This window comes from Myotis myotis, unplaced genomic scaffold, assembly GCF_014108235.1.
Source record: "Myotis myotis isolate mMyoMyo1 unplaced genomic scaffold, mMyoMyo1.p scaffold_m19_p_33, whole genome shotgun sequence".
Taxonomy (NCBI): domain Eukaryota; kingdom Metazoa; phylum Chordata; class Mammalia; order Chiroptera; family Vespertilionidae; genus Myotis; species Myotis myotis.
The window spans coordinates 1871012-2008709 of record NW_023416339.1 but is presented as its reverse complement, the minus strand read 5'-3'; the positions used below and the strand labels follow the sequence as shown (position 1 = coordinate 2008709).

The 137698-nt window shown below is 53.5% G+C and overlaps 7 protein-coding genes and 2 long non-coding RNA genes across 20 annotated transcripts in view; 6 read left to right on the top strand and 3 right to left on the bottom strand.

The window, feature by feature from the left end:
* The window catches only part of LOC118652687 (translation initiation factor IF-2-like), a 9826-nt gene extending 7121 nt beyond the window's left edge, over window positions 1-2705 (top strand). Inside the window, exons 3-5 of the mRNA XM_036302740.1 lie at window positions 552-745; window positions 2060-2215; window positions 2653-2705. Coding sequence (XP_036158633.1) covers window positions 552-745; window positions 2060-2215; window positions 2653-2705 — 403 coding nt within the window. The remainder of the gene's footprint in view (window positions 1-551; window positions 746-2059; window positions 2216-2652) is intronic.
* Window positions 2706-10615: 7910 nt separating this feature from the next.
* On the top strand, window positions 10616-12287 carry LOC118652719. Its single transcript, XR_004966684.1, has 2 exons — window positions 10616-10900; window positions 11232-12287. It is a non-coding gene; the product is annotated as an uncharacterized LOC118652719 (long non-coding RNA).
* An 8076-nt stretch (window positions 12288-20363) lies between these two features.
* NANOS3 (nanos C2HC-type zinc finger 3) lies at window positions 20364-24552 on the top strand. Its single transcript, XM_036302838.1, has 2 exons — window positions 20364-21210; window positions 23351-24552. Exons 1-2 carry the CDS (start codon window positions 20754-20756, stop codon window positions 23416-23418), a joined length of 525 nt encoding a protein of 174 aa, XP_036158731.1. The 5' UTR covers window positions 20364-20753; the 3' UTR covers window positions 23419-24552.
* An 892-nt stretch (window positions 24553-25444) lies between these two features.
* On the bottom strand, window positions 25445-45632 carry BRME1 (break repair meiotic recombinase recruitment factor 1). Its single transcript, XM_036302807.1, has 9 exons — window positions 45418-45632; window positions 44602-44652; window positions 39375-39549; window positions 37021-37102; window positions 36685-36789; window positions 31751-33019; window positions 28542-28627; window positions 26517-26609; window positions 25445-26186 (listed from the first exon to the last, which is right to left on the bottom strand). Exons 2-9 carry the CDS (start codon window positions 44630-44632, stop codon window positions 26036-26038), a joined length of 1992 nt encoding a protein of 663 aa, XP_036158700.1. The 5' UTR covers window positions 44633-44652; window positions 45418-45632; the 3' UTR covers window positions 25445-26035.
* A 274-nt stretch (window positions 45633-45906) lies between these two features.
* On the top strand, window positions 45907-63527 carry CC2D1A (coiled-coil and C2 domain containing 1A). Of its 6 annotated transcripts, none has more exons than XM_036302803.1 (29): window positions 45907-46212; window positions 48025-48160; window positions 49108-49223; window positions 49315-49380; window positions 49656-49790; window positions 49885-50119; window positions 54852-54976; window positions 55307-55379; window positions 55548-55619; window positions 55723-55853; window positions 55937-56009; window positions 56723-56856; window positions 57758-57869; window positions 57947-58119; window positions 58810-58932; window positions 59019-59077; window positions 59168-59284; window positions 60532-60605; window positions 60680-60738; window positions 60857-60908; window positions 60993-61092; window positions 61180-61270; window positions 61545-61682; window positions 61774-61835; window positions 62417-62480; window positions 62577-62703; window positions 62778-62854; window positions 62936-62983; window positions 63059-63527. In XM_036302803.1, exons 1-29 carry the CDS (start codon window positions 46153-46155, stop codon window positions 63077-63079), a joined length of 2853 nt encoding a protein of 950 aa, XP_036158696.1. In that variant the 5' UTR covers window positions 45907-46152; the 3' UTR covers window positions 63080-63527. The 6 variants fall into 6 exon arrangements, with proteins under 6 accessions (XP_036158696.1, XP_036158697.1, XP_036158695.1 ...); XM_036302804.1 differs by having other exon boundaries at window positions 62552-62703; XM_036302802.1 differs by having other exon boundaries at window positions 61771-61835; window positions 62552-62703.
* Window positions 63528-63974: 447 nt separating this feature from the next.
* PODNL1 (podocan like 1) lies at window positions 63975-70242 on the bottom strand. The gene is given in 12 exon segments (XM_036302739.1): window positions 63975-64358; window positions 64497-64645; window positions 65351-66008; window positions 66472-66587; window positions 66854-67010; window positions 67276-67385; window positions 67499-67563; window positions 67868-67961; window positions 68408-68714; window positions 68716-68755; window positions 69783-69864; window positions 70234-70242. Coding segments are annotated over 12 exon segments (1938 nt in total). The 3' UTR covers window positions 63975-64207.
* A 9481-nt stretch (window positions 70243-79723) lies between these two features.
* On the top strand, window positions 79724-88200 carry DCAF15 (DDB1 and CUL4 associated factor 15). Of its 2 annotated transcripts, none has more exons than XM_036302796.1 (13): window positions 79724-79893; window positions 81563-81660; window positions 81745-81880; window positions 82562-82668; window positions 82750-82889; window positions 82977-83147; window positions 85782-86216; window positions 86296-86414; window positions 86515-86643; window positions 86736-86821; window positions 87018-87122; window positions 87195-87310; window positions 87699-88200. In XM_036302796.1, exons 1-13 carry the CDS (start codon window positions 79756-79758, stop codon window positions 87752-87754), a joined length of 1836 nt encoding a protein of 611 aa, XP_036158689.1. In that variant the 5' UTR covers window positions 79724-79755; the 3' UTR covers window positions 87755-88200. The 2 variants fall into 2 exon arrangements, with proteins under 2 accessions (XP_036158689.1, XP_036158690.1); XM_036302797.1 differs by having other exon boundaries at window positions 79756-79893; window positions 86323-86414.
* A 103-nt stretch (window positions 88201-88303) lies between these two features.
* On the bottom strand, window positions 88304-122679 carry RFX1 (regulatory factor X1). 6 transcript variants are annotated; one of them, XM_036302790.1, is made up of 21 exons: window positions 122543-122679; window positions 113188-113533; window positions 105947-106056; window positions 105644-105727; window positions 104875-104982; window positions 103768-103884; window positions 102599-102694; window positions 101095-101189; window positions 97545-97914; window positions 94752-94933; window positions 93818-93937; window positions 93609-93724; window positions 93273-93391; window positions 93082-93191; window positions 92233-92384; window positions 92057-92154; window positions 90642-90791; window positions 90341-90549; window positions 89927-90080; window positions 89802-89847; window positions 88304-89665 (listed from the first exon to the last, which is right to left on the bottom strand). In XM_036302790.1, the coding sequence occupies exons 2-21, from the start codon at window positions 113486-113488 to the stop codon at window positions 89490-89492; spliced, it is 2913 nt and encodes a 970-aa protein (XP_036158683.1). In that variant the 5' UTR covers window positions 113489-113533; window positions 122543-122679; the 3' UTR covers window positions 88304-89489. The 6 variants fall into 6 exon arrangements, with proteins under 6 accessions (XP_036158683.1, XP_036158682.1, XP_036158684.1 ...); XM_036302789.1 differs by having other exon boundaries at window positions 113188-113529; XM_036302791.1 differs by lacking the exon at window positions 104875-104982 and having other exon boundaries at window positions 113188-113529.
* A 495-nt stretch (window positions 122680-123174) lies between these two features.
* On the top strand, window positions 123175-125644 carry LOC118652712. The gene is made up of 2 exons (XR_004966683.1): window positions 123175-123787; window positions 125226-125644. It is a non-coding gene; the product is annotated as an uncharacterized LOC118652712 (long non-coding RNA).
* Window positions 125645-137698: the final 12054 nt, after the last annotated feature.

Here is a 137698-nt window from a genome sequence, read left to right as displayed (position 1 = left end):
CATCCCATCCCCCTTTTGCCCGGGGATTTCGGGCCTCAGCCCCTCTGACGTCACTGGGGTTACTATGGCAACTGGCCGAAGTTCCCAAATAAAATTACCGCGGGCGGGTTAAGTTTCCTAGGAGGCAGCCGACGGGTAAACAATGGCGGTGGCAGGCGGGGCGGCGAGGGGCCGTCTCACTCGGCTAGGACCCAGGGGTGCCCCAGGGCAAGGAGCAGGGTCCGGCTGCCCGCCCGAGACCTGAGGGCCCGCGAGCACCCAGGGGACTGGGGCACAGCTGGGGGACAGCGAGGCCGCCGACTAGATGGGCGGGAGATGGGGGGAGGGGGGCCTGGGAGGGGAGGCTGGGGCGGCAGGGAACAAAGCGGGGACCCGAGGCCGGGGATCCGCCCTGCGCGCGCGCCGCCTCCCCCAGCCCACCGCCGGCCTCCAGTCCAGCTGTGGCTGCTCCCAGCTGCCTGACTCCCACATCTGGCGGGCCGCGCGCTCACTTCCTGTCGCCCGGGCCGCCAGGAGGGAGGTAAAAATAACCCTCACCCCCCCTCCCCCAGCGGCGGGCGCCTTCGGCGGAGACTTCGGCCCAGAGGAGGGCGAGGCCGAGCCGCCGCCGGGGACCGGAGCCCCCCTGGGGGCCGCCTCCCGTTCCTCCCACTGCCCCTGGAGGAGGGGCGCCAGGGGTGGCACAGATCCCAGGCTGCGCGAGGGGCCTGGGGAGCCGACTGCATTGGGAAGCCAGGCCCCGAACGTGGGCCACCAGAAACCTAGGGACTCAGAGCGCCCCAGCCCCAGTCCCCACACCGCGCTGACCCACATGCCGGGGGCCAGTCAGGGGTCACTCACTCACTGTACAGACAACCCCCCCCCAAAAAAAAACCTCACCTCTCCGGGCCTGGGCTCACCCATCTGTAAAATGGGGATGGCAGTATCCCCTTCCAGGTGCTTTTGCTCAATCCTATTGAGCTATCATTCCCCCCCATCCCTGGGGAGCTCCTGAGGCCCCCGAGTACTATTGCCAGGTAAAATACAGGCACCCAGTTAAATTTGATTTTCAGATAACGAATTATTTTTAGTACAAGTATCCATGCAGTATTTGGGACATACTTACACTAAATATTTTTTCACTTGTTCTATATCCGAAAATCAAATTTCACTGGGTGCCCTGTATTTTTATTTGCTAAATCTGGCAACCATATCCCTACCCCACCATCAGCTCCGGCCTGGAAATGCTCGGACAGACAGCTCCCTGGTCCCCTTCCTTCAGGCTTTACCCCTTCCCCCCATTCTCCAGAGCAAGCCAGTTACATTCATGCACATCCTCCATCCAGCGTGCACTGTGGAAAGCCACCTCGTGGGCCACAAGGCCCTTCTTGTCAGGTCTCTACTTCCTCTCCAACCTGTCTTTCACACCCACCTGAGCATCCTTCAGGTCCTGGGGCACCACCTCCTCCAGGAAGCCTTCCTTACCTGCCACCATGACCCTCTGATTTTAGACTCTCCAGGAGAGTCTGTCCTCTTCTGTCTCCCTATTCAGCCATTTGGGTGAATTACTCAATCATTTGAATAAAATGAACATTTCTTTTTTTGGTTAATCCTCACCTGAGGATATTTTTTCCATTGACTTTTAGAAAGTGGAAGGGAGGGGTAGAAACGAGAGAAACACCGATGTGAGGCATTAGTTGCCTCTCGCAGGCACCGAGGTACGTGCCCTTGTCCACAATCAAACCTGAGACCCTTCCGTCCGCAGGCTGATGCTCTATCCACTGAGCCGAGCCGGCTAGAGCTGAACATTTCTTAAATGACACAATTCTGGCAACTTCCTTGATGGAGGCCAGGTGAAGGGGGACACATCTTCTGGCCCACCAAGCCCTGGTGCTGGTCCCCACTCTTTTCCCCACCCCACAGGGTCTGAGGCCCTGGGCTGGCCCTCCTGTGGCCCCCTTAAGAGGGGTCCTGTGGGTGGGCAGCTCGGAGGTGACTATTATGGGGTCCTGGGGGGCCTAGAGTGAAGGGGGGCCTTACAGTCTGACAAAGGGCCTGTCATCGCCTCTGGAGGCCACAGGCTTCAGCTCCTTTGTCAACAGCCAAAGGCGCCCACTGGGTCCGTACCCTTATGTGTCCCCGCCAAGCTCCCTCATGGACTTGCCATTCAGACCCACACGGGGCACGCCCATGGATATGACCATCACCAAGGTGGGACCTGCACATGGCCCGACGGGTATGGGAGCCCAGCCCGTCGCCCTGCCTGGTTTTAAGTGTGGTGCTCCGCCTCCTTTGGCAAAGGAGTTTGCCTCTCCCTTACGCAGTTTCTCCATCTGTAAACCAGGAATAATAGCCGTGAGAGGTCAGGGGGCTGGTGTGAACGTGAACACCCATAGGCACACACGTGTAGAACAGGCTGGGACAGAAGGCGCTCCTTGTTGGCTCCTCTGAAGGTGAAAAGCCAAAATCCCCATCACAGCCCTGCGATCGCCTCACCTCAGCAGGTCGCTCCCCCACATCCATCTAGGAGAGTTGGCCCAGCTTCTCAGGGTTCCTCTCACCCCACAGCGAGGACCCTATGCTGCTGTCCCCTCGCCCTGCACTGGCCTCCGGACAGCCAGGAGGGGATCTGGCTTGGCAGCGACACCCTGTGTTCTCCCCATTGCACCACAGCTGTCTCCTTCACCCACATCTCTGTGCCCACCGAAGCGACAGGCCTGGTCTGAGTCCCTACTCTGGGGAAGGCCACCGGGTCCCGGAGCCTCTTGCCGCTCCCATCCGGCTGGAGGCTCGAACCTGGGTCCTTTCGCGCCGCCGAGAGGCCCTGCCCGGCGGCGGTTGCCAGGCAACGCGCTGTTTGTTGGCGTGGGGGGCGGGGCCGGCGCGCGGTGACTCACAGCTGCGTGATGCGGGTGGGCGCCGCGCCCGGCAGCCTGGCGGGCGTCCCGAATCCAGCCGGCCCGGCGGCTGGAGGGGCCCGGTGGCGGGGGCGCTCCAGCTCCCAAGTGGGCGTCCGAGGCCCGTGGGGAAGCGGCGGACAAAGCCCGGGCTCCCGGGTTCCGGGGCTCCGTTTGAACCCCCGCCCGGCCTCTCCCTCTGGTTCTGAGACTTAGCCTCAGGGCGCTGGCTGCTCCTCAGGGAGATGGGCGCGCATTGCGTGCTGCAGGAGCCCTTCCCTGGGGCGCCGGGCAGTTGGCATTGCGATCCAGGTACACGCCGGCAGCAACTCCGGCTTGCCCCGACTCTGAGTTTGATCTCCAGTGTCTTTGGGCAAACGCCATAGCCTCGCCGAGCGTCAGTTTCCCTGTCTGCTGGAAGGAGGCAGCAACGGCGCCCTGCCTCTCAGGTGGTTTGAAGATTCTGTGAATCAATAGTGAGGCAAGCAATGCCTGTCACAGCTGAGTACCAGGGCTCTGCCCCCCACCCAGGAGGGGGGGCGTGTGGGAAGTTTTATCCTGGGTCCGAACCCGATAGAGCAGGGAGGTCAGGGCAGGGCGGTCGCCCCTGGAAATGGGTGCGGGTCATAGGACCATGGAAGGGTGGCATGCACGTGGCTTCGGAGGCCTTGTCCTGAAGCTGGGGCTGGCAGCACCTGCTGCGGGCCAGCGGCGGGAGGGGGAGGGAGGCCTGGCCGTGAGTCACCACCCAGCAATGAGGCCTGAGTCACGCAGGGCGGGGTCCCCCCGCAGCCCCCCCAGCCATTCCCACAAAGGTCCTTTGAGAAGAGTTCTGAACTGCCCATCCCAGCCCTTAGGCCCTCTGCGGGGTGGGCTGTGGGTCCAAGGTCCCGCTGGGCTGCTTCCGCCATGTCTGTGAAAAGTCACCATGAGCAGCCCAGCGTCCCCAGGGAGGGGGCTTCCAGGCAGCCTGAGTCACTGGGGGCCAGCAGAGGGTCACACGCATGCAGTGGGCAAATTGAGTCAGGCAGCCCGGGAAGCCAGGCAGGCGGGGGCCCCTGGAATCAGGCTTTGGAGACGCCCCAGAAAGAGCCACCATTCTTCCCATCGGGAGCCTGCCACTCCTGCAGCGACTGCTGACAAGAAAAACAGCCGGAATGGGGCGGGCGCTCAACTGGCCACCTCGCCCTGGCTCTCCCACCCCTCCTCCCTACCCCCGGGCCTTCTCCCCATCTTAGCTGTCCCTCTCTTTTTTCTTGTTTTGTTAATCCTCACTGGAGGATATTTTTTCCATTGATTTTAGACAGAATGGAAGGGAGGGGGAGAGAGAGAGAGAGAGAGAGAGAGAGAGAGAGAGAGAGAGAAAGAGAGAAACATTGATGTGAGAGAGCCACAACAATTGGTTGCCTCCCCCACGAGTGGTGCAACCCAGGTAGTGCTCTTGACCTGAATCAATCCCGAGACCCTTGGGTTGGAGGAGCAACGCTCCAACCATTGAGTCACACAGGCCAGGGCTTAGCTGTCCCTCTTGAGCTTGGTGTGGAAGGGACAGCGGGGGCACTAGGGTGAGGAGAGTAAGGCTGGGCCGCAAAACTTACGTGTGCACCAAAATGGTAATCAAGATTAAGTATTTTTTTATATATATTTTATTGAATTTTTTTATAAATATATTTTATTGATTTTTTACAGAGAGGAAGGAGAGAGATAGAGAGTTAGAAACATCGATGAGAGAGAAACATCGATCAGCCGCCTCCTGCACATCTCCCACTGGGGATGTGCCCGCAACCCAGGTACATGCCCTTGGCCGGAATCGAACCTGGGACCTTTCATTCCGCAGGCCGACGCTCTATCCACTGAGCCAAACCGGTTTCGGCAAGATTAAGTATTTTATAACAGCTTTATTGAGATAAAATTTACATACCATATAACTGACCTATTTAAAATATAGAATTCAGGGTCAGCTTTAGCTCAAGCGGTTACTTCGGTTTCTGCTCGTTGCGGACACATAACCCTGCCTTAAAATACAGAATTCAATGTTTTTAGTATATTCAGAGTTGTGCAACCATCCCCACAATCAATTTTTTGAATATATATATTTTATTGATTACAGAGAGGAAGGGAGAGGGAGAGAGATAGATACATCAATAATGAAAGAGAGCCCTGGCCGGTTTGGCTCAGTGGATAGAGCGTCGGCCTGCGGACTCAGGGGTCCCGGGTTCGATTCTGCCAGGGGCATGTGCCTTGGTTGCGGGCACATCCCCAGTAGGGGAGTGTGCAGGAGGCAGCTGATTGATGTTTCTCTCTCATTGATGTTTCTGGCTCTCTATCCCTCTCCCTTCCTCTCTGTGGAAAATCAATAAAATATATATAAAAAAAAAAATGATGAAAGAGAATCATCAATCGGTTGCCTCCTGCATGCCCCCTACTGGAGATCGCAACCCAGGCATGTGCCCTTGACCGGAATTGAACATGGCACCCTTCAGTCCACAGGCTGATGCTCTATCCACTGAGCCAAACCGGCCAGGGCTCCACAATCAATTTTAAAAGCGTTTTCATCACTCCCCCAAAAAAACCCCTGGTATCCACTGATGATCACTCCCCATATTCCCCATTGTCCCCCAACCCCTGGCACCCCTAATCTACTTTGTCTCTATGTATGAATAGACTCGTACAATGTGCCTTATGACTAGCTTCATTTACTTTTCAAGGTTCATTCACGTGGTGGCATGTCTCATTATTTCATTCCTTTTTATTGCCAAATAATATACACCCCACATTTTAAAAAATCCATTCATTAGTTAATAGACATTTGGGTTGTTTCCTCTTTGGGGCTAATATGAATAATGCTGCTGTGAACATTCATGTACAAGTTTCTGTAGGGGAGATTCCATATTATTTGAGTGCAATGTCTTCGAAAATCAAAATTATTGCGAAAAATCCAGATTGAACAAAATAGCAAGTTTTTAAATAAAGGCAGGATCTGCGAGGGCTGGGATTAGGGAGAGGTGGATGAGGTGAGTCATACAAAAGCAAAATCAGGTTCTGTCTAGACCTGCACATTCCAGTGAGCTTGTCACATGGCTACCGAGCACTCAAAATGTGGCTTGTCCAAATGGAGAGATGTTGTAAGTATACATTCTTTTAAAAGAATGTGAAATCTCTCATTGATACTTTTTATCTTGATTGCATGTTGAAAGGAGGCTATTTTGGATACAGCGGGGGTAAATATTAATATTTGTTTTATCTCTTACTTTCTACTTTTTTAAAAAAAATGCATTTATTTGAGCCAAAAGGAGCTGGAGCTTGGGAAACAGATTTGGGTAGCAACCTAAATTGTGTTTCCTACTTTTCACTTTTTTAAAAAATATATTTTTGATTTTAGAGAGGAAGGGAGAGGGAGAGAGAGAAATATCAATGATGAGAGACAATCATTGTTTGGCTCCCTCCTGCACGCCCCCTACTGGGGCTCCAGCCCACAACCCGGGCATGTGCCCCTGACTGGAATCAAATTCGGGACCCTTAGTCCGCAGGCCAATGCTCTATCCACTAAGCCAAACCAGCAAGGGCTCTACTTTTTACTTTAAAAAATTTATTTATTTTTTAATATATTTTTATTGATTTCAGAGAGGAAGGAAGAGGGAGAGAGAACTAGAAATATCAATGATGAGAGAGAATCATTGATCGGCTGCCCCCTGCACGCCCCCCACTGGGGATCGAGCCCGCAACCCGGGCATGTGCCCTTGACTGGAATCAAACCTGGGACCCTTCAGTCCACAAGCCGACGCTCTATCTACGGAGCCAAACCAGCTAGGGCTAAAAATTTATTATTATTGATTTGAGAGAGAGAGAGAGAGAGAGAGAGAGAGAGAGAGAGAGAAACATTGATTTATTGTTCCACTTATTTATGCATTCATTGGTTGCTTCTTTTATGTGCCCTGACTGGAGATAGAACCCTAGAACCCACAACCGGGCACATCAGGATGGCACTCTAACTCAGTGATCGGCAAACTCATTAGTCAACAGAGCCAAATATCAACAGTACAACAACTGAAATTTCTTTTGAGAGCCAAATTTTTTAAACTTACACTATATAGGTAGGTACATTGTTATTAACTTAATTAGGGTACTCCTAAGGCTTAGGAAGAGTCACACTCAAGGGGCCAAGGAGCCACATGTGGCTCGCGAGCCGCAGTTTGCCGACCACAGCTCTAACCAATTGAGCTACCTGCCCAGGGCCATCTATCTTTTATTTTTTAAAATGTGGCTACTTCCCTGACTGGTTTGGCTCAGTGGATAGAGCGTCAGCCTGCAGACTGAAGGGTCCCAGGTTCGATTCCGGTCAAGGGCATGTACCTTGGTTGGGGGCATATCCCCAGCTGGGGGTGTGCAGGAGGTAGCTGATCGATGTTCCTCTCTCATCGGTGTTTTCAACTCTCTATCTCCCTTCCTCTCTATAAAAAAATCAATAAAGTATATTTTTAAAAATGTGGCTACTAAAATTTTTTTAAAAATGATTTTATTGATTTTAGAGAGAGAGGAAGGGGGAGAGAGAGAGAAGCATGATGAGAAAGAAACATGGATCAGTTGCCTCCTGCACACACCCTACTGGGGATTAAGCCCCAAACCCGGGCATGTGCCCTGACTGGGAATCCAACTAGTGACCTCTTGGTGCATGGGATGGCACTCAACCACTGAGTCACACCAGCCAGGGCTCTTTTTACTACTTCTTCTCCTCCTCCTCCTCCTCCTCCTCCTCCTCCTCCTCCTCCTCCTCCTCCCTCCTCCTCCTCCTCCCCCTCCTCCTCCTCCTCCTCCTCCTCCTCCTCCTCCTCCTCCTCCTCCTCCTTCTTCTTCTTCTTCTTTTAAAATACATTTCACTGATTTCCACAGAGAGGACAGAGGGAGAGGGACAGAGAGCTAGAAACATCAATGAGAGAGAAACATCAATCAGCTGCCTCCAGCACACCCCCCACTGGGGGTGTGCCCACAACCAAGGTACATGCCCCTGACTGGAATCGAACCCGGGACCCTTCAGTCCGCAGGCCGACGCTCTATCCCTGAGCCAAACCGGTTAGAGCTACTTTTTTTTTTTATGTGTGGTTTTTATTTTTCTTTCTTGATTAAGGTATTACATATGTGTCCTTATTCCCCCATTGCTCCCACCACCCCCCCCTCCCCCCGCTCATGCCCTCACCCCCCTGGTGTCTGTATCCATTGGTTATGCTTATATGCATGCATATAAGAACTTTGGTTGATCTCTCCCCCTTACCCCTACCCTCCCTACTAAAAGATTTTTAAATGACACACATGGCGGCTGGCATTTCTGGTTCATGGTAACTTCTTCTGGAGAGTGCTGTGCTGGGCTCGCTGCCTCTGTTCCCTTCTTTCCCATGTTCTCCTCAGGTGGTCACGTGCTCCCACCACTGACACCAAGCTGTCAAGTCAGACCCCCTTTCTCAATCATTGCTGCCTTCAGCCTTCGTGGTAGCATCTGTCGCCTCTGCCCGCTTCCTCCTCGGCCTTGGGACACTGTGTCCTCCTGATGGCCCTCCCCCTCCTCAGTCTTTTTTTTTTAATCAAATGCCTCTCAAATGCTATTCTCTGGGGGCGCAGCTTTGGCCACCGCATTCTGATGACCCCCCTCTCCAGACATCTACTCCCTGATGTCCCACAGGTGCCTCCAAGTCAGCCTGCCCCAGGAGATCCCCACCTTTCCTCCTTGGTTCCTCAGCCCCCACATGTGGTCCGTCTCTGAGACCTGTAAGCCCTGCTTCCTGAAGCTGTTCATTCCGACCTGTCCCCCAAGTTCCTGCCCTTCTCTTCTGGACAGCCACACTGGTCTCCCCACTCGCCCTCAGTGGCTGCCAAGACCCTCACCTCCTCCAGAAGCCTTCTCTGATTACACCCCATCCCCCAGACTGTTCCCCATGCCTCCCTGTACACTCTCCTGCTCCTGGCTCTCAGCCCTGAATGCTCTTCATGGCACTCAACAAGCTATGTGACCGCCCCCACCAGACAGTGACGGGCAGGTGCCACGCCTATTTTGTTCCCCAGCGTGCCAGGAACATGGTCCTTATCAATAGGTTGATGCCACGAATATTGTCCGAGGCTCTGTTCTCGGTGAATAATAGTGATCAGGACAAAGCCTCCTGCTCTTGCCCTGGCCAGTTTGGCTCGGTGAATAGAGTGTCGGCCTGTGGACTAAGGAGTCCCAGGTTTGATTCCAGTCAGGGGCACATGCCTGGGTTGCAGGCTAGGTCCCTGGTGGGGTGTGTGCAGGAGGCAGCCGATCAAAGACTCTCATCATTAATGTTTCTATCTCTCCCGTTCCCTTCCTCTCTGAAAGCAATAAAAATATATTTTTATAAAAACAAAAAAGCTTCCTGCTCTGGAGGAATTGACATGTCAGTAGAGGAGACAGACAAGAAACAGGGTATGCAATCAAATATATATAGTGTGGTCAAAGGCAATAGGGCAATGGAAAAAAATAAAGCAAGAAGGTACACCTTTAAATGGGGGGTGGGCCTCACTGAGGAGGTGAAGGAAGTGAGGGAGGCAGCCATGTGGGTATCTGAGGGAAGAGAGCCCCTGGTCGAGAGAACAGCTAGTGCAAACGCGCTGAGGTTAGGCTGCGAACGCCTGGTGTGTCTGAGGGACAACGAGCAAGTCCATGTGGTTGGAACAGAGTGAGTGAGAGAGGAGGTGAGGGCAGGGGGCGAATGGGGTAGAGGGCAGGGTTGTGGGGAGTGAGTGGCGTTGGAGCCGGGGAAGGTTCTGAGCAGAGGAAGGACGCCTCGCATTCGCTGTGGGGAGCAGGCTGTGTGAGGCTGAGGCCGGAGGGGCATGGAGGTGATGGCTGCACTGGTCCAGGAAAGCTGAGGGGGGCTTGAAGCAGGTGGAGGCCCAGAGAGGGCACCGTTTAGATTCCTTCGGAGAGACAGTAACTGAATGTGTTCATGGACTGCATTTGTTAAGAAAGGTTTGGGGCCTGGCACGTGTGGCTCAGTGGTTGAGCATTGTCCCATGCACCAAGAGGTCGCTGGTTCGATTCCGGGTCAGGGCACCTGCCCGGGTTGGGGTTGTGGTCTTGATCCCCAGTTGAGGGGGTGCAGGAGGCAGCTGATTGATGTTTCTATCTATCCCTCCCTCCCTCCCTCTCCCTTCCTCTTTCTGTAAAAATCAATAAAAACCTTTTTTTGTTTTAAAAAAAGGAGTCATATGTAGTACTTTTTGTAATACTTTAAGCAATAAAATAAATAAATAAATAAACATTAAAAAAGAAAAAGAAAAAGAAAAAAGGTTTTGGCTCCGGCAGCTGGAAGGCTGGAGCTGCCATTTCCGGAGCCAGGAAGATGGCTGGAGAAGCTGGTTTGTGGTTGAAGGAATGAGCTTTCAGCCCAGAGCCTCACATTGCCCTGAAGTGTCCCTGCCCAGACTCCAGTGGGCTGCGGAGGAAGGTGGCCCTCACAGCCTGGGCCCTGCCTTCCGGAGGTTTCTCTGAGTGTGCAAACTACAAACACATCTGGACACGCACAGGCCCCATGACCCAGCACACCCACCCGTGGTCACCTTCTTGGGGGCTTCGGAGGCTGAGGCTCTGGTTGACAGAACTGAGAAGGCCCTTTGGTTCACACAGCCGCAGGGCCACCATCTGGGTCCCTAAGGGGACCCCAGAGGGGACTGGAGGTGACACAGGGCTGGAGCTCGCTAGGGGAGAGGTTCAGGAAGAGCCGCTGCTGAGTCACAGCGGTGGGTCCCCTATGAGTCAGCACTGGCAGGGGCCCCAGGAGCTGGGGGCTGGGGCGAGCAGTTCCCACGCCCAAAGGAACCAGGCTGCTGGGGCAGCGGGGGAAGCCCTCCCATCCCGGGCTAGGCTCAGAGGGGATAGTCCGAGGACTCGGGTTTGGAGCACTGACCACCGGGCGGGGCTCCAGAAATCCTCTCTCCTAGTCTGACCCGGTTCAGGAATGCAGAGGCTGCCCACCCAGCCGATGTGTTGCAGCAATAAGGAGCTGAGCTAGACGGTACGAGGCACCACGTGCGAGTGAGGCGTTTGTGGGGACATTCGTTCTAGGGGATTCTATTTAAGAAGAGCTCCTTCCTTCTGGGCCGGTGCATTTGGGCAGTGGACATTCCAGCCTGGGGGTCCAGGCAGCGTCCTCAGCTTCTGTGCTGTGGTGGGGGTCGCGGGAGGAAGAGGGAGCGGCGCGGCTGTCCGCCCCCACAGCGGGGAGGAAAGACTCTGGCGTTTGCTGCCCCCTGCTGGTAGCCGTGGGAAGCTCAGTGGACAGAAGAGAAGGCGGAGTGTTTTTTTTTGTTTGTTTGTTTGTTTGTTTGTTTGTTTGTTTGTTTCAGGCCCATCCAAGAGCGAAGATGCGGAAAGGCCTCGCACAGAATCCCAGCTTTCAGGCTGTGCCACCTTGGGCAAGGGTGTGCCACCCTCTGGGCCTCACTTGTCCACTTCGTTGGGCTGCTGGGCAAGAGTCCAAGGTGACTGGCAATTAATGAACGTAGTATATTCCAGAGCAACCCCCTTTCCCTTTTCAGTTTGAAGGGAGAAGGCACAGGAGGAACAATAACCCTGACCCCACCCAAGGAGGCTCAATTACTATTTACCCCCATCCTCTTCCTTGCAGCTAACCCCCCCCCCTCCGGAAATTATACTCCATTTTTGTGTGTGTGTGTGTGGGGGGGGGGGGTGTTAGGTACAGAGTAAGGCTGGACCCTAGTCTGGGGTCCTGGACCCATCATTCTCCTAGGCTTTCTGGGCTGGCTTTCTGGGCTGAGACCTGAAGGAAGAGGGCAGTGCAAAGGGAACAGGAGCTTTTCAAGGAGAAACTGAGGCAGGACTGTGGTGAGGGGGTAGAACGGAAGAGACACAGCCAGGTGGAGCATGACCAGGTTCCCCACAAAGGTTTAAAGCTGGGTTTAGGGGGAGGGGCTCAAAAGCTTCTTTGATCCCCCCCCACCCCCCCACCCCCCCCAGCTGGGGGAAGGAGATGAACAGAATGAGAAATCCTGTAACTCAGCCCTAGCCAATGGGAGGCCCTGCCTGGCACCACGTCTGCTCTGAGGTGACCTCCCTTCACCAGCCTGTGGTGTAGGCAGGGCCTGTGTGTGTGTGTGTGTGTGTTGGGAAGTATGTGGGAGAATCTGTATGTGGTTCCCTGAATGGAATGTCTGCCAGTGTAGGAACCCTGCTGTGTTTCTGTGCACCTTGTGTATGTGAATGTGGGCTCAGAATAAGCGTCTCTGATTGATCAGGAGAGCCCCAAGTCATGGACAAGTTTCTAGTGCGCCTCCTGTGTGTGGCCTGGGCACCGGGCCAGTGCGTGCCTACTCGAGATGGTCCCAGGTACATGTCCCCAAGCGTCCTTTTGTGTGTATTAGTAAAGACCCCTGTGGACCTGAGGTTTTGTGGGTGTGGGTATTGTTTCTTTGAATTCTAGGTGCTTCTGCCCTTGTACATGCATGAGTGGTTGTGCATATGTTTGTGTGTCTGTGAACTTTGTGGGTCTGCGTGTGCCCCTGAGACTGTGCCTGGCATGTCTCTATGGGTGTGTTCCTGTTCTGTGTACTAGTATACTAGTATATCCATATGTTGTGTCTATGTATGTTGGGGTATGGTATGTCCAAGTGTTCCCACAACTGTGCACCTGGTGGGTGGGGAGGTATGTGGATTCAATGTATATCCCTCTGTGTCTATGTATCTCGTGTGTGCTGTGTGGGCTTCTCCGTGTCTGTGACCATTCCTGAGAGTCTGTGTATGTGTGCATCAGTGTTTTCTGCACATGCCCCTGGATCCCTCTCTGTATATTTCAGTTCTGAGGTCCTTCCTCCTGCCCCTTGGATGTAGTGTCTGTATCTTGCACGTGTATGTTTGCCCTGACGTGTGTGGCTTGGTTTTATGGACATTCCCGTGTAATCAGTGCCTCAGTGCCCCTGCATGTCCCGCCACGCCCTCCCGTGAGTGTGCGTCTCATAGCCCCTTGCACGCCCTTCCGTGTGTTTGAGGTCTGCGTGCCTTTGTGCGCCTGTGCTCCCCATTCGCTTTAGAGGCCCGTGTGCGTCCCGGTCCTTGCCTGTGCCCGTTGCGCCCCCGTGTCCCCTGCGCGGGCCCCAGGAGCTGCGTCCTGGCGCCCCGTGGGCATCCCCGCGTGCGTCCCGGTGCGCCTGGCGGGAAGACTCGGAGCGCACACGGCCGCGGCTGGAGGACCCACCGCCCGACGCGGTGCAGGGAGGAGGGCGGGGGCGGCGGCGGCGGGGAGCGCGGGCACGTCACCGAGACAGACTGGCGGGCGGGCCGGCGGGAGGCGGTGGCCGCGGGTTCGAGCCGGCGCCGGAGCCCCGCGAACGCCTCCTCCTGCCCGCGGCCTGGGAAGCCCCCGCCCAGCCCCGGAGCCGCCGACAGGCAATTTCCCGTGCCGGAGTCTTGGCTGGGGGGGCTTTTCCGGGCGGGTTTTGGAAACAAGAGGGGACACGCGGCGGCGGCCCAAAGCGAGGTGAGCGCGGGCGCCGGGCGGGCCGGGGGCTGCCGGCGGGTTCGGGGCGCGGCGGGGCGGGGAGGAGGTGGGACCGGGTCGCAGCCCCCTCGCGCACCTGCTGCCGGCCCGGGGCGGGGGTCCCGGCCTCTGCGGCCCGGCCCTCCATTGTTGCGGCGGCTGGGGAAGGGGGGCGGGGAGGCCCCAGCGGCATCCCTTCTTGCCTTCCCCTAGCGGGGGCTCGGAGAGGACTGGACCCCCCAGGGGGAGAGGCCCTCAGGTCCCCGCGCCGGGGTCGCCCGCGGTGGGGGGAGGGCCGGCGAGGTGCCCCCGAGGGGCGGGGACGCACGATGAGGGGCGTAGGGACCTCGGGCCGCCTGACACCTGACCGCCCGGAGGCCCGGAGACAGGGCGGGGGCGAGCTTTGTTCTTGGGGCCGCGGAGCGCGTGGGGATCTCGCCAATGCGGGGCTGGTAGAGGCTCCGTCCCAGCGCGCGCGTTGGCTCGGGAGGGCGCCCGGGCCAAGTTCATGGGCGCGCGGGCCTTCGCGGACCCTGCGGAGACCGACCCCCGCGGGGGCCCTGCTCGGGCCTGGCTGCGACCACGGCGGGGCTGCGGCGGCCTCCTGCTCCCCGCCAGTCTGTCAGTACCGGCGGTGGCTGCAGGGTGTTTACTGGGGCCAAGGTTGGCTAACAGGAACACGCCCTCCAAAACTGGCCCTAAAAAGGAAAAATGGCCCCGAATCCCCTGCCGGGGAGTCCTTTTAAAGCGACAGGGACCCTTTCCCAGGGAACGGCCCTAGAAGGCATGCTGGGGGTGGAGGATGGGAAGACCTCTCTCTTATGGGCTGATGGGAGCTGTGAAGTACCCCCACACCCCTGGACAGCCCACAGATGCATTTACAGGGCCACAGTTATAGTCCCACATCACTGATGAAGAATCCCAAATTCACACACTCCACACAGACATACAGCATCCTCATTACTCACATCACCTGCAGGAACGCCGATGTCCACATGCACACACACATCACCCACAGTCACACTGCCACATGGGCGCACACATCACCCAGCGATGGGACATCCTGTGAAAACACTGCCACATAGGAAAATGCAGCCACCCCTGACGGTGGCCGTGGCATAGACACGGCCTTGCATATAACACAATTCTCTACCACACACACAGACACTGGGATGGGCATCCACCGCTGTCACCCAGGATGTGCAGACATACAGCATCCCCATCCTCAGATCAACCGCAGATATGTTAAACACCCTGACAGAAGTACAGACAGACACATAGACAGGGACATGCATGTGCCTGCCCAAGCAAAGACACACCCACAGCCACCCAGTCATCCAGGCAACCTGACACACACACACACACACACACACACACACACACACACACACAGATGATACTAGGCCTGTACAGATGCTGATATCAGGTTATATTAATCTAGACAGACACACATATAACACAGCAACACATGCTGATACATGGTTGCCCATGGTAAAACGATCCTCCTAGACACCCATTATGACACCGTCACCCACAAACAGATATGAACCTTCCAATAATACCTACACCCATAGTCACCTACCCTAACACTTGGTCATACACCTGGACACCTGCAATAATACACACAGAGACAGTAACATATGCACCATGACACACACAGATCTACAGGGAAAATGGCACAGGGACACTCAGAAATCCAGTCACCTGGATGGCCATAATTCCAATGCCTGTTTATTGAGCATCTGTTATGTACCAGGCACCATTCTAGTGCTGGCGTACAAGAGATCAAAATCCCTGCCTCTTAGAGCTGACATTTCAGTAAGAGAGGTAGGGGCCCCAACAGTTGGATGACACACAAACTACAGTCACCCTCAGTGACACTAACATATGCCAGACACCCATGTACACTGGCTCACACATCGACCTGCAATTACCCACAATTAGCCTGACACGCACTCAGTCACACAGACATCCATACACAAATAAGCCCACAGGACACCAGCACAGGCCTGATATACACACAACAGGCACAAGAGACAGCTGCTCATTATCACACACACACACACACACCTGGATTTACCGACACCCATAGACATCCAAAATTGCCCACCTGAATAGCTTGGACCCCAAAACCAGGGCAGCTCCCCAGTAACAGGCCCATAGGCAGCTGCTGCCTGTGTTTTCAGATTGAACCCATCTGCCCTAGACACAGGGTTGCCCCACACCCCGAGTCACAGAAGCGCCTAAATTTCCCATCAACCAGCCCCAGGCCCTAACCCTGGAGAAGAGGCTTCTTGCTTACCCCAGCCCTGGGGGGTTTGGGAAAGAAGTTGGGCTCCTGGCCCTCTGGCCACCCCAGGCCTGGGTGAGACAGACGAGCCCTTTGTCTGAGGACCCCGCATGGAAAGGCCTGAGCAGCCAGAGGAAGCCAGGAGCTAGCCTGGCGATGGCGGAGTGGGAACCTGAGAGACCATGCAGCTACGAGGGAAAAGAGGAGCCCCCTGCCCGCCGTCTAGACAGTCTGGGCCATCAGCCGGACCCCACTTGGGAACCCCCATGTGTGCTGTCACCGTACCCTCATAAGGGGCTCTTTGTCTGTCAGGCCCTGACTACCTCCTCCCCCATGTTCCCCACAGGTCCATGCACACACACAAGGACATACGCACACTGGGACACACACAGGGACACATATGCACGACATACATACAGAGACACTCCCCCTTCTCCAACTTGATGGCAGAGCTGCCTCCATCCATCACCCTCTCACCTCAGACCCTGACCCCCAGACCTGCACCAGCTGCCCTGCCTTCCCAGAGCTCAGAGTGGGGGTGGGGGCAGGCCTTGGGCCAGTGTGGCTTCTGGAAGGCTCCCCTCACCCCACTCATTCCCAGCCCCCCGCCAGGTGTGGCAGGGCTGGGGGTCCCAGCAAGAAGAGGAATGAGGGTCAAAATGGCCCTGAAGGGCACCCCTGCCTTGCACCAGGGCCTATGGTTGGGAGTGGGAGGAGGCAGCTCCACCCACCCTGCTGGGCTTCAAAGTCAGATGGAGGCCCGGTGAGCCCTCCAAAAGGTCTCAGGACACTCGGCAGAGGGACAGTCGGCCCCCACCCCCAAGGTCCAAGTCCAGACAGTGAGACGCAGATGTTGAGGGGGGCAGGCGGACACACAGATCAGGTGTAAAGGGCCAGACAACCACAGGCGGACCCAGGCGGCCAGGAACAGGAGCGCTCGCAGAGCGGGAGACCCGGTCAGATACAGGCCGGCCAGGGGCACAGGCGGACCCAGACGGGCAGACCCAGACGGGCACGGAGGGCGAGGGCGGGAAGCTTCGCAGACCACCGCAGACAAAGGGAGACCGACCGGGGCAGGCCCCAGATAACTCCTCCCCACAGGACGGGGCGCGGCTGAGCTCCTCCCGCCCCGCCCCTCGGCCCGGAGCCACGCCCACCCACCCAGCCCCGCCTTCCTGATGGCCGGGACCAGCCTGTCCCAGCCGATTTGGGGGAAACCCCTTGCAGGGACCTCCCTCTTTGGTAGGTCAAGATCAGTGAGTGCCCCTAAGCGTCCTTCCGATAAGCCAAGGCTGTGGGTCCCATCTCCCATCGGGGCACATACAAGAAGCTACCAGTGAATGCATAAGTGGAGCAATAAATCGATGTTGCTCTTGCTCTCGCTCAAATCAATTTAAAAACCAACAATTTTACTTAAAAAATAAAAGACCAGTGCCTTCAGGGAAGCCAGGGGAGAGAAGGCACAGGGTGTCTCAGGGGGACCCTCAGTGTGGTCAGACCTCTGTGTGTGGTCTTATGACCTCGCATTCTAGCTTTATGGTCACCAAGAACAAAGCTTTTGAGGAACCTCAACAGTTGTTACCAGACTCTCAGAGCATCACCTTCCTCATCGGTAAAATGAGTATCCTAATAATAGGGTGATGTATGTAAACAATTATTATTATTAATACTACCTGCCCTCCCAACCCCCCTCCATTCCCCCTCTCCCCCCAGAGTTCTAGGCATTCCCTCGTTAGGACTACCATCCCCAAGGCAGGAGAAAAGGGGAGGAGCCCGGGCCGCCGCCCACCCACCCCTGAATGGGGCCCTGATGGCTGGGCGGATGGGCCCCTGGGAGGCCCCCCACCTAGCGCTCCCGACAGGGGTGCGAACTTGACTGGACCCCGGCCTGGACGACAGGCCCGGCTTAGGAAAAAGGGCTTCATGCGTTGGGGAAATTTCATGGGCGAGTCTTGCGGGGGGGGGGGGGGGGGGCGGGCTCCGAGGGGCTCCAGTTTGGGGGCAGGTCCTGTTGGGGCGGAACTTAAGGGGGTTGGGCTCCAAGGGGGCGGCCTTGGCGATTCCTAGGGTCACAGTCCATGGGCGTCTAGGCAGGAGGGTTCCAGAGGATGGTCCTAGGGGCGGGCCTCTGTGACCTTGGCCCCCCCCCCCCCCCCCCGCCCTCCCGGGGCCGACAAAATGTGGGGTGCCACAAGGGTTAGGCTCAAAGGGCGGGGCCTGAGAAGAGGCCTTTAGGGGAGCTGGGCTCTTTGAGGACCTGCTTAGGGGGCAGGTTTTATGGGGTTGAGTTTAGGGGGGTCTCCATGGGAATCTATATGGGCGGGCTTTAGAAAGAGGGACCTAGGGACTGGCAATATGTGGGACCTTAAGAGGGCGGGTCTCCTGGGGAAGGATCTGGGTGGGGTCTCGAGGGAGGGGTTTGAGGGGCTGTGCTGGCTCAGGTCAACTACATCAGGGACATTTCAGGGTTTATTCAAATTTGGCATATTCGGGGTCCCTGGACCTGCTTAGGGTATGTCAAGGGGTTCCTTGGGGCGCCACCTTCCCCTGAGTGGAATGGGAGGGGACAGAAAATTTGAAGAAACCTCTCCAGGGCGTCCTCACAGTCTGTGGACCCAGGTGGCGGCCAGCTCCCTAAAGACTACACTTGGGGGCACCCGAGGGGATGGGCACCCAACTGTGCGCAGCCCCTGGAGGGAAGGACTGGAAGCCCTTTCTACCGGGAGGAAATGAGGAGGGGGCAGCATCTTGCTGCAGTTGGAGTCCAAGTAGCTGTTTGCCCGCAGTGTATTTTGAGGTTTGAGGGTGAGCGACCTTGCACGGTTACATCACCAAGGGCCTGAGTTCAGATGCCTTGAGACCTTGCAGAAGGGCACCAGGCGTCCCCTGACATCCTCTGCTTCTCCCCTGTCCAGTGGGCAAGTGGGCCAAAGGGTGGGCCTGGCAGCCACCCCATTGTGGGCCCTGCATTTGCAAAGTGAAGGATGATGACCCCCAGGGGTTGTTGTGATTCATAAACAATTGTGCTCAGGAACACAGTGAGGCTTGTGGAAGGTATACATTGTATTAAAATGACTTGTTTATCTCTCTGTTGAATGATGCTCCTTCCCCCCTTCCCATGCAAGGCAGCCAGACACATCTTGGGGCCACTAGGAGTAGTGCCCCCTGACCTCAGTCTTCCACACTGACAAATGGGCCACATCTGCACCTTCCTAGCGCCCTTTTGAGGATGATGTGAGTACATGCATGGAGCAAGGAGCCCAGCACCTAGTACTGCTACATCCGTGTAGCAAAACTACATAAACATCTACTGTTACAACTAGTTACATTAATGTCATGCTTTTCCAGGTCATGGAACAGACAGTTGGCACCTACTGTTTGCTTACTTAATGAGTCAATAGGTCCCGCCCTCCCTCACCTCTCTGGTTCCTTGCACCCCACCCTCTAACTCTGGGACACCCCACTACCACCACCACCACCAAGAAGTTGCCAAGGGCTTGGGGGAACATTCAACCTGTCGGTGAGTTTGGGCAGCTCAGGCAAACCATCGACCGTTGAGTGGACCCCGAGGCCTGGAAGTGCCATCCAGCCATCGTGACCCCCACCTTCCAGATCTGGGGGGCTGGGTCCTACCTGATCACATCCCCTCCTTTAAGCCACAGAGAAAGTCACAATTAACATTCATTGTTGTCGGTGGGTTGTGAGGAGGAGGCCAGACCCACCGAGGGATGAATGTCACTGTGGCTGGGCCACACACAGCCTGAGGGGAGTGGGCTGGGGGACAAGACCCACCATGGGTTCCCCCCAAATTGCTCAGCCTGTACCTTGCCCTGACCCCAGCCTCTCACCACTTGGGAGGGCTGGGGTCTGGGGTCCTAATGGACACGAGCTGGATTTGGGGAGGAAATCCTGGAGGGTTGGAGGGGCTGGACAGCTAAAAATCCTTCTGGAAGCGGGTGGTGAGCTCTGCTCCCTGAGGCTCCACAAACGCTTCTTGAAAGAATAAGTGAATGGGTCCTCTTCTCTGTGTCCAAATCCTGGGCTCAGCTTTCTCACCCTCCTTGCCCACACCCTCCATCGCCCACCTAGCACCTTGGTGCTGCTGATCACTCCCCCTGCATGTCTGTGCCCCACTCCTGGGCACACTCCATCCTCCTGAGGCTGACTGAGCTCTCACTTGAGGGAGGGAAGATCAAGACTCTGGTGAGTGCCGGGGGTCCTCCCATTAGCCCAGCCTGGCCTCTGCTCTCCCCAGCCTCCCCATTTCACCCCCTCACCACCCCAGGGACAGAACAGGCTGCCTGGCCAGCACCTAGCCTTGGGGGCTCCAATAAGTAGATGGGGGAAGGCAGACTTTTGTGTTAGTCTTTGTGAATAGCCTTAGGGGCAGGTGGCTTCATACCTCAGTTTGTTCATCCATTAAGTGGGGGACAATAGGTGTGAAAACACCTCAAGGCAGACCAGAGCTGGGGGCTGAGGGCCAGATACCATCCTCCTTCCAGGGACATCTGGAGAATCTGCAGGTGTCCCCCATCCAGTCTCCCCCCACCCTCATTCCCCAAAGGCCCAGGGGCACCCGCCCCCCCCCTCCCCCCCCCCCAGGGAAGGAAGAAAGCAATTACTAAGTTACAGGTTAAGTCAATGCTTGTCTTGAGGGCGGGGCTTCCAACACTACCCACCCACCCACCCCAAACCCTGTGGGGCAGGGTGGCAGGCCTCCTCAAAGGAGAGGTTGGGGGTAGCCCTCCAAACACCCTCTGGGTGGGGGATGTGGCTCTAAATTGCAGGTGCCCCTTGCAGACTGTGTCCTGTATCCCCCTTGCCCCACTCAGAGACCAAACATCTCCTTGGCAGGTGCATTTACAGGGAGCAGCAGCTAGCCCCCCTGTGACAATAAGAAGTCTCCCACAGGCTATTCCTCCCCCTTCACAATCCCTTGGAGGTATAAGGAGGGAACTGACAGCCCAGACTCCTAGGCTCCAGAGAGGGGAAGGGAGGGGCAGGGAGGAAGTGGAGAAGGACGAGCTTGGGGCAGGCAGGGTTTCTCCTCTCTCTGCCCCAACGCCTGGCACATATTGCCCAGCCATGGGGACCTTCGACCTGTGGACAGATTACCTGGGTTTGGCACGTCTGGTGGGGGCTCTGCGTGGGGAAGAAGAGCCTGAGACCAGGCTGGACCCCCAGCCAGAACCAGTGCCAGGACCAGGGGATCCGAGGTCCAGCCCGGAACCCTCACCAGCTCCAGAACGCTTGTGCTCTTTCTGCAAACACAACGGCGAGTCCCGGGCCATCTACCAGTCCCACGTGCTCAAGGACGAGGCGGGCCGGGTGCTGTGCCCCATCCTTCGAGACTACGTGTGCCCCCAGTGCGGTGCCACTAGAGATCGAGCCCACACCCGCCGCTTCTGCCCGCTCACCGGCCAAGGCTACACCTCTGTCTACAGCTACACCACCCGCAACTCTGCAGGCAAGAAGTTGGCTCGGTCTGACAAGGCGAGGACACAGGACTCCAGTCACCGTAGAGGAGGAGGAGCCAGTGCAGGTGGCTGGGGGAAGTCCACTGTGAAGGGGGGGATGCCTTTGTTAAGTGGGATTAACCCCAGTACCCACCTCATAGGGTTGGGGTAGAGAATCTGCATAGGAACCTTAGTATTCTAGAAGTGTTGCCCAGGTGGGTCAGCTGGGGCTTGACTTTGCTCTGCAGTCTTGGGAAAGGGACTCTCCCTCTCTGGGCCCTTGGGGAAAATGCCATCCTTTCCCAGGCACAGGCGACCTGCCATGGAAGCCATGGGGATTAGCAAGCAATGGGATCTGGGGATGGGCACAGCAAGGGCTTGACAGTGGGTGGCTCTGAGGAGCTGTGTGCTCTGAGAGAAGTTGCTCAGACTCTCTGAACCCTAGCTTCCTTATTTCTTACTCATTTGCTAATAGTTTGTGTGCCTGTTCTATGCCAAGTGCTGGGCTGGGCTAGTGGTGAACAAGATAGATGGAAGAGCAGCAGTTAAAACACAGGGTGATAGGTGCTGAATGGGGGAGTCTAGAGAAGTACCTGATCCAGATAAGGGGACTCAGGAGGGCTTCCTGGAGGAAGGGACCTCAGGAAGCCTGATTCAGTTTGGGGGAGAGCTGGAAGTGTGGCCAGGCATTGGGGCTTGTTCAGGAACTTAGGGATGGGGAGTGTGTGACTGTGTGTGTGTGGGGGGGGTGTGTGTGTGTCAGAGACTTGGGGACAAGCCGAAGGGCCTGTAGGGCCTTGTGGGTCACATTAAAGAGCTTGGACTTGGGCAGCAGGGACCCACAGAAGTGGCAAGACCAGGTGTGCGTGTTAAGAGCGTGGCTAAGCGGGTGGACCTAGGGGTGGATTTGAGAGTGGTGAAAGCGGCTGGTTCTCCAGGCAGAGGTGTCTGAGGCAGGCCAGAGGGAATAGCCCAGGGCCCAGGGCAAGGTCAGGCTGGAGGGGAGTTTGCTATGTGGGGGGCAGCCCCGTAGAGCACCGGGGACTGTAGCTTAGACGCGAGCTGCCCTGGAGCCCCCCCGAGGTCCAAGCCCAGTCTCCTCACCTGCATGGCCCCCCACTCTGATCTTGCTCATCTAATGTGGGTCTCACTTCACAAGTTTGTTTGGGTGAGGCCTGAGCAGCTGCATTTCTAAGCAGCTCCCCAGGAGGCGGCCATGCTGCCAGGCCACAGACCATGCAGGCTTTGAGTAGCTTGGGCTTCAATGACAGCAGTTATCAGAAGAGATGCAGAGGACCTCAGCTCCAGTGGGGTTTTAAGGACAGATCCATTTCAGCGACTTTTTGGGGGTAGTCAGCCAACACAGGGGTTTCTTTTTTTAAATTATTGATTTTAGAGAGAGGAAGGCAGAGTGAGAGAGACAAAAAGAAACATCAATGTGAGAGAGAAACATCGACTGGTTGCCTCACGCACACACCCCGACTGGGGGGTGAAACCCACAATGTGGCTGGACCCCCAGCCAGGAATGGAACCCACCACCCTTTGGTGTATGTGAGGACCCTCCAACCAACTGAGCCACACTGGCCAGGGCACGGGAAGGGGTTCTGATGGGCAGTGTCGCTATGTGGGGACTGTGGGTGGGGACTGCCTCCCATCAGACTGAGCTCCGTGAGCATGTTGAGCGGGAAGGAGGATCCCAGCCTGTCCCCGCAGCTGCAAAGCGAACATTTTGAAAGAGCACGCTTGCCTCCAGGAGAAGATAGTATCCCTGTGCGGTTCAGTGAGGTCCAACTTGGAGGCGCAGGAAGCTGAGGGGACACATGAGATGATGGTCTCAGAATCTTCCTTTTCCCCCTTAATTCTGAGGAAGCAGGAACACTCACCTCCCAGGGTATGGAGTGAAGGGTGAGGGAGACATCCCTGGCGCAAAAGGGCTGCGGGACGCCGGACTCCCTGGTAACACTCTAGGTATCACAAATACGGGGTCCCCAGGCCCTACGGCCACGAGGGGGCAGCACCACAGGACGGAGCCGGGGGTTTTTGCGCTGTTTCTGGGTCTCATCTGGGCTTGACTTGGTCCAGTAATGTGATTTGGGTGCTGTTCCACAACCAGCCTCTGGGTGGCGCCAGAGCCCTGACAGCCCTGTAGGTTGAACTGGTACTTTGGCCACATGAATCATCGCCTATTATTGTTTTTCTCCTCCCCCTTCCGCTTTTGAAACTCAGGTTCCAAAGGTGCCAGGAAGTCGTCGGGACCTTCGCCCTCTTCCTGCTACCCCTCCAATTCTGCCTAGAGGGCAGGTGCGGGGAGGACGCCCGAGATGCCGTCTTCCCCAAGCCTGGGGACCCCTTGAAGGCTGGATTTCAGGGAAGATGCATCAGGCAAGGACCCTCCCCTGCACCCCTCCCCCAGCCTGGGCCTTGAATGAGGGAGCAGCGCCAGGAAACACGACCCAAAGAGCCCTGTGAGGAAGGAGGTGGCCCCGGGATAACCTGCCCTCCCTCCCCAACCCTGGGCGCCCAGTCAGCTCTCAATAAATGCTATGAATGTATCAGTGGTCAGATGAGGCTGGTCTTGAGACAGGTTAGTGGGAACAGCTTCAGAGGGGCTGGGGCACCTCTTTTCTCTCCTGGCTGTTAGCCTGCACATGTTCCCGTGATTCCCATTTTCCCCGACTGCTATTTGGATTTCAGTTCACCCTGAGGCTCTGGGGGAGCAGAGAAATGGGAGGGGGCACCATAGGGTGGCTGTGGGGCTTTGAGAGGTGGCTCCTTTCCTGGCACTTCTGGGCATGACTTCTGCTGCTGGCATATTTGGGACTTTTTCTGATGTTTTAAAACCCCCTTTCAGCCACTCATAACATATTGACATGCTAATAGGTGGAATCTCACACGCTGGGGGTGAGGGCCTGATATGGGGGGAGAAATGGAGAGACAATTAGACCAAGCCTCCCTCACCCCCATTGTCCTGCCAAGGAGGCCCTCAGGGAATGTTTTCCATCGCACCACAATGCCCCCGTGACTTGGGCCATGGAGTCAATATACCAAGCCCTTCTGGGTGGGGGCAAGAATGGGACTATGCTGACTATGCCCTGGGGGGTCAGCCAGTTGAGGCCTTGCCCAGGGGTACTAGGAGGTCATCTGGATCTGCTTGGGCAAGAGAAGGAGATACAGAGCCCTCCCCACCCAGGGACTGTGATCCAGCTCTCCTGGGAAGGGGCTGTGCTCAGAGGAACACCTACCCCTGACTGTCTCCTCCATCACTGGAGGTTGTTTCCCTGGCAGGTGGCAAGTGTCCATCCACATTCCCCTAAGTCAGGATGCTGGCCCCCACCCCCAACACACACGGTCTTTCTCCCAGGGGTGGGTGGAGGCAGGATTTGGACTTTGCAGGTCCCCTCTGCCCTTGAACTGGGACCTGGGGCCACCCAGAAGGAGAGTCTGGGGTGGGAGCCTGCCCTTGAAGACAGCCTGCTGCCTAGGCTTGGAGGGGGAGAATGGAGGCCAAAAACACCACAGAGAGCAGTCCAAAGGGTCTTCAAATTGAATTAGGGACACAACATCCCAGGCACTGCCAGCTGCTGCGTACTGCCAAGGGCAGAGCTCCTAGGGTTTGGACACACTGGACAAACTGGCATGTCCTGGCGGGGTCAAGGAAGGAGAGGTGAAAGGGGACCCTGATCTGACTTGCTCCCCTCCTGAATAGTCTCCGAGGGTGTAGGCAGTGGGAGGGGTGCTCTGCCATGGCCCTAGGAGTCTGGGTGAGGGAGTCACTGGCAGAGCCACTAATAAAGGGACAGGTCTGGTCCACCTGGTGGTGACCAATTTAATAGAAATAGCTTTTTTTTCTGAGAAATGGGTTTGATGGCAGTGTCTGGGGCTGCTTCTGATGCTACCTTGGGGGCTGTGGTCAGGCTTGTGGGGGATGAGGTGTGCAGTGACCCCTCCTTGACATCCTGTCTTAATAACAACCCCCCAGGACTGCCTCCTTCCGGTCTGGGGCTTCAAAGCAGCTTGTCTCATGGAGAACAGACAGGGCCACTGAGCACGGGAAAAAAAACACCTCTCCAGGTGAGTCCTGTGGGCTCACTGCCTCACAGGTGCTGGCGTGGGTGCCTCAATGGGCCCACACAGCCACCCGCTCCCAGGGAATCCCACACACTTGGGAGCTCGTGCGGACACCCTGACCTATGTCCCAGCAATAGCCCTACTTGCCCTCCTAGGGAGGATGAGAAGCAAAAGGGGAAAGAGGTAGTTAGGTTTGTGGGCCGAATATCAAGGAACCCAAAGGCTTTAACCTTCAAACAGCAGGTCCGGGGCCTTGCTAGGGAATCATTTATTAGTGCTCTTTCCAAAATAAATAAAATGGAAATCCAGAGAGAGACAAACGCACAACCAACAAAGGGGGCCCTTTTTCCTCCAGGAAAGAAACAAATTCTGAACCTGCCATAACCTCAGCTAAGGAGCCAAAATTTGCAAACCCAGATAAACATCTGGGTGGCTCTGGGCCCTGCCCTGCTCCTGGGGCCCCAGCCCGCCTCCACTTCCCCCTGCAGCCTCAGCCTCTTGGGGAGCAGGTTCCCTCCCCATACAGACTCCAGAGGGCTGCTGTGGACTCCAGTGGGGCCTCCAGGGTTTCCCAGGGAGGCTGACTTCCAGGTCGGCTAAAGGGCAGTTTCTGGGGCCCACTAGGACCCGCTGGAGCATCTTGGGGATAACAAAGTACCAGGGGTAACAAAGTACCAGGGGCAACATCAGGGACTGAAGGCTTCCCGGGGTCTGCAGGGGGATTGTTGACAGCTCTGTGGCAGGAACATCAGGCACTTCTGGGGCCAGGGTTTGAACAAAACATACACCCATGGGAGGGGTAAGCCCTGCACACAGTCCCCCAGCTTCCCCATTCGGAAGCATCTACAAATCCCGCCAGGGTTGCTCCCCTCGAGGGAGAGCCCCAGCCCCCTTTGATGTGTAGGGCATGGGGGCTTTCCCTGCAGGCTTTGCCTTCCGGTAGTTGAGGCGCTTGAATGCTTCCAGGTCCCGGTGGGCATTCATGATCAGCCGGCTGCAGGAATATGCTGGCTTGACTATGAGGCAGAGCAGGACACACCCACACTCCTGCTTGCACATTCTCACAGAGGCTCACACACTCTCAGACACACATGCACAATCAGAATCAACCTCTTACAGAGTGGACCACTGACTGTCCCAGGCCCTCTCTAGAACCTAACAAGTCTGTAAAGGATGAATCTATGACGTAATAGGTGAGAGCCCAGGAGGAGTGACACTTTTTGGAGGCCCTTTGATGGGAGGTCTGGGCGGCTATAGGGTGCCTCCTTCTTGCTGCCACACTGGTTTTCCCATCCCACTGCCTGTCCTATCCATCCCCTCTTACTTCAGGTTGGAGAGTTCAATAATGAGGCCGCGCATGGTACCGGTTGCGTCCTCCATCCTGGTGGCTTCACGGGGCTTGATCCCCTTGTGGGTACTGTAGGGAAAGGAAGATAAGAGGCCTGACCTCAGCAGGCAGCTCCACCAAACACCATTCTGGGGGGCTTTCGCTGGGCCTTCAGCTGTCTGCTTTCCCAGATATTAAGCTACTGCGGGCAGAGCTCTGATGGCCAACCCAGCTGGATCGATTGCCAAAAGCACACCCAGAATCCAGCCACCTCTCCCCACCAGTCTCCCCAGACCCCCAGCTCCTGCGCCTACAGCTTGTCTCCCATGCAGTATGGGGTGAAGGGCTGTGAAAATGGTCACTGCACCATCTGCTGGCCCCTCCAGCCCCCATCCCCTCCCTCTCGTTCCTGCCTTCCCTCCAGCCACAAGATGAATTCCTGGCCTTTCCCTGAGTACCTCTTAGGGCTCTGGAATGTTCTCTCCCAAATGTCTCCTTCTTGAGGGGAATTGGGGAAATACTTTTCTGATCACTGAGTTAAAATTTTAACCTCTTCCCCACTGACTTTTTCTCCCTAACACTCTGCCATCTGCTTATCTAATTTGCTTGTCTCTCTCTCACCCTGCCTGCCCCATCCAATGTGCAGTAGATGGTGGCTTCATGTTTTGTCCTGTCCCACGCTGCCCAGTGCCCAGTGCCCAGAACAGCCGGCACTTGATGGTGTTAACCTCTATGGGGGCGGTGGATGTGCCACAGCACCCACTGTATCTAACATGTGGCCTGCGGGTGCTGGCAGAGGGTCGTCCTCCTGACCTCCAGTCAGCAGCTTTCCCCAAATCACACCAGACCCTGGCATGGCAGCACCTCCTGGTCTTTCACTACAGGATCTCTGTTCTGCTCCACCTGCTGCTGTCACCCAAGATGGCTGGCTGACCTTGGCCTTAGCTTCTTTTGTGTCTTACTCACCATGGGCCATGACTGCAGGCCCTGCCCTGGGGGCCTTCCAGATGTCCATGTGGGGTCACGTTGCCCAGCAAGGACATCAGACTCAGACGCGATTCCCCCTCCTCTTTGCTCAAACAATGGTGGGGCCATTTTGACTGAATGGCCTCTGGTACTTGTGCAGGGTGTGTGTGTGTGTGTGTGTGTGTGTGTGTCACTAGTACAACAGGTACTAGTGACAAAGCTTATGCAAGGGAAGAAGGCAAAAACATGCTACCTTATCCCTGGAGGAGGAGGAGGCGGGAAAGAAAAACTCACCCAGGGTTGCACCCCTAGTCCCTCCTCCACACTTGCTAGACAGAAACAGAAGCTTGGCCATAAATAATTGAGAAGGCACCGCCTCTGCAGAGAGGCCTGTAACAGGAGAGGCTGGCCACCCAGTGCTCGCCCCGGCAGGCAGGGCGGGAGAAAGGACTGGAGGGAGGTGACGGACTGTGAGAGCCTCTGGAGTAGGGGAGAGGACACCCTCGTCCCACACGCACACTCCTCAGGTGGAGGGACAGTGCACCCAGTGGCCTGCCTGGGGCACAGAGCCAAGTGGGAAGTGAGGAGACAAGCCAGGTCAGACCCTGGGCCAGAACTGGGACCGCCCAAGATCGGCCCGGTCAAGGTTCTTAGCCGTTTCACTCTGAGGAGATTCAGGGAAAGTTCTAGACCTTTTCTCCAGAAAAATGCACACACTGAATTCAAACAACCCACAGAACCAGGGGCACCACCAGGGGTCCCGGGGAGAGATGCTTGTTTGGGTGCAGATGACTGGTGACCAGTTTTCCACCTGCAGGGAGCCGGGGACACGCAGTTTGAAGGACAGAACTCAGCTCCCTTACTGGATTGAGGAAAGCGAGGCCCAGTGAGGGAGAGCCAGGCCCCCTCATCAGCAAAATGGGAGCTCACAGGGCTGGGGCGGGGGGTGGAGCTCATGGCAGCTCAGTGCCAGGAAAGCAGTGACACTCCCTCTCTAAAGGGAAGACCCCCCCCCCCCTAGATGAGGGTCCTGGGGTGGCCTCCCACCTGGCCTACCTTGGCTGAGACTCGATGAGGGGGCCTCCTTCAGTACTCAGGCTGGTGCCAGGCCAGCAAGGGCCCACCCCGCTCCCTGCAGGAAACTGGAAAGAGAGCACGTGTGAACAGTTACCCTGCACAGGAAAGGAAAGGAAAGTCACACAGGAAACGTCTGTGCCCCTGGGCCACGGCAGGAACACCGAGGCTGGAACTCCTGGAGGAAAAGTGGTTAGACCTGGGGGCCACCAGCTGGGCTGCTCTTGCCATCACCCCTCAGAAAGAGAGCAGACAGGGAACCACGGGCCTGACCTGCTGTCCTCTCCTGGGCCTGCACCTTCCAACAAGCTGCCCTATGCCTTGGGGGCTCCATCCACACATTCTCTGTGCATCCTGCAGTACCTAGAAAGGCACAGGGAGGACCCCTGGGTGCAGTGACTGTAGCAAGGTGAGCATCAGTGTTGAAGGGAAGAGGTCAGCCAGATAAGCCACACATTTTATGTCAGGAAAAGATCTTGCAAATCTATTGCAAAGGAAAAATTCATAATTAATAGGGGAGAGAGCCAAATAACCCGGAGAAGCTTAAGTCTCTAATATCGACAGTGTTTTAATTTTTGTGGAAAATGTCAGGCTCAATCACAAGGTGACATGTGTCCCATGGAAAGAGGAAAGAGGCCGGGGGTGGGGGTGGGGGCAGCAGCTTAGCCCAGAGCCTCTTTTAAGGAGACCGAAGTCTTGGGGTTGGAAAGGGGCCTGTTCTAGGGACATCCTCTTCCCTGATGGAGTGGGGACAGGGTGAAGGATTGAGCTACACTAGCAAAGAAGTACCTGAAAAACTGCCTGCAGCCAGTGGTTCTCACCTGGGGATGACTCCATCCCCAGGAGACACTTCACAATGTCTGGGGACATTCTTGGTTGTCATGACTGGGGAAGAAGGTGCTACTGGCATCTGGGTGGAGGCCAGAGATGCTACTCAACATGCTACAGTGCACAGGACAGTCCCCACCACCAGAACGAGCTGGCCCTGAATGCCAGCAGTGCCAGCTGGGGTCTCTGCTGCAGACAATAATACAGTGTCTCCCAGCATCTGGCTATTTCATGCAGGCAACTCTCACTTAAAAGACCACATATTCACCCAACTCACTGCACTGTTCCTGGCCATGGGAATATTCTCTCGCCCACCAGGATTGTGTAAATGTCGGTCACAACGAAAGTGTTTCTGAACATGCCAGGGTCAGAGCTGTAGGCCCCTGAAAGGGACCTGGGACTCAGCTTTGATGCTCCTTTGATGCAGCGGTGTATGGAGGCTCCACAGCTCTGGGGTGAGTATCATGTCCCAAGGGAGCTGTTGTAGAAGAAAACACCAGTTTCCTGTGAGGGGACCTGGGTTTGAAGCCGGTCAGTCACCGCTGTGTAACCTCTGAGTCTCTGAGTGGCTTCACCTGACGCGGCACCCACCACCGTGCCTGGGAGGCTGCCCTCCAGCCATCTGTGCTGCACCTAAGTGTCCCTGCCCACCTGGCCTTCCTGCCAAGGGCTATCAGAATCTTCCCATGAGAATTTGCTTGTGCCAGGGTCACCCCAACTTGTTCAGGAACGCCTAATATCTAAACGAAACTCGTCTGGGCGTTGGCAGCCTTGTCAAGGCAGCGCCTACTCCCCTGGGGCATCTGTCAGGTCTGACCACCTGGCTGTCTGCCCAGGGCCCCCCCACTGCTGACTCCCAAGTGCACAGTCACTGGCAGCCTGTCCGGAAGGGCTCGCTCTTTTGCCTGCTGGCTGCCACCAAATATCCCAACTGCTTCCCCAGCTTTCTCCCTTAGCCACTGCCCAAGAGGCCAGAGACTGGGAGTAACTTAGACGGCATTTCCTTCCCAGTGAGGAGTTTGCACTTTTCAAGAAACAAGGCCCCAATTCTAAAATTTCAGCTGTTCCCAGGAGATCGTGTTCTAACTCTGCACTGTGACCTACTTTCCATGATCTTGCTCATCTGGTGATCATGAGACAGGTGCAGGAGGAGCCAGGGCCCGGACAGCCCAGGGAGGGCCAGGTCTGAAATCACCTCACAGGTGAGACTGTGGAGGGCCAAAATGCAGTGGAGACCACCTTCGCTCAACCCAGTCACGCTCCCTCCGCCCTCAGAATGGCTGGCTTTCTTCAGCTGGGCACCCGATGAGATCCTGTGCTTGTTTGGGAGCTGTGTCACATGCAGACGCTTTAAGTTCCAAAATGAAAGGGTACAAAAATGCTCACTCTGGCCCTAGCTGGTTTGGCTCAGTGGATAGAGTGTCGGCCTGTGGACTGAAGGGTCCCAGGTTCAATTCCAGTCAGGGGCGATTCTGGTCAGGGGCAGGCTCGATCCCCAGTGGGGGGCGTGCAGAAGGCAGCCAATCAATGATTTTCTCTCATCATTGATGTTTCTGTCTCTATCTCTCTCTCCGTCCCTCTCCCTTCCTCTCTGCAATCAATAAAAATATATATTTTTAAAAAATGCTCACTCTGGGAGAGGTAGGCGGGAACAGTGCTACTGAAAACCTCAGGGGAGCAGGGACCATGCAGGCTCTTGACAAGCATGTATTGAATACATTTTTTGGGGAAAATATCTTAACAGGAACAGCTGAAAAAACAGGCCATCGTTTGTAAAGGGAGTTGGACTCCACATTCTGGGATGGGGTGGCTGAGGCATAGGTGTAGAATCAGGATAATCTGGATGCAGACTCAGCCTCCTCCCCTCCTGGCTGTGTCACCTCTGGCAGGTGCCCAACCCAGTGTGTGGAAAGAGAACCGAGAACCACCTACCTCTCAGAGCACCACTGCAAAGCACTTAGCCCAGGCTCAGGTGTGCCACCAGCCAGGGACATGGAGCCTACTCTGGGAGCAGGGCTCAAGCAAGGCTGCCACCTGCCCTGACAGGTGAACGCCAGGGCTGGCAGAGGCTCATTGGGCAGCTTTCCCACTGCCTGTCACGCAGGCGGCCCCCAGCATAAAATCAAAATTCCATACATATGTTTGGCACAGGCCCCTCATGGAAAAGCAGGTCTTTCTTTCTGGAAAATCACAGACTCCACACATCCACTGAAGTTGCAACTCAGACCCCCTAGACTCGTCTGCCATAGAAACAGACTACCACACGCCCCATCTTCCCCCACCATTGGGTGGTTTGGATGAGAGCCTGTGGACACTGGCACCTGTTCTGGGATGGTCTGGCTGTAACTTAAGGAAGCTCTTACCTGCTCAGGTGGGGCTTCAAAGTTGAGGGCTTCCAGGGCATCCTGTATCTGGCTGTCTGGCAGGAAGTCGAGTTCCAAGGCGGCCTGGTCTGCAGGGTCAGGATGCTTGGGCTGGCCTGCCAGGCCTGCAGGGGCATCTGGGCTGCCCTGGTGGGCCCTGGCATCCGGGGGAGGACCAACCGCTGTTTCTCTGTGCAATGGTGGAACAGAGGCTCCAAGAGACGGACTGAACCCCCCAAAGTCTTGTTCATGGCTCTGGCTACCTAATTCGGCTGCCTTTTCACCTGAGGGCTGTGACAACAAAGACAACGCACACACACCTCCCAGCCCTTCTTGATCCAGGTCTGGTACCTGTGTTTGACCAACAACTGGGTCAATTTCCGAGGCTACAGGACTGGAACATCCAGTACCTACTGAGGGCTCTTGGGTCTCATGAGCCAGAACCAGGGAGGCTGCAGGGCCCCTGGAGACATCACCAGGGGGGTCGGCCTCCCACCCTTCCTCTCCTCTGCTTTCTGTGGTCTCCCCAGCGAGAGGCGGGCCTGTGAGCAGGGCCCCGCTATGGCCTCCATCAGGGGCCTTCCCGCTGGGAGAGGCAGGTGCCTGGGTGTTAGCTTTCTCATCTGGCCCCGTCAACTCCAGAGCCCTCTGTTCTGACTTGGTGGGGTCTGTGACCACATCTGTGAAGACACTGATCCTAAGGGAGGAGTGTCTGGGGCTGCTACAGCTCCCTCCTGCTTCCTTGCCAACCCTGCCGAGTATCTGCAGGGGGTCAGGTGGGGCCTGGGCTGCAGATCCTGGCTCTGAGCCCTGAGTGACCAGGCCTAGGACGCTGTCTTCTTTCTCCTGGTCAGTCCCTGTTCCCCCTTGGCCACCTTCCTCCTGTGGGACTCCTTGGTCTGGCTCCTTCTCCTCAGCACCACTGCTTGGCAGATGCCCTTTCTGGCTGAGATCACCTGGAATCCAAACCCACTCTGTGCTTCCAGCATCTGGCAAATTGGTCCCTTGTTTCAATAGACAGTCCTGGCTGGCACTCTCTGAAACCAAGGGCACCATCCCCCATTCTGAAGAAATGTCATTGGAGACCTCAGGCTGAGAATCCCCCCTGCTGGACACAGGTGTTACAGCGCTTTGGACACTCTGCTCGGAGTGGGTGCCATCTGTTTGCGTCTGGTCTCCTGGCTCCCAGGCCTCCAAGATAGTGAGCTCTGGGGACTCCTGCCATGGCTGGCTTCCTGCCTGCTGGGCACTGGGCTCTGGTGGTGTCTCCTGTGTAGAGAGAAAGGCTCAGCCTCAGGCCTTCAATAACCAACCACTCTGAAGATTTTTCTAGTTGTTACTGCCCTTGTACAAAGTCTCAGACGCTGTGCAGACCACTGAAGGGATCAGTACAGTAATTCCGTCTTATCCATGGGGGATGCGTTCCAAGACCCCTAGTGGATGCCTGAAACTGCAGATAGTACTGAACCCTGTATATACTATGTTTTTTCCTATAAATACATGCCTATGATAAAGTTATATTTCAAATTAGGCACCATAAGAGATTAACAACAATAATTAATGATAAAATAGGACAATTATAACAGTACACTGTAATAAAAGTTATATGAATGGCTTTGAGGCCATTACTGAGTAAAATAAAGGTTACTTGAATACAAACACTGTGATACCACAGCAGTCAATCTGATAACGCAAACGGCTGCTAAGTGACTGATGGGAAGGGAGCATATGTAGGGTGGAGCCACTGGACAAAGGGACGATTCATGTCCCAGGCAGGACGGTGTGAGATTTCATCACATTACTGAGGACGGCATGCAATTTAAAACTTATGAATTGTTTATTTCTGTATTTTCTATTTAATATTTTTTTGGAAGTGGTTGACCACAGGTTAACTAAAACCATGGACAGTGAAAGCACGGAAAAGGGGGGACTACTTACTAGTACAGGGCAGAGCTTTGTGCCAGAGGCGGGAGGGTAACCGGAAGCCCAGGAATCCTTCCCACATCCCCTTCTCCCACCAGGCATGTGGAGATCAAGGATATACTAGTAAAACTCAAGGGGGTCTGTGGATGACACTAATGTCAATTGCCTGGACTGGAGATGAAACCATACTTATGTAAGAGTCACCACTTGCAAAACTAGGGGAGGAAATACAGGACTTCTCTGTGCTGTTTTGTTGTTAAATTGTAGTATGATGCACACAATGTAAGATTCACCATCTTAACCATTTTTTGTTGTTGTTAATCATCACCTGAGGATATTTTTCCATTGATTTTTAGAGAGTGGAAGAGAGGGGGAGAGACAGAGAGAGAGAAACATCAATATTAGAGAGACACATCAATTGGTTGCCTCCCACATGAGCCCCGATCAGGGCTGGGGATCAAGCCTGCAACCGAGGTATGTGCCCTTGACCGGAATTGAACCCAGGACCCTTCAGTCAGTGGGTCAATGCTCTAGCCACTGTGCAAAACCAGCTAGGGCACTATCTTAACCATTTTTAAGTGCACAGTTCAGTGGCATTAAGTAAATTCACACTCGCATGCAACCATCATCATCACCCATCCCCAGAACTCTGCACCTTGTACAACTGAAGCTCTATCCCCATTAAACACTAAGTCCCCATCCCCCCTCTCTCCAGCCCCTCATGACCTCCACACTACTGTCGTTAGAAGTTTGACGAATCTAGGGACCTTATGTAAGGGGAATTGTATGCCACTTGTTGCTTTGTGACTGGCTTATTTTGTTAGCATAATGTCCCCAGGTTCATCTGTGTTGTAGCATGCAGCAGTATATCCTTCCTTTGTAATGGTGAATAATATTCCACTGAGTGGATATGCAACATTCTGTTTATCCCATTCATTCATCCATCAATGGGTCCATACTGTTTTTTGCAACTTCCTATAAATCTCTAATCATTTCAAGATAAACTGTTTAAAAGGTGGGAGATGGCCAGAGCAGGCTCAGAGAGAGTATGGTTCCAGCTGGGACACAGATGGAGTACCATCCTTAGGTAGATGGCAGCTCGATCCTTCTAGGTGCTCAAGCCTAAACCTGTGGAGTCGCTGCAGCCCAGATCGCCCCTGATTGTAGACGCATGTATCTGACATTCCCACCTGGCATTTCCTGGTCACCTCCAGTGTGACATAACCAACACCAGCTCCTGGGCATCCCCTCAGAGTCTCCCTGTCTCAACCAGCAGCAACTCCATCCTTCAAGCTATTCAGCCCCTAACAATGGAGTCAACTCAATATCTCCCTTCCTTTCACCCCCATGCCATCATCTCTCCCTTCAAATTGAACTGCAAATAAATTCAATACCTAGGGACTGAGGTTTGCATCCAGGATGCCTACAGAGAGCAGCTGCTCCCCCACTTCTTTTGTAGTTATCAGTGCTGGGGGGGAAGACACCTTCTCAATAACCTTCCTGCACAGTAGGGCAAATATTTCTAGGAGAGGGTCTGCATTGCAAATGTCAGACCACTGAAGGTCACAGCATGTCTATAGGGCTTCAATGAAGCCACCGGCCACCAGACCACTGAGTCACATACAGCCTTTTCGGCATCAATGGCAAAGCTATCACCCCTACTTTTTTTTAAAATTAAACTTTTTGTAAGATCATTGCAAATTCTTGTGCAGTTGTGAGAAATAATGTGAAAAGATCCTTTGTGCTCCTCACCCGGTTTGCCCCAAGGGTAACATCTTATATAACCAAAGTACAGTATCACAACCAGGGTGTTGAAATTGATCAAGTCCCCCACCTTATTCGGCTCTCCCATTCGTGTATGTGTATTAAGTTCTATACGGTTCTCTCACTGGTGGAGGCTGTGTATCCACTCTGAGAGTTAAGATATTGAAAAGTTGCAAAACAAAGATTCCTGGTACTGCCATTTGCAGCCACACACACCTCTCTCCCATGTTGTGACCTCCTCGTCCCTCCCCTTGCCCCATCTCCAACTGCTGGCAACCCCTAGTCCACCCTACATGTCTATGATCTTTGTCATTTCAATAATGTCCTGTAAATGGAACCCTATAGCAAATAACCTTTCAGGATTGGCTATTCCTACTCCATGTAATGCTCTGCAGATCCATCCATGTGGTTGCCTGTGTCACTACTTTGCTCCTTTTTTTATTGCTGAGTTGTGTTCACGGTGACAGACCATGGTTTGTTCAACCATTCACCAGTTGAAAGATATCAAGGGTGTTCCCAACTAAGGCTGATTACAAACACAGTTGCTGGCATTCCCACCACTCACTTGTTCTGGGGCCTGTGTTACCAGACAGTGTCAGCGCTGGAGCTCACAGCGGCAAGGATAAGAGAGCACACTGTGAGACCCCCCACAGCCCCAACTTGCCCAAAAGCTACTGAGAAGCAAAGGGGTTCAGGGACAGAACATGGGCTGCCTTTCTGAGTTTTCTTTTTTAATCCTCACCGGAGGATTATTGATTTTTACAGAGGGAGGGAAGAAGGGAGGGAGGGAGAGAGAGAGAAAGAGAGGAAACATGATCAGTTGCTTTCTGCATGGCATGCACCCTGATAGGGGATGAACCCACAAACTAGGTATGTGCCCTGACTGGGAATTGAACCTGCAATCTTTTGGTGTTTGGGATGACACTCCAACCAACTGAGCAGCAACTGGTCAGGATTGCCTTTCTGAGTTTTCTAATTTTCACGCAATGTGGGCAAGAGGGCTCTTGCCTCCAGCACTCTGATATGGGCACAGCTGTCCTGAGTGCCTCTCACAGGCATGGGAGCTGCTTGCATAGCACCTGCAGTCCAGAGACATCTGTAGTGCAATGTGCTGAAAATGGGGTGTGGAGAGGTACAGATCTAACCACTGCCATAAAACAACAACAACAAGGTTAAGCTCAGCTGCCAAGGCTTGGCCAAGAAGCTGCCCATCTATGGGGCTCAGCCTGCTGATTTTAGGGTCTTACCGAGCTAAAGGCCCCACTCCCGAGGTCCTCTTCCCTCGTAGCAGCTAGTCTTGTCACTGCCTTCCTGGGTTTTGCAAACTGCGGGACAAACCTCCTGTCTGAGTTCTGTGAACCAGATACAACAAGAACAAAGCAGCAATAAATATAAGGGAGGAATGCGGTCTAAGAAAACAAACAAATGCCCAAACCGGTTTCCTTCTTGTCTCAAACCTGGCCTGTGCCCTCTATCCCCAGGGCAAACATCCCATTGGCCACGAGGATGAACAGAGGCAGGAGCTCCAGCCTAAGGGAGGCGGCTTCTTTTTGCTCACAGGGAAAGCTACAAAACAGGCTCACCTGGGAAGGAGGAAAGGGGATTGGCTCCTTTTCTGGTTGCGAGAGGCTCCTGGAAGGAGCTCCAGCTTCCTTGTCCAGAGAGCTGGGTGGAGAAAGACAAAACAAGAGGTTCTGAAATCACCCAAGGCTTTTAGTGCACCTAGTGGGACAGAGAATGAAGTCCAAGGGCAAAGCAGTGCTCAGTCTCCCAGAAGGGAGGTCCTGGAGCACCTTCTTGCTGAGAGAGGGTGGGATGAAGGGGAGCAGTGTGCTGGGGAACATTTGACTCTAAGAAGGGTGTTGAGTCCCACATCTAGAATCGAAGCTGCCTGCTGTGGCAGCACTTCACCCTTATAATCCCAGGAATCGGCTCCTCAGGTAAGACCAGGAATTCTCATTTGCACTGGCACTCCTGCCTCCAACTCTGCAAATTCTAAGGGAATTTGTAGATATGAGAAACACAGTGCCAAAAGAAACAGGAGTATTCATAATTGCCAAAACGTGATGGCCTCCGGTGCGTAAATGAAATGGTACAACCAGAAAATGGAATATTATTCAGCACTAAAAAGAACTGAGCCCTGGCCAAGTGGGTCAGTTGGTTGGAGTGTCGTCCTATGCACCAAAAGGTTTTGGGCTCGATTCCCAGTTCTGGCACATATCTGGGTTACAGGTTTGATCCCCAGTAGGGGCATGTATGGGAGGCAACCAATCAATGTTTCTCTCTCTCCCTTCCTCTCTCTCTCAAATCAACAAACATATCCTCTGGTGAGGATAAAATAAATAAAATAAATGAGCTATCAAGCCATGAAAAGACATAGAGGAAACTTAAATGCACATTACTAAGTGAAAGAAGCCAATTTGAAAGGCCACATATTGTATGATTCCAACTACATGAAATTCTGTAAAAGGCAAACTATGGAGAAGTAAAAAGACCAGTGGTGCCCTAGCCGGTTTTGCTCAGTGGATAGCACGTAGGCCTGTGGACTGAAGGGTACCGGGTTCAATTCTGTCAAGGGCATATGCCCAGGTTGCGGCTCGATCCCCAGTAGGGGGCGTGCAGGAGACAGCTGATCCATGACTCTCTCTCATCATTGATGTTTTTTTCTCTCTCTCTCCCTCTCCTTTTCTCTCTGAAATCAATAAACATATATTATATATATATTTTAAAAAAGACCAGTGGTTGCCAGGATCAGGGGGAGAGATGAACAGTCTCTCAGAGCACAGGGGATTTTTAGGGCAGTGAAAATACTCTGTATGATACTATAGTGGTAGATACATGTCTTTATACATTTGTCCAAACCCATAGGATGTATACCAAGAGTGAACACTAAGGTAAACTACAGACTTTGGTTGATGATATGTCAGTGTAGGTTCATCTTTGGCTAAAAAAATAAAAAGTACCATTCTGGTGAGTGATGGTGATAATGGGGGAGGCTATGCATGTGTGAGGCAAGGGGTGTGTGAGGAATTTCTGTCTTCCTCTCAAATCTTTGTAAACCAAAGTGCTCTGAAATTTAAAAAAAGTGCTCTGAAATTTTTTTGTTTACATTCTTATCTGAGGATATGTTTTTTTATTGATTTGACAGAGAGAGAGAGAGAGTGAGAGAGACAGAGAAATATCAATCGGTTGCCTCCCATACATGCCCTGACGGGATTGAACCTGCAGCCTAGGTATGTGCTCTGACCAGGAATCAAACCTGCAACTTTTGTTGGCAAATGGGACGATGCTCCAATCAACTGAGCCACGCGGCCAGGGCTAAAAATAAAATCTTTTAAAAAACATTGGTGAGACTACGTTTATCCTATATAATAAAACCTTAATATGCAAATCGACAGAACAGTGGAATGACCAGTCACTATGATGCACACTGACCACCAGGGGGCAGATGCTCAACGCAGGAGCTTCCCCCTGGTGGTCAGTGCCTGTGGGAGCGGCTGCTCAGCCAGAAGCCGGGCTCATAGCTGGTGAGTGCAGCAGCTCACAGCTGGCAAGTGCAGTGGCCGGCGGTGGTGGTGGTGGTGGTGGTGGTGGTGGCAGCGGCGGTGGGAGCCTCTCCCGCCTCCAATGCAGGCAGGCAGTAAGGAGCGAGGGGTCCCGGATTGCAAAAGGGCTCAGACTGGGCTGAGGGAACCCCACAGTGCACAAAATTTCGTGCACCGGGCCTTTAGTATTATAATAATTGTGGAGATATACATGTATACTTTTTAAAAAAAAGACCAAAATCTGGAACCAAAATTTCATATGATTTCAACTTTGGAAGTGGAACAGGAAGAAGCATGAAGATATGCTAATGGGCTTGAATTGTGCCAGCAGAGGTTCCAGAGACAGAGTAAGTCTAGATACTGATAATAAGAGTCTGTTTTGAGCCACCTACCTGGAGGCCTCCTGTCCTGATTCCTCCCCACTCTGCTCTGTAGAGGGAACAGGTCCTGAACTGCCTTTTGACTCTTCAGGGTGACCCAAAGGGCCAAACTGGAAACTCTGAGGATTCCCGTCAGGGTCTCCGAGCCTTGGGTGCTTTGGGGGTTTTGGTGGACAAATTCCTTCTCCTGGTTTAGAGAAAAGGAAGACAATGGGGTAGAGGATGCCAGGAGCATGCACTTCCATGGCTGACAACCAAACCTGGCGAGGCCACTGCTGCAGTGTGAGCAGGCTTGTTCCAAGGGCAGGAAACCACTGCTCTGACACTTGCCTGGAAAGCGAGAGATGGGACGGAACCTTATCCAGGTGGGGCCTAGGAGCTTATGTGGCTATGGGACTCCAAAGCTTTTTACCTGTGGACTGGTCATGATTGAGGCTGAATCCTGAGTTGGCCTGATTTGGCTCTAAACCACAGAAGACAAAACCCAGCTGACTGCTTTTCTGGGGAAGTGGTGAGAGGTGTGTACTGGCTCCTTTGGTCTCGGCTCAAACATCCCTGCAGAGGAGCCATTCCCTAACTTTTCTATAGAGCATCCCCTGTCAGGCCCATGCTGTTTTTGTTGACTTCAAAGCTCTTCTGCAAGAATCAATGTACTGGGTCCTTTCTGTCTTGCCCACTACAACTTGCTCCATGCAAGGAGTGGCCTTGTTTATCTCACTCTCTGCTGAGTCTCAAGTGCCCAGAAGAGCATCTAGTTCACCATCAGTGATCAATAAATACTTGGTAGATGATTGAATAAACATGTAGAAAATACACATCACTTCCCAGGAAACGCAGATACAACTAAATGGTGTACCACTCTAGTTTTCTGTGATGCCTGAAAATATCCACCCTGGGAAAACTTGGACCCAGAGTGATTAAGTGGTAAGGAACTGATGTCTCAGCTGCCACTTATTTCCTTATATCTCTGCAATACCTTCTCCGTCACTGAGAGCAATTTAGAGCTTAAAGGTACTTTTAAAAATATATAGATTTTATTAATTTTCACAGAAAGAAAGGGAGAGGGATAGAGAGAAACATTGATGAGACAGAAACATCGATTAGCTGCCTCCTGCACGCCCCTACTGGGGATTAAGCCCACAACCAAGGTACATGCCCTTGACTGGAATCGAAACTGGGATCCTTCAGTCCACGGGCCAATGCTCTATCCACTGAGCTAAACCAGTTAGGGCCTAAAGGTATTTATTAACATCTCTTTGTTGGATAAAGGAAACTCCCTTACACATGAATCGCCAATTGTTGCTGGTTTGTGAAACGTCCCCAAATTTGGGCTCAACTGAATCATTTATTTAATGAACAAATAATAAGGTTTGACTCTGGTGAGCTCCAGGCCAGACACTGTCCTAAGAACTTGGGTGTGTTATGATAAAACTTCAAGGTAGGGTCCTGTTGTTATGCCCATTTTACACATGAGAAAGCACAGGTACAGAAGGCCAAGGAATCCAGAGCGGGATCCAGGCATCCAGCTCCAAAGTCTGCACACCTAAGTGTACTTCGGCATTTATTGAGTGCCTACTGTGTACCGTGCTTCTGACCAGGCAGTGAAGACACAAGGACAAATCAGACATAGGCCTGATCTTCCTGGAGTTCAGTCACGTAGACCCTTTCCAACCTCAGCTCCTTACACCCACTGACATTAACCCATTGAATAAGCCCCCCCTTTCTCCCAATGCCAATTGCTAGGGTCCACCTCAGCATTCATTCAACTGTGTGCACTCCACTAGACCACAGCAACTTTCCTATAATTTCTTCTAATTCTGTTATGGTTCGTGTGTGCCCATTCAGAACTATAACCCACTGCTGTGTATTTGATTAGCTCTCTCCATGAGAAGCATTTTTCTTTTTTTTCTTGACTTGACCTTGAAGGTGTGGAGGGGAGGCACTAAGTCTGCTGTACCTTTTTTTTTTTTTTTAAATATATTTTATTGATTTTTTACAGAGAGGAAGGGAGAGAGATAGAGAGTTAGAAACATCGATGAGAGAGAAACATCGATCAACTGCCTCCTGCACACTCCCCACTGGGGAAGTGCCCGCAACCCAGGTACATGCCCTTGACCGGAATCGAACCCAGGACCCTTCAGTCCGCAGGCCGATGCTCTATCCACTGAGCCAAACCAGTTTTGGCCTGCTGTACCTTTTGATCTCGTGCTTGATCTGCCTCTTCTCAGGTGCCCACCCCAATGCTGCACCCAGAGCAACGCTCCAATGAGTTTCTTACACAAACATATTCCTACCTTGTGGTCTGCCAGAAAACACAAAATACAGCAGCTTCATTTATTTGTTTTTTTTTTTTTTTTTTTTTTTTTAAGATGCCCAAACACTAGCTTTCTTTGCTAATCTAATGGACATTTATACCAAATAAGAAGCAAAAAGATCAACAGAAGTGAAGAGCCTCTCATTTCCTTCCTGTGATCTGTTCCCACAGGACTAATATAAGAAAAACTAAGGCAGAACCTTGTTTTCAACCCCGAAGGCCAAAAAGATGTTGGAAGGGAAAGGGCTTCTTTCACCATCTGCCAGAACTGTCTTCCTCTCTCCCCACCCCATCCAAGGCATACAGAAACAGCTGGGCCAGCCCCGGGGTTCAATGAGCTGGGGGTCCACAGCCAAGAGAGGCCCCAAATGACTTGCTGTGGGTGGGCTTGGCTGTCCCCAGCTTCCCCCTCTGAGGTCAGAGAAATTCTCATGTCCCAAGCAGCCTATTGCTCATCTCTACACAAAATATTTCAATCTGTTGATAATTTATTTTTGGTCCCACATTTTGAGGGGAAAAAATGAATGCTACTCCCTAACTTCATTAAGCACTAAGTAAAGAAGTTATTGCTAAACTTTTAAGAAATTTGAGTTACCTTAGACAATAGACAGGGAAATCAAACTATGCTATGTAATACTTGTGTTTCTTTTCTAATGAGGAAATTTTATATGTATATGGACAAGTGAAGATGGTCCCAATATACCATGAAGTAAAAAACAAAGGTTGGCCCTAACCGGTTTGGCTCAGTGGATAGAGCATCAGCCTGCGGACTGAAGGGTTCCAGGTTCGATTCCGGTCAAGGGCATGTACCTTGGTTGCGGGCACATCCCCAGTTGGGGGTGTGCAGGAGGCAGCTGATCCATGTTTCTCTCTCATCGATGTTTCTAACTATTCCTCTCCCTTCCTCTGTTAAAAAATCAATAAAATATATATTTTTAAAAAGGTTGCATATCAATGTGCGATGACGCTATCTCTATATATAAAAGCCTAATATTTTAAGTGTCCAACCATTCGACTGTTCTACCAGTCACTATGACATGCACTGACCACCGGGGGCAGACACTCCGTCCGATAGGTAGGTTAGCTTGCTGCTGGGGCCCAGTTGATCAGGACTGGGCAAGATGGGCTGGACATGCCCTGGAGCCCTCCCGTGGTCCCTCTCCAGCCTCTAAAATATTTCTTCTAATTAATTTCCTTTCAATGTGCACGAATCCGTGCACCGGGCCTCTACTTTCCCAATAAAAACACTATATTTTTGTATGTGAAGGAAAAGTTTGGAAGAAGTAGTGTACTCAGGTTCATTTCCTGTTTGTTTTCTTTTGCTCTTTTAATGTTTTAAATTTTTATTGATTTCAGAGAGGAAGGGAGAGGGAGAGACAGAAACATCAATGATGAGAGAGAATCATTGATTAGCTGCCTTCTGCACGCTCCACAGTGGGGATCGAGCCCACAACCTGGGCATGTGCCCTTGACTGGAATCGAACCAGGACCCTTCAGTCCTCAGGCTGATGCGCTATCTACTGAGCAAAACCGGCTAGGGCCTGTTTTTTTAAATCCCCACCTAAGGATATATGTTTTTGATTTTTAGAGAGAGAGGAAGGGGGAGGGGGAGAAAGAGAGAGAAACATTGGTTGCCTCTTGTACCAGCCCAGTTCGATTTGGGGATCAAACCACAACCAGGATTTGAACCCTCAACTTTTTGGTGTAGGGGACAACACTCCTATCAACTGAGTTACCTGGCCAGGACATTTCCTATTTTTATTTTTGTTTGTTTGTTTTTTAAATGCTGTACTATATGATTGATCCGTGGCCTGTGGTTTTGCTGGATGTTAACATAGGGGAATAAAGTCTGGAAGGACAATCATAAGAGTAGCATATATTTGCGTACTACCTAGGGTCTCTTCTTGGTGCATGACAAACACTAATCCAGCCCTGGCCGGTGTGGCTCGGTGGATAGAGCATCGGCCCTGGCACTGAAGGGTGGTAGGTTCAATTCCAGGTCAAGGACAGTACTTGGGTTGCAGGTTCGATCCCCAGCCCAGTCAGGGGCAGGTGTGGGAGGCAACCAATCGATGTGCCCCTCTCACATCAATGTTTCTCCCCCCTCCCTCTGCTCACTCCCTTCCACTCTCTCTAAAAATCAATGGAAAAAAATATCCTAAGGATATTTTGTAAGAATAACAAAACAAAACAACAAATACTATACTAATCCACATCTGAGCTCTCAGGCAGGGTTCTCTACCTTAGCACCACTGACATCTGAGCTTGGATCACTCTGTGTTGTGAGGGCTGTCATGCACATCCTATGACTTTGAGCAGCATCCTGGCCTAGACCCACTAAAGGCCAGGACCACCCCTCCCACACACACCAACTGTGAAAACCCAAAATGTCTCTAGACATCGCCAACTTCCTCTGCAGGGCAAATGCCTCCCCGCACCAGGCAGAGAATCACTGTTCTAAAGAAAAGGAGAGCCGCTCTATGACCCCGTTTGCAGAAGGGGGAAAGTGAGGCGTGCAGCACGTCACCTGCCCCGCAGAGCAGCAGAGTGGGGCGGAACGCAGGTTTTTGGTCTGACTGTGAAGCACGTAGCCACACACCAGAGGGCCTTGCGACACGTCACGCTCCGTTCAGGACCAGTCTCTGGCGTGGGCTTGCATGGGGGTTGCACCCCTGCCACAAAGCCGGGGCCCTGCCCCCCCTCCCGGCCGTAGAACCCGCCAGAGGCTGGAGGAAGCCCACAAAGCTTTCACTTTCAACTGGAGGCACTCTTCCATCATTTATACTTTTCTTAACCAGCAGGTATTAAATTATTTTTTTTAAAGGAGCTTGGTGTGGTCACTTCAGCATTTCCGCAATTAATAAGCCCAAATTCCTACGAAGCGCAGAAACGACCATAAAGAGATCAACTTGAATATCCAGCTACCTGAGGTCCGCAGCTTCTTCCGCTTACTCATGTTATCCCTCCCTGAGAAACCTGAAAATGAGCAAAATCCCATCGTTACAAGCAGTCACTGCCCCCGATGCAGACCCAGGGCCGTCGGCTGAGGGGAGAAGCCACCCCGTCCCCCATCTTGGCCCGCGGGCCGCCTTGAGGGGTCAGTTGGGCCCCAGAGGACGCAGGTGGGAGTCGCAGCAGCCCCGGGCCAGGCCTGGCTGGGAGGAGCTCAAACCTCCTCCGGCGGCGGGGAGGGCACCGACGGAGCTGCCCGGCTGCCCAGGGTCGGGCGCGCCCGGAGGGACCGGGAGGCGGCGACCTCGGTGGTAAGTCTCGGGCAGCCTGTGCGCCGCTCCTCCCTCTGGGCTGGAGTCTCGGGAACCTTCTAGAGCAGCGGTTCTCAACCTGTGGGTCGCGACCCCTTTGGCGGTGGAACGACCCTTTCACAGGGGTCGCCTAAGACCATCCTGCATATCAGATATTTACATTACGCTTCATAACAGTAGCAACATTAGTTACGAAGTAGCAACGAAAATGATTTTATGGTTGGGTCACAACATGAGGAACTGTATTTAAAGGGCTGTATTTAGAATCTAGAGACAAGCGAAGGCTTTGGGGGGACCCTGGGAGTCCTTCAGAGTCACCAGGTGACTTCAGAGGGGCCTTCGGGGGCGCTTCAAGGGCTGGACGTGGGGCCTTTGGGGACGGGGGTGGGGGGTGGGGGGGGGCGCTGGGCCTTGAGGGGACGGGAGCGACCACAGGGCAATTCCTTCCACCCTCAGGGACGGACGAGCCCAAACTGACCTGAGCCAGAGAAGTTGTTGAGAAACCTCTGTCCTTACCAGGCACTGGGAAGGTCTGCCTGGAGCGGGTGGGGGACACCTAGGTTACGTTATACGCGTGAAATATTCTGGAGAAAATAAAAGATAATCTGGTCCCTCTCAGAGGCCCTCCGGGAGGGTCTGGAGCTGAAGGGCCAGGAGGCCTGAGGCCCGAGCTTGTGGAATGGCTTCTGGCAACTAGACCCACACTAACCCTACTGCGGTCACCGAAATGTGAAGAACGCCCAGACCCAGACCGCCGCGCGGGGCGAAGTGAACCCTGCGGCCACGGCCACCCCGCACGCCTGAGCGCGCTCTACTTCTTTCCCGCGCACTGCGAGGCCCAGTCCCGCGCATGCGCGGCGCCAGCTTTGGCCGCTCACACCCACTCACGCCCCGCCTCTTGCCCGGACCATTCGTGGCACCACCCACCGCCCCGCAACGCGCACGCGCGCTTACGCACTGACTTTCGGGAGTTGTAGTTTCAATGTGGCGGGCCCCACAAGTCCAGTGGCCGCGCTCCGGTGCCGCGGTGCCCAAGGGACGAGGCGGAAGTAGGGTGGCCACCCCGGGGACCGAGGACGCTGGGTCGGCGGTCGCGGGGCGCCGGCGAGGGGCGCAGGGCTCTGGAAGGGCGCGTGCGCGGCCATAGGCCCCGGGGGAGGAGGCAGGGCAAGGCCAGGCGAGGGGGCCGTGGTCTGGGCATCTAGCCTGGAAGATGCACAAGAGGAAGGGAACCCCGGGACCCCCGGGCCGAGGCGCCGCCGCCGCCCGCCAGGTGAGTCTGTACCCCGCGGCCCCGCCGAAGGAACCCTCCCCACCCCTCAGGGAACCTGATCTCCACCCCCCAGGTGAGCCACGGTCCCCGCCCCCCAAGTGCGGTTCGACCCCCCAAAGTGCGGCCTACGGGACCTGGCTCCCCAGCTTCTGGCGCCCCGCCCTAGGCTCAGGGCCACCTGTTGCCACACAGCCCCAGTAGGGGAGGGGAAGGCCTCGACTTGGGATACGGACAGGTACTGCTCCCCTGCCCGGAGCAGCTTTGAACCCTCCCATCAGCCAGGCCAGGTCAGACTCTTTTTATCGCCATCATAAGGATGAGGGCACTGAGGCCCAGAAAGGTAAAGACACCTGGCCAAGGTCATGGGGATTAACAGGTTGGCCAGAGCTAAGTGCAAATCCAGAGCTGCTGCCATGAGCCCACAGGACTGTGGCTGGGTCCCTCCAGCTCTCCCATCTCCTCTGCCCCAGGCACCTGAGAGTTTGATTTTTCTCAGCTTTAATGGAAGGAACCCAGGCCATTGCTTAGTACCCAGGTGTTAGAGTCTGGCCAACCTGAAGTTCCCTCCTAACCCCTGCACATTGGATACTTGGCCTCAGCTCTCAGCCTCAGTTTCCTTATCTGTAAAATGGAGGCCTTAAGAGTCCCTGTGTCACAGGACAGATGTGAAAATTCATTGGAATAGTTTATGGTAAGTTCTAGAACATAGCACTCAGTAAATATTGTCATTGTTCATAGTATTAGAAGGAGCCATATATAATTGCCAGTATTGGGTCATTTTTGATCCACAGAAAGGGCAATTTTGTATAGTTCATCCTAACATTATCATGTCATGATGGGTCATTAACCAGGATAGGATAGGATAGGATAGGAAAGGATAGGATAGGAAAATGGTCTGCTACATAGCAAAGACCCCACTTTCAAAGTCATGTTACTGTCAGGGCTTCTATTTACTTTTTTTTTTCTTTAAATATATTTTATTGATTTTTTTACAGAGAGGAAGGGAGAGAGATAGTCAGAAACATCGATGAGAGAGAAACATCGATCAGCCGCCTCCTGCACATCCCCCACTGGGGATGCGCCCGCAACCCAGGCACATGCCCTTGACCGGAATCGAACCTGGGACCCTTCAGTCCACAGGCCGACGCTCTATCCACTGAGCCAAACCGGTTTCAGCCTATTTACTTTTTTTAAAAAATCCTCACCCGAGGGTATTTTTCCACTGATTTTTAGAGAGAGTGGAAGAGAGAGGGAAACACAGGGAGAAATATCAATGTGAGAGAAACACATCGATTGGTTGCCTCCTACACGAGCCCCGACCAGGGCCCGGGTAGGGAAGAGCCTGCAACCGAGGTACGTGCCCTTGACCGAAATCGAACCCGGGACCTTTCGGTCCGAAGGCCGATGCTCTAGCCACTGAGCCAAACCGGCTAGGGCAGGGCTTCCTGCATGACCCCTCTGCTGAGGATGCTGGAAGGAAAAGGCCAGGTGTGCAGAATGGCTGTGCTTTGGGCAGGGTGTGGGGCCTGTTTTCCCTGCTGATTTCTGCAAGCAGCGAATCATGGGTGTGGACTCGGAGCAGGGAGCTGGGTCTCTCCGCTTGCCCTTTGCCCCATGTTGATCTATGCCAGGGGGCCTGGCCATCTTGAGACACCTGTTGCATTCTGGGCCTGTTCCAGACTTCTGACACTCCCCAGGGAAATGGCTTTTGCCACAAGGCCTGGGTTCCCTTCCTCCCCAGGGGACCCTGGGTCAATCATGGCTAGGTGTGGTGCATCCCAGGTCTGACTGGACTCTTTTCTGTTCCCACAGCTGGGTCTGCTGGTTGATCTCTCCCCGGATGGCCTGATGATTCCTGAGGATGGAGTTAACCATGAGGAACTGGAGGCTGAGTTCTTGGCTTTGGTTGGGGGCCAGCCTCAAACCCTGGAGAAGCTCCGAGGCAAAGGTGAGACTCACAGTTCATCCCTGGAACATTTACCGAGCTCCACTGTGGGCAGGCTCAGAGCTGGGTGCTGGGAAGGCGGGGGAAAGGAGACAGAGAAGGTCCCTGCTCTCCTGAAACCCACAGGTCTGGGTTAAAGGTTAAGCTACCAACTCTGTACCCAGAGTGAGGGTTCAATCCCAGCTCAGCCACTTACTGGCTGTGACTTCATGAGTCCCAGCACCTGTGTGGGCCTCAGTTTTCCCATTTATAAAATGGGAATAAACCTCACTTACAGGAATTAATCATCTAGTGTTCTTAAAGCACTTCACACAGGTCCTGGTGAGTCGTCCAACCCACTGTCCTGTGATCAGGGCTGCGATGGGGGAAGCACAGAGCATTGGGAGACACCTATGAGCTGGGAGGGGATTCTTGGAGGAGGCACGCATAATGGGGAGGGCCACCTGAAGAGGTGGGGAGCACTTCTGGGAGGGGGTCACAGCACATGCAAATGCCCTGGGGGAGATGGCATTGGGCAGAGGATTCTAAAATGGTCCAGTGGGGCTGGAGCCCAGACAGCAGACATAGCCTTTACACTTTTTAGCTAATACAATTGACCCTCGTTACCATAAATTCTGTCATTGTGGATTCATCTACTGGCTAATTCTTGGACATGCACAGAGCCGCAAAAAGTTTGAGTCACCCAACTTGCCCAGTATCCCGCAGTGAGAAAGTTCCAGAGCCAGAGCTTGAACTCAGGCTTCATAAGGAAGGGATAAGGCCGGTGAGGTCCCTGGGGAGTGGGATTGTGCCGGCTGGATCTAGAGCAGTGGCTGCCATGGAAGTGCCAGGAGGGAGACATGCTGCCCCAATGCCTACTACCCTATTCTCTGGGGCTGTGGGTGACTGGGATGGGAGGCTGGGGACTCTTGAAGGATCCCGATCCACCTGGCACCTCCCCCTGCTGCCAGGTCCCCTACCCATGGAGGCCATTGAGAAGATGGCCAGCTTGTGCATGAGAGACCCGGATGAGGAGGAGGAGGAGGTGACAGATGAGGAGGATGTGGAAGCTGATGATGACCTGCTGGTGAGTGTCCAGAGTGGGGCAGGAGGGTTCCTCCCATTGTTGCCCCATCCATTGGGCCCACATGCAAGCCTCTGGCCTTGTGTCCCTGCAGGCAGAACTTAATGAGGTCCTTGGGGAGGAGCAGAAGACTTCAGAGTCCCACCCTCCTGTGGCCCAGGTATATCTCGGACAACTCTGTTCCCTATAGCCCGGGGTTCAAGGCTTTCCCTTGAACCGCTTAGCCATGTGACCTCAGGCAGATGATGGGACACTTCTGAGCCCCAGTTCTCTATACTAGGAAAGGGTATGATAATTTCTGTCCCTCCCAGGTGGGGGCAACTGGCCCAGGGGTGACATGGCTGGTGTGCAGTAGGCCTTCAACCAAGGACACCTTCAGGGTGGGCCGAGTTGGGTCACCACCCACCCACGCCATGCCCCTGGCCCCTCCCACAGCCAAAAGCCACAGCCCCCAGCCCAGGGTTGGAGGCCACCTTGCAGGAGAGGCTGGCCCTCTACCAGACAGCGATTGAAAGTGCTAGGCAAGCCGGAGACAGTGCCAAGGTGCGGCGCTATGAGCGGGGACTTAAGGTGAGTGGGCAGACAGGAGGGTGCTGGGACCCCACCATTGCCCCGGCACTCAGCCCTGTGCTCTTCCAAAACCCACATTTACACCTTCTTCCAGACACTGGAAAACCTGCTGGCCTCTGTCCGGAAGGGCAGTGCCATTGACGAAGAGGACATCCCACCACCTGTTGCTGTGGGGAAGGGCCCAGCAGCCCCATCGAGCCACACTCCTGCACCCACCCTGCCAGGCTCTATGAACCTGCCGGCCCCAGAACCCAGGGTCACAGTGGAGGGTCCTCCTTCCACTGCCCCTGCCTCGTCACTGGGCTTGGCTAAGCCCCAGCTGCCCCCAGGTAGGCTGGGAGCAGGGGTGTTGACATGGGCTGTCGGAGGATATATTCAGTGGTTGGCCCCTCTATGAGGGTTTAGGCCAGCCGTGGGCAAACTACGGCCCGCGGGCCGGATTCGGCCCGTTTGAAATGAATAAAACTATTGAAAAAAAAGACCGTACCCTTTTATGTAATGAAGTTTACTTTGAATTTATAGTAGTTCACACAAACACTCCGTCCATGCTTTTGTTCCGGCCCTCCGGTCCAGTTTAAGAACCCATTGTGGCCCTCGAGTCAAAAAGTTTGCCCACCCCTGGTTTAGGCCCTGTACTGGTTGTTCGATATTATAAACACTTCTCCCTTTCCGAGGTCTGCATGTCTCTGCAGTTCATGAATACCCTTTTTTTCATGTGTGGTGGTAGTAAAATATATATCACATACCATGTGCCATTTTAACCGTAATTCAGTGTAATTAAGTAGCGTCACGCAACCATCACCTCTATTTTCCAAATTTCACCCCAAACCGAAACTCTGTCCCCATTAAACACTAACTCCCCATCTCCATCTCCCTCCCCCAGCTCCTAGTAACCTCTATTCTTCTGTCTATGAATTTGCCTCTTGTAGATATTTCACATAAGTAGAACCGTACACTATTTGTCCTTTGCTGTCTGGTTCCTTTCACTCAGGATAACATTGCAGCTTGTATCAGAACTTGATTCCTTTTTAGGGCTGAATAACATTCCCACACACAGAGTTTTAAGTGGATAATTCTCAAGCGCTCAGCTTGTCTGTCTTTTCTACTAAACCTCACCTGGCTGGAGGGCACACCTACCTGGAGGTTTTTCTTCTCAACCTCCCCCTCTGGGGTCGCCCTCCTCCCATACAGGAAAGGAGTACGCAACCTCTCCCTTCTAGAACCTGAACTCTGGGCTCTGCTCCAGGGGCGAACGCTCCCAGATGGGAACCAATTAGATAGTATAAAAGGATGGCCTGGGGTTGAGAATGTGAACACGGGGTCTTTAATTCCTTTAGCGGCCAGGCTGGTCTCTAAGCCATTGTTTTTGGTGAAGGAGGACTATTGGAAATTGCCACCTGGAATTCTTGGTTGAAATCACCCCAAATTTTTCATGATGGGGTTTTTGGCATTTTTCACAGCAGGCGTTCGGAGAATTGTGGTGTGACATGGCAATAACAAGACTGTCTCTTCCAAACTATTTTTTTTTTGGTGTGAAGCAGGTTTCTCTACACTTTAAAAAAGGAAAAAATAAAGTAGGAAAGGAATGAATGGGAATCAGGAGCTAAATGTTAGGAGGTGGACCCAGCCTTTACTGTGTCAGCAAGAGGTACCTTGCCGATAAAATTTTACCCTTGGTTTGTAAAGGTATTTATCAGAAAGCTAGAGGTATTTATACTTCGCTCAATTACGTGCTAAATATAATCGTAACAGTAATTCAACCCCAGGAGAAAACTTTTTAATGCCAAGAGAGACTTGCAATAATAAATCAATCAAATATCAAGGTGTTTAGGTTCAACCTGTACACACCTTCTCAGGCGAGTGCCCTCAGACTTAAAGCCCTGGGTCCAGTTGTCAGTATGGAAAAGCACAACCCAGCCTGTTTCCCAGGTGTTTCTAGGATTTGTGGTCACTGGGTGGTGCATCTGTTGTGCTTTGTTTTTTGTTTTTTAAATATATTTTTAAAAAATATATTATATTTTGTTTTTTAAATATATTTTTATTTATTTCAGAGAGGAAAGAGAGGGAGAGAGAGATAGAAACATCAATGATAAGAGAGAATCATCGATCGGCTGCCTCCTACATGCCCCACATGGGATCCGGCCTGCAACCTGGGCATGTACCCTGACCAGAATTGAACCGTGATCTCCAGCTTCATAGGTCGACGCTCAACCACTGAGCCACGCCAGCTGGGCTTGTGCTTTGGTTTTTTATACCAACAACTTACCGATTACTTTCAGTCTAGAGATACTTCCTCTGAAAACAAATTGAGCCTATTATTTGAAACTAACTAAATTGCTGTTTAAAAAGCAGGTTAGGCCCTAACCCGTTTGGCTCAGTGGACAGAGCGTCGGCCTGCAGACTGAAGGGTCCCAGGTTCGATTCTGGTCAAGGGCATGTACCTTGGTTGCGGGCACCTCCCCAGTGGGGGGGTGTAGGAGGCAGCTGATAGATGTTTCTAACTCTCTATCCCTCTCCCTTCCTCTCTGTAAAAAAATCAATAAAATATTTAAAAAAATAAAATAAAATAAAAAGCAGTTTAGCCCTGACTGGTTTGGCTTAGTGGATAGAGCCTTGGCCTGTGGACTGAAAGGTCCCGGGTTCAATTCCAGTCAAAGGGCACATGCCTGGGTTGCTGGCTTGATCCCCAGTGCGGGGCGTGCAGGAGGTGGCCCATCGATGATTCTCATAATTGATGTTTCTTTTTTTGTTCTTTTAGTTTTTTCCTTTTTTAAAATAATTGATGTTTCTATTTCTCCTTCTCCCGTCCTCTCTGAAATCAATGAAAATATATATTTTTTAAAAATAAATAAAAGCAGTTTAATCCTCTGTTTCCCAACTTTACCAACACACCACATAAGTGTGTTTTGGTTACAAATGTATGATAGGGTGGTCAAAAAAGGTTCTCAAGTCCCCACATAGATAATGTTAGGATTAAATTCTGTGGGGGACGTGGATAGAAAGAAGAGAAGAAGTATGAAATTTCCAACTGCTAAAAGTGAACCCTGGTAAATGTTTTATAAGTAAATGTTGGTATATACTCAAAAGAATTGAAAGCAGAGACATGAAGAGATATTTGCACACCCATGCTCATAGCAGCATGATTAAAAGGTAGAAGCAACCCAAGTGTCTATTGGTAGATGGATGGATAAACAAAACACTATATCTGTACAATAAAGTATTATGCGGCCTTAAAAAGGAAGGACATTCTTGCCCTGGCCAGGTGGCTCGGTTGGTTGGAGTGTCATAGGTGGCAGGTTCGACTCTTGGTCAGGGCCCATACCTAGGTTGCAAGTTTGATCCCTGGTTGGGCCACATATGGGAGGCAACTGATGGATGTTTCTCTCTCCTTCTCTCCCTCTTCCCGCCTCCATTCCCCGCCCCCCCCACCTTTCCCTCTCCCTCTCTCTATAAAAATCAGTAAAAAATATACCCTCGGGTGAGGATTTAAAAAATAAAGTAAAATAAATAAAAAGGAAGGACATGCTGACACATTCTACAATGTGGATGAACCTTTTGGATGTTATGCTGGATGAAATAAGACAGTAAATACTGTCTGATTCTACTTATTGAGGTTCCTAGAGGAATCAAATTCATAGAGACAGAATGGTGGGTGCCAGGGTTTGGGAGAGGAGGAATGGGGAGTTAGTGTTTAATGGGGACAGAATTTCAATTTGGAAAGGTGAAAGTGTTCTGTTCTGTGGATGGATGATGGTGATGGCTGCACAACAAATGGATGTACTTAATTGCTGGGGTCCTGCCCCAGCAGGTCCAGGGGTTCCCAAAGGCGTAGATGGAGTCGGCGAAGAAGGAAGGACACAGAGACAGTGTTCAGTTGATCAGCAGCCTAGCCAGGATCTCTAGCCAGGATCTCCAGCCTAGTTCTGGTCTGGATCTCCAGAGAGGTTCTGCCTAGGATCTCCATTCCAGGTTCTGTGTCCATGTTGTCTTGCTAGGTTCTCCAGCCAGGTTCTCCAGGTTCTCCAGCCAGGTTCTGTAGCCAAGTTCCCTCGCTAGGTTCTCCAGCCAGGTTCTGTCCAGGTTCTCCAGCCAGGTTCAGTCACTAGGTTCTAGTCAGGTTCTCTTGCCAGTTTCTGTAGTCAGGTTCAGTCCAGGATCTTTTGCCATGTTTTCTCCAGCAAAGTTTTTCTGTCTCTAGAGAACGTTCTGTGTAGGTTCTGTGCCTAGGTTCTGTCTCTCCTCGTTCTGTCTTCTTACATCTGTATTTATACCAGTTGATTCAATCCTATCAATCTCTATTACAAAGGTTAGGGCGTTTCTTATCTCCATTCCAGGGAGTAAAGATTATGTAGCTTAAGCATGATTGATTGTTCGTAGTTAAAGTGATTAGTTACCCGCCTGGCTCTTAGTTAAGAGGTTTTATTCCCTCCCTAACTTCAGGGGAAAATCCCTACCTGGGGAAACAACCTTTCTCAGAGACCTTGGTTAAAACACATAGTGCCAAGAAGGTGAGCAAACATATTAAGAACAGTATGCCATATATGCCAGGTCCCTTGAAACAGCAAGCATGGACCGGCTCCCGGCACTTAATGCCACTGAACTGTATACTTGAAAATGGTTAAGATGGTGAATTTTGCCTTATTTGTATTCTGTCATATTTTTCAAAAATTAAAGAGTGGATATTGATGAGTTCCAAATCACCATAGTAGTTAAAATATGTTAGGTTTAAAAGAGTGGTGCAATGTTTTTCTTTTTCGAACATAAATATTTGCAAGATACTGGGAATGACAATGTTGGCCACTTTTAAAACTTAAGATGAAAAAATTTTAGATGTCAACTTAAAAATGCTTAACGGTACATCAAATTTGCCAAAAAATTTGGGGCACAAAACAGCAATGGCTCTGGAGCCTGCCAGGCCTAAGCTGAGTCCCCACCATGCTGTGTGACCTTGGGGAAACAGCATACCCTCTCTGAGCCTCAGTTCTCACATCTATAAAATGAGCCTAAGAACAGTTTTTGCTGTGAGAATAGAAATGGTCTGTGTGCTCTTCTCCCTGCCAGGTCCCTGCAGCACTGGCCCCCTGGCTCAGTTGCAGAGCCGCCAACGTGAGTACAAGCTGGCTGCCCTTCATGCCAAGCAGCAAGGAGATACCTCCGCTGCCACCAGATACTTCCGTGTGGCCAAGGTGTGTCCAGACTGAACGACAGACAGTGTCGTATGGAAAGGACGGGATGCTTCCAACATTACATGGTGTCAAAGAACGTGGGCTCTAGAGTCAGACTCACCTAAATTCGAATTCTGGCTTGATCAGTCCCTAGGTGTCATTTGTGGCATCTCTTAAAACCTTGGTTTACCCTTTCTGTGAAATGGTCCTAAGTGTAAGAAGAGGCTTAAGCAAGAAGGGACAAAGGAAGGGGCAGAACTGGGAGTCCTCTGTCACATGGCAGGGCATGGAGGCTCCCCACAGGGGACTGGCTCCAGCTCCAGCCTCTCCTGACCCCCTTCCTTCTCACAGAGCTTTGATGCTGTCTTGGAGGCCCTGAGCCGCGGGGAGCCTGTGGATTTGTCCCGCTTGCCCCCTCCACCTGGTAAGGACCCCACCTGCCTACCTTCCAGGACTATTGGAGGCTTCCACTGACTTCCTGATATTGCCGCCCCTTTTGGTCAGGCTCGGAGACCCGCTCAGGCCACACCAGCCTGGGGGTAGGGGCGGCCACAAGCAAGCCCCTCATTGCACTGGACTTCTCTGCCCCCAGACCAGCTGCCCCAAGACCCACCATCACCGCCACTGCAGCCTCCGGCTCCCACCACGGTGCCGTCCACACCAGGTAGGCTCCTGGGACTTTGGGCGGCCAAGCGGGCCAGGGCAAGACAGTCCCCTTCCTCCCCTTCCAAGACTCTTAACCCTGCCCCCACCCTCATTGGGCCCAGAGGTTCCCCCACCCCCAAGGACTCTCCTGGAAGCACTGGAACAGCGGATGGAGCGATACCACGTGGCTGCAGCCCAGGCTAAGACCAAAGGGGACCAGCGGAAAGCTCGCATGCATGAGCGCATTGTCAAGGTGCATGGGGGCTGAGTGGGTGGGTGGGTGGGCAGCACCTGGAGACCGTGCCAAGGGAATCCTAATATCTGTGTCCCCCACAGCAATACCAAGATGCCATTCGAGCCCACAAGGCTGGCCGAGCTGTGGATGTTGCTGAGCTGCCAGTGCCCCCAGGTAGGCCCTGCCCCTCCCTCCAGCCTCTGAGCCTTTGCAGGTGCTATTCCTTCTGACTGTACAGGCTTGGGAAGTTGATTGCGACACATTCAGGAATTCTGCAAGCTTCTTAAGCAATTGGTAGCTTAAAATCAGTATAGTTGGCGTGTTTACACCTTGGAACTTGGCCAACACTAAAAATCAGGGGGTTTTATTTGAAGAGCCTGTTGGCTAGCCCACTGCTGTCTGATCTTTCCTTTTCTTCTTTGTTTGACTCACTCCTCCCTAGTCATCAGCTCTTCAGCTTTACAGATACCTACTCAGCCTCCCATTAACCCCGCCAGTGAGTTGGAGGCCTCCTTTGGGTTCTCAGAGCTGCCTGTGCATCTCTGCTGAGAGCAATGATCTCTCTGCACTTTGGCCCCCCAGGAGTCCCCCCAGGTCCAGGACCAACCCTTGAACCCAGCACATCGCCTCACAGTGCTTGCTTATTGGAGTCTGGTCAAGGTCCAGGGTCAGGCGAGAGGAGCCAGAGACAAGAGGGAGGTTGACATGGTCTGGTGTCTATACCAAACCACTAGCAGCTCCTTCCTGCATTTAAAGTGGATTCAAAAAAATAAATAAAAAAATAAAGTGGATTCAAAGACCCAAGGCTCCTTTGGATTAGGAACCTACCTCTCCACCATCATGGCACAGGTTTCTCTCTCCTGACCGGGCTCTCACTGGCCGCCCAGGCTTTCTCCCTATCCAGGGCCTGGAGGCCTCCGAGTCCACCCAGCCAAGCCTGGTGGGGGTCCTGGAGACTGCTATGAAGCTGGCAAACCAGGACGAAGGCCCAGAAGACGAAGAGGATGAGGAGCCTAAGAAGGTATGAGGGGCTGGGTTCTTGGGGTGAGGCAGGAAGTGACAGCAAAGTAAATCCTGACAATCCCAATCTTGAGCTAGAACAGCAGTTCTCAACCTGTGGGTCGCAACCCCTTTGGGCAGGGGTCCTCAAACTACGGCCCGCGGGCCACATGCAAATACAAATATTGTATTTGTTCCCATTTTGTTTTTTTTTACTTCAAAATAAGATATGTGCAGTGTGCATAGGAATTTGTTCATAGTTTTTTTTAAACTATAGTCCGGCCCTCCAACGGTCTGAGGGACAGTGAACTGGCCCCCTGTTTAAAAAGTTTGAGGACCCCTGCCTTTTTGGGGGTCGAACGACCCTTTCACAGGGGTCGCCTAAGACCATCGGCAAACACATCTATAATTACATATTGTTTTTGTGATTAATCACTATGCTTTCATTATGTTCAATTTGTAACAATGAAAATACATCCTGCATGTCAGATATTTACATTACGATTCATAACAGTAGCAAAATTACAGTTATGAAGTAGCAACGAAAATAATTTTATGGTTGGGGGTCACCACAACATGAGGAACTGTCTTAAAGGGTTGCGGCATCAGGAAGGTTGAGAGCCACTGAGCTGGAAAGAACTGGCCTCGTTTCTTGGCCCCGCCACTTCCTGATCATGTGGCCATGGGCAAGTCATTTTGTTCTCTGGGCCTCAGTCTCCTCTTCTATAAAGTGGGCATAGTCCTAGTCCCTACCTTCCAAAGCTGTTGCAAAGATCCGAGGAGAACAGGACTGTATGTTGTATTTAGTGCTGAGGAAACAGAAATTAAGCTGGTCACTATTGCCAGTGTCAGGCCCTGACTCCTTGGGGAGTGCCTCACCACAGGTGCTGGAAAAGCTCTGATTTTCTCTCTGTCCTCCGCAGCCCAACAGCCCTGCGGCCCCCACAGCCCAGCCCAAAGCCCCACCCTCAAAGGCACCCCAGCCAGGATCCACCTCAGCAGCTAAAGCAGCCCCCAAAGGCACATCCAACAGAGGTAGGTGCCCCCTCCCCACCCTGCCTGTCACCGGGCCACAGGCTGGGCAGCACCCACAGATGCCCCTGTGCCCACAGCTCAGCAGCAGTTGGCCTTCCTGGAGGGCCGAAAAAAGCAGCTTTTGCAGGCTGCATTGCGAGCCAAGCAGAAGAACGACGTGGAGGGAGCCAAGATGCACTTGCGCCAGGCCAAGGGGCTGGAGCCCATGCTGGAGGCCTCACGCAACGGGCTGCCTGTGGATATCACCAAGGTGAAATCTCTGGGCCGGCTAGACCTTCCCAGGTGCTCATCTGCTGGGCTATGGCCAAAAGCAGCCATGTGACTTGGAATATATTAGTCAGGATGCAGATTAAGCTGCTGTAACAAACAGGCTCTTCCTAAGAGACTGGTTAAACAAGACAGATGCTTATGTTTCTTGCATGTAACACTCAGGGTGCTCTGGGCTCTGAAAGATATAGCCCTTTAGAGCCCAGGTTCTTTCCATTTTGTTGCATCTGAGGAGGTCGTCATTGTGCATGTGGTCCAAGTGGACCACTAATCTGTCTGCATCCCGTCCATGGGAAGTCATGAGGGAGAAAAATTGCAGGCCAAGAAGCTTCCTCTAAAGGAAGTGGCATGGAATTGTCATCACTACTGCTTACCTCACATTGCCCAGAACTGAGTTACATGGCTGCACCTAGCTGCAAGGGAAGCTGAGACATGTCTCTTGCGGGGCGGCCATGTACCCAGTCAGAACTCCATTATTAGGGAAGAGGGTATGGATCAGGTTTGGGGGAAGTAGTTAATAGATTCTGCCACTTTGGTCAGGACCGTACACCTCTCTCTAGCATCACTTTTTTCTCTGCGGAAGAAAGGGGCAGGGGCCAAAGTAGTGGTCAGGGAAGGCCTCTCCAAAAAGGGATTAGGGCAGGCCCCTCTCCATGAGCCTTGTCTTTCACAGGTGCCACCCGCCCCTGTCAACAAGGATGACTTTACCCTGGTCCAGCGGCCTGGCCCTGGTCTGTCTCAGGATTCTATCCGGCGCTATGGTGAACTCACCAAGCTCATAAGGCAGCAGCATGAGGTGAGGGGGCCCCTGGCCTGGGTCAGCAGGGTTCCCCCAGGGTCATGGCCCCTCAACCCTCCCTTCACTGTCTTTTGCCTCACCAGATGTGTCTGAACCATTCTAACCAGTTCACTCACCTGGGTAACATTGCCGAAACCAGCAAGTAAGTGCTCCCATGCCCACCTCTGCCTGATGTGTGCACCCCCAGCCTGCCTCTGGGACCAGGGATCTGAGCAGAGCCCTCTTATGGCAGATTTGAGAAACTAGCAGAGGACTGTAAGCGGAGCATGGAGACTCTGAAGCAGGCCTTCGCCCGGGGTCTCCCCACGCCTTCTGCCCGCTTTGAGCAGAGAACCTTCAGCGTCATCAAGTAAGGCCCAAGTGGCCCCTGGCCCAGATGCCCCTTTGAGGAGGGGTTTGCCCTCCCCAGAAGCTAGTGGAGGACTTGCCTCTGGAGGAGAGTTTGGGTGGGTGGTGGGAGCATAGCACACCATGGGGTCCTGAGGCAGGCATGAGGTGTGAGTGAAGGATGGCAAGTGAGGTGTGAACAGCGACACCCCGTGGAAACTGCAGAGGTGTGCCCTCTCGGGGGCCCGTGGGATGGCGGTGGTTGGTCCTGCTTCAGTTAAGTGTTCCCACGCCTGGATAGTTGGGGTAATTGCTCCACTTGTAGAAGTTAGGTGCAGCCTCTGGGGTAACCTAGGAGAACCACCTTGGAAAATCCACACCGTTTACCCTGGCTTTCCCACGTCTGCGTGGCCTGGCTCCTTGTCACTTCCTTTCTGTCTGTCGTCCCCAGTTGGCTCCCCCCTGCCACACGGCCCCCTTTTTGGTCCCTCAGACACACCAAGCGTGTTCCCACGCAGGGCCTCCACCCAGCGGTGTGCCCTGCCCAGACTCTTCCCCGTGTAGCATCTCCAGGAAGCATCTCTATGCAGCAGCTTCTGGACATTCGGCATCACCTATGATGTCACCCGAGAGGCCCTCCTGAGCACCCTGTCTAAAGCAGCCCCTCCTGAGCACATTTCAGTCTTTCCCCTATTTTAATTCTTTGCAGAGTTGCTTTATTTCTTTATTCATTGGGCATTTTTCCACTCAGTCAGCTCAGGTTCCACGAGCACAGAGATGGGTCTCATTTACTTCTGTATCCCCAGCATCAAGACCAGCGTGATCAAGAACACAGGCTGGCACATAGTAGGGCCTCCAGAAATACTGTTAAATGAAGGGAACGTCCCCAAGCCATGAGGTCACTGGCGCTTAGTAGGTACTCAAGTAATGCCAAATGAAGAGAAGGCCTATAGCAGCTAGGGCACTGGCTAGCACATAGTAGGAGCCTCCTGAAATGCTGTTAAATGAAGAGAAGGTGCCACCGCAGTGAGGCCACTGATGTGCAAAGCAGGTACTAAATAAATGTGTGCAAACTAAAGAAAATACCCAAAAGTTAGTCGTTGGCAGAATTGGACAGAGAACTCTAGTTTGTCTAATTCTAAAACTGGAGCTCAGGAGCTGAGACACCCCCAAAGGCAGTGCGGGGTTCCCTACCCATGCTGAAGGAAAAGGTGGGGGGAGGGCAGTGAGGTTGAGGTTCCTCTGTCTCCCCACCTGCCCTCCTGGAAGGATCTTCCCAGACCTCAGCAGCAATGACATGCTCCTGTTCATCGTGAAGTGCATCAACTTGCCCACACCTCCAGGTGAGGGGGCGCCAGGCAGGGGTCAGGGTTCTGGGGACCACCTCTGCCCAGCTGTGACCTTTGTTTGTCCACAGGGCTGTCCCCTGGTGATCTGGATGTCTTCGTTCGGTTCGATTTCCCTTATCCCAATGTGGTATGTGGAGAGCCAAAGAGAGATGGCCTTAAGCCCCATCAGGATGGGAAGTGGGTTGGGCAGGGGTCCCAGGCCAGGCCCCAAGCCCTGAGCTTTCCTGCCTCTTGACTGGTCCCAGGAAGAAGCTCAGAAAGACAAGACCAGCGTGATCAAGAATACAGATTCCCCTGGTAATTCATGGGCAACAGGTACCCCCTGCCCTCTGCAGAAATAACATGAGACGATAGCTGACCCCTCCCTCCTTCCTTGGGCAGAGTTCAAGGAGCAGTTCAAACTCTGCATCAACCGCAGCCACCGAGGCTTCCGAAGGGCGATCCAGACCAAAGGCATCAAGTTCGAAGTGGTCCATAAGGGGTGAGCTGGGGGGTCAGGCACTGCATGGGCTCTGAGGGAGGGGAAGCTACCCTGGGCCAACCATCCTGCGTCTGCTCACATACATAGGGGCCTGTTCAAGACTGACCGGGTCCTGGGCACAGCCCAGCTGAAGCTGGATGCCTTGGAGACGGCATGTGAGGTCCGGGAGATCCTTGAGGTAAGAGGTGGCATTAATGTAATGTTCCATTATGGCCATGTCATCATTAACAGTACGCAGATGCTCCCTGCCCTGAGCCTCCCAAGGGTCCTCTCTGCTGACCCAGCCCCTCCCAGCCCCTAACACTTCCAGCACCTGTTCCATTATGACCGGTTGGTGTCTCAGTCTCACCGATGGGCTCATATTTTGGAAATCACCTTGGTTCTCCCTGATCCCAGCCCTGGGATTCCAGCCGCTGCCTGCTTTCCAGCAGCCTCCCCTTATGCCCACCCAGGTCCTGGATGGTCGCCGGCCCACAGGGGGACGGCTAGAAGTGATGGTCCGGATTCGAGAGCCATTGACAGCCCAGCAATTAGAGACAGTGACTGAGAGATGGCTGGTCATTGACCCCGTGCCAGCAGCTGTGCCCACAGTGAGACCCCCACCCAGCAGCAAACCCAGGGCGGGAGGCTGGGTTCAAGGGGATCCAAGACTCACAACACTGGTTTTGTCCTCTGAAGCAGGTTGCTGGGCCTAAAGGGAAGGCCCCTCTCATGCCTGCCCCTACAAGGGAGCCAGGAAACAGGTAGGTGGCTGAGCCAGGCCGTGCTGGAAAGAACCCCTCTCTTCCCATCTCAGTCCTTCCTGGACAATATCTCATCAGGCACAAATTGGAGTATGTCCTTCCCCCCTTTAAAACCTTTCCTGGCTCCCTTTCTTCTGGAGGATCCAGTTTAAACTCCTCAGCTTGATTGTTAAGATCTTTTTTGATCTGACCATTGTGAATACTAGTATATCCAGCCTTCTCTCCCCCACTTCCTCCTTTTGGTTCATGGCTACACCTAGTTTTCACTGTCCTCTTGGCGTCTATGTTACAATGCCCGGAGCACCTCTACCTCTATACTTGTTCCCTATTCCTCTGCCCAACTCTGACTCCTATGGGTCCCAAATCGGCTGTCATCTCCAGGAAGCCCTCTCTGACTGCCTGGCACAGGCATTGCAGTTGCCTATATATACAGTTGCCTGAGTGAACATCACTGCCACTAGGGTGTAGGCTGAGCAACATTGTGGTGGGCCTGGCTTGTTCCCCAGTACCCAACGTGTCAAATTAATGGAGTCAGGGGTGAGGGATCCTTGTAGACCCTCATCTCTATCCTCACCCCATAGATCTGCCCGGCCCCTGCATAGCCTTAGCGTGCTGGCCTTCGACCAAGAGCGTCTGGAACGGAAGGTGAGTGCCCACCCACTGGGCTTGGTGGGGCAGGATTGTGGGGTCTGCAGGCTCAAGCAGGGCCCTCTCAGCCCCCTTTGTACCCCACTCCCTCAGATCCTGGCCCTCAGGCAGGCACGGCGGCCAGTGCCCCCGGAGGTGGCCCAGCAGTACCAGGACATCATGCATCGCAGCCAGTGGCAGAGGGCACAGCTGGAGCAGGGGGGCCCAGGCATCCGGCGAGGTGGGGGCTCAGGGACAGGCACACGGGGGAGGGGCAGTGGCAGTGGCCCCATTCTGACGCCCTCCCACCCTCAGAATACATGGCCCAGCTGGAGCATCAGCTGCAGTTCTACACAGAGGCTGCTCGGCGCCTAGGCAACGAGGGCAGCAGGGTGAGCCGGGTGGAGTTCGGGTGGTCACTGGGGGACTGGGGCTGCCAGGGGCTTCCCACTGACTACCCTTTGGATCCCCAGGAAGCTGCAAAGGAGGCGCTCTACAGGCGGAACCTGGTTGAGAATGAGGTGAGCAGCTCAAGTGTTGGGGTGGGGGTGGGCAGCTGTGGCCATGGCCCCCCTGACCCCTGTGGACTTCTGCAGCTGCAGCGGCTCCGCAGGTGAGGGGCCAACGGGGCTGGCCGCCCTGGAGATCTGGGAGCAGGCTCAGGCCCTGGTGCTGGGAGGAGCTGACATGGCCACGGCTTCTGACCAGACAAGCAGACAATCAGCGGACAATCGGTTCTGGATGGACTCGTCCCCTGCTGGGCCCACCCAGCCTGGCCAGAGCCTCCCTGGCAGGGGGCATCAGGGATGGTGCCTACCAGCCAGCCCGTGCCCCTGGCCTGTTCCGAAGGTGGAAGAGTGGCTAGGACCAAGCCCTGAGAGCCCCTCTAAGCACTTTATTCCCTGTCCCTCCCCAGCCTTAATCCTTAAGCCCTCCCACACCCAAAGAAGCCTCTGAGAGCAGCCAGAACCTGGCTGGCTCCCCACAGGGGTGCCCTGGCCCAGCTAGGCCCCAGGGTTGATACACAGAATAAACAGCCAGGGCCACACCCGGCTCTCCATCTTGCCTTTGTTTCTTGCCCTCAGTGGCCGCTTTGGGTCTTCCCCCTACACACTTTCCCCAGGGGTAGTAGAAGGGAAGGTGCCTGGGTGGAGGAGTGTTTGCAAAGGATGTGTTCTTGCATGTGAAAGCCCATGCATCTGTCAGGGGGTCTGTGGCTGCCTGAGGGCGCCTGCCCTACCATGCATTTAATCTTCACGTATAAACCCAGATACACCCAGTGGCCTTGGGTATATCTGGGTTTAGAGGTGTGGTCAGGCCATACGTGGTGGTGCTTGGTGACCCATGTGGTTCTCAGGGCCTCAGAATCCAGCCCTGCCACTCACTAGCCATGGGACCTGGACCAAATTGCCTGATCCACTTAGCATCCTGCAGCCTCAGTTTCCCCCACTGGATATAGGGGTGGTGAGAGCCCTTCCTGTCCCACAACGTGAAGGGCACCTGATTGGTGGTGAGTGCTCGAAAGAATTAGGCTTTATTGTTGCTGTCTCCATCTGTGCGGGACCTGGCCAGCAGGGTCACCTGATGTGTGAGCTGCATACCTCGGTCCTTCCCTCCATGTGAGGTGCCCCAGCTTCCTAGCCACCACTGGTCAGGTGGGCTTAGGCCGGAGGCCTGGGAGAGATGGGTTGAGGCCCCAGGTGGGCACTGTCTCCTTAGTCCACAGCCCGGCAGAACCCCTTAGGTCAGGGGCACCCTGCCCGTGGCTGCCGTGGTGCCGTGGATGGCAGCTGGATCAGGACCTGCTCAGGGTTACCCGTCGTGTCCACCACGCACAGGTGTGGGAGGCCCATGAAGGCCTCAGGCGCAATGCTGGTCATGTGAAGCCTGTTGGCCCTGAACCAAGAGGCAAGCATGAGGGCAGGTGCAAGGGAAGGGGCCATAACCACCCTGACCGCCTGGGCCTACTGAGGTCCCCACAGCCCACCATGGCCCTCCCTGCCCATGTGGACCTGCCCGCTGCCCTGAGGGCACCTGAGGAAGAGGGCACGTAGGCTGGGTGTGCTGAGGAAGGCTTCGGGGCCCACGTGGCTGATGCGGTTGCTCTGCAGGTGCAGCTCCTCTAGGGCCTCGGGCAGGTCGGGAGGCACGAAGGACAGCTGGTTGTGGCTGAGGTCCAGCACCTGGGCAGGTGGGCAGAGACGCCCCGTGATGGCTCTAGGCCCTGGGTCATCTGCTCAGCTAAGCCCCAAACCACTCTCCTCCCAAGCCCTCCTCCCCTGCATGCCCAGCCCAGTCCTGCCCCTTCTCCTGGCCCTTTTCGAGGCTGCTGAAATCCCCTTGGCAGAGGTAAACTGAGTCCTTTCTGGGGCAGGCCCTGCTATAGATGCTAGGGGCACAGACAAGTTCCCACCTACTGTGGGAGACACTGATTCAATTAGCCATTCACGGAGATGGCACTTAATCCACATTCTCATGCCCTTCTAACACTGTCGTTTACTTATGTTCGCTATTGATTGCTTTCTCCCGAGGCAGGGCATTTATGCCAGGCCCAGGAGCTGTGTCACTGTGACCCCCCTAGAACAGTGCCTGACACCCACAGATGCTTTAAACTCTGGGATTAATAGTGGTGAGGAGCTAGAGGCCACAGTGTTTACTGAGGCGATGGAGGGGGTGTCTCAGAGGACCATGAGGCAGGGACAGCACAGCCGAAGGCCTGGAAGCTGAATCTGTCTTATCTACCCCAGGGCTATCTACCCCAGGGCTAGCCCCCCATGGGGGGCTCTTTTTGTGGTATCATCCAAGGGCCTTGTGGAGGAGGACCTGGGCAAGCAGGGGATGGAAGGGCCATGGGGACAGTCAGTGTGGCTAACCAGCCAGCCTCTGACCTGGAGGGCCTGCAGCTCATGCCAAGTGCCGGGCTCAATGTCACCCACTCGGAGTCGGTTATGTGCCAGGCTGAGCTCTCGCAGCTGGTCCAGGCCGGCCAGCGGCTCGGGCTCTAGGGCCCGCAACTGGTTGCGCTGCAGCCGCAGGGTGTGCAGGCCAGTGGGTAGACCAGAGGGCACCCGAGTCAGCTGGTTGCCGGCCAGGTCGAGGCTGCGTAGGGCACGCAGCCGGCGGAAGGCCCGATGGTGCACGCGGGCACTGACCAGGTGGTTGTAAGCCAGGTTGAGCTCGGCCAGCCGTGGTGTGGCTGCCAAGTCTCGGGCACCCAGCGCGGCCACACGGTTGTGGGGCAGCACCAGGGACCGCAGGCGGCGGGGCAGCGCCAGGGGCACACGCTCCAGCCTGTTCCCATAGACATGCAGCGTGTGCAGGCCCCGCAGAGGCCGCAGCGCCCCTGCCGGCAGCCCCGCTGCCCCCAGCTGGTTGTGCTGAAGCAGCAGGTAGCGCAGTCCCCGTGCCCCCCGAAGCCGGACTGCCTCCACCTGCTGGATGCGGTTCCGGCCCAGGTGCAGCACAGTCAGGGTGCGAGGCAGGCCGGCAGGCACCGCGGCCAGCTGATTGTGGGACAGGTCCAGGTACTCGAGGTGGTGCAGTTTGCTGGTGGGAGAGGGGACTGGCATCGGTCTGGGCACCCAGCCTTGTGGACCCGGTGATCTTGGGTGGAAGGCAGAAGGGCTGACGAGTGGTACTGAGATGTCAGCTGGAAATTCCAACTTTGGGGTGGTGAGTTGAGAGATCTGGGTGGGAGGTAAACTTGGGGTGATCAAGGCAGGTTCTGGCCTGAGGGTTAGAGGTGGGGATGACCAAGATGGAATTCTGGGTCCAGATCTGCATGTGGCAGCTGTGTTGTTGGATAACAAGATGGGAGCACAAGGTAGTTGGTAGTGAGGGTGGCTGCCCGGTGCTGGGCTGAGCTGGCGCAGTGAGTGCTCACCAATGAGGCCATGGGTAGGAATAATACACAGGAGAGGGGACAGAGGGTGGCGGCCCCAGGCTCTGAATCCTCAGCCCCTACTGCCAGCACAAAGCTGTACCCCATCCCACCTGTCCCAAGTCCCACCTGAAGGTGGTGGCATCCAGGCCACTGTCTGTCAGCTGGTTATGTTGGAGGTAGAGCTCACGGAGGTGGGTCTGGCGGCTCAGGGCTCCTCGGGGTACCTTGGAGATGAGGTTGTTCTGGGAAAGGAGGAGAGAATGAAATGCAGGGTCTGGAGTAGAGGGCAGTGGAGAGCCACAGAAGGCTCTTGAGTAAGGGAGTGATAGAGGAGGAGCTGACTTTAGCAAGACTGCTCAGAGCACTTGTGACCCACTTGTGCCAGTGGTGGAGACTCAGAAAGATATCGCTGACAGCTGGAATATTAAGGGGGCAGAGGGGCCTTCCAGGAGAGAGGTGAAGGGGGTCGGGGTCGGGGCGGGGAGGAGGTAAAGTGAAGGAGGGGCACCTGCAGGTGGAGCCGCTCCAGAGAGGGTGGCAGGCTGGGCGGCAGGTAGCTGAGCCGGTTGTTGGAGAGGCTAAGGGTGGTGACAGCCTCAGAGCCGTGGAAGGCATCGGGGGGCAGGCCGGCGTTGCTCAGGTGGTTGTTGTGGAGGTACACGGACCTGAGGGGAGCCAGGCTGCGGCCACCCCCAGGCTCCCCACCACTCCCCTCTGCACCCCAGCTCAGGGCTGCCTTCAGTGTGCGTGAGAGTGTGTGTGTGTGTGTGTGTGTGTGTGTGTGTGTGTGTGTGTTTCTCCAGACAGAGCATCCAGGGTCCTGTCTCCCCCAGACCCCCCACGGCAGGCTCATGACCTCCCTCAGACCCAGGGGAGGGGTGGCCTAGGCATGCCTGAGGCCTGGAGGGCCCGAGATGGGCCAGGGGCTACCTGAGCGCCGGCTTCTCCCCAAAGGTGAGTGGGAAGATCTCCGTCACTTGGTTGGCAGCCAGATCCGCTACTCGGAGGGAACGAGGCAGAAACTGGGGGGCCACCGAGAGCTGTGGGAGCACAGTGTGCTGGTCCTGGTAGCACCTTCCAGCCCCTGCTGTTCCCTCTCTGCACTCTGCTGTGTGGCTGGCTGGGGTGGGGTGGGGTGGGGTGGCGAGCTCACCTTATTGTGGGCCACGTAGAAATGCTGCAGTTGGCTCAGGGACTCAAAGGCCTCGTCGGGCAGGCCTGGGAGCGGAGCGGGAATTGAGGGGACCCCAGGCCTGGGAGGGGGCAGGGGGCAGGGGGAGTCTGTGCTCCCAGCTGCCCCAGGGCTCCTGGCCTGGGACTGGCAGAGGCTCCTCCAGGCACCCCCTCCCAGTCCACAAAAGCCACAGCCCCCCCTCCCCACCCCCATCCCCTGAGTTTCCATCCTGCTCAGCAAAGGGCAGTTCTGGGAAGTGCCGCAGAGCTGCCCACAGACCCAGCATGGGGGAGGGAGAGGGCTGCTGGGGCCAAGCCAGGGAGGGCAGCCTCCTGTGTTCCCCCTCACCCTCAGAGGAGATGAGATTGTTGTGCAGGTTGAGGGTGCGAAGACCACTGAGGCGGGACAGCTCATTGTAGGGGAGCTCCTGCAGCTGGTTGTTCTGGGGAGGGGCATTCACACCCCTGACCTGGATGACCCTGAGCCCTCAACAAAAGCCCCCAGCCCTGATTCTCAGCTTCCCATCAGCCTAAGCAGGAGAGCCCCAACACCCCATTGCCCCCATAGTTGATCCCAAATGCCTCATCACCCCTTAGCCAAAAGGACTTTAATCCCCAATACCCCATCCACCCCTATAGTTGACTCCTGACACCCATCACCTTCACCCCAGACAACCCCAAAACTGTCAAGATTTTGACCCCCTGTCTCTCAGCCCCTCCCACATCCAATATCTGTACCCCACCTCCAACACCAGGGCCAACTTCCATCAGTGCCAATACCCACATGCCCACTGCCTCACCCCTGCATAAGGACCCCACACCGTCACTCAATTCCAGCACTTCCCATGCTCATCCCACTTCACCCCACCCTGTAATGTCCCCCCCTCACCTGCAGGGAGAGGTGCTGAGCCTCCCTGGTGATGTTGTGGGGGAACAGCCACAGGTCCAGGCCATCGCAGTCCACAGTGTCAGCCCGGGGGCAGGAGCAGCGCGGGGGGCAGGCCCGGGGCAGGGGCTGCGAGCTCTCCCCCATGTGGGGGAAAGCAGGGTCCTCCATGCCGGGGGTAGTTGGGGGGCCCAGCAGCAGCAGGAGCAGCAGCAGCAGGCTCAGCTGCTGGGAGTGGAGGGACAGGTCAGGGTGTAGCCAGGTTGGGCACCCTGTCGCCATGGTGACAGGAGCATCCCAGAGGGGGTGCAGGGCAGGCCAGCCTCACCCTCATACCTTCCCCCACCCCACCTCACCATAGCCAGCCCCAGTTCAGCTGTCTTGCCCGAACTGCCGACCAGACCAGGGCTTCCTAATGGAAACCAGGCGGTCACCTCCTGGAGCCTCTGCTGTGGCCGCCACCGCCCCCCATCTCCTGGCACAGGCCACCCTCCCTGCAGGCTGTTCCCCCGGGGCTTAAGAGTACTGGCCTACCCCCTTGCCTGCTTTGGGGAGGGTGGGTGGGCTGATGGATGGGGTGGTGAGAAAAAGCCAGCCTGTCCCCTTGGCTCCCCACCCCCACCCCCAGCTCTGCTTGCGTAACCTCCGCCAGCTTGGGCCGGGCTACGGGAGCAAGGAATGTTTGGGGGAAAGCTAAGATTCACCCTGTCTGGTATTTGGGCCAACCACAGGAGCAGGGGTGGAGGCAGAGGAGTGGGGGATGCTTCAGGCCGCAGGAGGGTCCCCAAGGACCTGAGGCTGGCGGGGAGGGGTCAGGGCAGGCCTGGGCTCAGCCTGCTAAGCCCCAACACCAACCTGGAGGCTCTCAGCCAGGCCTGCTCTCGGGCTCCTCCCCCACCAGCTGGCCTCACTGGCAGTCACTCCCCTCCTCACCCAAATGGCCACCGCCGCCGCTGCCTGGAGGAAATTACACGTGTGGAGGCACCAGCCTGGCGGTTAAGGATGCGCACTCGGTGCCAGCCTGCCTGCCCGGGCTTGAACCTGGGCTCGGGCTCCCACTCTGCAGCGTGGAGGGAAGGTGGTCTCACCTCCAGGATGGGCGTGAGGCTTAAGGGAGAGCATGCCTATGAAGTGGGAAGACAGTCCCCGCACACCCCATGCCCTTAATGCCAGAGCAGCAGTGTGTGTCACCGGGTGAGGAGGCACATGCCACTTACTGGACAGACAGACAGGAGCAGAGCAAGGACGCTGGGCCAGGTGCAGAAGGTCACCAGAGCAGGACACCTCCAGGAGCCTGGCAACGGGCAGAACTGGGACAACAGGACCTCCCCCAGGATAAGCTTGCCTCCCCTGGCGTCGCGGTTTAGACCCCCCCGACCTTTCATATTGCTGGTCATGGGACTGGGACCTTCCCTTGACCTTTCCTCCTCCTCCACGTTGCCAGTCACGTGGTAGACCCCCTTGGAGGAGGAGCAAGGGATCAAAGAATGGCCTCATGCTGCTCCCATGTGGGCCCTTGCAGAACGGCCCCCATAAGCATTAACCCCCAGGGATAACATCTGGATCTCAGTTGTGTCTCAGCCCCAGGCCCTGAAAAGCAGCAAGGCCAGGTGGGGTGACACCATGGCTGACATTAGGACCAGCTGCCATGAGTAATGACTCCCTCCCCAGGCACCGACCAATAGAGACCAGACCCTGAAAGGACACACCTGGAAAAGCTGATGAATATTCTCATTGAGATCCTCCCCTGGGACCTCCCCTAAGATCCCTGCCTTTAGAGAGGGGAGAAAAGCCCCAGGCAGAGGGGGCAGCTCACCTCTCTATCCCACACTCTCCATCGCGCCGCCTGTGCCTTCCCTACTCCCTCCCCCCCAGCACCACACCCTTTCTCTGGAACACACCTGCACCTCCCCGCTCCTTACCCCAGGCACATGCATCCTTGCTTGCTTTCTCCTAAGTTCCTAGGGCCCTTCTTTAACCTCTGTCACTTGTTTCCTGAGCCCATGTAGCCCAGCTGGCTCACTTCTTCTACCTCTGTCACTTTCTAAATAAACTTCTGCTTGTATTTGAGTCTTGGCTCTGAATGCTTTCTTAACCAGAACTCAACTACTGAGGTGACTGAACTGAGGTCCAATTGCTGGTAACATTCTGGTGCCATTTTGCCGCAAATAGTCTGGTCTCTGAGACATGCCACTTACCAATGGGGTGACTTCAGACAAGTTATTTTCCTGCCCCAACCCCAGCTTTCCCACACCTAAAATGGGACGACAGCAGACCCTGCCTCAAAGGGTTGTCACAGGCAAAACCAGTAACAGACAGATGTTCTAAGACCACATCTGACCCTCCCAAGCCCTCAGCGGCTGAGGCCATGGCTGCACGAAGGGCACGAAGGAGGTAGGGATCTTGGAAGCAGAGCTTGAGACAAGGATTGTGTGTGTGTTTGTCTCAGAGAAGGAAGCTGTAGGGAAGCGGGGAGGTAAGGAAGGAAGGGAGCAGTCAATAATCAATAAGTTATCACTGGGGTTATCAACTTGCCTGGATCTTGCCAGTCTTAGCACTCAAAGTCCTGTTACCCAGAAAACCTTTAGTCCTGGGCAGACTGGGGTGATTGGTTGCTATTGTTATCAACACATTCCTGCCATAGACAACTGGGGGCTCACTCCCACTGGGGAACACTAAGAGCTTGTGTAGGACCCACACCTCAGAGTCACCCACCTGAGGGGCAATGGAACTGGGATATTGATCCTATACTTCCCTCCATCTATCACTGATGGAGGGCTGCCCCCGAGGGGCCTGAATTCTGCTGCACTTTGGGTAGAGCAGGCTCTAGTCCTAAAGAGGTACAGGTGCCTGATGGTGAGGCCTGAGGGCATGAAAGCCCCCAGATAGCACCTGCTATAGGAGGCTATGGGGTCCAGCCATGGGGAGTTGGCAGTGAAGTGCATCAGGTGGGTGGTAAGAAGGGAGCAAGATGTAGGAGAACCCTGGCTAGTGTTGCTCAGTGGTTGGAGCATCAGCCCAAGCACCAATAGGTCTCAGGTTCAATTCCCTGTCAAGGGCACGTACCTGGGTTTCAGGTTTGCTCCCCCCGCCCCCCCCCCCCCCCATAAGGGCATGTGCAGGAGGCAACTGGTCGGCGAGTGTGTCTCTCTCACATGGATGTTTCTCTCTCTCTCTCTCTCTCTCTCCCTCCCTCTCTCTCTCTCTCTCCTCTCTCCTCCCACCTCTGGTTTAACAATAAAGATATGGGAGAATGGTGGAAAGAGGGGGTCTCTGTATATTAATCTCCCTTCCACAAAGAAGGAAACTTAAGCCCAAAGAGGTAGTCATTTGCCCACATTTCCGAGGACTGTGTAGCCTTGTGTGTGGGGCCCTCAGGCTGGGGCAGGAGACAGGTCTTAGCCTTGGCCAGAGACAACAACAAACCTCACTCCAAGTTCTCCATGTGGGGCTGATGGCCACTAGTTGGAACACTGTGTAGCAGAATAATATAGCCAGTCCCAGTGAGCTACTGAGCTCCACGGCCCGGACCCTGGCCCCAGGGAAGCAGCAATGCCAGCCAAGCTGTTGGAGTTTCTGGCAGGCCTCCTTCATTTGCAAAGTATGGAGAACCCAAACCAAACTAACTAATGCAAACATAACATTTATTGACTCGTGAACAAAATACTGGGGGAGGGGTTCTTTGGGTATAGTTGAATCCAGGGGCCCAAATGATATCTTCCTATGGATTCTCTCTCTACCTCTCTGCTCACCAGCAGGCCACTCTGTAGGATCCAGCTTTAGTTCAGATGAGAGCGCCAAGCTTGAATCTCAAAGGCCTCGCTTTGGTCACCTGTCCATCTGGAACCAGTCCCTGTAGCCAGAAGGATAGAATGTGCTGATTGGCTAGGAACCTTACCATCCTATATAATAAAGAGGTAATATGCAAATTAACCCTCACACACTCACAAGATGGCTGCCTAGGACCAGGCCAGCAGGGGGTTTAGTGAGGGGTGACCAAACAACTGAACAAGCAGGCTGCATGGGGCAACCAGGCTGGTGGGGGGGGGGGGGCGGCCGTGAAGGGTGACCAGGCCAGCAGGAGGGGTAGTTTGGGGTGACCAGGCCAGCAGGGGGGGGGCAGTAAGAGGTGACCAGGCTGGTGGGGAGGGCAGTTAGGGACAACCAGGCTGGCGGGGGCGGGTGGAGTTGGGGGGGCAACCAGGCTGGTGGGGGGGAGCAGTTAGGTGTGACCAGGCTGTCAGAAGGGGGCAGTTGGGGGTGACCAGGCTGGGGGGGGGGCAGGAAGAGGCAACAAGGCCAGTGGGGTGGGGGGAAGTTAGGGACAACCAGGCTGGCAGAGGGAGTGCAGTTGGGGGCAACCAGGCCGGCAGGGTGGGCAGTAAGGGGTGACCAGGCAGACAGGTAGGTGAGTGATTAGAAGCCAGTGGTCCAGGATTGTGAGAGGGATGTCCAATCGGGCCTAAACCGACAGTCGGACATCCCCTGACGGGTACCAGATTGGAGAGGATGCAGGCTGGGCTGAGGGGACCCATGCATGAATTTCATGCACCAGGCCTCTAGTCCTAAATAATAAAGTCTAATATGCAATTGACCAAATGGCCGGATGACCAGTTGCAATGACACTCACTGACCACCAGGGGGCAGATGCTCAATGCAGGAGCTGCCTCCAGGTGGTCAGAGCACTCCCACAGGGGGAGTACCCCTCAGCCAGAAGCCAGGCTCACAGCGGGAGAGTGCAGCAGCAGTGGTAAGGAGCAAGGGGTCCCCAACTGTGAGAGTCCGGGGCTGAGAGAGGGCACAGGCCGGGCTGAGGGGCCCCCTGCCCCTGCCCAGTGCACGAATCTTGTGCACCAGGCCTCTAGTTAATCTTATAAATGACCTACTGGGCTTATCTCCCTGTAACAAACTCCTCTTCTTTTACTCAACCTGGTCCAGCCCAATTGTGTCCTGCCCAGTCCTGCCTTGCCCAACTAAGCAGAGAGTTCTGTTGGGAAAGAGATGTAGTGTGGCCAACTAAATATTGATCCTGGAACAATCAGCATTTAGTACACCGTTATGAAATGCATGCAGAATTGTCTATGTGTGGGAAGATTTGCATGGGAAGGGGGTGTAAATGTGTCTCGCTTCACCTGAGGCACTGATCTAAGAGTAGGAAGGACTGTAGAACCAGGGGTAGCTATTGCAGCAACCTGATCTCATTTTGGTTGCAGTGCGGGGTGTGTGTGTGTGTGTGTGTGTGTGTGTGTGTGTGAGTGTGTGTGGAGTGTTGATGTAGGAGGGAGCAAGAGGCTGATGGGAAGTGTAGTCTTCCAATTAGAATAGAAAAGGAGAGGTCAATTCGGAACCAGTTAATGACCTTAAGGCTGACCTTTGGCACACCCCTGCTTATCCTCTGATGGCATCCAACCTTAAGACACGGGGTAAGACCCAACCTCTTAATCAGCCTTCATCCAGCCGATAAGCCTTATAGGATCTGGACCCAATCCATAAAATCACTGAAAGACTTTCCTCCTGGTTGAGGGGAATGTCTGACAAAAGTAGGGAAACTCGTGGTGAGGGCTTTGGAGCCCTGTGAGGCTCAATGCACACCGAACGTTAGGCCTCTCAGCTCGCTCCAGTCATCTTGAGCATGAGAGGAATCCGATTGGACATCTCTCTTGTTTAAGCCACTGTTTCTCTTTTTTTCCTCTTTTTTTTTTTTTTTTTTAAAAAAAACAAAACAAAAAACTGAATCTAATCCGAATGGATACAGGGGATAGCCACAGAGTTGAGAGTTGAAGCCACAGCATGGATGACATTAGTCAAGGAGAAAGATAGAATGAAAAGGGAGACCCTTGAGGAATGCTGATGCTCAAGGGGAGGGTGGAAAAGATCAGGCGAGGGCCATGGAGATGGAGCGCCAGAAAGAGACGAGGAACCTGAAAAGTATCTGGTAAAACTGAAAATGTACCTGTCATGTACTTGGGATGGTTAATTGTATATGTCAAATATAAAATCTATAATAATAAAAGCGTAATATGCAAATTGACTGAATGACCGAACAGCAGAACGACCGTCCGGACGACCATGCTGTGACACGCACTGGTGCCAGGCCAGCAAAGGTGGGTGTGATACGGTTGGTTGGGGGCCCCGCCATTGCCCCACGATTGCCCCGCAGAGGGAGGCCCAGGCCACTGGCTGGCAGACGATCAATCAGGGGGCTCCGTGGAACCGGGGAACCAGGAGTGTGTGGCAGCAGACACGGGGAATGCCAGGCCAAGGCGGGTGTGGGCAGGGAGAGGGGCCAGGGCTGCAAAAGCCAGGGCTGTGAAAGCCGGAGCTGCAAAGCTGGCAGCCAGGGCTGAGAAGCCAGCAGCCAGGGGAAGGAAGGCCTACCCTTGCACGAATTTCATGCATCGAGCCTCTAGTTATATTATAAAATTACTAGAGGCCCGGTGCACAATATTTGTGCAGTCGGTGGGGGGGGAGGTGTCACTCAGCCCAGCCTGTGCTCTTTCACAGTCCAGGAGCCATCGGGGGATGTCTGACTGATGGCTTAGGCCCGCTCCCTGTGGGACCAGGACTAAGCCGGCAGTTGGACATCCTTAGTGCTGCTGCCAAGGCGGGAGAGGCTCCTGCCACCACTGCTGCGCTCGCCAGCCTTGAGCCTGGCTTCTGGCTGAGTGGCGCTCCCCCTGTGGGAGCACACTGGCCACCAGGGCGCAATTCCTACATTGAGTGTCTGTCCCCTGATGGTCAGTGCTCACCATAGCGACCAGTTGGTCCTCCGTTCGGTGGATTTGCATATTACCCTTTGATTATATAGGATATTGGGTCACAGGGTACCTAGATTACACATTATTTTTGGGTATGTCTGGATGAGATTAGCATTTGAATCAGTAGACTCAGTAGGCTGTCCCTCACAATGTGGATGGGCATCATCCAATCCATTGAGGGCCTGAATAGAACAAAAAGTGGAGGAAGGAGAAATTCACTCCCTTTTCCTTCCTGCCTGCCTGCTGAGCTGGGACATGGTCTTCTCCTGCCATCAGACTGGGATTTATACCATTGGTTCCCCTGGTTCTCAGGCCTTCAGGCTCAAAGTAGAATTACACCACCAGCTTTCCTGGGTTTCCAGCTTGCAGACAGCAGATCCTGGGACATATTATGTTGTAATAAGCTCATCATAAGCTGAAAATATTATAGGTCGAAAATGCATTTAATACACCTTACCTGCCAAGCATCATAGCTTACCCTGGCCTACCGTACATGTGCTCAGAACACTGACATTAGCCTATAGTAGGGCAAAACCATCTCACTGCCATTAAACATCACAACAGAGTATTGCACCGTATACCACCAGACCGGGAAAAGATCAAAATTCAAAATCTGAAGTCCAGTGTCTACTGAATGCATGCTGCTTTTGCGCCATCATGAAGTTGAAAAATCATATGCTGAACTATCATAAGTCAGGGACCATCTGTATATATCTCATTGGTTCTGTTTCACATGTGTATTAGGCAGGCGAGATGATTCTGCCTAACAAAAGACCCCAAAGGTCAGTGCCGGACATTAGAGTTGGTCGTCCATATGATACAATCACCACAGGTCGGCAGGGTTTCCGAGCCACACAGGCACCGGTTGGACAGAGGCTGGAGCAGCCTCCGCAGCTGCTGGTGCAGTGGAAGAGGCAGAGGAGACTCCCACGTCAGCTTCAGTGTTTCCAGCTGGAAGTACCACACAACCCTTCCGCCGCGGTTTCATTGGCCAGGTCACAGACACATGGTCCTGCCTGACCACAGGGATAGAGACGTGAAGGGATGGGGTTTGGGAGGAGCAAGTGGAATATTTGGAGTATTACTCTCTGTGACACCCAAGGACCAGCAATCTAGTCTTTCTGGAAAAACTTTTACATAGCCTCCAACAGATATTTACAAGGATGTTCCTCCAGCCTCATTTATTAGAGTGAAAATTCTCTCTTGCCCTGTATCCTAGGGCTCACAATTTCACTTCGTGATCAATGAACATGTGTTCAGTAAGCAAATGAAAAAAAAAAAAAGTCTCATAAGAGGGGAATAGAATGTGTCCTATGAAAATAATAAAGAACCAGATCTAGGCTGTACAAGGGATTTGGTTTACACATATTGTGTTAGTTTCCTCAGGCTGTCGTAATAAATGACCACAGACTGGGTTGGGTGCCTTAAATCAGCAGACACGTATTCATTTCAGAAGTTTAAGGTGTGTTTTATTTGTGAAGGCTAGAAGTCCAAAGTCAAGGTGTTGGCAGAGTTGGTTCTTTCTGGAGGCGCATTCTTGCCTCTCTTCCCGTTTCTGGTGGCTGCTGGCAATTAGTGATGTTCCTGGGCTTGTGGCTGTTACTCCAAACTCTGCCTCAATTTTCATGAGGCCTTTTCGTGTGTGTGTTTCCTCTTCTGTCTCTTATAAAGACATTGGTCATTGGATATAGGGCCTAAGTGGTTAATCCAGAAAAATCTCATCGCAAGATCTTTAACTTAATTACATCTTCCCCCCCAAATAAGGTCATATTTACATGTGTTGGGGGTTAGGACATCAGCATCTCTTTTTGTGGGTTGCCATTCAAACCACAACATTGGTTGATCTGAGTAGAGTTCATCTTATGAGGGGAAAAAAAAGTTACAGAGTGAGGCTAACAATTTTGATCATTTTTATAAGTTAAAAAAGATATTGGGTGTCTCTGGGGGAAGAACTGGGTGGCTGGGGCTGGGTGCACAGTGGGGCTTGCCATCATATATCCGTGTGTATCTGTTGAATTAAAAAAACTTGATTGAGGTATACGGGACATACAATAAAATGAAAATATTTAATATTTATTAAATAGTAAAATATTTGATATCTAAATGAATCAAAACTCATCATTCCAAAACTCCACATGTATGTACCCACAAAACCATCAGCATAATTGTGATAGTGAAAATTGTCAGCCTTTTCTCCATCCACTGCACCCCCAACCCCAAGAAAATAGCTGGATGCCCTGGCTGGTTTTGCTCAGTGGTTAGAGCCTCGGCCTGCAGACTGAAGGGTCCCGGATTTGATTCCGGTCAAGGACACATGCCAACGTTGCTGGCTCAATCCCCACTGGGGGTCATGCAGGAGGTGGCTGATCCATGATTCTCTCTTCATTGATGTTTCTCTCTCTCCCTCTCTCTCTCTGAAATCAATAAAAATACATTAAAAGAAAAAAAGAAAGAAACCAGACTGGAACAGAACACAGTGGCCTGTCCAAGAAAGGGTGGTCCCTTTCCCTTCATTTAATTATTCAATCACTAGAGACCTGGTAAATGAAATATGTGTACAGTAGGGTCCTTAGGCCTGGCCGGTGATAAGGGCCAATCAGGGCCTTCCGACTGCCACCTGGGGCCTTTCTTCGTTCCGCACTGCTCCCTGGTGGTCAGTGCACATCATAGCGAGCAATCAAACTCCCAGTCTCCCAGTTGAACTCCCGAGGGGACACTTTGCATATTAGCCTTTTATATACAGGCAGTCCTCGGGTTACATTGGACTCGACATACGTTGTTTCGTGGTTATGTTGCCATCTCCCATTTATTTATTTTAAAAAAAGTTCCGTCATTTCAACGTATGTACATATGTGCTTTATGTTTTTTATTATTTATTTACCACAAGTAAAGGTCAGGAATTGTTATCTTTCTTTTACATTCTTTTTACTGTTTCACTTCACTACTGCTGTGTATGTGCTCCATGTGAGTGACGTAGGTGCTTTTGTAGGTGGGTTCCTACTTACGGCGAAAATTGCGTTACGTCGCATTGTAGGAACGGATCTCCGACATAACCTGAGGACCTACTGTATACAGATTTATACCATATGGACTCCTGGGTATTTAATTCTTTGGATCACAATGATCTTTTAAAACTCGAATCAGATTCCATCATCTTCTACTAAAACTTTCCAGAGGCTTCCCTTTATATTTGAGTAAAATCCAAGTGCCTTGCTTTTCTATAAGCCCCATGCACTCTTCTTTAAAAAAATGTTTTAATTGATTTTAAGAGAGAGGAAGGAAAGATAGAAACACTAATGAGAGAGAGAAACATTATTGATCAGCTGCCTCTTGCACGTCCCCCACTGGGGATTGAGCTCTCAACCCAGGCATGTGCCCTGACTGGGAATTGAACCAGTGACCTCTTGGTTTATGGGTCAACACTCAACCACTGAGCCACACCAGCTGGGTGCCCATACAATTTTTACCTGCTTCCTGGTCCTTCTCTGTTTTCCTTGCTCATTCCTGCTCTGGCCCAACTGGCCTTGTTGCAGTCTCTCAGTTATACCACCCTCACTCCCCTGAAACCATTGTCATTGTTGGAATATTCCTTGTCCTCACCTTCACAGAACCCCTCTCTGACTGCCATAAGTAGCGTTCTTCCTACCTGAAATAAGAAATTTATTTCCCTGTTTATCATCTGTCTTGTTCACTGTTGTATGCACTGCGTTTAGAACATAGTAGGTACTCAATAAATATTTGTTGAATAAATGAAAGCTAAGCTGGAAGAATAAGGAGAGTGAGATCCATTCACTTCCACTGTGATTATAGTCAGAACAGCTAGCTTGCATCTGAAATATACATATGCCAGATAGTCAGGGGCACTACACTGTAAGTCTTGGTTTCATCATGTGTAAAATGAAGATATAAGAGGACCAAAACTGTTGCAAAGATTAAATGAACACACACGCAGATGATACTCAGCAGACATGCAACTATTATTAGTATCATGTGTAAGATGTACATAGAATTGTTGTGAGCTCAGAACAGTGCCTGGCACATGTAAAGGGCTATATAAGCGATTGATGCTATCATCACTATCATCATTATCACACCAGGCTGGGCCCTCATCTAAAAGATGCTTTAATTGAATGTCATTGTGGTTTTGACCCTGGGTGCTCGCCAGATTTTCCCCGCTGACATCTCTGGGCTGGGGATTCAGGCCCTAGTGGACCACAGGCTCTTATCGCCCCGCCCATGGGCCTAAACCGCCCCCGGTCTCCATAGAAACCCACCAGCCGCGGAGGGGCGTGACGCCATCGAGACGGACAGGGGCCTTCGCCTATCGAGTCAAAGTCATCTCGGTGTGAGGCACAAACGGGACCTCTGACTGGTGCGTCCTTGCAGGAAGGCGGGAATACGTCGATAACCGCGGGAGCCGTACCGTGCCTACCAATCAGTGGCCAAGGTGGCTGTGATGGACAGACATAGAGGGAAGAGGCCCGGCGTTTGGGCTTTTACCCAACCAGCGGTCCACAATCTCGTGAAAAGGCCAATAAGGAGGCGGCGGGGGTGGGGCGAAGAGGCCGGTTGCTCCGGAAGTGGAGGGAGGGGATGAAAATGGCGCCCAGCTCGAAATCGGAGCGGAACAGCGGGGCCGGGAGTGGCGGTGGCGGCACCGGCGGCGCCGGGGGGAAGCGGACAGCGGGGCGGCGGCGGGAGCACGTACTCAAGCAGCTGGAGCGGGTCAAGGTGAGGCCCAGAGTTTGGATGGGGCGCGCCTGAGGGTGCGGAAGAGGGACGAGGGAAGCGGAGGGAGGGCGTTTGCGGGGTGAGGGGTTGTGGGCGGAGTCCCGGGTAGGGGGCTCGGAGGGAGGGAGTGGGGCGGCGCCCCGGGGAGAAGGCTTGGATGCGGGGGCCGTGTCGGGGCTGGGATGGAGGCGTGGGAGGCGGGGCACCGGCGCCGGGGCTGGGATGGAGGCGCCGCCGGAGGAGTGGGGAGGAAGGGGGCGATCGGGGTTAGACTCCTTCCCCAGGACCCTCCTCCCGCTGCCCCTCCGGTGTGGAGTCTTCGCGCCCCCTCGGCCGAGCCCTCGCTGCCGGCTTCGCGCTTCCTCCGCTCGGTGCTCCTCTCCGTGTTCTGCTCTGGCCACACGGAGCTGGGAGCTGCTGTACCTGCTGCCGCCTCCCCTGCCGAACGGGAGGCGGCTCCCCGGTCTCCCCCCTCGGACGGGGGGCCACCTGAGCAGGGCTTTCCCTCCGCCATCAGACAGCACCTTTCCAGGGGGCTGGGGTCTCCGCCCCATCCGTTTGGGGGCTCGGAGGGCAGAGGGTTGTGAACGCGGCCAGGCCAGCCGCAGCGGGCCGCGGGGTCCGGGCTGTGTCGCTGTGGACGGGGTGTGCCTGGTGCCTCGTCTGCGAGGCCGGGAGCTCCGTGAGGCCGGCGGCGTCTCCCCGTTGGGACTGGAGCTCCCGGGGCCGGGACGGTCTCCGCCCTTAGCCTGGGAGCTCCCGGGGCTGGGCTGTGCCTCCGCCCTTGGCCTGGGAGCTCCCTGGATGGGCATCTGGGTATCGAGTCTTCCTGTCTGCCTGGGCCTTGCAGCGCTGATCCTTCAGACCAGGGTCTCCTGGAGCGCTGGGCTGGGTGCCCCTCCGTCCGCAGGCTGCCCAGACCGCTGTCTCTCTGCCATTAGAGTGGACTTTCTTGAGGGAGGGCTGTTCATCCCCTATCGGACGGGGTAGCAGGACCCAGGGTGCCCAGGTCACCTTGTACCCCTCTTTCCTGATTGAAGGGTTTGAGATGAAGGAGTGGGTTTAAAGGAGGCTAAGCTAAGTGAGAAGGGGAATCAGGAAGGACTTGGGTCACTGGTCAGCCCCACCCTCTTACCTGCCTCAGTTGGTCCTCTGCTGAGGCCACAGCCTGTCCCAAGGGGCCTGAGCACCCCATGTGTAGGCTAGTGGGTTGAAGACAGGTGAGTGCCGTTGGTCAAGCCCCCGGCCAGCCTTCTTAGCAGCTTTGGACACCCACAGCTCCGTGTGCCATGAGGTGCCTTCAGGAAGGCAGCCAGGTGGCTGGCAAATGTGGGCAGGGGTAACTGGGGGACCTCCCTGGGGGAATGGGATGATGCCAGTGCTGTCCTCAGAGTCTGGGGCCTTGGCAAGAGGGACCCTGAGGCTGAAGACGGGTGGGTCTGGGAGGGTGGCCCGGGTCCCTGGTGAGGAGGGCGGCTCAAGGGAAGTCCAGCTTACCTATCTCCCCGAGCCGATCCCACCTTCCAGAGCTTGGGCCACCCTTGGTGGTTATGGTGGGCAGGGTGTGGGCCTGCGTTCAGTGCTGCTCTACCTTGAGTGAGGGGCCTGGGGGACTGCAGGTGGCCTCTGTCCAATGGTGCCTCAAGAGTCCTGGCCGCCCCTTCCCCAGATCAGTGGGCAGCTCTCCCCTCGACTCTTCCGGAAGCTGCCACCCAGGGTGTGCGTCTCCCTTAAGAGCATCGTGGACGAGGACTTCCTCTATGCAGGGTGAGGCTAAGGCCGGGCAGGGGGGTGGCTGGGTGGGGTGACAGGCTGGCCCTGACCTGGCCCATCTGCCCTGTGCCCCACCAGACATATCTTCCTGGGCTTTTCCAAGTGCGGCCGATACGTCCTCTCCTACACCAGCAGCAGTGGAGACGATGACTTCTCCTTCTACATCTACCACCTGTACTGGTGGGAGTTCAACGTGCACAGCAAGCTCAAGCTGGTAGGGCCAGGCTCGGCGCACAGCAGCGTCCCCCCCCCCCCCCCCCCCCAGGGCATGCCACCCCTCTGAGCCTCAGTTTCCTTCTTCAGAAAATGGAGATAGTGTGCTCATTGGGTCAAGGCTCATGTTAGGTCAAACCACATGAAATTGCTGTTGTTAGAGGTGAAAATGAGTAAATAGCGGTAATTTTTTGAGGTTCAACTCAGCATATACAATCCGTAGAACTCAGTGTCTACAGCTCAAGCCAGGTGGGATCCATTAGCTTTGTTATGACAAGTGGGTTGCCACACTGGCTTTAGCCCTGACCTTGACTCCCCCAACCCCATCCCTATTCCAGGTGTGGGGGGTGCTGTTACCCCAGTTTACACATGAGCTCAGTGGGGTGGATGGGGCTTGGAAACCAATGTGTCTGGCCGAGTCCCCTCTGCTGGGACAGGGCTTCCTGGGCACATCCAGCCCTGGGTCCAGCCTTTCTGTTTCCCCCATTTGTGGACTGTCTCCCCAGCCTGTCCTCAGGAAGGCAGAGGGGTGCAGGCTGGAGGCTGCTTGGGACTCCCTGGCCTGAGACACCACCGGAGGGGTGCTTCTGCCGGCCTCCATTCCCGCCCAGCGTGCTCTCGGGTGGGCTCCCGTGGACCTCTGTCCGCTCTGACCCTGCACTGACACAAACGTGCCACTCAGATCCGGCAGGTGCGGCTCTTCCAGGATGAGGAGATCTATAGTGACCTGTACCTGACTGTGTGTGAGTGGCCCAGCGATGCCTCCAAGGTCATCGTCTTTGGCTTCAAGTGAGACTCGAAGATGGGGAGGCTGAGGTTGGCTAGGGGAGGGCACATGGACCAGGCGGCTGAGGCTGTGCTTGCCCCCAGCACTCGCTCAGCAAATGGGATGCTCATGAACATGATGATGATGAGTGACGAGAACCACCGAGACATCTACATCAGCACAGTGGCTGTGCCACCGTCAGGCCGCTGTGCCGCCTGCCAGGAAGCCAGCCGGGCCCATCCAGGTGAGGGACTTGGGGGCTTCAGAGCTCAGGCCACCTGCTTCCTTACTCCAGGGTGGCGACTGAGCCCACGGGTATGTGTTACTGCAGGTGACCCAAGCGCGCAGTGCCTGCAACATGGCTTCATGCTGCACACCAAGTACCAGGTGGTGTACCCCTTCCCCACCTTCCAGCCCGCCTTTCAGCTCAAGAAGGACCAGGTGGTACTGCTCAACACCAGCTACTCCCTGGTGGCCTGTGCTGTCTCAGTCCACTCGGCAGGTAGGCTCCCAGGTGTGATGACAGTCGCAGCATTTGTGAGCCCTGTCCGGTCCGTCCTGTCACTGCCTTATGTGACAGGAAGAAACTGAGGCTTGGAGAGGTGCCTCACCCATGGTCACCCAGCCCCAGAGTGGGGTGTCGGACCCAGACCCAGTCCCACCCCAGCAGCGTCCTCTCGAACAGTGGGCCTGGCATGTTCCCGTGTCTGTGTCCACTACAGCCGCCACCAGTAGAAACCTGTGACCAAGGAACTGAGTGTTTGACTAATTTTAGTTATGTTTAAAGTCACATTTGGGCCCGGCCGGTGTGGCTCAGTGGTTGAGTGTCGACCTCTGAACCAGGAGGTCACAGTTTGATTCCCAGTCAGGGCACATGCCTGGGTTGCGGGCTCGATCCCCAGTGTGGGGCATGCAGGAGGCAGCCAATCAATGATTCTCTCTCATCTTGATGTTTCTATCTCTCCCTCTCCATTCCTCTCTGAAATTAATAAAAACTATTTTTTTTTAAAAAAAGGAATGTCACATTTGGCCCGCAGCTATCATGCTGGACCACACAGTACTGCCTTCTCAAAAGGAGAACTGTTCATTCAAAATTTTAGGGAGTGGTGAGTGGACAGAGGGCCCTCTACATCGTTGGTAATCAGAAGGACCAGTGAAAATCAGAAGGTGATGTCCCTTGACAGAGTGGCAGTCATTAGAAAGCTGGGTAATGCCACTGGCTTCTGGCTAGTGGAGCCCTGGTGGCTTTCCCCCTCACTCCCAGGGCTGCGTGGCAACAGAGTGTGACGTAGGCCCAGCAGCCCCACGCCTGGGCATATCCAAAGCTGTGGTGGTGGGAGCTGGGGACCACCTGGTGTCCATTCCTGAGGATGTGGAGGCAACAATAGGGTGGATCAGCAGACCCAGTGTGAGCTCCAGTATCCTGTCCGGGGAGCATGTCTCAAAGTCATTTGCAAATGCAAAAGAAATACAAGCTCTATAACCGAATAACACATAAATTAAAAATGTTTCAATTTTGCAAGAGTGCAGTCAAATAAAAAGGTGCCCGCTAACTATGTTAAAAGCGTCGCCCTGGGGCAGGAGACTGTGGGTATGAAGAGCGGCCTAAGTGTCTAAAACGGCCCACACGTGCGCTCTCCCTCATGCCTTTCCCGTCCCCCTCCTCTTCCCCTCAGGCCCGTTACCTTTGCCTCTCTCTCTCCTAAGCTCCAAAGACCCTTGTTTCCTGAGCCTGAGCAACCCCGCTGGCTCCCTTAACTACTGCTGTAACTTTCTAAACAAACTTTCTCTTAGCATTTGGAAAAAGAAAATGGAGCCCACAAACTAGCCAGGACCAGGGCATCTTGTGTCTGGGCCCGTCAGAGGCCTCCCGCCCCTGCCCTGGTCACCTGTGCCCATGTGGGCGAGGCCCAGCCCTGGTTAAGCTGCAGTCCTCTAATGAGCCTGTCCCGGGTGGGGCTGATGCTCTCTGCCCTCACAGTGTGGGTCCTGTTGGGAAGGACCATGTCAGACAGGACCCAGCCATGTGCACCAGCCAGGGGAGGGGCACTGTCACTGATGTCTAAACACTCATCTCACCAGAGGAGGGTGTTTTCAGAGAGTTTTGGCTTGGCCACTTTCTAGTGGACAGGAGTGCATTGGTGGACTCGAATGATCTTGTGGTGTGGTCCTGGACAAGTTTCTCTGAACTGAGGAGAACCACCCCACCCGTTCCACCCTCCACCCCCTTTGCTGCTGGGGGTGGGTTCCAAAGGAGATGGTGCAGGCTGGGCACAGGGCCTGGCCTTGGTGCTGCTTAGTTCAGTGAGTGGTGGGGCTCTTGGTGCCGAGCCGCCGGTCTGGCTCACTGGGGAGGATGGAGTATAGTAAACTCCATGTGGCTTTTTAGAAAATCTTCACCTGAGGATGTGTGTTTTGTTTTGTATTGTTTTGATTAGAAAAAGTATTTTTTTTTTTAATTTTAGAGAGGAAAGGGGAGAGAGTGAGAAACGACGATCGCTTGCCTCAGCGGGGATCAAACCTAAGTATGTGCCCTGACCAGGAATCGAACCCGCCACCTTTTGGTATATGGAATCGAACCTCCAGTTGACTGAGCTACCCTGCCAGGGCGTGGCTTTTTGTGTTTGTTTTTTGTTTTAAAATTTCGTTGATTTTTAGAGAGAGAGGAAGGGAGAGGGAGAAAGAGATACTCAATGTAAGAGCATTCGGCTGCCTCCTGCACGTGCCCCAACCCAGGACCAAATCCGCAACCTGGGTGTGTGCCTTGACTGGGAATTGAACCAGCATCCTTTCCAAACCGAGCCACGTGGGCCAGGGCTGTTTTCTTTTTATTTATTTATTTATTTTTATGTGGCTTTTTATCTGCTGTCACCGTAGACTGTCAGCTCCTTTTCTGTCTTGTTCACTCGTGTCCTCGGTGTGTGGCATACAGTAGATGCTCACGAATCATAGAATGAACGTGTTCCTGTGCATATGCGTATAAGAGAGAGGCCTTTTAAAACTCTTCTGGGCGTTTCATACAGATCATAGAGCGTAGGCTTTTTTAGAACCGCCCAGGGTGGGAGAGAGGCCTGTACTTGAGCTTTTGTTTTGACATTGGCTCACCCCAACACCTACATCTCTTTTTATATTCCAGGCGATAGCAGCTTCTGCCAAATCCTGTATGACCATACCACCTACCCCCCGGGCCCTCCCAGCTCCCCTGGGCCCCAGAGCCCAGAGGTGCCCCTGGCCCTCCCCAGCCTCTGTCCCGAAGTGGCTCCAACCCGTCCCTCTGGGGTCCCTGAGCCCTCACCCGCCATCGCCAAAGCCAAGGAGTTTGTGGCCGACATCTTCCGCAGGGCCAAAGAGGCCAAGGGTGGGACCTCAGAGGAAGCTCGGCCACTCTCCCACACGGGGCCCTCCGGCAGCTGCTGCCGCCCATCCTCTGAGCCTGTAGCCCCAGGTGGGGAGGTAGCACCCCAGGACAGCCCCCCTGCAGCGGAGGAGACAGCCCCTGAGCCTGGCTATGTCAACTACACGAAGCTGTATTACGTGCTGGGGTCCGGCGAAGGGACAGAGCTAGAGGATGGTGAGCAGGGAGTCCACCCAGCAGGCAGGGCCCCGAGCATGGGAGGCTGGTCCGGAATGGGCCTCAGGCCTCCCACCAGCCCTACCCCCTCTTCCTGCCCCTTCAGAGTTCGAGGATGACAAGATCTCCCTGCCTTTTGTGGTGACCGATCTCCGTGGCCGAAGTCTGAGGCCCATGCGGGAGCGGGCTTCTGTACAAGTAGGTGCTGGCAGCAGACAGAACCAGGGGCAGCCCCAGGGAGCCTGCTAGAGTAGTGCTGGGCACAGTCCTCCCTCTACCCCTCTGCCACTGCCCACAGGGTCAGTACCTGACAGTGGAGCAGCTCACGCTGGACTTTGAGTATGTCATCAATGAAGTCATCCGCCATGATGCCACCTGGGGCCACCAGTTCTGTTCCTTCAGCGACTATGACATCGTCATCCTAGAGGTGGGCCCAGGAGTGGGACAAAGCGGGTTCTGGACCTCTCTGCTCTGATGGTCATCCTTAGTAGCTGTCTCTATCCACCCCTCGTCCCCCAGGTCTGCCCTGAAACCAACCAGGTCCTGATCAACATTGGCCTGCTGCTCCTGGCATTCCCATCCCCAACCGAGGAAGGCCAGCTCCGGTGAGTGGGCAGGGGGCCACCCTGAGACCCTTGCATGTAGGAGAGTGGGGATGTGAGGAGACCCCCCCTGGCCCCCAAACTTGGATCAGGTACTCTGTTACTGCTCCTAAGACAAAGCCCCTTGGGGCAGCTTGGGTCCTCGTTCATGGACGTGGTGGTCCCACCCCTTTCTCCTCTGTTTTCCACCCGCCTGCAGACCAAAGACCTATCACACCAGCCTCAAGGTGGCATGGGACCTCAACACGGGCATCTTCGTGACAGTCAGTGTGGGCGATCTCACTGAAGTCAAAGGGCAGACCAGGTAAGGCTGGGCTGAGGCCAGGGCCCGGGGTGGGTGCCAGAGTGATGAGATCCCTCACCCCTTTGCCCTCAGCGGCAGTGTCTGGAGCTCATACCGCAAGAGTTGTGTGGACATGGTCATGAAGTGGCTGGTGCCCGAGAGCAGCGGCCGCTACATCAACAGGATGACTAACGAGGCACTGCACAAAGGTAGGCCCTATGACCAATGATAGTAGGACGGGGTTATCCCAGTGCCAGGCAGGCCTGGAGGAGACCCCGACTCCTGTGCTGCTGAATGGACGAGCACGATGGCTGTGCTAGTGGATGGCGTGGAAGAGGGGTGAGGGGAGGGCAGCCTAGCCAGGCATGCCGGGGGGCCAGCTCAGAGGGCATGACAGGTGTGGCACTGGAGACCTACAGCCAGTTGCTTATTTATTCAGCAGACATTTATTGGGTGGCTGCAGGCAGGAGGCAGAGCTAACACAGCAGGGTCCCTGCCTTCCAGAACCTTCTGGGCCCAAATCAGGTCTAGGAAAGAGGGGAACTCATCTCACAGCTGGGCCTTCAGAGACTCCTCTGTCCCAACCCTTCCCCACAGGGTGCTCACTGAAGGTTCTGGCAGACAGCGAGCGATACACATGGATTGTGCTGTGAGGGTCTGGCCGGCCTGGACACTGACTCCAACTACCTCCGCGGCCTGGGAGCTGGCCGCCTTCCTGGCAGCCTCTTCTTGGTTGGCTGGCCGCCCAACGACCGCCACTAGTGTTAGGCTGTGGGAAGGGGGCTGGGCGGGGCAGCCCCTGGTGGCCTGAGAGTCTGGATGCTTCTTATTTATGCCTATTTAAGTTGGGAAGGGGCAGAGGGAGGGAGTCCCCTGCCCCACCAGCCTCGAGTGCCTGCCTTCATCCTGCACGGGGCATGGGTCTTTGCTCCTTGTGTATTTTCCCCTTCCCAGGTTACAGGTGTGGACATTGCCCCCTGGGAAGCTGAACAGACCCTGATTCCTGCCCCCAGCCTCTCTGACCTGAGATGGCCAACGTCGTGGTCAACCCCCGCCCCCCCATTACTCCTGTTCATGTAATAAATGTTTTATTTCTGAACCTCACTGAGTTCCCTTTCCTGCGATCAGGGCAGCTGGAGCCCCAAGGTCCTCGTGTCCTCATCCCAGCTCCCGGCAAGGCCCTCAAGTCAGCAGTAGCCAAATATCACAGCGGAATTTATTGTTTTAAGAAAGACTACAAAAAGGTAGAAAACGCTTGGCACACTAGACTACCACACTTTCACTGCTGGGAGGGAGGCCAGAGGGCATGGAGGGGAGTGGGCGACCACCCCAAAAGCTTGCAGCACTGCGGAGCACACAAAATAGTGATTTTTATACAATAGGTCAGGTTTTTTTCTTTTTGTGTGTGTGATTTTTGCCATAAACATCTATCTCACAGGTTGAAAACACTGAGAAAACCGAACAGATAAGGCCATGATGGTTGGAAAAAAACCCAAGTTACCGACTCCGCTTGGGCGGCACTCACAAATCGCACAATAGTCATGTGGGGGCGGCACACGGCAGGGAGAAGCACGGAGGTGCCATTACAAACCAGCCAGCGGCAGGATTGGTGGGGGAATGGGGGTGGTCTTGGGTCTGAGCGAGCGGAGCCCAGGCCTTGAGGGCAGGCTACTTCTGGGCCCTGCTGCCCGCAGCAGGCCCCTCTGGGCTCCGGCACCAGGCCCAGCCCACTGCTCTTTGGAAGCTGGAGGCAATGCCCCCTGCAGCCTTCCCTAGAGCCAGGCTGCCTTCCCCAGAGCTAGGCCGGGCAGTGCCCCCCTCGAGGGCTGTGGGGCAAGGGAGAACCCAGCTCTGGAGAAGATGCGACACCCACGGCTTTAATTGCACTTATACCAAGGAGGAGGGAGCAGTGGGGTTGCTGGGGAAGGGGTCCCGGGGCTGCTGCTGACAGTGGGGGGATCCCTAGGTGATGCCCACCTGTGCCCACCCGGGGCTCAGGGCTGGGCCCAGGACAGGCTGTGCAAAGCCAGCGAGCTGAATAAGTTAACAGGGGAGGGGGCCTGCCTGCCTGCCCCCTGAGGGGGGGTAGGGAGAGGCTGCTGCCTTCTGGGTCAAGGGGCCAGGCTGCTGCCCCAAAGGGCACCTGGGCACAGCGGCGGGTTCCTTAAGGCACGTCTTTTGTGTCAGTTTGCAGCTGTGGCTTTACCCAGCCCTGTGATTGTGCCGGTCCTGTCGGGGGTGGGACCCCCTTGACTTCCCTGTCTGGGAGGCCCCCTCCCCACCCTGGCCGAGGCTGGAGTGGGAAAAGCGAAGCCACAGGAGCTGTGAGGGACCCTGGAGTGGAGGGGCGGAGGGGGCGGGCGGGGCGGGACAGGGGGGGCTGCGGGCTTAGCTGGAAGGCAGCGCCTGCACGAAGAGGCCGCGTGTGTCTGTCCGAGCAAGCTTGGTCGGAGGCTCCAGAGCCTCGGGGCCCAGCGCAGGAGAGGGCGACTCGCTGCCCGCCGCCAGCGAGATGTCCTGTGGCAGCTCATCCTCACTCTCCTCCTCCTCTTCCTCCTCCTCGTCTGGGAAACACGGACCAGAACCACTCAGTGCAGGGCGCTGCGTCCCCCGCCCCCTGCTGCAGGTGCCTCCTTCCCCCCAGCCGGCGCCCTGCCCCATCGCAGACTTGGGCCCTGGGCGGGGACAAGCCTCGCCTACCTTTGTCTGGGTCTAGGGGGTTCAGCGAGGTGGCCAGGTTGGCGAACTGGAAGGAGGGGAGAGGAAAAAAGGTGTGGGTCCCGGCAAGGGGTGCCCCGCCCGCACCCTCAGCGCTCCCTGCGCACCTCGCCCATGACGGCGATGGGGGTCTCTCCCTTGGCTTGAGCCACTCGGTGCTCGATCAGGTAGTACATGTACTCATCGTAGAGCAGCCGGATGAGGTGGAAGGAGCCGAAGCTGGCCGCGCTGCGCAGGGTCAGGTCCCTAATCACCATGGAGCTGGGGCAGCAGCGGGGAGGAGGAGTGAGGCCGGTTCCGCCCTGCATCCCTTGTGCCCACATCCCGGCTGCAGGGTCCGGCAAGCCCAGCTACCCTTTCCCTGTCCCCTCCCCCCCGCCCCGCCAGGCTTCTGTGGGGTGTGCACCAGTAAGAGTGGAAGGCCCTAGCTCCCCCGCCCCCCCAAGACATCTGCCTTCATAAAAGACCACCTAAGCCCCCTTTGGCCCCGCCCCTCCCGGATCCCGCCCGCCGGGGCGCACCTGTAGAAGGACCACTTGAGGAGGAAGAGCTTGGCGGCCTTGGGAAAGCCGGTGCTGCCCTGGTAGGGCTTGAGCACCTGACTCACGACGCCATCCAGCCAGGCCGCCCATTGCTCCAATGAGTTCTGCTGCTGAAGCGTCACCTTGAAGTCCTGCTCCAGCCGCTGCACTACTCGGTCCTCGCAGCGGCACACCCACGAGGCCTGCTCCTGGGCACAGTGGGAGGGCGTCCCCCGACTCAGCCGCCGATCCAGGCTCACCCAGCCTGGCTTTACTCTCACCTGCCCTGCCCTGTGCTCACCTGCACATTGGCGAAGTCCACTCGGTTGAGGTCGCTCAGCATCTGATTGATCTGCGCCGTGTTCTGCAGCACAGCGCGTGCCGCCTGCGCCAAGTGGTTAAGCGATGTGTACCGCCGCAGCGTCTGCGCAAAGGCGCCAGCAGCTGCCACCTGGGGGCGAGGGGAGGGGGGGCTCGTGGCTTCCGCGGAACCCACACCCACTGCAACCTCTCTGAGCCCTTTTCTTCTCTCTGAGCCCTTCTCCTAAGTAGGATGGGGGTATACCTCATTGCTTTTGTTGGGAGAGCAAGAGGTTGGAAATTTCAAATTTTGGGTATCCACCCACCCAAAGCATGGGTTCCCCCCCCCCAAAATCAATGGTTTATACCTGACCACCATTATTATTATTATGAAAGGCCACAACAGAAAATCTGAGTGCGCTGCCCAGAAAGGGCATTGCTTCAATAAATTTCATTCTATTATGTTTTTACTATTCCAGGGAATGACAGCTCCACAAGATGGAGTTTGGTTATCTTGGTCACTGTTGTGCTGCCAGCATTAAGAACCACGCTGGGCATACAGTAGGCACTTAACAAATGTGTTTAATCAATGAATGAATACATGAGTCTTGCCAGTTCTGAAGTGCTTCCCCCTGGATCCAGCTTCTACTCTCTCCCCACAGGCCCCCAGCCCTGCCTGTGTCCGGTGTATCCAGGGGTGATTCTTTAGACATCAGTTCTGTTTAGCTGTCTTGTTAGCATTTTACGAAAAGAAACCCCCCCCCCCTTTTTTTCCCTTTTTTGCTCAAGAGCAAGCACATACCATCTAATTCCTCACATCTAAGTAGTTGGTGAATGTGTAGCATTGATAAAGAGGGCTATTGTTCTGTTTCCTTATCAGTGTAACTCCTTTTTTTTTTTTTTTAAAGATTTTATCTATTTCTGAACACTTAAAGCACTTTCTGTTGAGGTTGTCTGAAGAAAACTACTTCAAGTTTGCAGTTTTTGTGTGTGTGTGTGTGTTTTTTAACTCCTCACGGGAGGACATGCTCAATGATTTCAGAGAGAGGGGAAGAGAGAGAAAGATAGATGTGAGAAACATCCATCAGTTGCCTCCCAAATGCACGCAGACCGGGAATCTAACCTACAACCTTTCTGTATAAAGGATGACACTCTCACCAACTAAGCCACACTGCCCAGGGCTGCAGTTGGTTTTTAAGATTCCGTGTTGTGAGGTATTGTTTCAGAAATGGGTAACTGAGGAAGCTAGTTTGTAAAGACAATGGCCAAAGCTCACTCCCAGGGGACAGGCAGGGGGATAAATCTTATTACCTTTTTGGGCAGAGGTACTGAGACCCAGCCCGGAGCCCCTAGACCTTGGCCCTGCAGCCGGGAGGAAGGAGCTAGGCTAAACCCAGGCTGGCCCCTCACCCTCACCTTCACCCGCAACATCTCCTCAGGGATGTTCACCATGGCATGAGTGAGCCAGCTTTCCAGGCTCTTGGCAAAGTTCCGGATTGCTTGGGTCAAGGCACCTGTGGGTGGCAGTGGGAGCTGATGAGGACTGAGGGGTGGGGGACAGGGAGTTGAGGGGGCAGCAGCAGTGCACTCACTGGGGATGGGCCGCAGCACGTCAGGGATAAGGATTTCCACCAGGCCCTGGTATAGCACGTTGTCACAGTGCTTGGTCCACTGCAGCACCGGCTCGAACTTGGACAGCAGCACCAAGCTGGCCTTGGGCAGCCGCTTCTCAGCCTCGTCGTGCCTGCAGACACCCCGTCTTGAGTCAGGCAGGTGCTCTCTGCCTCTGTCTAACCCTTAAGGTCAGGCTGACACAGGCTCAGTGCCCCAGGGTCCGATGGGTCTTATACTTTGCACACTGGGACACGGGCACCCACCTACCCCCTGCAGGGAAGACGTGATTCAGTGGGGCACCCCATCCCATGCACTCAGTGCCCCAGGGTCCGATGGGTCTTATACTTTGCACACTGGGACACAGGCACCCACCTACCCCCTGCAGGGAAGACATGATTCAGTGGGGCACCCCATCCCATGCACTCAGTGCCCCAGGGTCCGATGGGTCTTACACTTTGCATACTGGGACACGGGCACCCACCTACCCCCTGCAGGGAAGACGTGATTCAGTGGGGCACCCCATCCCATGCACTCAGTGCCCCAGGGTCCGATGGGTCTTACACTTTGCATACTGGGACACGGGCACCCACCTACCCCCTGCAGGGAAGACGTGATTCAGTGGGGCACCCCATCCCATGCACTCAGTGCCAGACCTATACACACTCTGGAGGGGGCTCAGAAGGCCATGTTTACCTCATCAACGGCAGGAGTCAGGCAGGCACCCCCATTCCTGCAAGATGCCCGAGGTCCAGCCACCCCAGCTCTGGTACTGACTCACAAAGTCCTCCCCTTCCTCCCCTCCTCCCCTCCCTCTCCCAGGGACTCACACGGCCAGCGGTGGTGCCTCACTGGACTGGTTGAGGTTGTACCTCCAGAAGGTTTTCCACAGCGTCTCCACCAGGGTGAACTGCAGGTTCACCATGACGTCAACGATGGCCTGTTGGGGAGGCCGGACATTCAGGGCCATTGGTGGACAGCGTGGCCCTCCCTCCCCCCACCTACCGGCCAGGTGCCCTACCTCACAGTGTTCCCGGTATAGGACCTGGAAGGCCTTGATGTCCCCAGGCCCGATGCCCTCGGGCAGCACTTTACCCTGGATGTCAAGCTCTGAGAAGTCAGGGAGGCTCCTCGAGGCATCTGGGGGCAGGAAGGGACACCATGAGGCCCTTTGTCCCCTACCTGCCTGTCTCCTTGGAGCCTCATCCTGGGATCTGATTAAGTGGTTACCACTTTCCTACCAAGCAGGAGTCCCCCCTGTGCAGTGGGGGATGACAAGGCTCAGGGAGGGCAAGTGAACCAGCTGGGACCACAAACCCTGACCCAGGCCCCGGCCCATAGGCCAGGGGGCTCTCACCCAGGAACTGCTGGTACTGCTGGACCTGGGCGCTGATGTCTGACAGCCCGGTGGCCTGCTGTGGCCCCACGGCCACACCGTTGGTCATGCCCTCCATCTTCTGGATGGGCTTGAGCCTGGGGGAGAAGGGGTGGGCGGGGCAATTGGGTGGGGGTCAGCCAGAACACCCTTTTTCACCCATCAGTGCAGGGTCCAGCTTGCCCTCTTACCTCTGCTTTTGTGAGAAGGGCTGGCCTCGCATAGCCATGTGCTGTTGGTCCTCCATCAGCCGCAGCAGAGGCGAGCTGGCCTTGATGCGCAGGCCATAGTAGTGGTACTTGGAGTTGCCCCTGAGAGTGAGGTGGAAGGTGAGGGCTGGGCTGGGGAGGCCACTAGTCATCCACCGGGAGCTTCATATCATACCCGCTTGGGGGCCAGAAAGAGCCCACAGGAGGGAGACACATTCCACAGCAAAGACTTGTTGACCACTAGTCATAAGAACATGCTAGGTGCTGTTCCGAGCTCTGAGCACATACAAGTCCACATGCTCCTCATCCCTACCCTATGACGATTGCTTGGACAGGTGAGGAAATGGAGGCATCGAGAAATGCAGCACTTTGCTGAAGGTTATGAGGTGATGCTGAAGCTGAGAACTGGAACCGAGATGCATGCATAGGCCCAGGGGTTGCAAAAGAGGGGCAGGGAAGGGTGGGTTCATGGCATGGCTCCCTGTTCCTTCCTGTGTGAATTCAATGACTCGAGCCTTGATTAAGCACTGACTGTGTGCAGCCCCTGCACTAGCAAGATGTATGCATTTCAACATCGGAAGACAGATTAGAAACAAGGGAAGTAACATAAAAGGCATGTCGGACAATGGGAAGTGCTAAGGAGAAAAAGTAAGCAGGGAAGAATGAAAGGTCGGAGTGTCAGAGAGGTAGGGAAAGGCTGCAGTTTTAGTTAAGGGGACTCAAGGTTGTTTGAGTTGAGGTGGGGAAAAGCACACACGGCAGAAGGCACAGCTGGTGCAAAGGCCCTGGGGTGGAAAGCTGTACAGAGGCCAGTGGGGCTGGAGGGGAGTGAGCAAGGGCATGAGAGAGGTAACTGAGGCCCTGGATAACTTGGAGTGGGGTGGTCCTTGTGGCTATCAGGGGCAGGTGGCCCCACCTGGTGCCCAGACGGCGGGTGCGCAAGCCCATGAAGACAGAGCGGATGAGCTTGCCAAAGGAGGCGGCATTGACGGGCTCCAGCTTCTGCTCCTGGCAGTGCAGTAGGTAGTGGCAGTAGAGGGTGCTCCGTGGCAGACTCACGCCCTCGGCCGTCTCATAGTTGTCCAGGAGCCACTGGACCTGGGGCCAGGTGGAGATGGAAGAGTGCTAAGAATTGCTACAGTATCATCCCTTATCCATGGTTTTGCTTTTTGCAGTTTCAGCTACCCAAGGTCAACCATAGACCAAAATATTCAATTTCCCCAGCCATCAACACTGTCTGCTCCTGACATCCAACCATTGACAATGTCATGGCTCAATGTCCAGGATCACTGAAGTGACATGTCACAAAGTCAGCAGTAGCCTAAGACACTATGTCACATATGCCATTCACTTCACTTCATCTCATCATGTAGGCACTGCATCAGCTCTCATCATCACAAGAAGAGTGAGTGCAATACAACAAGATATTTTGAGAGAGACCATATTCACAGAACTTTTATTACAACATATTGTTATAATTATTCTATTTTATTATAAGTTGTTGTTATTAATCCCTGACTGTGCCTTTAAACTAAACTTTATCATAGGTATGTATATGTAGGAATAAACATGGTATATGTAGGGTTCAGGCATCCACTGGGGGTCTTGGAATGAATCCCCCATGGATAAGGTGGGACTGTAGTACTCATTGTTTAGTGCTCTCTGTACCAATTTCCAATTGTGAACCCGACAACCACGATGTAGGGCATATCCTATCACAATGACCCGTGGGAATTCTCTAGAACCACACTGTCTAATATAGTCACTGTCAGCTACATATAGCTATGTAAATACAAATTTAATTTATGCTAAGTGGAAAAAGCAATGTCAAAAGGTCACAGGCAGTAAGATTCCATTCATAGACATTCTCAAAATGACAATATAGATATGGGGAACAGATCCCTGGTTGCAGAGGGTTAGGGGTGTGGGGCGGGAGGAGGGCGCCATGACTAGGAAGGGTTAGCATGAGGGAGACCTTGTGGTGCTGAAACAGTTCTGCATCTTGACTGTGGTAGTGGTTTCCAAATCTACACACACATCAGCAGACACCCACGCTACAGCAATGCTGGCGGCCTCACTGGATACTGTACTGCAGTTATGTCAAATGTAACGAGGGGGGGTAACCTGGGGAAGGGCGCATGGGATGTCTCTACTATTTTTGCAGTTTCCTGTGACTCTAAAATTGTATCAAAATAGTTTAAAGAGCCGAAACCGGTTTGGCTCAGTGGATAGAGCGTCGGCCTGCAGACTGAAAGGTCCCAGGTTCGATTCCGGTCAAGGGCATGTACCTGGGTTGCAGGCACATCCCCAGGGGGTGTGCAGGAGGCAGCTGATCGATGTTACTCTCTCATCGATGTTTCTAACTCTCTATCTCTCTCCCTTCCTCTCGGTAAAAAATCAATAAAATATATTTTTTAAAAAAAATAGTTTAAAGAAAGCAACTCAACTCAGTTCCTTGGTGACCCCCGCCAGATTTCAAGTGCTTAATAGCCACATGTGGCCAGAGGCCTCTGTATTGAGCATTTATATCACCAGAGAACGTTCTACTGGACAACACTCTTCTATGCAGCATGTCTGCAAACTGTGGGCGAGGACCCATTAGGGGATCATTAAGTTGGTTAGTGGGTCACACCAGCATTAAGGAAAACTAGACTAGCCCTGGCTGGGTAGCTCAGTTGGTCAGAACATTGTCCCAATACATCAAGGCTGCGTGTTCAATCCCCAGTCAAGACACATACAAGAAAAAAACCAATGAATGCATAAATAAGTGGAACAAATTGATGTTTCTTTCTCTCTTCCTTCTTCCCTCTCTCTCTGAAATCAATAACTTAAAAAAAAATTAGAAAAAAAGAAAAATAGACTAGAAGTCAGGGTATATAAGGGAGGTCCCTACCTTCTGAGAAAGTGTCCATCTGAGTTATGTGGTCCACAATGGGTCACCATGCACGTGGACAGTAGTTAAAAAAGTGGGGAAGCCCCCTGGTTGGGGTGACTCAGCGATTAGAGTGTCAGCCTTCACACCAGAGTCACGGGTTCAATTCCTGGTCCAGGGCACATACCTGGGTTGCAGGTTTGATCCCCGGTTGGGGAGTGTATGGGAGGCAACCAATAGATGTTTCTCTCTCACATGGATGTTTCTCTCTCTACCCCCCACCTCTCCTTCCCTTCCACTCTCTCTAAAAAAAAATCAATGGAAAAAATATCCTCAAGTGGGGATTAACAACAAAAACGGGGGAAGACATCACTCCAGACCCCCGTGCTCTGTGAGGACAGGGGCCACCCATAATTACCAGGCCCTGACCCACCCATGGTAACAGAGATGATGAGGGGCCCATTTGGGGTCGGGACCCAAGGTTGCCCAAGTGATTGCATACAGCCATCTCTTGGCAGCGGGAGGTATCTCAGTGCCGTCCAGATGAACAAAGAACCTTGCTCAGGGCAGCTCCCCTCATGATGGTGCCTGCCTCTCCCTCTCCTTGCTATCTATCTGCTATTATCAATTATAATCAGAGTGACACTTCTTGAGGTACCACTCTAAGAGCTTCATGCATATTAATTGAGGCTCAGAGGGACTGAATAACTTGTCTAAGGCCAAACAGTGATAATTCAATCCTAGGCCATCTTCATCTGAGCACCATGGTGCCAGGTTATGTAGGTGTCTGCAGGGATCTCACCACCCGCCTCCTCAGGGGCCAGGGCTGGTACTTACAGTGGCTGGTGAGGCACGGGTGGTATGGGAGTAGGACTGGCTGGCACTGCCCAGCATGTAGCCACCTTGGATCACGTAGGTGCCTGCTCCGCTGCTGCTGCCGCTGCTGCCTCCACCACTGCCCCCGCCACCGGCTCCATTGCCACCACTGCCACCGTTGCTGCTGTTGCTGGCCCCGCCCCCACTGCTGGTAGGGCTGGCGACAACCTGGCTGCCAGACACGTACATGGGCACGGAGCCACTGCTGGCCACCGCTTGGGAGGTGGCAGGCGTGCTGACCTGGGCAGCTGTGCCCGCAGCCTCATAGTAGCTGGTGCCTGCCGTTTGCGTGTACAGCGGTGTCTCGGGGTAGGGGTAGGTGCTGGAACGGCTGAGAACGAAGCAGAAGGAGGGGAGTCAGGGGCAAGAGCTGGGGAACGAGGGGCATGAAGGAGGGAGATCCTATAGGTGTGGGCTTCCAGGATTGGAGCAAGAAGCCACAGCCTGTGTCAGACCAGGCACCACCCCAAGGGCTTAATGAGCAAATTTTCATTGAATCCACATGGGAGTCCCCAGATCACAGGTGAGGAAGCTAAAACAAAAGGGCTACATGTCCAGCGAGTGGCTCAGATGGGAGTGCCAGCCCATCCTGTACACCAAAAGGTTGTGAGTTCAATTCCCAGTCAGGGCACATACCTAGGTTGCAGGTTCGATCCCTGGTTGGGGAGTGTATGGGAGGCAACTGATTTATATTTCTGTCTCACATTGATGTTTTTCTCTCTCCTTTCCTCTCTCTCTCTAAAACAAATCAATAAAAAAACATGCTCGGGTGAGGATAAAAACAAACAACTGCCTCCCAAAGTTTATTTCTTAAAAAAGGTCGAGTTAACTTGCAACAGGCCCCATGTACGCTGGGATGTGTGTGAGACAAAAGAGGCCCCACCTAGGAGATTAATGTTCTAGTGGGGGAGCCAGAAGAGAAGCCTAATGCAAAGGTAAATTGAGGGCACTGTATCAGGTGGTCCGTGCCCCGGAGGAGAACAAGACGGGAAGGGGTGCTGAACAAAGGGAGGCTGGCTCTACTTCTGAACCCAGTGGCCACCCTGAGTGTAGATGCATTTTTGTGTGTGGATCCAGCAGCCTATTCTGCTCTGGAGAGTGCTCCTCCAGCTTCCCAGGACCCGCCAGATGATGCTGGCTCAAGGGGGTGGAGAGGGGTTGGGTGGGGGCACCTCTCACTGTCTCACTAGGCACCATGGGACATAGTTTTCATGTTTGAGCCCTCCCAACAATTAGTGATTTAAAATAACATTCAATTTTACAAGTCCAGAAAGACAGGAAGGCCAGCACGGGAAGCCCTGGCTTAGAAGGTGTTGTGCCGAAACCGGTTTGGCTCAGTGGATAGAGCGTCGGCCTGCGGACTGAGGGGTCCCAGGTTCGATTCCGGTCAAGGGCATGTACCTGGGTTGCGGGCACATCCCCAGTGGGAGTGTGCAGGAGGCGGCTGATCGATGTTTCTCTCCCATCGATGTTTCTAACTCTCTATCTCTCTCCCTTCCTCTCTGTAAAAAATCAATAAAATATATTAAAAAAAAAAAAAGAAGGTGTTGTTGGAGCCATCTCATGAAGGAAGCCTTGCAAATTATAGCAGGAGAGTAAAAATGACTGGGTTTATCTTCAGTGGGCTGTTAAGTAAAAGGTGATGGAATCCTACATAGGGGTGAGAGGAGGAGGGTGGAGGAGGAAGCTCTTATGATCCTGCCAAAGGACAAGTTCCATAACATTCCATTAGGTGAACAAAAGAGGGAATTGTGCAGACGGTGTGTTGGTAAGAGAGGGGAGATTAAGGTGAATTTCTTATCTATGTCTGCCATCTGTATGCCATCCATAGGGGCCCCTGGGGGCAGCCAGGAGAGGGAGTTGGTGGGTCCAAGAGTGGTAAGAGGCTAACCACTGGAGGTGAGTGGCCCTGCCCCTCAGACACCTGGATGCAGATCTTGATCAAATGCCCACATCTACCAAATGAGTGACACCGAGAGTGGTGACCTGAGCTGTCACTAGCAAGTGTTCACACATTCCAGTGGCAGGGACCACAGCCAGGACCAGTCCAGTTCCCCACATGCATCACTTATTCCAAAAAAAATACTGCATCTATTTGCTGACTGACTGACTGAATGAATGTGTGCATCTCTGGTATTGGCCTGGACAGGGACAGAGGCACAGAGGCTGTGGCTTTTACTAGGGCAGGGATAAAGGCCCATCAAGAGCTGGGAATCCAGGAATGAGCCACTGTGAGGAAGAGACAGAAGATTCAGTGCCCCAAGAACTTCATATAGCAAAACTGATGGTAAAATGGACCACATGGTATCACACATACTGTAATCACAGAGGGAAGAATTCAAACAGAAGCAAGGGACAGACACTATCAAGGGAAGCAGATGGAGCCACCCTGCGACCCCAGGCCTGGGCTCATGGCTCAGCTCTGATTCTCACATCCTAGTGGCCCTTGGGGCCTGTCTCCTCTCTACAATGTCCCTCTGTGGTCCCTGCCAGCACTGGTTAAATGCACAGCTAGGAGGCTGGCAGCGTTAGAATTACATCAGTAGAACTGTGAGGTAGCTGGATGCCATGAATCATGACGCAGGTGCTGGGGCCATGCCCCTGAGGGTAGCCACAGCATCATGACCTGGGGACCACCAGCGTCATGCCCACAGGGGAAGGTGGCAGAGATATAAGGAAAAAATTAGAAAAATGCAAATAAAACCTAATGAAACATCTAAAAACTGAAAAAAACAGTAACTATAGTCCTGGAATTGTTACTATGGGGGATGGAAGAGGGAAGGGGGCATGTAGAGGATCCTGGGCTGGGGCTAGGGCAGGCCTGGGGAACATCTACCTGATGTGACATGAATTCATGTGCCATGCGCAGTCCCAGGGAGTGGAAGTCACCTATGTGTCAGCTGGGTGGGGTCTGGCTTTGTTGTTCATGCTCTGTCTGTACAGTGGAGTACTCACAGTGTCGAAAGAGGGTAACCCGGACCCATATGAGCAAATAGAGGGCAAGATTTGAGCTACACATTGAGGAAAGAAATAAGGGATAGAACATGCTGCCTCTATTTCTGAACAAAGAAAGGGTGGTTTCTATTCTCAGATTATCTCTGGGAGGAAACAAAAAAATGGGCCAGAGTGCCTGCCCTGGGCAAGGTGGGGATTAAAGAGTGGAGGCAATTTCTTTTTTACTGTTTAACATTCCATGTTCCTTAGAAATTTTTATCTTGTAAAATTTTTAATTAAAAATTGTTTTTGTAGGAGGCTACAAACCAGGCCCATCTGACTCCAAAGCCCTAGGTTATTATGCTGGATCCCTTTCCCAACCTATAGGTCCTCCCTGCTTCACCTTTGCCTGTGGCTCCTGGCTGCCCCGGGGGAGCACCCACCATCTGTCTGTCACCTGAGGCCTTGAGGGCCGGCTGGTCCCCTGAGGACTGGGACTGGGCCCTCCAGTCCTGGGGGTTCCTGAGCAGACCTATGATCCTAATCCTGTCTCCTCCCCAGCTTTCCCCCCACTCACATGGCACTGGTTGTGTAGCTGGCGTCACCGCCCTCCACATATTGCACTTGGCTGGAGTACACATGTGGGACAGGTACCTGCTGGAGCTGCTGCACCTGCCGCGGGACAAAGAGCATGCAGAGGGTCAAAAGGTGAACCAGCTCCTCCTCCTCTGCCCCTGAAAGGCTAGTGGCAACCCAGCCTCCCCGGTCACCTGGCTCCCAGGCTGGCAGGCTGCACTTCTGGGCTCTCTGAACACACAATAAACAGGACCAGGAGTCAGAGCCCAGGAGCTGCGGCCTCTGCCAGGGCTGGGAATCAGGCAGAGCTGTGTCAGAAAAAAGGACTCTGCTCCACTTGGGGACAGCAAGGGTGGGGCCTGAGGCGGGACATACAGAGGGGAGCCCAGACAGGTTCTGCTGTGGGTGTGAAAGCTGGACCCCAGGGGCAGAGCCAACCACTGGGACAAGGCTGTCGCTAAAGCCAGAGCCTTGAACTATAGACAGGGCCTCATGGATGGAGTCTGCACTAGGGGCTGACCCCTGGTTTGCAGGGGTGGGACCGGGAAATCTAATACGGGATTTAGGGGCAGAGACAGGGTTCGGGAGTGGGGCCCAGTTTGTACGATGGAACTTGGAACCTCCCACAGGGCTTTAGGGGCGGGGTTTACATACCCCACCCCTCTGTGGGGCGGAGCCTGGGACCTGGAACTGGCTTTGGGGAGGGAGTCAAAAGTGGGTCCCCAAGACTGGCTGGCCTGAGGGGGTGTCCAGGGCCTAAGGGGCCGGGCGCAGGCCGGGGCCAGCGGAACCCGCCCCCGCCCGCCCCTTGTCCCTCCACCTACTTTGAGGGCCGTGGCAGCCGTGCCGAACACTAGCACCTGGGGGACTCTCTGGATCCTGACCCTCTGGTCGGGGCTGGCTGGGGCCGGGAGCCCGGGCAGTGGCTCGAGGACCACTTTCTGCTGCGGCAGGAGCAGGTGTGGGGGCAGCACGCCCACCAGCTCCACCCACTGCTCAGCGCCCAGATCGTAATGGGGCGGCAGCAGCTCAGGGCTGTCTAGCTGCGGGACCTCGCCGCTGCACGCGGGTGGGAGCGACGGTGGCTCCGGGGCCAGCGCGCCAGGCCCGGGCCCGGGCGTGGGCGGCCGGGGTGGCGGCTCCGGCGGCGGCGTGGGCCTGCGCTCTCGCTGCTCTGCCTTCCTAGCGGGAAACTGACTGCCTGAGCTCTGGAGGACAAACAGAGACACTGCGGGGTAACCAGGGCTTCAGGCCTCCGCCCCCCGGGATGCTGAGCTCCGGTAAGACCCCAGATTATTCTCTCAGCAAAACCTGGGCCCTGAAATGCCAGGTGCCAGGGAAGGGGAAGCCCACAGCCAGAGGTGGAGCCCAGTGTGGGGCTAGGCCCTTAGGACCCCAGGGGGCGCTCTATTCCCTCCCTGCGGCCTGAGGGGCCTGCAATCCTCCCCAGTCCAGCCCAGGACCAGCCCCAGTCTGCCCAGATGTAGGTGGGGGAGCTATAGTACCTCTTGAGCCACATGAACTGGCTGGAGCCCCTGCACCGTGAGTGGCTGCACAGGGCTGGCTTTGGGTGCCTGCGGAGTGGCCTGGACCACAGACCTCTGGGGAGGGAAAAGGGAATCAGACCACGGTGATAATGGCAATGATGGTGGCAAACCCATCCCTAAGCACCCACCCCCGGCCCATATGCACTCATATAAGCCTGGGAGCAGCGTGGTAAGAAAGAGGCCACCTTCTCCAACTTCTCATAGCGGCGCTGCACCAAGTGCCTTCCAGGTTCATTACCACATTGACCCTGGGCACTGTCCCAGGTGTGGAATCCAGGCTCAGCAAGGCAAGGCTGAGGGGAAGTGACAAGGCTGAGAGATGAACTAGAAACTGGCTGGGGGAGTCCCTGCTCTCTGGCTCCACTCCCTTCAGGCTTATCCCACTCTCCCATGTCCAGGACTCCCACTGTCCTCACTTCCATGCTGGGGATTCAGGTATCACCTTCAGGGCACAGTGAGGGACAGAGGCTGGGGTGGGGTAGGGAAGTGATGAGTCGTGGGGCATAGACTCAAACCCAGGTCTGGATATTCAGAGGGGCTGTGGTGCCAGGCAGAATATCTGTGATTCCTTTGGGGTACAGTTCTGCTTCCTTTGGGGAGAGGATCTATGCTTTTATCCGGTTTCTGAGGGTTGGGAATGCACCAGTGTCAGTGATAACAACCAGATGACAGACAACCCTCACCTCTCACCTAACCTGCCCTGGGTACCATGGCTGGTGGCTCAGAGCACCACCTCCTCCAGAATGCTGGAAACGGATTGGAGGCTAGGGCTTCTCCCTGAGTCTCTTAGGAGTGAGCCAGGACTTGGCCTTGGGGCTCCTGCAGGCAAATCGGCCCAAAGAGGTCAAAGTTGTTTCTCAAAGTTGTTTCTAGCGCCTGCTCAGGGTTAGGTGCCTCCCACAGGACCACATTTCATCCTCACAGCAGCTCCAACCACACTGACCCTAGGCCCCAGGACAGAAGCCATTATTTAGAGTAGGGTGCTGGGTCTGGAGAGGGGCAGAAGCGCTTGCCAAAGTTCCCGGTGGCAGGACTCCCATCTGCCCAGCTCTCACAGCCCTAGAAGGCTACAGAGGCTGCCTGGCCAGGACCCCTCGCCCCAGCTGCCGCCCGCCTTGGCCTGGCACCTCTTGGGTGACAGGGACACTCTGCTGGACGCCGTGGACCTGCAGCTGCTGTGGCACCGTGCCCGTGGGGGCCCCGGCCGTCTTGCTGGAGGAACTGTTGGCCTGCACTGGCGACCGCTACAAGGAAAGAAAACACGGAGTGATGCCTGATAAAACCCTTCTCAGGAGGGCTATCCCCAAGAGCTACTAGGGGCGGCAACAGCCAGTGGGGGCATGTCCCAACCACCTAAACTGGTAACCGGCTGCATTCTGTGCACCCAAATGCCTAGTCCTGGCCACAAGCTGGCCACTACTGGGTACGGCTGGCGATTCAGCCCAGAGGTGCTGGTGAGCAGACCCATCTTCCCCAGTGAAGATAGCTGGACTCCAGCCTCAGCCCAGGCCATCTGCTGCCTCCATAACTGGAGAGGCCGCAGCCCTGAGGTAAGGAAAGGCAACCTAATTTCCAGATATGCTGAGGCACAGATGGCAATGGACACGCCCCAGAGCTACGCAGCTATGAGTGGTGGCACCGGGCACTGACCCCGGGTAAGCTGGTTACAGAGCCCCTGTGAGCACTGGGCCATGCTGGTATCATTAGCTACTTTATATGTAGAAAACTCTAGGCACAGAAGGCTCTGAGGGCCTTCCCAGAGTCCTCCAGGAGAAAATGGCTGAGCTAGGGAATCTGAACCCAAGCTCCTAATGTGGACACCCATGCTCCAGCCCCATGGCCTGCCTACCTGCTTCTAACACTCTTGAAGATATTTGGGGGTCCCCAGATCCTACCCTGTGGTCTGAGAAGTGCCTCTACCCAGCCTGTAGAGGGCAGAGGGGTCTACTTTGCCTCGTGTGATGCATTCCTGAGCTGGAGCTGAGGCCCATCTCAACTCAGGGTGGGGGAGGAAACTTAACTCCTCCTGAAGGTGGCAGGATCAGGAATTGGGCAGCCAAGCCACCCTGCCCGGGGTCAAAGAGGGTATCAGAGCTGGGGGTGGAGAGGGTTGGAGGATTCTGGAGAGCAAGTGGGCTTAGGAGGGGGGCGGGAGCTCCAAGTATACTATGGGGGTACATGGCTAACCTGGGGAGAAGGAAGTGGGGAAGGTAGCTGACAGAGCCACCACCTACCTCAGGGGGTGAGTGCACCTGCTGGGTGCCATGCACTGTCAGGGAGACTTGGCCTGCTTTGACGCCCTGGGCTGTGCTCTGCACTACCAGCCGCTGCGTGGGGAGAGCCTGGAGCCGGGAGGGAGAAGCACCACAGTTCACTGATGACAATCTGCACAGTTTTAATGAGCATTAACGCGCATCTGTGTAGAGCCAGACAACATCCCAGTGCTGCATGCTTAGCTCACGGAATCTCTCAGACAAGCCCCGATGCAGCACAGTCCTTATCCCCACTTCAGAGGCTGACAGTGAGGCCCAGTACAGCAATTGTGCTTGCCTGAGGTCTTGGAGCCCATAAGCAGCAGAGCCAGGGTTTGTGTCCAGGGAGTTTCACCCCTGAACCTGACAGGACTGTCCTGGTCTGTACGGAGGCCGGCATGCCACCTATCGCCTTCCAGGGGACAGAGCAGAGCTCTTGCAGTCCCTGTGCTGCCTACAGGCTGTCGGCACCTAAACTGGCCTTGGGTTCTCTGCTTGGGGACCAGCTTGACCTGCAAGCCACCTTTCTGACCGCCAATCGTAGTTCTTTCTGTTAAGGTGATTTGTGCGGCTCCTCCTTCCCTGATGAGCCCCGACTAACAGTCTCACCGGCTGGAAGCAGTGGGTGGGGCAGCCCCTATATGGGCTCATGTCCTAGATGCTGGTGAGGGCAGATCCCCGAAGGCTATCAAGGGCTGGTTCTGCACCCTGGGAAGGCTGTGAGGGCCAGGGCCAGACATGGAAGACTTACCTGCGGGGGCACGGGGATGTTGGTGAGCTGGAGGGGTGACATGTGGCCTGGCTTGGTCTGCACACTTGTCTGGACCAGCAGCCGCTGCGGGGGCAAAAAGGAAAGCCCTGAGTTGTGGGGACTTCCCCATGAGGACCAGCCCAGGTGGCTGGAGGGGCAGCTGAAATGAACATCTTAATAAGGACAGGTAAGCAGATGGCTCTGGCAGTGGATCAGGAGGGAAGGCCAGGTACCCTTAGCCACAGCCCCACTGCCTCCCTCATGTGCCCTTCCCACCTGGCCCTGGGAAGGGGTGTGTCCTACCTGCTGGGTTCCTTGCACCTGCTGAACCACCTGAGTGGGAACTCCAGTCTGGCTGGCCGTAGAGCCTGGGCTGGCCTCTGACACAGTCTCACTGGCCCGCATGGCACCTTCTGGGAGGAGGAGTCATAGGGTCTGCTCTGCCTCTGTCCCTGCTCCCACCCTGAGCCTGAGCCCATGTGCATGGGATGATACAATCTGAGGCAGACCCTTGATGGGGCCAGGCCTCTGCAAGAGTCCTGCCTGCCCCCTGGTCAGCCCTGCCCATGTTCATTGGGGTGGAGGCCAGAAGGACCCTTATATCCAGAAGCAGCCCCACCCCCACCCTCCTTATCCCACAGCCAGACTGGAAGGGGTAACCAGAAAGCCATGATGCAGTGGAGGCCTGGAGGGCTGAACCCCCTTTTCCCAACAGACAGGACTTGTAGCCAGGCAGTGACTGGCCTCCCACCTCGGTAGCCCTGGAAGGAAGAGGTGCTGCGGCCACCTTCCCTGAAATGGCCTGTGGCTTCCCAGGAATTGCAGCTGATTAGAGTGGCCCCAGCAGACCTTGTAGGCCAGAGACTGAGAGCCCCCTCCCTCTCCACGGACCCAGCCTTTCTGTCCTCAGTGGAGTGGGGCAGGCTGGTACTCACGTTGAAGGGCAGCCGAGAAGAGGCAATCATAGAACATGGTGCCCCCTCACCGTCCGTCCCCCCTCCTGTGTCTGGGGGAGCCTGCTCTGTGCTCCTCACTCCTGGCCCACCTCTTTGGAAACAGCAGGGCTCGAGGGCAGGTTTATTATACCTGCAACCTTGGAGAGCTAATCCCCCCAGTGGAAGCAGAGCTCCAGCTGCCCTCTTGGAATAAACACTTCCCTCCCAGCAGGTGTGGCCAAGCAGGGCCTCCAAGGGGCTGGGGCTGGGGCTGGGACTGCACTGCAGGGACAGGAGGGAGGCTGGTACCCAGAGATACTATCAGACCGGCACAGGTAGAGTTTCATGCACATTTCACTGAGTGATTAAGGAGGGCTGGGGGGGCGAGGGCATGGAGGGTGAAGTGTTCCTGAAAGGTGTGGGCTGGGAGACCCTCACCCCAACCAGGGAGCCACTTATCCTGCCCCTCTGTGTGGCCTGATTTGCTCCCAACAGTTCCAGAGATTGGGGTGGGGCTGGGGGCACATACGTGCCTGCCCTCTAATGTGCTGCCACAAGCTGCCAAGGTCCCAGCTCCACTACCTGGGTCCCCTGGCAAGATTGGGGGCAGGGGTGGGTGGACAAGGAGGGCTAGTGTGGGAAACTGATATAGGGTTAAGCCTCGGACTGACCTGCTGGCAAAGTCACAAACAAGTCCTAGCTTAGAGGGCACAGTCCTCTTAGCATAATTAGGCTTGACCTTATAACACTCCCTAGATCTTATCTGGGAATCTAATGGGCTGAGGAAGTGCAGGAAGTATAACCATGGTGTAAACAAGTGGAACTCACAAGAAAAGTGTGACTTTGGTAACCACTACCTTGTTTACCTCTCACTATAAAAAGCTTGGTGAGGCCTGAGCACCTTCCTCTTGAGTTGGACTCGCTCGCCTGGTCCCCCAATATTCCCAAATTATCTCGTGTCTTTTCTTTTTCATTTGTTGTGCGGCTCCTCTTCCAGACCCGAACCCTGAACCATGCAGGACGTGGAGGGAAACACTTACGACAGGCTAGGACTAACTATAGTGCTTCTGGTGCCCCAGGAGCTGTACTAGGGTCTTCCTGGGCAGCTGGAGATGGAAGGAACTTTTATTACCCCTAATTTCAGATAAGGCTACAGAGACTGGAAGAAAGAAACTGACTTGCCCGAGGTCACCCAGCTGGGAACAGGCAGGCCAGGACACCGGCCCATGTCTGTGCCCACATGAATCTCACACTATGCATGGAACCGAGTCGTAGGTCACACCTGGGCGAGGCCCCATGGGCAGTGGTGTGCAGACTCAGGCATGTGGGTACAGGGGCCTATGGGAACAACACAAGGTCCAGAGCATCCCAGCGTGGAGCCTCAGCCTCCAAAGCAAGGAGCTGGGCCTTGGTTATGTGGAAATATCAGGAGAAGGGCCCAGCCAGAGCAAAAGGGCTATCCCAGGTAGACGCAAGGACCTCAGGGGCCAAGTCTGGAGCAGAGCACATGATATGTGTGTTAGGTAGTAGGGAGTAGTGGCCAGATGTGGGAGGAGGTATTGGGGGAAGCCTCCCATTGGTCACATTTGGGGCCGGCATTAGAATAACCCCAGGCCTGCTTGGCCAGCTGCCTCTGCAGCCAGTTCCAGAAAGCATGGATTCCTGTTTTGCTGGAATCTTTCCTGAGCTGTGAGGGAGGCCCTCCCTGAGAGGCCCCCCTGGAAGAAACCTGAGAAAACCCTGAGTCACGTGAGGAGCCCAGCCCAAGGGATGATGCCCAACCAAGGAGGCCTGTGGCAGGTTTGGCCTGGCGCGGAGTGGGCAGTGAGTTGTAGGGGGTGGGAGGGCTGGTCCCCGACACCTTCTAGGCCCAGAGGCTCTGATGAAAACACCAAGGCTGATCCTCGAGCGGGACCCTCAGAATATCAGACATCTGACTGGGACAGGGACGCCTGGGAAGCAGTCTTGCTCATCTCCTGTGTCTGGGGTGGCCCCCAGGCTGGGACAAAGGAAGATGAGCAGGTAAGGTGTCAGAGTCTATTCCTGATGAGGGGCTTCCTGTGCGGCCCCTGTCTGCCCGTGTCTTGCCTAAGGTGTGTGTGTCGGGAAGTGGGGAGTCTGAGAGCGTTTGCATCTGTCTATCTGCCATCTCCATTCTAGGCATGTGCATGAGATCAGGGAGGGCCCCACTGTCTCAAGACTCTAGTCAGGAAGTGGCAGCTGATTTCCTGTCCCTCAGTCTGGTGAGTATCTCATCTTCCCTGGACCCTGAACTTCCCCTTCAAGATCTATTCATACCTCAAATGCCATGAGCTACTTGGGGGAAGCTGAGAGAGGCCCATTCCCCATGGACAATAGATGGGGTAGTGTGGCCCTCTCCCTCCTAGTCCTTTGCTCCCAGGGATGATTTCAGTCAGAACTTGGGGGAGGGGGACCTCTAGGCCTCTGCTGCTCCCATGGTCCTGGGTCCCTTGTCGGTCCTGACCTCGGTGAGGAAACCACACACCCCACCCTCTATGCCCCTCTCTCAGACGCAAGTCTTTGGGACTCCCAAGGACTCCAAGTGAAAGAAAAGCAGGGAAGAGAAGCTGGACATGGTCCCTGCTCCAGGCTAGCCCCATCCCTGGCAGGCAGGCTTGGTGTCACTGTCCTGGGGACACTGCCAGGACCCACAGAGCCCTCTTTCCACCTCGAGTTTCTGGCAAGAGTCTGGTGGCCTCTGAAGATGGGATTCATGGATCTAGAAGATTGTTTCTTAGCAGAGAAACTTGAGCTGCTTTCCCATCACCTCCAAAGTCACCGTAGGGCAGAGCCCACGAGGACAGAGATGGATGACCTGCCTTTTGGTGCCGCCTTGGCTGGCTGCCAGCCTGGGCTCCAAGTCTGGGTCCAGGCCCTTCCCTGCCCCCTCCCTGAAACTGCCTGGGTCCCTGGTCAGCTCAGATTGCTTCTGGCCCTGGAGGAGCCCCAGGCACCTTGCTGCATTTGCTGGTGTCACTTACAGCTCCACCTCCCTACCCCAGGACTGGCTCACATGGCCCAAAGGCCACCCTTAGATACAAAGAGACACTAACCTGGAAGAAGGTCACAGTAGACCCCCGAGGAAATCACTGCAAGGGGATGGGGGAGGGGTCGACAGAGCAGCAAGTGCAGTTGCAGGGTGCTAGCCAACCTCCCCTTCCTCAGAACAGATCTAGGAAACATCACCCAGACACTCTTCTGGGGATAACTCATTCCTGCCAGATCCAGGAGCAGCAGAAGAAAGAAATCTCCTAAGACCACTGTAAAAGATGATTATGCCACTGCCAAAGAAGGGATCCCAAGAGTCATGCCAATAGCCCAGAGCGCCCTGCAGCACGGTGGGAGGACTGGGGACCACTTCCCCAGCCCCACAGCTAGTAAGAGTCCTGCTGAGACCCAGGAGACCATGCATAACCTTGACCTCTAAGCACAGGGCCTCCGTGGGGGTAGTTCCAGGAAGAACTGGAGGAGCTGGAGGAACGGAGGGGAACAGAGGGGATGGGCTGGGATTTGGGGAGTTCTGGGGCCTGGAGTTGTGTGCCCATTCTAGACCCTTGCTCTAGAGACCCTAGACCAGAAGGCAGCTAAAGCCAGCACCCAGGAGGTCCAGAGCCAAGCAATGCCCTGGAGCTGAGCAAAGCCCTCCATCTGTGCCACGGAAGGCCTCCCACCTGCTCTTGGTGGCCCAGGGGCTGACCGGTTGTGAGGGCTGCACGGGGTCAGGCCAGCATTCATATGGGAGTTCACCAACCATTCCACCAAGACTCAGTAGACAGAGCTCCGCCCGCATAGATAATGGAGGTAGATATCACCACTGTCATCACTACAGGTGATGATACTAAGAAAAATAAAGCAAAGTAAAGAGGTAAGGAGTGAGAGTGCCCGTGAGGGCGTCAGGGAGGTGGCATCTGAGCAGAGACTGGAAAAACAGGAGGGATGAAACTCCAGAAGATCTAGGGTGGAGTGCTCCAGGCAGAGAGCATTGAGAGTGCAAAGGCCCTGAGGCTGGACCGAGCCTGGTGGGTTTGTAGAGCTGCAGGTAGGCCAGTGAGGCTAGAGCAAGGGTTTGAGGGCACAGGGGGGCCAGGTGGGGCCGAGCAGCCAGCAGTACTTGCAGGCCAGGGTCAGGAGGTTGGGTGCTCATTGCAGGGGCACAGCAAGTGTGGAAAGTTTAAAGCCCTTTCTTATGGGAGGCGCCCAAAGGAGCAGATGTCCTAGAACCCAGAAAGCCCAGGCCAGGGTTTCTCAGAGAGTACCCAAGGTCACCTGCCTTGTAATCAGCTGGGTTGAGCTGGAATGTTAAGGGACCTATGACTATTGTCAATAGGCTCCCCCTAGCTGCTGTAGGGGGAGGACTGTGAAGGGTGAGAGTGGAAGCTGGACCATGCCGGGGGCCATGGAGGCAGGAGAGATGGCTGGATTTAGGAGGGGGAGCCAAGAGGCCTTGCTTGCTGGAGGATGGGTAAGAGGAATCAAAGCTGACCCGGGTCTGGGGGTGGTGTTTATGAGGACGAGGAAGGCTCAAAGGAGGGCAGGTTTGAACTGGGGGGAATCTAGAGTCCCATTTGGCCATGGTGACTTGAGAGGCCTATTCAACTGAGTAGATGGTCAGAGGAAGCTGGACACAGGATCCTGGGGTTCCGGGCTGTGGCCCAGGGCACAGATCTCAATATGGGTATTGTCAGCATGGAGGTGGCATTAAAAGCAGAGACATTAGACAAGGCCCCAGTGAAGGATGAGTCACTGGAGTGAAGAGGAGGCCCCAGATCTGATGAGGTCATTGCTGATGAGGCCAGAGAGATGAGAATGAAGCAGCAAAGGCGACAGAGAAGGAGGAGTGGCAGGGAGGTGGGTGGAGACCAGGTCTAGAGGGCATCTCTGGAAGGAAAGGTATGGGTGGCTGGGGAGAGAGCTTGGGGTAAGGAAGGAAAGACAAATCCTTTGAGAAATTCTGACTTAAAGGGAAGACACTAGTGGCAGCTGGAGGGGATGCAGGGCTTGGGGGTGGGGGTCCTGGTTAAAATGGGAGCTGTTCCATCTTTGTGGGCAGGTGAGAAAGAATGCAAGATAGGGATCGAAGGACGAGGCTGAGATGGCAGGAGCAAGTCACAGAGAGGGCGGCCTGGGACAGGTGAAGCCGGTGGATGAGATGGAGCTGGGAGGCTGGCTGGGGGAGGGAGTGGGGTCCTTCTCATCACATGATGACACCGTCCCCAGTGCGGTCAGCAGCAGGGTCAGGGGTAAAGAACACAGAGATGGAGGTGATAGAGGTTAGGGGGCAGAGGGGAAGTGGGTTTCTCGGACAGTGGGAGGTATGCTAGTGAGAAGATATAGCAGGATTGCTGGGCAGCACTGAGAACCCACCAGAGATCTGTGGCCTGGAAACCCTGGCCATGCCCATGGCCTGGCCTCAACCCAGTGTGCTCCACATGGCTCTCATGTACCATCCCTCCACACCATCTGTGTGGTAAAGCGCCAATGCTCTGAGCTCCTGCGTGCCCCACCCCCTGGCCCTCTCTGGGGACACTGACACTGCCAGGAATCTCCAGGAAGCTGCCCAGGGCCCCAGCTGCATCTGTCCTAGTCCCATGGAGTCATGTCAATTGCCACATATTTAACTATCATCTATGGTCCTAAACTCAGTCTTGATCTGCTCCTTCCACAGCCCCCAAAATGCACTGTGACCTCCTGCCACTTCCTTTTTCACTCCAAAAGATCTGGGCCAGCCTCAACTGGGAGTTTTGCTGCATCCTCCCCCCTCCTCAGAGCACATTGGAAACCACTAACAACGCCCAGTCCTGGTCTGAGCTATACACTTCCCCTCAGGGGAGTGACCGCCTGTCCGAACCCTCTGCTCTGGGCTCCCTCTGCCCGGTCTGGCCTTGTCCTGGTAAGACGGGGGCATGGGTTAGATGCTCTAGGAAGGCGGCACAGGCGCCATGACCCAAGTTTCCTGGTCATTTGCTCCATGGCTTTACAGGGTGGGCACAGTGAGGAACAGGAGCTCTTGGCTACGTACTCTTGAACTTGTCCAGCCAAGAGCCCTGCTTGGCCCAAGTCCTGCCAAAAATGAAATGAGAACGGAGGGAGGTGATGCCTTCAGGCCCTCCAGCCAATCTCCCTGAATTGCCCCCACCTCACACACATCCCCTGAGCGCATGAAACCATTAGGAACCTTTTTTGGATGAGGAAACTGAGGCAGGGCAGCCAAGGGGCTGGTGTGCAATGAGGCCAGGACGACTGCACAGCGGCCGTGTGCTCGCCCTCCTCTCCAGCAGATGTTTATGAACTTTAACTCCACTGCCCAATCCTTTCTTCAAGTGACATCTCACTTGGGTATAGACAGGAACCGCTCTTAGAGCTACCCTGGTGGGGAGGAGTCGGGGGCACAGAGGCCTCCCTGTCTGGCCTGGTCACTCCTTCCCCAGAGATGTTCCCCAAGTCTCACCTGGGAATCCTGGAGAGTTTGAAAGCTGCCACCCTGATAACAGGCACAGTAAGTGACAGCCCTCACTGCCAGGATGCTCCCCAAAGCTCCTCTTAGAGTTGTTTAAAGAGCACCCTGGCCCCACACACATGTCCACTTACCAGAGACGGTGACCACGATGTACTGCTGGGACACTGAGGATGGGGCAGGTGTGCCCGCTGGCTGTGAGGGCGTGGGGGCAGCCGGCAGCTCCGTCACATACTGCTTCTGGCTGCCCGGTGGCTGTGCCTGGGGCTGGGGGCTCTGCAGCTCGGTGACGTACTGAGGCTGGGGGGTGGCGGCAGTGGCAGGTGGCTGAGGGGGCTGGGGCGCCGCTGATGGCGGTGGCTGGGGCTGGGCCTGTGGCGGCTGGGAGGGTTGCGGGGTTGCCTGTAGCTCAGTAACGTACGCCTGTGTTGCCATGCCAACAGTGGGGAAAATGATAATAAATAAGGCTTTTTTTTCTTCCTTGGGAAGAAGGGGAGGGGGGAAGAGGAAAAAAAGAAACAACAAAAGAAGGAAAAACAAAAAATTAATCTACAGGCAGAGGAAGCCAGGGACAGCTCCTGGCTCCCTAGAGACACATTTGGGTTCATCACTGACTTAATTAAATACCGAGGCTGGCGGCCAAATGTAACCAACCCATCACTACAGAGGCACTGGGAATGGACCGAGGTGGGTCTGCACCTCTTCCACTTATCCCTGCCCAGGACTCCTGTCTTCTTCTGTCCCAGCCCCTGGTGCCTGGGGGGCCCCTGTGCCAGGAGGAACTCAGTTGGGCCCTCACCCAGGGACAAATGGTACAGTGCTCTGAGGGTTCCTACAGGCTGGGCACTGTGCTTTACATTATTTCATTTTAAACTGTGCAACAATCACATCTGGGTTTGGGTTCAGAATGCCAGATGAGGAGCAGAGGCTGAGAGGTTAAAGGTTACAGAGCTTGCCCCAGGCCACAGAGCATGGAAGCAGCAAGGCTGAACCCTGGGTGCTCTGAGCACTTGACTGATCAGCTAATTGCTGGAAAGGAAAGTCTTGGGTCAAGTTACCAGCCAGCCCATGCTAGCTTCCTATGTGCCCACCATCTGGGCTTGGATTCTTGGCTGGGTATCATTCCCAGTGGGGTACCAGAAAGGTATTTGAGTCCACAACCCCTCCCCCAAACTGCTTATGGCCACAGAAGCTATCAGGCCTTTGCCTGAGGCAGTTATAGGTGAACACACCAGATGTGAGCTTCTGGGCCACAGGGCAGGCCCAGCAGCCGCTGCTACTTCTGAGGCCCATCTGACTAGGCAGAGGCAGCCTTTCTGGCTGCTAACCCGTCATGGTTCCTCTCCCAGATGCAGGGCTAGGCAAGGCATCCCTCTTGCCAGACTGCCTCTGCAGGGGATGGGCCGATAGTTTCTGTCCCCCCTCTCCCAATGCACTCCATCCCCAGCTCCTGGGCATCTAAGATCAGTGAACAAATGCTTGAGTGGTTCAGAGGTAAAGCTCCAGTCCCACACCTTCATGGCCCTGCCCCACCTTGCCCCTGGATTTGAGTTTGACAGCCCTGCCTGAGATCCAACTTAAGAATGGGATTTTTGCCAAAACCGGTTTGGCTCAGTGGATAGAGCATCGGCCTGCTGACTGAAAGGTCCCAGGTTCGATTCCGGTCAAGGGCATGTACCTGGGTTGCGGGCACATCCCCAGTGGGAGATGTGCAGGAGGCAGCTGATCGATGTTTCTCTCTCATCAATGTTTCTAACTCTCTATCTCTCTCCCTTTCTCTCTGTAAAAAATCAAAATATATTTAAAAAAAAAAAAAAGAATGGGATTTTTAAGAGGAAAGAGGAGAAAAACAACTGCTGCTCCTTGAGGAGAAGCCCCAGGAGCTCTTTGCTGTGATTGCCTCCTCGCAGCAGCCTAGTGAAGGAGGAGCCACCATGCCCATTTTACAGATGAGCAAAGCTAGGCTCTGGGGTGAGCTGCTGAAGGTTGTGCAGCAACAGGGAGTGAAGGAGTTGAACCCAGGTCTCTCTGACCTCCAGATGCCCTCTTAGCCCCCAGCCCTACTCAGGGAGCCGGGCTCATTTATTTCTCACAATCAGTAGATTTTCAGGTGAGGAGACCTGAGGGAACCCTTTCTCTCCTCCCCTCCCCTTCACCCCTTGCTCCCAGAGGTTAGCCACCTGCCCTGGGCCCCTATTAAAGCAGCAGAAATGGTGAGCAGGGAGCTCACCTGAGCAGCCTGAGGGATGCTGGGCAGCACAATAGTTTCCCTTTATTTCCCTTCCTGTCCAAGTCAGGACATGAACTTGGCTATCTCCTAGCCGTGTGACTTGAAAAAGAGCCTCCCCTCCCTGGGCCTCCAGTGTCCCGTCTATAAAATGGGAGGACGGCAGGACTACAAGGCAGGGTGGCTGAAGAGTTCAGTCTGGTTGAGTGGGCAAGCTTGGCTAAGCACCTAGCACAGAATAAGCACTTAGGAAATGGCTCTGGTCCATAACTTTATCCAGGACCCTCTAACAAAGCTTTAGGAAAGAGGAAGAGCCGCCAGGTCCTGCCTCTTGGCCGTGGAGCACAAAGGAAAAGGGGCTTCTGTCTGCACTTGGGTGTTCCCACTTGCTGGGCTTAGGGTAGGCTGGGGAGGAGCTGTAGGGCTCCGCTGGCTGGCATAGGCAGAGCTGGCAGAGCCCTGGGGCTACCTTACCTACCAGGCCAGGTCATTAGGAACAGAGGGGCAGAGGCAGTTGGGGAGCTGTCCACCGGGCACTGCGGATGGGTGGCCAGTCTCAGTGATTCCCTGCTGGTAACTCAGGCAGCCTGGGGAGCTTGCCCACCTGAAGAGGCAAGAGGCTGCTGTCTGCCACACACATGGCCTCCACCCTCCAACCTCCACCCTCCCCAGACTCCTTCCTGCTATCATTAGAGAGGTCACCTCCCAGGGGCTCCTCACGCCATTAAGTCCAAACTCTGGCATAGCGCTCGTGTTCAAGGCACTATAGCAAATCATCACCCAAGTGCCTTGTGGCAGATCCACCTCGACATGAACCTGGCCTGTCTCTTAATTCATGAACACCTGGGTGTGATGAGAACGGCCGATTCATAGGGCTGTTGTAAAAATCTGATGAGATCATCCTAGCACCCAATGAACACTGAGAAATGGAAGCTGCTATTTTTTTAAAAAAATTGTAATTGATTTTAGAGAGAGAGGAAGGGAAAGGGGGAGAGATAAAAACATCAATGGGCTGCCTCCTGCATACCTCACACCGGGGATCAAGCCTGCATTTCAGGTACATCCCCCAACTGGAAATCGAACCAGTTACTTCCTGGTGCATGGGATGATGTTCAACCCATTGAGCCACATTGGCCAAGCTGGAAGCTGCTATTATTATTCATTCAACAAATATCTGTGCCTGGTGTGGATGAAGGGTAAGGAGATAGGCACCATTCTCGAGCACTTGGAAGGAGGCACTGAGGGGGAATCCGATTCTGATGTCATCAGCATCACTTGGAGCTAAGTAAATTCAGGTTCCCAGGTCCTGCTGCCCAGAGTCTGGAATGGCCCTGAAGTCTGTTGCTTGAGCTACCCTACCCCTGGATGATTCTGAGGCAGGTAGTCCTGAGGGCACTTTTTGAGTAATCCTGGCCTGGGCTTTCTCAGCCCTAGGAGAGCTGGTCCTTTGTGGCCCTCTCACCAGAAAAAGGCTTTAAAAGTTCCACACACTCTGTTGGTTTCTTCTCCTTGAGATACAAAACCTGAAGACCTCCTCCCTTCCATTCAGGGACAGGAGGAGGAGGCAGTGAGGGCCAAAAGGCTGAGTTCAGGGGAGGGGAGAGAGAATGGATAAAACAGTTCAATCAACTTTTATATTAGAGGCCTTCTCAGAACTGTTATTGTTAGTCTCCAGGAGGGGCTATACAGGATGCCAAATGTCCCATAATTATTGACCAGGGAACGCTTTTTCCCCCCATTTGTGGATGACCAGGTTAAGCAGAGTTATTTAGGATGGTCCCTAAAGAGGAATAGGTCACAAATGTCTATACAGCATGAGGCATTCCTCATCTTTTTGAACAGAGACCCCTTTCTTGATGGAGAAGAGCACACGAAACAAAGGAATAACTAAGCAAATTTACTCCTTGGCAATGAAACTACCAAGAAAAACAACAATGGCTGCACCTGTCTTCAAAGGCAACAGCTATGTTTTTGGAGAATGACTCTAGATCAGGGCCAGACAGTCAATGCTTTTGGCTTTGTGAGCAGACTGTCTCTGTTGTAATAACTCAGCTCTGCTATTATAGTGTAAAAGCAACCATAGATGATATGTAAACAAGTGTGGCTCTGTGCCAATAAAACTTTATTTCTAGACATTGAGATTGAATTTCATATAATTTTCATGTCATGACATATTATCAGTTGTCTTTTGATTCCTAACCCCCCCACCCCCAATCATTTAAGAATGTAAAAATCATCCTTAGCTCATGGGCCATACAAAAACAGGTGGTGTCCTTAGTTGGTGGCCTGTTTTGGACACCAGATCCTATAACCAAATGTTTTACATCTTAGATGAGGCCCTTCCAAGGAAAGGGAAAGAAAACTCACCCTCCTCATCTATAGTTTGGCTTCAATAAGGAACTTACAGGGGATGGGGAAGTTAACTATAATGATGTAGGTTTCCCTCATTCTCTATACCCCGTTAATTTCTAAAGACTTGTCATTAATTCTTCCAAAATATATCCTAAGGCTGGGCACTTCTCTCCATCTTCATCAACACCATGCAAGTCTGAGCAGCCATCATCTCTTGCCTGGATCCCTGCCTCAGCCTTGTCACTAGCTCCTGGCTTCACTCTTACCTCTATAATCCATAAGATCCCTTGAAAATACAAACAGTATTCAGAAGGCTCCAAGGCTCCCCATCACAGAGAATAAGTAAAATTCAGAGCCCTTCCCATGACCTATAGGGTCCTGTGGGATCTGGCCCCTCTAGTCCCTGCCTTTCTCACTCTGGATGTTTTAGCCACAATATCTCTCATTCCTAAAATGCTCCAGCCATCCTCCAGCTTCAAGACTTTTGCACCAGCTCTTCCCCCTATAACAGTGATGGTGAACCTATTACACGCGTGTCAGAGGTGACACGCGAACTCATTTTTTGGGTTGATTTTTCTTTGTTAAATGGCATTTAAATATATAAAATAAATATCAAAAATATAAATCTTTGTTTTACTATGGTTGCAAATATCAAAAAATTTCTATATGTGACACGGCACCAGAGTTAAGTTAGGGTTTTTCAAAATGCTGACACACCGAGCTCAAAAGGTTCGCCATCACTGCCCTATAAGTATGCTCTCCTCACCTCCACCTCCATCACTGGCTCCTTTTTTTCATTCAGGTCCCAGCTCATTTGTCACCTTCTTATATTTCAAGTCTCCCTCCCCCCAGCACTCTGGAACACATACTCCTGTTTTTTGATTCCTAGCCCTGTATTTCTTTGTTTGTTTATTTCCTTACTTATAATTCCTCTTCCCTCATAACACCAAGGGCAGAGATCTTGCCAACCTTGTCCATCACTCCAACCCCAGCTCCTAGACCACAGTGGGGGCGCAACTTTTACTGTCAAATGAGTGTCCATGGGCTGGGGACACACTGCTAGTGAATGTCAAAATCCAGTTAGAGCCCTGACTGGTTTGGCTCAGTGGATAGAGCGTCAGTCTGTGGACTGAAAGGTCCCAGGTTTGATTCCGGTCAAGGGCTTGTACCTTGGTTTTGGGCACATCCCCAGTAGGGGGCATGCAGGAGGCAGCTCATCAATGTTTCTCTCTTATCAATGTTTCTAACTCTCTATCCCTCTCCCTTCCTCTCTGTAAAAAATCAATAAAATATATTTTTTTAAAAAAAGAAAAGCCGGTTCGAATTTACTGCTTGGTGAGACTTTGTGAAAAAGTTATTGCTGCCCTGGCCAGTGGGGCTCTGCAGTTAGAGCATCAGCCAGAGCACTGGAGGGTTATGGGTTTAATTCCCAGTCAAGGGCACGTATCTAGGTTTTGGGTTCACTCCTTAGCCCCGATCAGGGTGCATGCAGGAGGCAACCAAAGATGGACACATTGATGTCTGTCTATCTGTCTCTCTCCCCCTCCTTCTCTCCTTCTACTTTCTCTAAAAAAAAAAAAAAAAAGAAAGAAAGAAAAAGTTACTGCCTTCTGCCAGCAGCAGGCTTGTGTTACACAGGTGGATGATGCCTCCTGGTCTAGAATGAGCCCCTAGATCAGGAATAACATATACTGTGCGGTTGTTATCTGCAGGCCACGTCCCTGGTGCCTGGCCCATCCTCTATCCTCAGCCCCAAAATGTTAGGGGGGTGTATGGGGAGGGGAGGGCAAGGACCTCAGCTCCAGGAATACCCTTCCCATGATATCCACACCCCCCAGCTTACCCAGCTGACTCCTGGAAAGCTTGGGGTTGAGTGGGGGCCTGGGGCCTGGGACAATTTTTCTTTCTGGCTACTCTCCTAAAGCCAGAGAAGGGCCTTAGGAGAGTAGTCCTGGCATCTAGCTCCTGAGATCCCTGTCACCAGCCCCACAGCCCAGCAAGCGAATCAACCTTTCAAGCCACTAGGCTCTCACCCCATTCAAAACGATAAAAATAAATGCAAACAGTGTAATTCTGAGGGCTGAGCAGGAAGTGACAATCATAACAGTAACAGCTAACATAATTTGAGCAATTACTGTGTATTTGATGCTCAACTTGTAATCTCTCATGGAACCCACAGCACAGTAACATGAGATTAAAATCATTACCAATGATCACTGCCCCCCAGCTCAGATAGGAGGAAACTGGAGCCCAGAGAAGTTAAGTATCTTGCCCAAGAGCAAAGCTAGAAAGCAAATTGATTGTTTCAAGGACAAGCAAACCAAACCAGTGTTCCTACCATAGTCAAATGACTCTCTGGGCTTGAGCCCTTTAAGTGTAAAAGTTGCCCAGCCAGCATGGCTCAGTGGTTGAGTGTCGACCTATAAACCAGGAGGTCACAGGTTCGAGTCCCGGTCAGGGCACATGCCCAGGTTGTGGGCTCAATCCCCAGTAGGGAGCGTACAGGAGGCAGCTGATCAATGATTCTCTCTCCTCATTGATGTTTCTATCTCTCTTTCCCTCTTCCTTCCTCTCTGAAATCAATAAAAGTATATATTAAAAAAAAAAAAAAGTAAAAGTTATGGGAGGTGGGTGACAGTCAAGAATAGATAATCAGAATCATCTCTTTCTGCTCAAAATTTGCTTTTCTAATAGGTGGTGATCTTTCTGGCAATTTGGTTATTTCTAGATTTTTACTGAAAATTTTCTAACTTTCAAGGGGTCTTACACCAACTCTCAGAGGGCCTGGCCTAGGAAAATTCCCTGCAGAAGTGAACCCCCTGCCCTAGCCTTATCTTCAATTCTCAGGGGAGTGGGGGGGAGGGGGGGCGGCGCTTTGGGAGCGCCTGAAATGCGATCCTTCTCCTTGAAGTTTGATTGATCTTAAAAGTGGCAGTTTGGCCGAAACCGGTTTGGCTCAGTGGATAGAGCCTCGGCCTGTGGACTGAAAGGTCCCAGGTTCGATTCCGGTCAAGGGCATGTACCTGGGCTGCGGGCACATCCCCAGTGGGAGATGTGCAGGAGGCAGCTGATCGATGTTTCTCTCTCATCGATGTTTCTAACTCTCTATCTCTCTCCCTTCCTCTCTGTAAAAAATCAATAAAATATATTTAAAAAAAAAAAAGTGGCAGTTTGGCCCTGGCTGGTACGGCTCAGTGCGGTGAGTGTCATCCTGTGCACCGAAAACTCACTGGTTCGATTTCGAGTCAGGGCACATCCTAGGTTGCGGGTTTGATCCCCAGTTGGAGTGCCGATGAGAGGCAGCCGATTGATGTTTCTCTCTCTCCCCCCTCTTCCTTCCTCTCTTAAAAAAATGAAAAATCAGCCCTAACTGGTTTGGCTCAGTGGATAGAGCTTCGGCCTGTGGACTCAAGGGTCCCAGGTTCGATTCCGGTCAAGAGCATGTACCTTGGTTGCGGGCACATACCCAGTGGGGAGTGTGCAGGAGGCAGCTGAATTAATGTTTCTCTCTCATTGATGTTTCTAACTCTCTATCCCTCTCCCTTCCTCTCTGTAAAAAATCAATAAAATATATTTTTAAAAAATGAAAAATCAATAAAAACCTATTAAAAAAGATTTTTTTAAAAAGTGGCAGTTTGCACATAGCCACTCAGCTCTGCTGATGTTAAACTCCAAAGCAAGATGGAGGCTAGGGAAAGTGGACTTGGCCTGGCTGGCTTAAAAAAAATTCTTCCCCAAGCTGGCAGCTCTTGTCGTCTGGCAAAGCAGTCCCTCGATTCTCCTCTAACAAATGTGGAACACTCACTTCCCCTTCCCGCTGACCTCAGTGACCGCTCCCTCCTGCCCACGTGGCCCTGGAGGCTGGTACCTCCTCAGTAACATGTGACCCAACTGACACCAACTTGACTGACACAAAAACGTGTCTCGCCAAGAGAAGAAGCGTAATAAATCTAAGAAACTTCCTCAGGCACCATTTGCTACCCGTTCCCAGAAAGGGAGACCAGGATGGGCAGAACAGCTAGGAATGGTCCCACCTGGTCTAAGACAGCAGCCCCCAGAGAAGCAATCAAGTTTCTGTTCCTCTAACTCAGTCATTCAAGATCACTCTTCCCTACCATCAGCTTCGATTTTTGCAAATCAAATCTTCCAGGCTAAAGCCATACTCCTAGCCCACGAAATTTTGCCTCCTCTCAGAGAGAAGGCAGATCTCGGAGGAAACTGCAGGGTTGAAATTGAAACTAGCTAATAGTTAATCTATCAAACACATTCAGAAACAGTAGATGGGGTAAAAGTTCAAAGATGAACCCTAGAGAAAGTCTTGAAAAGAATTAGGAATCCTTAAAATGCAAAAAAATGGGGGGGTTCTCCCCATTTTACAGGATGAAAAACTGAGGACTCAGCAGCTATGGCTGGCACTGAGTCCTGGGGACAACTAGGGAGGTTTCTAAAGAGAAAAGGCACAGGTGGCCTACCACCGCCTGGGAGAGCGGTAAGGCCCCGCGACAGCTGCCCCACCCGGTTCCAGGGTGCACAGGACGGCCCCGCCCACACCTTAAGGCTTGGCCCCGCCCACCGACCTCGGCCCCGCCTCGCCCCTCCTTAGCTCCTATTGGCCCAACCTCCCGAGACCCGCCCCTCCACACCTCCTAATATATAAAAGCCCCCCGCTGGGGCCCGTCGACCTCCGCTCGCCGTGGGCCAGCGAGCGCCCGCCCCTCGCGGGGGCCGGGCCGCGGGGCCTAGGGCGGGTGGTGTCACCCCAGCTGGGCCCCGGCCCCCCTCCCCCACGGCCCCGACTGTCGCCGCCATTTTGACCGTCCGCCCCTTCCCCCGGGACTATGATTACAGCGACACCCGCCGCTGGAGCCCCGCCGTCCTCCCCGGCCCGCCACCCCGGCCGTCCGGGTTACCTTGGCTTTTCCCCACTTCTGTCCGCAGAAGGGCTTTCCAGAGGTCTCGGAGGCGATGTTGGGAGGGGGACAGAACGTGCCGGGGTCCCCGGGCCGGGTCGGGGATCGGGGTGGGGGTGGGGGTCGGCCGGGCGGTTGTTGTTGTTGACTCGCGTTGCCGGGTTGCTTGGTCGCCACGACTACCGTGGCTATGGCGCCTCCGTTTCCCTCACCGGGGCAACTGTTGCTACCCACCCTACTTACGTCACGGGCAAGGGCGGGGTCCCGGGTGATTGGCGACGCCGGGAGGAGTGATTGGACAGTGCTGGGCCCGGCTGCTAAGCTATTGGTCCTAAAGCACGCTTTTCAACACCCTCTTGACTTTCCGGCGATCTGATTAATCGGCAGGAATGTCCATCAAAGGAAACTGAACCCTCAAAGGCAGCAGAGCCCGTCATTCCCGCAAGGAAGCAGCGGCTAAGAATAAAGGGGTGGGGCCTATGGCTTGCGGCTGTAAAACTGCCCTCTGTTTCGACTAAAAGGACGTCAATCTCCCCTAAAGGTTTGCCGCGCTCTCTAACTGGAGGCCGCGAGCATGCGCAGCACGCAAGGCTAGCTGGGAGTGGTAGTCCGCTCCTGTGTACTAAAAACGTCTTACCAAATACAAGGGTGAGGAAGAAGAGAGCGCTCTCTTCAGACGTCTCCTTTCCCCCGTGGGCCAGTTCATGGCCTCCCGCACTAAAGTCACGAGAGGAATGCGGTGACGCAGCCCTGCTCGTCTGTGACGCTAGCGGCGGAGGCCGGACTCGGGGTTCGATTACGTCACTGGGGGCTCTTTCCCTCTCCCCCTCGCCCTGTGACGATGAGATAGACTTGGGGAACCGAGGCCAGGTTCAATCTCAGTCCCAGCGCCCAGCCCGATACCAGCCCGGGAGCGACCCAAACCGTGGCATCTCCGCCCAGACCGGCCAGACGCGTGGCCGCCTTGCCCGCTCCCTCCTCCCAGCCCCTTAAAGGTCACCGAGGCCGTGGCTACCACGGCTATCTCAGCGCCTCGGGAGGCGCGGGCCGCCCTGGGAAAGGTCTCCCGCGGGCGGGGGACTTAATTGGATGTTTCCACGCGGGTGATAAGAAAGGTCAGCTCCCGCCCCTTCTTCACCGGGGCGGGCGGGCGCGGGTCGGGGGAGCTCGGCCGCTTAGCAGAGCTCCGCACCGCCCCGGCGTCGGTGCCGGTTTTCCCCAGGAGAGAGAAGAAAAGACAGAATGGTGAGCCATTTGGGTGCAACAACTCAACCATCACGATAAATATTTTAATACAATATTTTTAAAAGTTCAAAATTAGCCTGGCTGGCATGGTTCAATTCCCGGTTAGGGCACATGCCCGGTTGCGGGTTCGAACCCCAGTATGAGGCGTGCAGGAGGCTGATGGGTGATTCTCGTCATCTGTCTCTCTCTCTCTCTCTCTCTCTCTCTCTCTCTCTCTCTCTCTCCCTCTTCCTCTCTGAAATAAAAAAATATATATATATTTAAAATAAATATCAAAATTAATGGAAAAAAATAAATCCATGATGAACAAAATACAAAAACTTTAAATAAAAACTGCTGGGATTAGGGTGAGATGAGTCATGCAAGTGCAGGGTCAGCTCATGTCTTACTTTAAAAATATATATATATGTATATATATATATATATATATTTTGTATATTTTATTGAGTTTTTACAGAGAAGAAGGGAGAGAGATAGAGAGTTAGAAACATCGATGAGAGAGAAACATCGATCAGCTGCCTCCTGCACATCTCCTACTGGGGATGTGCCCGCAACCCAGGTACATACATGCCCTTGACCAGAATCGAACCTGGGACCTTTCAGTCCGCAGGCCGACGCTCTATCCACTGAGCCAAACCGATTTCGGCTAAAAATATATATTTTGATCATCTTTTTTGCATTAATCTTGATTTTTGAAAACAATAATTAATTGAGTTTTTTGACACCCCATTAAATTTTGTGCCCTAGTCTTTTTTGAGATAAAAGGAGGAGGAAAAAGAAGGCAAAGGCTTAGAGCCCGAGGTCCCAATTCTAGTTCTGTTGTGGGACAGAAAGTGGGTTTTGTTTCCTAGTTCAACCAGTGTTACACTTCCTCCTTGCCAAGGCACAGGCTGTGAAGTGAAAGCAGATAAGTACTTGGAGTTCGCATTCTATCAGGGGAGATACAATTATCAGTGAGATTAGTACATAAAGTTAGTCTGTAAAGGCTGTAGGAGGAACATTAGAGGGCGTGCGGGGAGAGAGAGAGGATGCTGTAGCCTGTGTCCCCTGAGCAGGGTTGTTAGGCAGTTAGACAGGCTTGGGCAGAGCAAGGGTGATAGGCCAGGTACAGAGGGTCACCAGGGCTGAAAGCCTCAGTGCCTAGCAACCGGCAAAACTGGGGAAACAAGGACCTCCCCACAGGATAACCTTTCCTCCCCTGGTATATCACCCTTCATGCAGGTTTAGGCCCCCTGACCTTTCCTACTGCTGGCCTCGTGGTTTGGACCCTTCCCTGACCTTTCCTCCTCTGGGATGTTGCTAGTCATGAGGATTAGATCCCCTTGGGGGGGGGGGGGAATGAACAAGGGAGCTGGAAAATAGCCCTTAATCGTTAAGCCCCTAGGACAGTGAGGTTGCCACCGGCATCAAATACATCTAGACCTTAGTTGTGTTTCAGCTCCAGGCCCAGAAAAGCAGCAAAACAAGACAAGCCACAAGCGATGCCTTGGCTGACTCAGGACCAGCAGCATGGACTGATGACCCCCTGCCCTGGGGCCAACCAATCAGTAGAGACCAGGACCCTGAAAGTACAAGCCTGGAAAGCTGATGACTGTTCTATTGGGATCCTCCCCTGAGACCTCCAGATAAACACCCTCAAGATGAGGACCCAGGGCTAGGCAACTCTCTATGGAGCACTCCTGTGTCTTCCCCCACCCCCTCCCCCCAGGCTCCTTTTCCATGCCTCTCTCTTTCTCCTAAGCTCCAAGGGCCCTTTTGGCTTTGTAACTTGTTCCCTGAGTGCATGCAGCTCAGTTCTTCGTGGCTCACTTGTTCAACATCTGTGACTTGCTAAATAAACTTTTCCTTGTATTTGAATCTTGGCTCTGAATGCTTTCTTAGCCAGAGCTCAAGTACTGAGGTTGCTTGAGCAAACATCTGGCTGAAGCAAAATGAGCAAAGAGGAAAGCCCCAGCAGGTGAGGTCAGAGAGGTAATGTAGCTAGATGAAACCCTCCCAAAAAGCCTGCACAGGTGAGCAGAGGCTCAGAGGGTGAAGGAGCTCTCCAGAGTCTCAAAGCTGGAGGCACCAGAGCCCAGACAGCCTGTCTCATTTTCTGGGACTTTCCAATGTGCTTTGCTGCCCCTGGTGTGCCCCTCGATGGAAGAGGAGAAGTGGCAGCCCCAGTCTGCCTGGAAATGCCAGCTGAGCCTCACACCACACAAGTCCCCCCAACAATTAATGAGTCTTCCAGGCGGGAGGTGCCTGGGATCCATCCAAGTTGGCAAAGCAAGTTGTCCAGCCCCTGCAGCTGCTTCTGTGAGAGCAGTCGGCTCCTAGGGTCAACCAGGTGGGAGGGGGGACCTAGAAGCCCTGTTTCCACCTCTCACCAATTTTCCCATCTTCCTGAACTCAATGAACCCCAAGATGGGCACCACCATGCCTGGAAATAATTTCTGCAGTCACAAATGTCCTATAGAATAAAAGCCCAACATGCTAAGTGTCTGACTGTTCATTTGACCGTTCCACCAGTCACTATGACATGTACTGACCCCCAGGGGGCAGACGCTCCCACCAGTAGGTTAGCTTGCTGCTGGGGTCCGGACCGATGGGGCCTGAGCAAGACAGGCTGGACATGCCCTGGAGCCCTCCCGCGGTTCCTCCCCAGTCGATTGTGTACCTGTGGGGTCTCTCGGCCTGGCCTGCGGGGATCAGGCCAAAACCAGCTCTCCAACATCCTCCAGGGGTCCCAGGTTGCAAGAGGGCGCAGTTCATTATAAGTCTTCATGGCAGGAAAGCCAACTTGGGGCTAGAAATGTTCTATATTTTTATCTGATGACTAGAGGCCCGGTGCACAAAAATTTGTGCACTCGGGGGGGAGGGAGGGTCCCTCAGCCCGGCCTATGCCCTCTCGCAGTCTGGGACCCCTCGGGAGATAACAACCTGCTGGCTTAGGCCTGCTCCCAGGTGGCAGAGGGCAGGCCCAATCCCTAGGTGCAGCCCCTGGTCGGGCTCAGAGCAGAGCCAATTGGGGAGTTGGGGCGCCGCCCCCTGTCATGCACAGAGCAGGGCGATCTGGAGGTTGTGATGCCACCCTCAGTCACGCTCAGGGTAGGGCCGATTGGGGGGTTGGGGCACCGTCCCCTGCCACACTCAAGGCAGGGTCGATGGGGAGGTTGTGGCGCCACCTCATCACGCACAGAGCAGGGCCAATCAGGGGGTTGGGGCACTTCCCCCTGTCACTCACAGAGCAGGGCCCATCAGGGGGGTTGGGGCTCTGTACCCTGTCACGCACAGAGCAGGGCCCACCAGGGGGTTGGGGCACCGCCCTCTATTACCCACAGAGCAGGGCCCATTAGGGGGTTGGGGCGCCACCACTCTCACACTCAGGGCAGGGCTGATGGGGAGGTTATGGCTCTACCCCGTCACACACAGAGCAGGGCCCGTGGGGCGGGGGGGGTGGGAAGGGGGAGGGTTGGGGCACCGCACCCTGTCACACACAGAGCCACAGGGCGATCAGGGGGTTTGGGCGCTGCCCCCTGTCACGCTGATCCCGGTGCTGGGAGGCATATTACCCTTTTACTATATAGGGTAGAGGCCTGGTGCACGGGTGGGTGCCGGCTGGTTTGCCCTGAAGGGTGTCCTGGATCAGGGTGGGGGTCCCCACTGGGGTGCCTGGCCAGCCTGGGTGAGGGGATGATGGCTGTTTGCAGCTGGTCACACATCCTTCAGGGTGGGGGTCCCCACTGGGGTGCCTAGCCAGTCTGGGTGAGGGGCTAAGGGCTGTTTTCAGGCTGGGGGTGACTGAAGCTCCCAACCGCTCCTTTTTTTCTTTTTCTTTTCTTTTTTATTCTGGGCCAGCTTTAGCTTTGAGGCTTGGCTCCAGCTCTTAGGCCTCCGCTGCTGAAAGTAGGTTTCTGGCCTTTGCTTACAATGTTGCGATCCTGCTGGCTGAAGCCTGGACTAAAGCAGGTTTCTGGGGTTTTGTTTAGCTTCTATATCTGTTACATAGTTGCTTAGAGTTGCAGCTCAGAGGCCTGCAGCCGCAGGCGGGGAACGTTGGAGTCCTCCGTCACTGAAGCAAGCAAGCCTCATGTTAGTTTCAAGCTGCCTGGCTGCCGGCGCCATCTTGGCTGGCAGTTAATTTGCATATTGCCCTGATTAGCCAATGGGAAGGGTAGCAGTCGTACGCTAATTACCATGTTCCTCTTTTATTAGATAGGATAGTTGCATGAATGTACAGATCTAAAAATGTCCTCAGCTTTTCATTAAAGATCTGTGCATTCATTTATTTTAATCCTCACCAGAGGACATGCTTAGAGAAAGGGAGAAAAAGAGAGATAGTAAGAAGCATCCATCGGTTGCCTTCCGGACATGCCCCAACTGGGACTGAACCTGAAACCCAGGTATGTGCCCTTGCCAGGAACTGCACTGTCCTTTCAATGCACAGGACGATGCTCAGCCAACCGAGCCACTCCAGCTGGGCAAGATCTGTGCATGTAAGTATGTTAAACCTCAATTTGAAAATTAAAGACACACACATTTATTGTACCATTGGAAGCGGTTCTCGATCAACTCCTTCCTGGAAACAGTGGTAGTTGAAAGTAAGAAGTTAAGAAAAAACCCAGGCCCTGACTGGTTTGGCTCAGTGGATAGAGCGTCGGCCTGTGGACTGAAGGGTCCCGGGTTCCATTCCGGTCAAGGCCATGTACATCCCCAGGTAGGTTGCAGGTACATCCCCAGTAGGAGGTGTTTAGGAGGCAGCTGATCGATGTTTCTCTCTCATTGATGTTTCTAACTCTCTATCCCTCTCCCTACCTCTCTGTAAAAAAATCAATAAAATATATATATATTTAAAATTACAAACTTTAAAAAAGAAAAAACCAGTGTGACTTCCCTGAGGGTGAGAGCTTTGCAGGCGTCGCTGTAGGACTGCAGCTGCCCACCCAGGGCACTGAAGGGCCCGTGGGGGAGAGGGCTCTGAAAAAAAGTTTAAAAATAAATAAATAAAAGTAAGGAGTCAAGCACGGTCTTCCCTTCCCAGTAGTAGCTGTGTTTCACGATCACCAAAAAGCCCAAGAAGAATGCCAGCAAAAGAAAATGTAAAAGGAAAGATAGAATTAGAAAAATTATCATTTTGCAAAAGCCCATGAAATCATTGATTGAGACAGTGACCATGATGGGGATTATAAAACCTCATGTGAGGGAATGCTGGGAACAAGGTATGCACAGGGGCCTGGCGGGCGTGGCTCAGTGGTTGAGCGTCGACCTATGAACCTGGAGGTCAGGGTTTGATTCCTGGGTTGTGGGCTCAATCCCCAGTGGGGGGCATGCAGGAGGCAGCCAGTCAATGATTCTCATCATTGAGGTCTCTCTCTCTCTTTTTTCTCTGAAATCAATTAAATATATATATATATATATATATATATATATATATATATATATATATTTTAAAAGATATGCACAGTCTGCCAGAGGGCCCAGTGGGTGTAGGAGAATGCACTTTGCCACGGAGGCCAGAATGTCACCAGCACTCGCTTTGATAAAGCTCAGTATCCAACTAGAGGGATCCAGGGCCTCGTGGGCCTCTTAATGTGACGCAGAAAGGAAGTTCGCAGCTTTCCCTCAGACACATCTTGCCAAAATGTAAAACCTGGCTCTGACCAAGTCTCTCAACCTAACATCCAATTGGCAGGAAATGGAAGGGGTCAAAAAAACACACAAAACTCCCCACAAGTTAAATGACAACATCAGGAAGCAACAGACGAATCCAGAGGATGGGCTGCACTATGGGACAACTGTCCCAGTCCCTCAACAAATCAGTCATGTAACAAAAGAGTGGGGACTGTGCTAGGGCGGGTGGCTGCGTTGACATTTGGAGCCAAATAATTTGTTATGGAGGAGGGCTGTCCTGTGCACTGCCAGTGGCTCGCCCCCTTGACAGGTGGAACCGTTGTCTGCAGACACAGCCAAATGCCTCTGGAAATACTGCCCCAGAGGATGGTGGGGTGGACCGTTGTCTGCAGACACAGCCAAATGCCTCTGGAAATACTGCCCCAGAGGATGGTGGGGTGGACCGTTGTCTGCAGACACAGCCAAATGCCTCTGGAAATACTGCCCCAGAGGATGGTGGGGTGACTGACAGAAGGACCTGCGGTCCCCAGGCTGTCCACCAGCCGAGACAAGTAAACATTCTCTCTTGTTTAAACCAGTTATTAGCTCCCTGTTGAATTGGGAGAACTCTGACTTGGCAGTTGTGTTCCAAGTTTTTATATTCATTGAAAGTTTTGCACACAGATAAGAATGTGTATTGAGGCCCTAGCTGATTTGGCTCAGTGGATAGAGCATTGGCCTGTGGACTGAAGGGTCCTGGGTTCAATTCTAGTCAAGGGCATATGCTCAGGTTGCGGGCTCGATCCCCAGTAGGGAGCATGTAGGAGGCAGCCGATCAATGATTCTCTGTCATGATTGATGTTTCTATCTCTCTCCCTCTCCCTTCCTCTCTGAAATCAATAAATATATATATATATATTTTAAAAAGCTTTTACTGTTGTACTGCTGAGTATGTTAGCTGTGGGCTTATCATATGTGGCCTTTATTATGTTGAGGTACGTTCCTTCTATACCCAGTTTGTTGAGTGTTTTTATTATGAAAGAAATGTTGAATTTTGTCAAATGTTTTCTTTTTTTGCATCTATTGAAATGATCATATAATTTTTATTCTTCATTTTTGCTAATGTGATGTATCACATTGATTTGTGGATGTCAAACCATCCTTGTATCTCTGGGATTAATCCCACTTGATCATGGTGTATGGTCCTTTCAATGTGCTGTTGAATTCGGTTTGCTAATATTTTGTTGTGGATTTTTGCATCCATGTTCGTCAGGTATACTGACCTGTAATTTTCCACGTGGCTATTAAAACTAAAAGTAATGCCCTAGCCAGTTTGCTCAGTGGATAGAGCATAGGCCTGTGGACTGAAGGGTCCCCGGCTCGATTCTGGTCAAGGGCACATGACCAAATTGTGGGCTCGATCTCCAGTGGGGGGCATGCAGGAGGCAGCCAATCAATGATTCTTTCTCATCGTTGTTTCTATCTCTCCCCCTCTCCCTTCCTCTCTGAAATCAATAAAAATATATTTTAAAAAACCTAAAAGTAACTAAAATAAAATGCAATGAACAATTCAGTTCCTCATTTTCACTGGCCATTTCAAACATTCAACAGCTCCATGTGGCTAATGGCTACCACATTAGAAAGCACAGGTAATGGGACATTCCTGCCACCACAGAAAGGTCTACTGGCCAGAGGTGCTCTAAGCACACTAAAAAGACATTTCAGAGACTCAGGGAAATTTGAATATGTGCTTGGTATAAGATGGGACTAAAGAATGAGTGTATGTTTTCTTAGATGTGAAAATAGTTGTGTGATTATGTAGAAAAATGTCCTTATTTTTCAGAGATGCATTCTATAGACATTAGAGATGAAAAGCTATGTCAGTAAGATTGAAATGTGTGATTAAAAAACCTAGTACAAAAGTGGGCATGCATCAAATCCTTAATAAATGCTCATGGTCATTAATTCAAAAAGTTTGGAGAAATGACAAACTAGGAAAAATATTTACAACTCATTTCATAACCAGATGGTAAATCTCCTGAATATATAAAGAACTCCTACAAATCAAGAAGAAAAAGATCAACAATCCAAAAGAATAATTGGCAGGAAAGAACTATAAATAGCTCGTTTTAAAAAATTGATTCCAGAAAGGGGAAGGGAGAGGGAGAGAGGGGTAGAAACAGCAATGATGATTAAGAACAGTTGATTGGCTGTCTCCTGCACACCCCCTACTGGGGATCGAGCTTAAAACACAGGTATGTGCCCTGACCAGGAATTGAACCCTGACTTCCTGGTTCATGGGCTGACCCTCAACGGCCTGGCCATTGGTTAATTCTTGTATGTGTCCTGAGCAGGAATCAAACCCACAATCTAAACCTTGGCGTATTGGGATGAGGCTTTAACCAATTGAGCTACTCGACTAGGGCCCATAAATCACTCTTAAACACATGGAAATATATTCTGCCTCATTTGTGGCGAGGGAAATGCAAATTTTCTCTACTCTGAAATACCATTTTTCACTTCATGTTGGCCCAAGTCCAAAGGTTGATATACACTCTGTTGGTGAGGCTGTAAAGAAACAAGACCCTTAGCCATTGCTGGAGGGAATATGAATTAATCTAAACCGCAAAGGGATAAATTTGATAATATCTGTAAAAATTATAAATGCACACAGTCTTTGAGCTAGAAGTCTCACTTTGGGGAATTTATCTACAGACACACTTGCATGGGAGTGAAATGACGTTTGTACAAAGTTCTTCACTGTCACGTTAGCCTAAGAACAAACAATATCAGTTTCCGGGAGTAAAATTAACTCTGGGGCATCCACACAGCAGAACATTATGCGGCTGTAGGAAAATAACAAGGCTGCCTAGGGAGTTCGGTAAGGGGAGATCTCTGGCATTAGTTAGGTGGAAAGAAAAAGGCAGGGTGCAGAAGAATGTGTAAAACGTGCTCTCTTGAATTGAAACTCTAACACATACTACAATGTCAATGAACCATGAAGCATTATGCTAAGTGCAAGAAGCTAGACACACAAATATTATATGATTCTACTTATACAGAGTACCTAAGGAAAGGCAAAGCCATAGAGACAAAAAGGAGAATGGTGGTTTCCAGAAGCTGGAAGGAGGGAGGAAGGGTAGTTAGTGTTTAATGGGGACACAGTTTCAGTTTGGGAAGATGAAAACGTCCTGGGAATGAATGGTGGGATGATTGCACAACAATGTGAATGTGCTATTGCCTCTGACATGGGCACTTAATGTGGCTAAACTGGTATAGGTTATGTGATGTCTGTTTTACCATGTACGGTAAATAGCAGCGTGGGCCCTTCCCATGCTCCAGCTCCCCCTCCCATCCCGTGGGAGGAGGATGAAGGCCATCAGTAAGGCACTGGGAGACCTTGGGAACCTGGCCAGCTCCTCACTGCACCAGTCCCCCGCCCCTGCATGCCTTGTTTTCTCTGCTTTCTGTGCTCCATGAAACTTTGTGTTGGGAAAGGCTGGGTGGTGGTGAAACAATAGCACTGGCGGGCTGTCCCCCGTTTGCCTGTCTGCGGGCTGGGTGGGACTGGTGGTTCAGCTTCACCTGTGGCAGCCGGTGTGGCGGTAAACTTCAGCAGTCCGTCACCACCGGTGCGCATGTAACTTTGAATAAACCCATGTCTCTCTCAGCCAGTCCCCCAGGTTATTTCCCTGGGAATCCAAGAACAATGTGCTGAGGTTTTCTGGGGTCTCAGCACTGTGCAGAGCATATCACGACAAAAATTATTTACTTATTTATTTAAGAGAGAGAAATTGATTTGTTGTTCCACTCATCTATGCATTCATTGGCTGCTTCTTGTATGTACCCTGACCAGAGATCGAACCCGCAACCTTGGTGTATTACAGCGGTTCTCAACCTGTGGGTCGCGACCCCTTTGGGGGTCGAACGACCCTTTCACAGGGGTCGCCTAAGACCATCGGAAAACACATATATGATTACATATTGTTTTTGTGATTAATCACTATGCTTTCATTATGTTCAATTTGTAACAATGAAAATACATCCTGCATATTAGATATTTACATGACGATTCATAACAGTAGCAAAATTACAGTTATGAAGTAGCAACGAAAATAATTTTATGGTTGGGGGGGGTCACCACAACATGAGGAACTGTATTAAAGGGTCGCAGCATTAGGAAGGTTGAGAACCACTGGTGTATTGGGATGACACTCTAAGCAAAGGAGCTACCTGGCCAGCCCTTGACCCCTATTTTTTTAATGCTATCTTTAATGTAAAAGCAGGTGTGGCAGTTGGGAGCTGAGGACATCCTCTATAATAAAAGGGTAATATGCAAATTGACTGAACAGTGGAATGACCAGATGCTATGATGCGCACTGACCACCAGGGGACAGACAATGCAGGAGCTGCCCTCTGGTGGTCAGTGTGCTTCCACAGTGGGAGCACCACTCAGCCAGAAGCCCTGAGCTCAGCAGCAGTGGCAGTGCTAAGGATGTCCAACTGCCGGCTTAGGACCCCTCCCTGCAGTGGGCCTACCTAATTGGTCAGTTGGACAGCCCCTGAGGGCTCCCGGACTGCGTGCGAGAGGGCACAGGCTAGGCTGAGGAACACTCCCCACCAGTGCATGATTTTTGTGCACTGGGCCTCTAGTGTATTCATATTTGTTTGTAAATATGCACAGATATTCTGGAAAGATACTCAGGAAATCATGAGCAGTGGGTTTTGCATGGGGGAGAGGAGACTGAAGAGGGAGATTCTACAGTGTAAGCTTGCTTACACTTTTTGTTTCTTGACATACCTGAAAGTGTGAACTATTCAAAAATAAAATTAGTTAAGAAGTTTGGAGAGCGGGGCTTTATTTGGGTTTGGTAAGATTTGGGTGTGTTTCTATGCTGACCATAACAGTGATAATGATATGGGTAGCCCCTAATATTTCCTAACTCTTATGTATTAGTTTCCTATGGCTGCTGTCACAGACTGCCACAAACTGGGTAGCTTACACAAGCAGGAATGTATTCTTTCATAGTTCTGGAGGACAGAAGTCCTAAATCAAGATGTCAGCGGGGCCGTGTGTCCTTGGAACACATTCGGGGAGGATCCTTCCTTGTCTCTTCCAGCTTCTGGCAGCTGCAGTCATGACTTGGCTTTTTTTGGCTACTTGACTCCAATTTCTGCCTCTGACTTCACATAATTTTGTCTCTTCTGTCTGCATCTTTATTACTGGATTTAGGGTCCACCCAGATAATCCAGGATGATCTAATCTCAAAGTCATTAATTATATCTGCAAAGACCGTTTGTCTAAATGAAATCACATTCGTAGGTCCTGGGGGGTTAGGACATGGGCCTATCCTTCCCCAGGTCACTATCCAACCAACTGCACTTACTGTGTGCTAGGCAGGGTGCTAAGCACTTTACATAATCTCACCAAAGTCCCCCACACCACCCCATGAAGTACATATGCTTATAATCTCCATCTACCCAATGAACTCAGAGAGGTGCAGCATCTTGCTCAAGGTCACACAGGATAGGATTCAAACCCCGCTGTGCTGGGCACAAAACTCTGATTCTGTGTGAGGCACAAAAGAGGTTCCTGGTTCTGGGCCAACGTCAGACAGCCAGGCAGCAAAATTTCCTGGCACATCTGTTCTTCGCCAGCCGCTGGGCCAGGCATTGGGGGTGTGGAGGAAAGAAAGGAAGGGTGCATGCCTGGAGAGTTGCTGGGAGAAGAGGCAGAGGGCAGGGTGTATTATTCATCAGACCTTTCGAAACAGTACAATCAGATATGACTCTTGCCTTCCGAAGTCATGCCCTTGGCCAGAGACATCCACAAGGGCCACTAAGGCCGGGAGTTTGTCATAAAGAAAAGGACAAAGGAATAAAGTTCAAACCCAGAGGGAATGTGTCAAGTACAGATAACATTTAAACAGCACTTACTTCGTGCCACAGATGGTTTTATGAATTTGACAAACTCATTGACTCCTCCCTGCTTTATAAGTGAGGCAAACCAAGGCACAAGAGGTTGAATTACCCAAGGTCACACAGCAGGAAATAGAGATGGGATTCAAACCCAACTCTGCCCAACATCATCATTGGTTTTTAAATATTGAGGTGAGATTTATATAACTAAAGTTAACCATGTTAAAATTCACAATTCACAATGCTATACAACCATCACCTCTGTTTAGTTCCAAAACATTTCCATCAAAAAGGAATACTCAGTGGCAATTCCTCCCTCCTCCCAAACTTGACAACCACTGGTCTTTCTGTCCTTGTGGATTTGCCTGTTCTGGACATTTCATATCAATGCAAGCATACAATATGTGACCTTTTGTGTCTGGCTTCTCTCACTCAGCATCATGTTTTTTGAGATGCATCCTTATAGTAGCATGTATCAGAACCTCTTTCCTTTTTATTGCTGAGTAATAGTCCATTGTATGGATGTGTTCAAATGGAAAAAAAGGCCTTTCTTTTTCTTTGCTGTAGCCTTCCACAATTTATGAGAAGCACCTGGTAATTAAACCCCAAGATGGTTAGCTCCTCTGGTTGAAACAGGCCCTCTTCAAACTGCAAGACAAAATAAGTTACTGTCAAGGCTACATTCTTCCAATACCTCCTCCCTGCTGGTTTACAACCCAGGCATAATTAGTAGAAAGTTCCCTTCCCTGCTCCTCTTCAAACAAGCCACTTTTGAACTCTTCATAACTTTTCTCTAAGAATGTTTACAAGCTTTAGAAAAATACTGATAAGACACCTGCCTAGGATATCAACCTAGATTGTCTCCTGAAGAACTAACACACTTTTTAAGGACAGCTCCACTGATGTCTGCTCAACTCCAGCCTAAAAATACCCCTCCCTTCCTTGTCACCTAGCAATAGCAGGAAGGCTTTAAAGACTGAAGAAGTTTTCTGTTCTTTGTCTTTTGTATTACTTAGCAATACACTGGCCCTTTCCCTTCAGGGAAAGTAAAATAAAGTCTCTTATCTATCTATCTATCTATCTATCTATCTATCTATCTATCTATCTATCTATCTCCTCTCAGTCGTGAATTCTTTCACAGCCCACATCACTAGTCCAAAACTCTAACAGGATGGAACATTTTATTTCATCTGGTGATGGACATTTGGGTTGTTTCTGCTTTTTGGTTGTTTTGAATACTTCTGCTCTGAATGTGTGCGCCAGCAATGCACATGTAATATTTAAAATAGTTCATTTTATTTTATATGAAATATATATATATATATATATATATATATATATATATATATATATATATATATATTTAAAGAGCCCTGGTCAGGTGGCTTGGTTGGTTGGAGCATTATCCCATGCATCAAAAACTTGTGGGTTTGATTCCCGGTCAGGGCACATACCTGGGTTTCGGGTTCTATCCCCAGTCGGGGCACATGCAGGAGGCAACCAATCGATACTTCTCACATCCATGTTTCTCTCTCTCTCTTCCTTCCTCTCTCTAAAATCAATAAACATATCCTTGGGTGAGGATTTTTTTAAAAATGCTATCCGCTGAGAGGGCTTAGAAGCAATGCCCCCATCCCCAGCAGCAATGAGCACACCCATCACCCAGACCTTGGTTTCCCAATGCCCTTCTGCAGAAAAGGGAACCCAGGCTCCTTGGTTGATTCTAGAACTGGGGTGGCGAAAACACAAGATGATTCTGGAATATTTTGTGGTGTAGAAAGTAAGAAACAAAACAAACAAACAACTGAGTCGTCTCAAAAGAATAGTGCCCGAAATAAAATGCTTACAGCAGGGCCAACTGAAAGAGCTCCCAGTAGGCAAAGCTGGAACAATTTGTGCAACAAAATAAATAACAATAGCATAGATTATAACTCAAAGACTAAAATAACTGTTCAAAGTCCTAGCTGTTTTGGCTCAGTGGGTAGATCGTTGGCCTGTGGACTGAATGGTCCCAGGTTTGATTCCAGTCAAGGGCACATGCCCTGGTTGCAGTCTTGATCCCTGGTAGGGGCGTTCAGGAGGCAGCCAATCAATGATTCTCTTTCATCATTGATGTTTCTATCTCTCTCTCCCTCTCCCTTCCTCTCTGAAACCAATAAAATAACCGTTAATGAATCCATATGGGTATAAAGAAACAATTGAATAAACAAATCAATGGAGACAGAACAACTCTTCCTTACAGAAGAATTTCAAATTTATAATAATAAAAGGGTAATATGCTAATTAGACCAGATAGCCGAATGACCTTCTGGATGTCATTCTGTATGTCCTTCGAATGAAGCCACAGCAGCTTGGGCCGAGGCAGAGGTAGTTAGGGATGATCAGACAGGAAGGTGAGCA

Coding starts and splice junctions, on each gene's coding strand:
- NANOS3 (XM_036302838.1), top strand. CDS start 20,754: ATGGGGACCTTCGACCTGTGGACAGATTACCTGGGTTTGGCACGTCTG. Junction 21,211..23,350: donor AGGAGGAGGAGCCAGTGCAG/GTGGCTGGGGGA, acceptor TTTGAAACTCAG/GTTCCAAAGGTGCCAGGAAG.
- BRME1 (XM_036302807.1), bottom strand. CDS start 44,632: ATGAGTAAGCGGAAGAAGCTGCGGACCTCAG. Junction 37,103..39,374: donor TCAGGACAGGAGGCCTCCAG/GTAGGTGGCTCA, acceptor TTCTCCACCCAG/CTCTCTGGACAAGGAAGCTG. Junction 26,187..26,516: donor ATTGAACTCTCCAACCTGAA/GTAAGAGGGGAT, acceptor ATATTCCTGCAG/CCGGCTGATCATGAATGCCC.
- CC2D1A (XM_036302800.1), top strand. CDS start 46,153: ATGCACAAGAGGAAGGGAACCCCGGGACCCCCGGGCCGAGGCGCCGCC. Junction 55,854..55,936: donor TGCATGAGCGCATTGTCAAG/GTGCATGGGGGC, acceptor TGTCCCCCACAG/CAATACCAAGATGCCATTCG. Junction 62,481..62,576: donor AAGAGCGTCTGGAACGGAAG/GTGAGTGCCCAC, acceptor CCACTCCCTCAG/ATCCTGGCCCTCAGGCAGGC.
- DCAF15 (XM_036302796.1), top strand. CDS start 79,756: ATGAAAATGGCGCCCAGCTCGAAATCGGAGCGGAACAGCGGGGCCGGG. Junction 81,661..81,744: donor GAGGACTTCCTCTATGCAGG/GTGAGGCTAAGG, acceptor GTGCCCCACCAG/ACATATCTTCCTGGGCTTTT. Junction 83,148..85,781: donor TGTCTCAGTCCACTCGGCAG/GTAGGCTCCCAG, acceptor TTTATATTCCAG/GCGATAGCAGCTTCTGCCAA.
- RFX1 (XM_036302790.1), bottom strand. CDS start 113,488: ATGGCAACACAGGCGTACGTTACTGAGCTACAGGCAACCCCGCAACCC. Junction 106,057..113,187: donor CATCGTGGTCACCGTCTCTG/GTAAGTGGACAT, acceptor TCCTCCTCCCAG/AAGGTGCCATGCGGGCCAGT. Junction 89,848..89,926: donor CCATCGCCGTCATGGGCGAG/GTGCGCAGGGAG, acceptor CCCTCCTTCCAG/TTCGCCAACCTGGCCACCTC.